At 33.2% G+C, this 139160-nt stretch overlaps 1 protein-coding gene across 1 annotated transcript; it reads right to left on the bottom strand.

Moving 5' to 3' along the window:
- Positions 1–85811: 85811 nt before the first annotated feature.
- LOC114329209 ((E3-independent) E2 ubiquitin-conjugating enzyme) lies at positions 85812–138844 on the bottom strand. Its single transcript, XM_050641631.1, has 13 exons — positions 138547–138844; positions 131652–131897; positions 131397–131540; positions 125685–125872; positions 123902–124078; positions 123604–123817; positions 121080–121283; positions 114683–114859; positions 113490–113774; positions 110368–110659; positions 94031–94406; positions 89558–89976; positions 85812–87613 (listed from the first exon to the last, which is right to left on the bottom strand). Exons 1-13 carry the CDS (start codon positions 138736–138738, stop codon positions 87303–87305), a joined length of 3225 nt encoding a protein of 1074 aa, XP_050497588.1. The 5' UTR covers positions 138739–138844; the 3' UTR covers positions 85812–87302.
- Between the last annotated feature and the right edge of the window lie 316 nt (positions 138845–139160).

Genomic DNA, 139160 nt, shown 5'->3' with positions numbered 1-139160 from the left:
ACTACATCTACCATAATCGATTATATTGTCTCAGATTTCTCACCCCTTGATGTCTGCTCTACAGTTATTAATGCGGGATTATCTGATCATGAAGCAGTGTATACGAAGTTTAACATCTTCAGCAAACCCTCCTTAAAAACCCGACGTTTAGGTAGGATTTTTTCCGCCCGGAAATTTCGTAAATTACAAAATTTATGCTTAACTTCTGAGTGGCAATTTCCTTCTATAGATGTGGACTATAATTTCAGTGTTTTTCTAGATAAGCTTCTCCACATCTTCAATAAGGCATTTCCTTTAATTCCTATTAAGCCAAAACATCGGAAACCTTGGGTTACGAAAGGTATTCGCATATCAGCTAAGAATATGCGTTCACTACTATACATCAAGAAATTTACTACCAATGTTGCTGTCACTGAATATATCATGAAGTACAGGACAACATATCTAAAACTTGTCAGGTCAGCTAAAAAAGCCTATTATCAAAATCGTCTGGGAAGCTCTAAAAGTGTTGCAAAAGAGACTTGGTCTATAATAAACGATCTTCGAAATAAAACTCACACAGCTCAATCATTTTCCCTTCCAAATCCTGAAAGTCTAAACGACTACTTCGTTAATGTGAGTAAAAATATAACATCAACAATTTTGCCGCAACAAGATCCTATTTCCTATCTTCCTAATTCAAGACAGGTCTCGAATTCATTCTTTTTACGACCAGTCGATAACTCTGAACTTATCCAAACAATCAATTGTATCAAAAGCAAATCATCCTGTAGTACTGATGGACTATCTATAAAAATTTTCTCTAATCTCACAGAAAATGTGTTGGAAATCCTCCTCTCACTAATTAATGATTCCTTCGAAAAAGGTAAATTTCCAGAGTGCCTAAAGACAGCCATTATTATTCCTCTTCATAAGGGTGGCGAAAAATCTGATGCCTGCAACTATAGACCTATTGCCTTACTACCGGTACTCTCCAAAATTATTGAGAGACTCATTAAAACTCGACTTATGTCCTTTATCGTTGATAATAACATTTTATCACAAAATCAGTTCGGCTTTTTAACAAATAAATGTACCACTGATGCCATGTTTTCTGTACTACATGAGGTTTACCAAGCACTAAACAATAATCTTTATACTGCCACTGTTTTCTGCGACTATGCCAAAGCTTTTGATTGTGTAAATCACGACATCTTGATTACAAAACTAAATTTCTATGGAATTCGAGGTATTTCTTTGAATTGGTTCCAATCCTACTTGAATAATCGGAAACAACTAGTTAGAGCAAATGATACTGACTCTAGTCTCAAAAACATCGTCTGTGGAGTACCACAAGGTTCAGTATTGGGTCCTATACTGTTCCTTATCTTTATAAATGACATTACTAATTTAAAAATCAATGGGAAAATTTTTCTTTTTGCTGATGATACCAGTATCACTTGGAGCAACTCAACTATTGCATCTCTTCATGAAACTATAACTTCGGATCTACTGACGATAAAGACCTGGTCTGACTCTAATTTACTCTCTTTTAACGTAAATAAAACAGTAGCATTATCCTATAAAGGAGCTCTTCAACCTTTGCCACTTCATAACAGCCAGATCAGTACCGTTGATTCTGTAAAATTTCTTGGTATTTTTTTAGACAGCAACCTCAAATGGTCCCTTCATATCGATTCGTTAAGTAAGAAACTCGCCTCAGCTTGCTATGCAATACGATCTGTCTCAAGGGAACTCAATTTAGCATCCTCTAAAATAACATATTTTTCGTTGTTCGAGTCTCATCTTCGATATGGTCTTCCTTTTTGGGGTTCTAGTACAGCTGCTCAATTTGATGTCATTTTTAGATTGCAAAAAAGAGCAATAAGATATTTGTTTGGCCTCAGAAGATCTACACATTGCAGAAGTTACTTCAGAGATCACGAAATTTTAACACTTCCATCTTTATATATTCTAGAAACGGTTTGTTTAATTCGTAAACACCTTCATGTCTTTCCATCAAGGCCCAATCATCTTTACTCCACCAGAAATTCAATCTTTGATATTTATTTACCGATTCCATCCACTGAGTTAGTAAAGAAATCTATATTATATTCCGCAAAGAAACTGTAGGTACAATCATCTTCCGTTACAACTTAAATCTGCAACATCTTTCCCTAAGTTCCGAAAAATGACAAAAGCCTATCTATCCAAAAGACCATATTATTCAATAGAAGAATTTCTTAATGAATAACTAAGAAAATTGGGTTCCATGCGCAGTAGCATAAACTTGTCAGTTCCTTATGTTGTACCTATTTTATTTTATTTGTTGTATGTTCAATTTGCAATTTATATATGTATTGCAATAAATTCTTTTTGTCTTGGCTTTTATATCTTATACTGTACATTGTTGACGATTTATCTAATTTTAGTAAATTGTAGTTGTTATTTGTTATTTATATTATGTTTTTCTTTTGACTGTATGTAAGCTTTGTCCATAAAATTGTAAAAATTTTCAGTGGCAATAAAGCATATTTCTATTCTATTCTATTCTATTCTATAGGAAATTCAAAAAATTACACTAAAATAGCAATTTCGTCAGTGGCGTTGAATTTGGGAAGGGTCAACCAGCCACTATCCCTGTCGTACGCCTCTGGTAGTAGCTAGAAACCTTTATTTGTCTTAATTTAGTCGGGTGTACAGTACCTACACTTACTGCCAAGTACGATAAGGATACGCCAAATAGTTTTAAAGTATTGGGGTAAATACAAATAATTTTTAAATTTTAATCATATGAATCATATCATAAATTAATCAAAATAACTGTGCCGTTTCATATTTAACTTCAAATATCTCGAAAATTAATGACTTTATCGTTACCAATAAAGAGTAAATTATTTACGTAGAAAGTATTGGAGAATCTAAAAATTGCACTAAAAAGCAATTCCTCCAGTGGCGTAGAATTTGAGAAGGGCCAACCATTCACTATCCCCTGTCGTACGCCTCTGGTAGTAGCTAGAAACGTTTGTTTATCATAATTTAGTAAGGTGTATAGAAGTCGAACTTTTTGCCAAGTATGAAAAGGATACGTCGAACAGTTTTAAATTGCTGAGCAAAAATAGTTTTTAAATTTTTAGATAAAACACCCTGTAACTCAGTAAGGAACCACATTTTATTTAAGTGTTTTAGGTTAAATCTTCGTATTTTGTGCTAAGGTTTCTCCAGTTACTATATGGACAATTATTAATGAAACACCCTGTATATTGTGGCGTAATTGTCTTTTTACCCGGTTGACTCTACTATTTTATTTATTTATATCTTTAGGCACTAAGTTTAATTGAAATAAAGGAAGACTTACTTATATTATTTTATTTACATCACCTATTTATTTTAATAATTACAAATAACACCAACTAACACATCTAATTTATTTACAAACTCAAATTTATGATTTAATTAACTAAACATAATAATTCCGATAACTAATAAATACATTTCATATCTTCGATTCGAATACAATAAATTACGCGACGCGCTTCGATGAATGAATGACTGGCCTGTGCTCGAATCTCGGTTCTATATATACTTCGGCAGCGGTCGTCTCGAATTCCATGGTCGAGGCTCGTAACGCCGAGAAGCTTCGGGAAGAAATAGGCCAATTCGTGAGCGGACTAAATAGTGTCACATTGCCCCCTCCTTAAAAGATGGTTCCTCCTGGAACCTTGTCGGGACTGGAACTGGATGCTGGTATCTGCAACTGGACCCTCTTTTACAACTCCCAGTTGTATAAAAGTGACAGGGGACGGTCTTCTCTCCGCACCAGTAACTATGCGGATTGCAACAGACTAACACCTGGACCTCGGTGTCTTGGAAAATTTCTTCTACCATATTTCGGATAATTCTCCAGTCTAATTGGCTGCATTCTAACTTTGGCATGGCTAACTTTTGCACGTCGGACTCCAACACGTGCTCTCTCAATTGAATTAATGCATCCCATACATCTTGGTAGGTAGGTTGGTCATGGATAGTGTCTTTTGTTAACAGATGGAATAGGTAACGTGATGCATCTTGGAGTTTCAATGCTTTGCCAGGAGCTGGCAGTTGGCATTTAAGTTCTGCAACTCGACCAAACTTCCTTCGAAAGGCGGATGCCAACCCTCGTGCGTCTTTGATACTGGCCGGGATGGTATGGGCCAGTGAATAGTTATCGGGAAGTGCGAGTAGATCTCGCTTTTCTTCATTGGTAACACCATGTCTCGCTTTACCGGTACCTCCATAGGCCCCCATGAACTCCTCGAACGTGAGATCAGGTATTTCTCGAACTTGGTTTACTTCCACTTCTTCATCTATGTCGTGGTCTACCTCGTACGGCGCCAACCGGTTATGGTGGACTATCATCGGCTTTCCCCTAGGAATCTTGCTTATTCGGTAGATAACGTCATTAATTTTCTTGACAATGAGATACGGACCTTCCCAGAACTGCTGCAACTTGGGAGAACGACCTGTTCGCTTCTTTGGATTATAAAGCCAGACTTTGTCGTTCTCCTTGAAACATCCCCTCTCGGCTTGGGTATCGTATCGTTTCTTCATTCGGTCGCTAGCGATCTGAAGATTAGAACAGACCAACTCATGTATATCGTCCATTCTTCTTCGTAATTCATTCACGTAATCCTCACCAGCAACATCTTCTCCAGGTCGACATCCAAACTCTAGATCACAGGGTAGACGCATCTCACGTCCAAGTAGGACTTTTGCTGGTGTTTGGCCAGTTGATTCATTAACAGCAGATCTATAGGCCATTGCGAAGAATGGAAGGTACTGGTCCCAGTCTCGTTGATGATTGGACACCATCTTTGTCAAATACTTGCCGACTGTCCTATTCATACGCTCCACCATTCCATCCGATTGCGGGTGATAGGCCGTAGTTCTTGTCTTCTTCATGCCTAGTCTATCACAAATTCCCTGAAATATATCGCTCTCAAAGTTCCTTCCTTGGTCACTATGGATCTCCAGAGGCACTCCGAATCGGCTGATGCAGTCTTTGATTAACACATCTGCAATAGTGGCGGCCTTCTGGTCTGGAATTGCGTAGATCTCAACCCATTTCGTGAAGTAATCCATTACCACCAACATGTATTTGCATCCATTGTCACTTTCTGGAAATGGCCCGGCAATATCCAAAGCTATTCTTTCAAACGGACTTCCAACATTGTACTGTCTCATAGGAGCCTTCCTTTTCCGGTAGGGTCCGTTACTTGTAGCACAGGTAGTACATTTCTTACACCAGTCCTTCACATCGTCGGAACTATTCATCCAATAAAATCGTTCCCGAATTTTCTGAAGGGTCTTCTTTACACCAAAATGCCCTCCTGATGGACTGTCGTGTAACTGACGAAGTACTTCGGCTACTCTGCTTTTTGGAATCACCAACTGTTTTCTCCTCACTGAACCATCATCATTTTCTATTACTCGTTTAAGCAAGCTGTCTTCCAAGATAAATGAGTCCCACTGGGCCCAATACGTCTTAACTACTGAGCTTAGGCTTGATATTTCTTGCCAAGATGGTCGACGATTTTCTTCTTTCCATTTTAGAATCTTCTGTAAAACTGGATCTTTTTCTTGTTCTTCCTTGATCTGGGTAGGCGTCCACTCGTCGTTGACCACTGTTGTTCTTAGTACTGCTGCTTCCTTCGACTCTGTTTTGTTGCAATGGGAACATTCTGCTGGACACGGTCTTCTAGATAGAGAATAAGCGTTTCTGTGGCTAACTCCGGCCCGATGCTCGATCTTGAAATCATATTCTTGAAGTCGTTCAATCCATCTGGCTATCTGACCCTCTGGATTCTTAAACTGCATTAACCATTTAAGGGCGGCATGGTCGGTTCGGATTAGAAACTTCCTTCCGTAGAGGTATTGATAGAAGTGTTCCACTGATTTTACTACTGCTAGAAGTTCTCTTCTTGTGACGCAATAATTTCGTTCAGGTTTTGAAAGCACTTTACTAAAATATCCAAGGACTCGTTCCTGTCCTCCTTGGATCTGCGACAGCACTACTCCAATTCCCACATTACTTGCATCCGTATCTAAGATGAACTCTCCTTCTGGCAGTGGATACCCTAATATTGGCGCTGTAATTAAATGCCTCTTCAAAGTTTCAAAGGCCGTTTGGCAGTCTCCATCCCAGCAATAATCCCTTGCTTCCTCTGTAAGTCGCGTTAATGGCTTAGCAATATCTGCAAACTTCTTAATGAATCTCCGGTAGTATGTACATAGTCCCAGAAAACTTCTCACTTGATGTTTATCAGTTGGTTCAGGCCATTCCTTAATGGAATCGATTTTTCCTTTATCCACGGCCACTCCTTCTTTGCTGACTATATGACCTAAATAATTGACTTTACTTTGAAATAACTGGCATTTCTTGGGATTTAACATTAACTGGGCAGCTTTAAGTCGATTAAAAACGTCTTCTAAATTCTTCAGGTGGTCTTCAAACGTCTCTCCCAAAACGATTATGTCGTCTAAATACACCAGGCACGTTTTCCAAGATAACCCTCTCAACACATTTTCCATAAGCCTCTCAAATGTCGCAGGAGCATTACAGAGTCCAAACGGCATAACGTTGAATTCCCATAATCCAGATCCTGTCGTAAAGGCCGTCTTCTCTTTGTCCACTAGATCCATTTCTACCTGCCAATATCCAGACTTCAAGTCCAACGTAGAAAACAATTTACTTCCAGCCAATGTGTCCAACGTGTCGTCGATCCGAGGCAGAGGATAACTATCTTTCTTGGTAACATTGTTCAACAAACGGTAGTCCACACAGAACCTCGTAGTTCCATCTTTCTTCTTGACCAGGACCACCGGAGAGACCCATGGGCTCGTAGAAGTTTCTATCACCCCGTCTTTCTTCATTTCTTGAACAATCCTTTCAGCTTCCTCTCTCTTCGCCTGTGGTAATCGTCGAGCTGATTGACGAATTGGCCTAGCGGTACCAGTGTCAATTTTATGTTTGACAACTGTCGTTCTTCCTGTCTTTCCTCCTTTCGGTACGAATATGTCACGATATTACCTAAGAAATTCCCTTAATTTCCTTTTTTACATTTGATTTAGAGATTGGCCTGCAACTGCAACCATTTGGTCGAACTTATCGTTGGAATTATCTGATGTTGTCGTCTGACGGATTATGGACGTCACGGGTACACAAGTTCCTACTTTTGTCTCCTTCTTGATGGTCACTGGGTAGTCATTAACATTAATCAATCTCACGGGAATTTCTTTAGCAGAAGTAACCAATTCCTTTCCAATTATGATTCCTCGGCCAACCTCCTCGTCGTGGTTCCATGGCTCCATCATAACAGGCGTTCCTTCTTCTACAGTTCCCTGTAGCCGCGCTACGATGATCGTTTCACTCCTCGCAGGCACAACTGTATCTTCTTTAATGGCTGCTAGCACAGTTCTGTCATCATGTGGATGAAGAAATACCTCCTCGTTGCCAACTTTGATTACCCTGTTCTTAAAATCCAATTGAAATCCATGCAAATTCATTACGTCCATTCCTAATATAACATCTTCTTCGATGTCTGCAACTATGACAGTATGGACGAACTTTTCTGCTCCAATCCCTAATTGTATCTGGATTTCTCCGTGGATGTTGGCATTTTCACCTGTGGCAGTCCGCAGTCGCAACCTCGTTGGTAAGAGTTTCTTACGGCTGTTTATAACTGACGGTCGTATAATGGTCCTGGTCGCTCCGGTATCCACCAACAATGTATACTTTTTACCATTTATTTCTCCATCTACATATACACTATCTTCACGACATTTCAAAGAAGCTATTAGTGTGAGAGGGTCTTTGGAAAAGTTGCGGGTCGAAGCTGCCCCCCTAAGGCCGACCCGTTCTAGTTTTCCTGCTGGTGAGTCTCTTGACTGTTGTTGTACCTAGGGTACTTACATGAACTCCGTACGTGTCCCATTTCACCACAATTCCAGCACCTTATGGTCTTTGTTTTCTTGTATGAAATGCCCTTTATCATATTGACAATCTGGTCCAGTTTATCTTCATCCTCTTCCTCTTTCACAGTCCTAACTTTACTGTACCCGCCAGAGGCCTGGGTAGCTGATTCGTATTCGAGGGCGGCAGACAAGACATCGACCAGCGTCTTGTGACGAGCTAATCGCAGTGTTCTTTGCATTTCATGATCACGAAGGCCATCAATGAATGTTTGAACAGCCAACTTTTCCATCATGTCTTCGGGAGCTGTTGGATATGCATATCGTACCAACCTGGCAATATCGACCTCGTATTCTTGAAGGGCTTCATCTTTCTTTTGTCTTCGATTTTTAAACTGCGACTGATAGACATGCTCTAAATGTTCGTGCCTGTATCGCATATTCAGTCTCTTTTTAAGCTGCTCGAAGTCATCTGTCTCCTCTACGGCTATGGTCTGGAGGACATCCAAAGCGTCGCCTCGAAGAGCAATAGTGAGGTTTACAGCTTTTTCTTTTTCGGACCATCCGTTCGCTCTGGCCGCCGATTCGAACTGTTTCATGTAGTTGTTCCATGATGACTTTCCGTCGAAATTTGGCACCTTAACACGAGCAAGACTCACACTCCCTTCAACTATCGACTGTGGCTCCAATTTGTATTTGGTTTCATCATTTTTAATGTCTGTTAAGATGGGTTCCATACCTTTGTCTACTTTTTCCGTTTCCTGCATTTTCTTTTCTATTTCCTTGATCTTTTCTTCAAAAATAGATTTTATGGACGATATCTTGTCGTCAAAATCCGAAGTGACTTTAGAGATTTCGTTAGTCATCTTGTTTTCAAGGGATGAAATATCACCCGAAACTTTCGAAACTTTGTTCTCTAACGATATAATGTCTGTAGAAACTTTCAAAACATCCGAGGAAACTTGGGAGATTTCACTAGAAACTTTGTTCTCTAACGACGTAATGTCTGTCGAAACTTGGGAGATTTCACTAGAAACTTTGCTCTCTAACGATGTAATGTATGTCGAAACTTTGTTCTCTAGCGATGTAATGTCTGTCGATACTTTGTTCTCTAGCGATGTAATGTCTGTCGAAACTTGGGAGATTTCACTAGAAACTTTGCTCTCTAACGATGTAATGTCTGTCGAAACCTTCGAAATCGACGAGATCACAGCAGCATGCTTGTCTTCAAACAAATAGGTTTCTGGATCTTTACCCTCTTCCTGAAGAGCGTTCTTTAGACGTTCGACCAGATCAGCCTTTTTCCCAGTAGAACTCAGATCCCTTTCTTCCAATTCAAGTCTCAGGTCTGCAATTTTTAGCTTACACAAGGTAGACATGATCACACACTTTATTTATTACGATTTATATTTTATTTATTTTTAAAGGTTCCACACTCTATTTAAACCGAAAATTTACGTTGAATTTATTTATTTCAAGTATCCTCACTTCTGCACCATTTGTGGCGTAATTGTCTTTTTACGCGGTTGACTCTACTATTTTATTTATTTATATCTTTAGGCACTAAGTTTAATTTAAATAAAGGAAGACTTACTTATATTATTTTATTTACATCACTTATTTATTTTAATAATTACAAATAACACCAACTAACACATCTAATTTATTTACAAACTCAAATTTATGATTTAATTAACTAAACATAATAATTCCGATAACTAATAAATACATTTCATATCTTCGATTCGAATACAATAAATTACGCGACGCGCTTCGATGAATGAATGACTGGTCTGTGCTCGAATCTCGGTTTTATATATACTTCGGCAGCGGTCGTCTCGAATTCCATGGTCGAGGCTCGTAACGCCGAGAAGCTTCGGGAAGAAATAGGCCAATTCGTGAGCGGACTAAATAGTGTCACAATATTCTGTTTACATCTGTGGTTAAAGTGTAAACAGATTAATATATAACCTGCAAGACAATTATTATACTTAATTATCGAATAGAAATTAAATTATGGATGTAACAACTGTTTTATTTTACAATTTTATTCTTAATAAACATTTTATAATTATCAATTAACCAATAAAGATTTAGCACCTCAGCAAGATACGTCCAATGAAGTAGGTACGTTGGAAATCTGTGACTGCATAAATATAACGTCAAATGTGACATTATTTTATAATAATTATTTAAAATAGTTTAAATTCAAACAAATTAAGGCAGTGCATTAATTTTTTAACTGATTTCTGTGTAATTTGTTTAGGTATAAGGAATTTAAATTGATTGGTAATAATTAAATACAGTTTAAAATTTATAATAATTTATTATTATAATAAATCTTCGTTTGGAAATTGTGATTTTTATTTTTGGCAAAAACTGTGTTTGTAGAAAAAGTATAGTGTGTAACACGTGCAGAAAGGTAATTTCTCACTCGCTTGCGCTCGTACCGCAACTTTTCAAACTCGTGAGAAATTAGTACTTTTCTGCACTTGTTGCACAATATACTATTTTGATCTTGAGGTACACGAATAAATAGCATTCAGGGCGTTTTATAAGTGGTGTTGGAACACATTATGGCAACGATACAATATTTGTAATATTGAAACAATCTTCCAGTGTTGTCAGTTCGTTGTTCTCTTATCCTGGAACGAGTATGACGTCACATAGCGTGCCGAGTTTTTCGTGTTGGATAGCTGGCGATCACAACTTTAAATGTTCATGGTAAATTAAATATTGCGATTTGAGGGTTGACATTTGGTATGTGTTGTTTCTATGTGTTGTTTCTATATGTAGACAAATATAATAAATAAATAAAAAAATGTCCCGCATGAAAAACTAATGTCACTTCGCTTTATAAACTTATGTCCGCCAATGCCTCGTTTCCGAAATAGGGTGTGTTGAAATTTTTCTGACAAACTAACGATTTATTTATTGCTTTAAAGCCGGTTGAGACATGCAAATGATATTTGGTGGGTTTTAAGACGTAGGTATTGCACATTTTTTGACATACAATTAAGAATTTAATATTCACTATTGGCGTGCATACGGGTAATATGACGGTTCATATGCGCCCGTAAACGCGCCAATGCGAATATTAAATTCTTAATTGTATGTCAAAAAATGTGCAATAACTACGTCTTAAAACCCACCAAATATCATTTGCATATCTCAACCGGTTTTAAAGCAATAAATAAATCGTTAGTTTGTCAGAAAAATTTCAACACACCCTATCTCGGAAACGAGGCATTGGCGGACATAAGTTTATAAAGCGAAGTGTCATTAGTAGCCAGGGCCGTCTTAACCCGGGGGTGCAAGGGGTGCGAGGCACCCGGGCGCCAAGTCCAAGGGGCGCAAGCCGAACATTTGCTAAGCTCAAAATTGCGCTTTTTGTCCTTAAAAAACCTAAAAATAACAAAAACATACAAGTGCGCTTTCGGTATTTTTTACAAAGGCTATTAATCTTACTACACCTACAATACGCAAATGTAATACGAAACCCATTTAGTTTATTCCGACAATAATTTCAAAAAGGTGACGCGTAGGTACACTATTTTGACCAATATTGAATGTCGAGTAACAATGAATCACCATCTTGTAAAAATTATCAGTGTATCCGATTCTGCTGATAAAAGTATAATTGCCGTTGGGGAGCTATGTATGTATCCCACTTTTAGCGACGTCTTTTATAATAGTAAAATATAAATGCTGATCTTCTAAAACCTAATTTTCTTTATTACGTTTGCGACAAGAAAGACGTTTATTTTACGTTTTTAGAAAGACGTGAGAGAAGGGTAGCCACTTAATTTCTGAAAAAAAATATGTACCTAGATCTAAAAAAAGCCTTGGTAGAAAGTCATACAGTAGACTCTGTCTATTCAGCAGCAGTTGAACGCGAAAGAAAAAGGTGGACGGCGGTTTTAGAAAGAATTATCGAAATAATAACATTTTTAGCACGACAAAATTTACCATTAAGAGGAACCAGTCAAAGGTTCCATGAATAGGATAACTTTTTAAAATTAATAGAATGTATTTGATAATACGCTATCAGAACACATTACACGAATTGTTGTCCAATCTCCCTTTTTTCTGGAAATCTAATGAACTTTCTTATTTTAAATGGAACAACCTGTATATTTTTTGCGTTTTGAAGTCGTTAAGAAATACTGATGATTTTTTATGTTATATTCCTTATACCTCAATGCCATAATTTCGGAGTTATTGCGACATTTATTAAAAAAAAATTTAAAGAAATTATAGACATCAATTTTTTCGGCCCGGTTAGACATTTTCTAGGTTCTTTGGATCATTGGGAATAAAAAAAGGTTTTTGTAATTTTTCTCTAAAGTTAATCGTTTCCGAGTTATAAACAATTTAAAACTGAAAAAAATTGAAAAATGACGATTTTAAAGGTTCAAAAACACAAGTAAAAAGAATAATTTTTAAAATTACGAAGTATCAAAATTCAAGCTCAAACCTTCTTCTATCAGCTCCCTATAAGAATTGTTGGCACGTTTTATTATAAAACATTGTTTTTTATTGTTAATGAAACTCATAAGAGAGGACGGGCGATCGGGCTGCATTAACAACTAAAAAACAATATTTTAGAATGAAATAAGACCAAATCACTTATCGGTAGCTGATACAATAAAGTTTGAGTTTGAATTTAGGCACTTTGTAGTTTCAAAAATAATATTTTTTACTTAAGTTTTTGAACCTAGAAAATCAGCTATTTTCGATTTTTTTTTCAGTTTTAAATTGTTTAGAGAAAAATTATAAAAGACCTTTTTTTATTCCCAATGATCCAAAAAACCTAAAAAATGGCTAACCGGGCCGAAAAAATTGATTTTTAAATTTCCTTTAAAATTGTTTTTAATAAATGTCATAATAATTCCGAAATTGTGGCATTTAGGTATAGAAAACATAACATGAAAATTTCTTAGATACCTACTTAAAAACGCAAAAATATATAGAGTGTTCTATTTAAAATAAGAAAGTTCATTAGATTACCAGAGAAACGGAAGATTTGACAACAATGTAATTACCACTATAATATCGGCCGCATTAGAAGACCCTGGCTCACAAAAAGCTATAAAAATCGTTTTAGCGGTTTCCGAGAAATTACCGTGTCTCTATACTCTCTCGCTACCCTGTATAATCTTCTGACAAAAGGGGGCGCAAAGATGAGTCTTGCACCCCGGCGCCGTGTATGCTTAAGACGGCCCTGTTAGTAGCACGCCAATGCGAATATTAAATTCTTAATTGTATGTCAAAAAATGTGCAATAACTACGTCTTAAAACCCATCAAATATCATTTGCATATCTCAACCGGTTTTAAAGCAATAAATGAAGCGCCAGTTTGTCAGAAAAATTTCAACACCCCCTACCTCGGTAACGAAGCATTTGCGAACATACGTCTATAAAGCAAACTGTCATTATTTCTTTATGCAGAATTACCCCTTAAAGTTTGCCATACGTATTTAAAAACACCCTGGATTGATGAAAAATATGGCTAGATGTTAAAGTACCTAACTTTTTATGGTCCAACATAAGCGAATGAATCAAAAAACAGAATGTTGAGAAAACATGAGGCTATGTTGGGTTTTAATTTCAGTATTTTATTAATGCTAGAATATTCCACAGGGTGATGTGAACTTTGACAAAAAAAATCACAGTTTGATTCGCACACCCGGTATACAATGAAAGTTTACCTGTTTAGCAACAATATTATTACAGCGGTATTGCTAAAGAATAAGGCTACATCATATTAAAAAAATCACTTAAATCCGACAACAGGTTTAGCAAATACGAAACGTCAAAAATGACCCATTTTTAAGGTGGGCGGTTAATTTTGGCCCAGAGTCTATTAAAGAAAATAGGAAAGTCCCAGATACAGAATCCATTATTAAATATATACAAAATTAGGAAATATATAACCTGATGAATTTATAAACAGAAACAGCTGTCTGTAGATTGTGCATATTGCCTCTGAATCGAAAGGAAACATAAATTGTTTTTTAATTCACTTCTATCTTTACTCAGATTGTGAGTACTAAGAACCTTTTTTCGTACCTTTTCCTAAACGAATAAAAGCGGAATGTGATTGCATATTGTAGAATCCTTTCCATTTTCTATATTCGTTGTCTCTATGCCTCGTAAATTATGAAAGGCAGAGATTTAGGATGTTAACAGAAAGAGGTTCTAATAAGGAAACCTACAACTATTCTTAAAACCATAGTCAAAATTTTAAAAACTTTGCATTATCTTATCAGGTTATATTCATTTTAGGTAAACACTGATGATGATTGGTCATCCAATCGAAAACTAGTTCTGTGATGTAGCCCGTTTTAGGGATTTTTAAAAATATACCTTTTCTAAAGGATTTTAGTCGTTTTTTGTAATATATGGTATACAGCCAACTACAGGAAAATATTTCCTTGTGGATTTTCTAATAAGGAAAGTTTCAGATTGAAATTAGTGTCTATTATATTATATTTAATAATGGATTGTGTATCTGGGACTTTCCAATTTTTGTTTAATTAATAAATTGTTTTCGTTTGTCGCAACCAGAGTAGATAACAGCTTTGTACGATGCTACTTAAGATCATGATAGTGGATAGACTACATAACAATCATCCACAGTGGGATCGAACCAAAACAAAATCCCACAGCCAGTATTCATTACTTTCGGTCCTCGGTGCAAGGCAGAGACTTACAGACCAGGAGTATCAAAAAATATTCTATCGGGCCCCAGCGATTGCTTTCGCTTGTGTTTTAATAATTAGTGGATAGTTAAAATCATAAAATATCTCCTAAAAAGGGATAGTTCCCTGGGTTGGCTGTATACCATATAGTTAAAAAAAAACCGAAGAAAAACAACTTCTATGTAATAGGTATATTAAAAAATTCTAAAAAATCCCAATGGATTGTCTAAAATGTGTTCAGAACGAACGTTTTCGGACCTATCAATCCATCATCAGTGAACTTGAAATAGAATAAGTAATCCCACTATTAAAATTGACAAGATGGTTGAAATTTTGAATGTTAAAAAATTGTGGTTATGATTACTTACTCATAAACTTGCCAACTAGCTCCAGAACCAAACAATGGTTGTAATTATAATTCAATCTATAGTCTAAGGCCTAAGGTATTGAAATTGAGTAGAAGATAACCTCTGGGAACATGGTGAAACCCTAAGCGAAAACTTTAACAACCATCTTGGGCCACGAATGTCTGCAAGTGTCAAAAGTTCATAAGGAAATACTTGAAGTGACACTGACGGTACAGGAATAAAGTAGTCGATTTTTAAAAGTTATAACAAAATGGTTATGATCAAAATAATGATATGATAAAAATTTTTATATCTGAAAATGTCTATCATTTAAATCTATTGTAATTAAAAAGAAAGAGACAAATTTTGTTTTACAAAAATTTTAGAATTTAAAAGCCTTAATTATCTGTTGACAACAAATTGACTATAAAATTAAACTGATCAAATTTGATGACATCTTTAGCATATGCAGCTATTTGTTTGCTCGGGTTTAAACGTTCCCTCGGATGTCAAATTTACATATTCCTGCATGTAAAATGAGATTAAACAACAGCGCTGAGAGGACGTCTCCTTATCTTACACCGTTATTGATCTCAAAGTAATCTTCTTCTTCTTATGGTGCCGTCTATAGTGCGTTGGCGCGAATTATCTTAAGGTTAGACTTCTGTCTTTTGCGGCATGCAAAAGTTCGCCAGGGTTAGTAATGCCTGTCCAGATCTTTATACTTCGCAGTCACGACATTTGTTTGCGACTTACTCCTCTCTTGCCGTCAATCTTTCCTTTGATATTTAGTTGAGGGATCGCTTATTTTTCCCCTCTCAGGATATGGGCGATATGGCCCAGGTATCCAATTTGTCGGGCCTTGATCAAGTTGAGCAATTCTCTCTCAATATTTGCTCTATTAAGACTTCCTCGTTTCTCACCCTATCTGCTCATGGTATGCGGAACATTCGTCGTAAGGTCCACATTTCGAAGGCCTCCAACTTATTAATGGAATATATTTTCAACGTCCATGTCTCCATGACGTATAACAATATAGACCATACATAACACTTAACCATTCTGTAACGGAGATTGAAGGAAGGATTGCGGTTACAAAGCAGCTGGTTAAATTAGTTAGCTATGTAGCTGGTCAGTTATTAGTTGTCATATTTTGTATTAAGTATTATTACAGCCACTTTGGTGTCAGTGAGCAGTGGCGTAACAAACTCCGTCGCCCCCTCCCCCGCAAAATTGGAAATGGGGCCCCCTTTAAAGAATTACTAAATGCGACAAGTGTAACAAATACCTATATGTGTTACAGCCCAGTAAATCAACGTAAAATATGGCGATACCGTGTAATTTTCAGTGTCACCACCGAAGTGGTCAACTCAAGACCTTTTGAGTTATTTATGAGTGAAAATGTTTATTGTTAAACAAAAAAACCACGTTCAAAGAGTAAGTATTCGACCGAAAAGAATATTGTTAGCAAAAATGTATCTAGCTTATAAAAAAAATGAAACAAAAATGAAGTCTATCGACTCAGTAAAAGAAAACCTGTAGCTCATGAAAAGTTTTTCTTATTCGTCGAATTCCAAATCGAATATTTCAACGTGAAATAACCAAAAAATGATATACTGTTCAGGGAAACTCATTAGAACTTATTTAAAGTGTTTAAAAGATTTATTTTTTACAAAAGTAGCATCAAAACTAAGCCAGTTACGCTCAAATTACAGTTAATCCCATTTTATGGTAAAAAATTGTGAAAATCTGCACCTATTTACACACTTAGCACCCTAAATGAAACTAATCATTATCGCCTTACAAATTACCTAACTTTTTTATACGACCTGTAAGTTTCACCGGTTCAAAGTGCTTATTTTTAAAATGGTTCTAGTTGAAGGGCTTGAACGAGTCACTAATCACGAGTATATGTAAATTTTAAACAGCCATGTCTTAACCAATTTTTGTCTTACAGAAAAACAAAACTCGTATAGTTTTGGTGCTAGAAACTTTTATAAAAAATAAAAATAAAGCTTTTTTTTGAAAAATTTAAAAAAAGTTTTAAGAGTTTTTCCCGAAAATTGCTTAATTTTTTGTTATTTCAGGTTGAAATTTTCGATTTGTAATTGGACAAATAAGAATAATTTTTCATGAGCTTCAACTGTGCTTTTACTGTGTTCAAGATTTCATGAATAAGTACACCATTTTCTGTATCTTATAAGCTACATTTTTGCTACAAATATTTTTTCGATATCTAATATACAGGGTGTAACAAAAATACAGGTCATAAATTAAATCACATATTCTGGGACCAAAGATAGTTCGAATGAACCTAACTTACCTTAGTACAAATATGCACATAAAAAAGTTATAGCCCTTTGAAGCCACAAAATGAAAATCGATTTTTTCGAATATATCGAAAACTATTAGAGATTTTTTATTGAAAATAGATATGTGGCATTCTACGGCAGGAACATCTTAAAGAAAAATTATAGTGAAATTTGTGCTCCCCATAAAAATTTTATGGGGGTTTTGTTCCCTTAAACCCCCCCAAACTTTTCTGTACGTTCCAATTAAATTATTATTGTGGTACCATTAGTTAAATTCAATATTTTTAAAACTTTTTGGTTCTTAGTATTTTTTCGATAAGGCAGTTTTTATCGAGTTGCGGCTTCTTTTTTAATATGTTTACATAAAAATTTTATGGGGGTTTTGTTCCTTTAAACCCCCCAAATGTTTGTGTACGCTCCAATTAAACTATTACTGCGATACCATTAGTTAAACAAAATATTTTTAAAACTTTTTTGCCTCTTTGTATTTTTTCGAGAAGGCAACTTTTATTGAGATATGGCTTCTTTTTTAATACGGTTCAAAATATACCTAAAAATGTAAATCATACATAAATTTTCATATTTTTACCAAGTCTCCATAATCGTACTTAACCATATACATATATGTGGTGGATTTGACAAATATTCAAAATATCTCGATAAAAACTGAATTTTCGAAAAAGTACTAAGAGCCAAAAAAGTTTTAAAAATATTGTGTTTAAGTAATGGTACTACAATAACAATTTAATTGGAACGTACACAAAAGTTTGGGGAGTTTAAAAGAACTAAACCCCCATAAAATTTTTATAGGGTGTCCAAATTTCACTATAATTTTTTCTTAAGATGCTACTGTCATAAAAGTGCCATATGTCCATTTTCAATAAAAAAATCTTTAATAGTTTTCGATATATTGGAAAAAATCGATTTTCATTTTGTAACTTCAAAGGGTTGTAACTTTTTTTATATGCACATTTGTACTAAGGTAAGTTAGGTTCAATCAAACTATTTTTGGTCCCAGAATATGTGATTAAATTTATGACCTGTATTTTCGTTACATCCTGTATTTAATTAGATAAATACTTATTTTTGAGTTATTTGCGAAAAACTCGTCTGAAAACGTGTTTTTGTTGAAAAATAAACATTTTCACTCGGAAATCACTTGAAAAGTATTAGCATAGTAAAGAAATTCTATAGAAGAACTTGAAAAGTTGCTTATATGTAATTAGTCAATTTATACTTTCCGGACTTATTTTAAACGTATGTTTTTCACCCCAACGAGAGGTGTCACCCCCGAAGTAAAAGTAACCAACGGCATAAATCCAACTTTGAAGTGGAAGTGGAGTGTAACTAGAACCATTGATTATAAATATTCCACGTTTTATCTGAAGTAAAATCGGAATTCCAAAATAGAGATTACAATCGCGTTAAAATTATTTGTTAAAATGCTGAATACTACCCTTATATCGTTGTCTATTACGCCAGCCAAGCGACTCAAATTTATTTTTCAAACTTGGCAAAAATTTCAATAAATGTCGCCACCGTCCAGCCAGTTATTACTTAGACTTGAGGGGCAGAGAGGTGTAAGTGGGCGGAGTTTAACACTGAATTCGGTTTTACCTAAAGGTGAGGTATCTATGTAGTTATTAATCAATGCTAGAACCTAAATCCAAATTGTCAAGCAAATACGTCCGTCGGGACGCTGATAATTTCACTCCAAAACTGTCATTTACTGAGCTATTGGTGTATTCATGCATTGTTTATGACGACTTACATTTTTGATCTTTATTGGTATAGAATAAAATAGAACAAAAATTACTAAATGATTACATTGGTATTATTCTATGAGATGAACAACTTTCTTCGTACACTATCTACTATCTGCGAATATATCTACAATTTTATTAATTCGGATGGACAACTTCATTTTCAATACTGCACTGCTTAAAAAACGTATGTATGCAAATAATATAATAACACATTTTTACATATATTAGACAACAAGATACTTACTTACTTTCCGTGTCCGGAACACCAACAACTTTAAATTCTGTATTTCCAATGGTTGGCCACATAGATGGCCCTGTCATTTGCTATAATTAAGTCTTGTTCTGTGCAGGTCTCTCTCATCTCTGTGCATGATAGTAGATGTCGGCTGGTCTGAACCGCGCCACAGTCGCAGGTATCGTCCTCCTGGTATCCCCATTTTTTCAGGTTACTAGCACAACGTGAAACGCCGGTTCTTAGTCTGTTTAGCGCTTTCCAAGTCGGATACGGTAAATTGTGTCCAGCAGCCATTTCCTCCGAGGGAGGAAAATGTGTCGCAGTAGTTGACGCTTGCCATAGGTGTATTCGGCGCGTCTCTGGCGCTTCGGGGATGGATCTTGATGTTTTCAGGAAGCTTTTCCGAGATCTTAGTCTGCTTGGCTGAGTTTGGTGGTCATATAAGGGGTGTCTTCGGTCCGTCTCCTGCTTTTTCCGTTCTACCTCTGACGTGACCTTTCTCCTGATTGGTGGTGGAGCAATTCCAGCAATGGGGTATACCTCTTCGATAGGTGTCGGTTTCAGGCAACCCGATATTATACGGACCGTTTCATTTAGAGCCACGTCGACGTTCTTTGCGTGAGCAGAGTTTGCCCATACTGGTGCTCCAAACTCCGCGGCCGAAAAACATAATGCCAAGGCAGAAGTGCGGAGAGTGTGTGGTTGTGCTCCCCATTTTGTATTAGTTAGCTTGCGGATGATATTATTTCTGGCACTTACTTTCTTCTTAACATCTTGACAGTGGTATCGGTAAGACAGAGTTCTATCCAGACGGACGCCAAGGTATTTTGGCGTCTTGTTGTGTTCCAGTATCTGACCACGCCATTCCACCTCCAGCGACCTTCGGGCATGCTTGTTTCTCAGGTGGAAAGCACATACCTGGGTTTTTGTGGGATTGGGTTTCAGATGGTTTTTATCATAGTATAGAGCTAAGTCTCCCAGGGCATCTGTCAGCTTCACTTCGACTTCATTGAAGGTTCTTCCCTGAGCTGCCACCGCTGTATCATCAGCGTAAATAAATTGCCTTGTTTGTTGGTGTATGGGTTGGTCGTTGGTGTATATGTTGTATAGAAACGGCGCGAGGACACTTCCCTGTGGTAGCCCATTTTTTTGGTCCCTCCACCGACTGTTCTTGGACTGGAGCGTTACGTAGAAGCGTCTATTCTGGAGGAGACATTTCACTAACCTTGTTAGTCGGAAGTCCTTTGTAGTTTCGTAGAGTTTTGCGAGTAGCCGTTGATGGTTAACTGTATCATAGGCGGCAGTTAGGTCTATGAACGCTACTCCTGTTATTTCCTTCCGTTCAAAACCATCTTCAATATGTTGGGTGAGATTAAGAATTTGACTGCAGCAGCACTTTCCGGGTCTGAATCCTGCTTGTTCTGGAATAATTTTAGTCTCCACATATTCTGCGATCCGGTTCAGTATCATTCTTTCAAAGGCCTTGAAAAGGTGGCACAAGAGAGATACAGGTCTAAAACTCTTTGTATCCGCCGGATCCTTCCCTGGTTTTAAGAGGGCTACCACTCTAGCTTTTCTCCAGATTTTGGGGATTTGTAATGTACGGATGCAGCAATTCATCATTTTTACGAGCCACTCTACGGTTTTTAGTCCAAAGTTCTTTATTTGCTCTGTTCGTATGTCGTCCAGGCCAGCCGCTTTATTATCTTTCATTTGATGGATCGCGCCTCTCATCTCCTCTAGACAAAAAGAGGTACCTAGAACATCTCTTTCTTCGTCGATATTCCGTTGAGCTCTCACCTTGTTCTTTCTTGATGTCGTCTTACCGTTCATTAGAAGATGATGGGCTATCTGATCGGGTGTGACTTCTGTCATGTTGACTGCCGGAGCAGCGGGATCGTTGCCAAGATTCCGAATCAGCTTCCAGGCACGTCTGCTGTTTTGTTTCATGTCCAGACTCGTGACCAGCTTGCACCACCTTTCCGTTCTGTTGGCGGATATCGCATGTAACATTTCCTCCCCAGCCTGTATTGTCGTTTCCGAGAAAGGGTCTTCTTCATATAGCTGTTCGTATCTTTTAAGTAGGGGTTTAGATTCTTCATTGAGCCCCGCTATGTACTCAGTTCGACAACCTCTAGGGATAAATTTCCGTGATACTTGCTTTACGATTTCTACAAATTTATCGTATGAATCAGGGCAAGGTTCTAGCTGGGAAACTTCTTGATCCAATGTTTCAGAGAATTTTTCCCATTTTGCTTTAGTAAAGTTGAACCTTCTCTTGAAAGGAACAATTTCGTATCTGATTGCCGCGTTGGAAAGACAAATTATTGGTCTGTGCTGTGTCTTTGGGAGAGCGCTTCCAACGATTTTTGTCACCTGGTCTCCAATTCTGTCGCTGACAAATATATTGTCTGGGTTGTAACCTCTGCGCCATCTTCCGCTGTTGAACGACGCAGGCTGCTTTGGATCGTGAATAAGTTTTAGGTTCATGCTTTCAGCCCATTTTTCTAGTTCTTCGCCATTGGAATCTGTTTCGTTGTAACCCCACGCGACACTGTGACAGTTGAAGTCACCCAGTACGAATTTGATTTGCTGTGATTGAAAGTTATTCGGTTCCTCAAAAGCAAAGTCAGCGTTTGGTGGTTTGTACATTGACGTTACTGTACAGGAGTTTATCTCCACTGTGAGGATCTCGATGTCATTTTGATCTGTTAGAGATGTGGATGCTACGTCGATATCTGGTCTGACGAAGACTGCGCTACCATATTGGTCGTGTGGTCTCTCCAGTATGAGCTTCATACCCCGAATCCTTGGTCTGCGGCTTGCAGTACCTCTATGGGTTTCTTGAACCAGTAGAACATCGACACCATGTTCTCTGCACATATTAGACAATAGGTCTTCTTTATCTGCTGATAGTCCTTCAATATTAATTGAGGTCGTCATCAAAAATGGCCTTGATAAAGACCGTTTTGATTTTGATTGCATCTGTGTTGTTGGTGCACCGGTGTTGAAAGGATTAGCCGACATTACTCGTTTCCAGGGGACGCCCGATTGTATTCACAAGTGATCACAATCTACGTGGAGGCTCCTTTCATGTCCCCCTTGGAGACAACAAGATGGGCCCCCCGTAAGCTTCATGCTGCGGGGCTTCTGTTACGCCTCTGGATAATTGTATCGAAATACTAAACGTAGGTAAAGATTAAAGAGAAAACCCATTTCTAGATTTAGAAAAATTGTTCTAAAATTCGGCAAATTGCAATTCTCAAATCTTTCAATAGTCACGTACAAAGCATTATAATAATTTATTGTCGTTACCATAAAATTTCGGTAGGCCGGAAAGGATTAAGTTTCTAGATATTATGAGATGATTCACTTGGCAAATACGTCTATTTAGAAATTTACGTTTTTAATTTTAAACACACAACGTAAAATAATATAACAATAACAGATTTTTACATAATATCAGATCACAAGATGGGGCCCCTAAGCGATTGGGGCCCCCGCAAGCTTCACGCTGCGGGGGCCTCTGTTACGCCCCTGTCCGTGAGAGTAAGCGGTACCAATCTGCCCATCGCACCATAACCATATGCTTTTAAATATTTTTCCCGGTTGTAGTGTCAAATATTTGTTTGAACTCAATAATGTGAATGTTTATGTCGATGTTCTATTCGTGGCTCTATTCTAACATTTACTTCAACATGTGTATGTGATCAGCAGTAGATCGGTTTGGCTGCAATCCGCACTGGTGCTTAGTCCGTCACCAATGATCTCTTCCGTTAGGGCATCAGTTTATTATGTAAGCGAGAAGAAAACACTTTGTATGCTTTTTAGCATAATTAGGTACTCTATAGTTGAAGTTTTCTTGCTTAGGAGTTTAGGAGAAAGAGGGGGTAATCGCTTCCACGATATCAAGGCCTTCAAATAAAGAGATTAGACTTACTAAGAAAACCTTTAATAAAAATAGTTTAATTACTATGAATAGAGAATGGTTTGTTTTTAAACCAGGAGGAGTAAACTAAAAAGACAGAATTCACACCCAAGAAAGTCACTAGAAAAATCATTAGATACATCTTCTTTTTTGGTTGATCATATCGGCCTTCGACGGTAATCCATACATATTATATTATATTAATACGTCGCTAAAGAGTTCTAAAAACACCGTTTTTTATATAAAAATAGACTAAAAATCTAAAAATTAAAGGAATAACGCAGAAAACACAAAAATCGCCGATATAACTTAATTAACCTATGAAATGCCAGTTGTGTCAAAATTTCATAAAAGTCATTAAGTGTCAAAATTTCATAACAGTGGAGTATACTTGCCTGAGGTTGGACCAATAGTTACAAACAAGCATTACGGCGCAGTAAATTTGAATTACTCATCTTGGTTTAAAAACAGACCATTTTATTGAGCATGCTTTAAATGAACAGGTATGTTAAATGAAGTAAAACATCGACATTTTTATGACGATTTGGAGGGTATCGAAAAAACACATTTTTATGAATAGTAGTAAATATTTTAATATAATGAAATATAATGAATGAGTAGTTTCAACGTAGTAAAACAACGTTGAAAGTTGCTCGTTATCTATCTTATTAAAATACTAAAATACGAAAAGTCGAGGTACCTAAGTAAATAAACAACTTTATTGCTAAAATATTTTATATTTTTCCCATGAATAAAATTTTAGGATAAAATATTCCGACGTAAAAAACGTTACCGCTGGCTGGAATATTTTTTTATTGAAAGAAAATGTCGCATAACCACTGATTATTAACAACTGAATGATCAATAAATGTTACCGTTTAAAATTGATACATAATATTTACAGATTTAGGTAGATATAGTTTTTCTACATGGAGCATTTTGCCTAGAAGCTGGAAGAGGTTGCTGGGTAGACCATACTTATCTATAAATATTTGGTATTTAAAAAAGTATAAATATAGTTCTCTTGTTCTATCTGGTTTTATCACCAACCCTAGCGGAAATACAAATAGAAAATCCTCTGGCCTTCATTGCCTACGGCTACGGCACTGCTTACATCTTACATTGCTTTAACATATGTTCAACTCGACCAGATATTATCTATTAGGTTTAAATGTATTTATCCTATACTGAGTACAGCCAAGAAAAGGTTATCCCTCCTTCATCGTCTTTTCCACTAAACCTACATCCCCAACATACAAGGTAAAGGTGTAATAATTATACCATGCCCAGACCTGCATGGCAGTTGTGTGTGTAAATTGAACTGTCTCAAACGGTCGACAGGGTAAACCAGGCCGCATTCCCTTTCATTTTAGGCCATATACTTGTACAGAGAGCGCTGCAGGTATGAACAGATTACTTCTCCCGTACTCATGGGATCAATGTGGAACCATGTACCGACCTATAAAATATAACCCCACCCAGGTGATTCGAATGAGGATATAACTAACTCTAATACTTCCACTGAAGCTGTTTGGCAGATACCGAAAGAAAACAAACCCACGACATCGGGTTATAAAAATACTGAAAACATGACTTCTTTGAAAGATACCAAAAGGCTTGAGGTTTATCGGCCAAAAATATTTGGTGCACAGAGGATGATTCCGTAATTAAAAAAACGGGAATTAACACATCAAAGTTCAAATTACCCAAATAAGGCTCTAGGGAATGCAGAAATCGCACGTGCTGTTAAGCGGACTATTTCTGATAAGAGCATTCCAGAGGAGAAATTAACAAAGAAGAGCAGAGATGCCGGTGCCTCTTCTAAGGGATTCGGAGGAAAATACAAAGCTGCTCTTATTGGGATAAAGACGGCAATCATTCTCAAAGAATACTTAGACAAATCTGTGCCTGAGAATGATGTTGGGGCAATAAAAATTCCCTAACTAAACTTATCCAGAGACTAAAAATAAGGATCTGAAAGGTGCTGGTGCGGGTGCCATTGGCACGAATTGGAAAACAAAATCCTGGACTCAGGATCAATCGTGGGTTAATTACTTGCTTAAACGAGTACCGAAAAATGATGGTCCCAGTTCTGAGAAAAAAAACGCAGTTGATGATTCCAAAGAGCAGAATAGCCGAAGTACGTCGTCAGTTACACGACAGTCCAACAGGAGGTCATTTCGGCGTAAAGAAAACCTTATGGTTCCGACGATGTAAAGTACTGGTGTAAAAAATGAAAAAAAAAAACTTACTACTTCTGCTGTCAGTAACGCACATTACCGAAAGAGAAAGGCTCCTATGAAAATACAATGTTGAAAGTCCGTTTGAAAGAACAGCTTTGGACATTGCCGGCCTATTTCCAGAGAGTGAAAATGGTGATAAATATGCATCGCATCGCATATATTAAAACTAAGTATTGGGACAACCTAGCTTTGCCCATCTTTTAAATAAAAGCTTTCTTCCAAATCGTGTCGTAGGCTTTTTCGATGTCGAGGATGGTCATTCCTATTTTCTTTTTAATCGTATTTTTGCGTCAGACTAACCTTGCTGGAGAGGTGGAATTAGCAGTTTCTTACTTTTCTGAATCCGAATTGGTCTTCTCGGATGATCAATGTGTGTGTGTGTGTGTGTGTGTGTGTGTGTGTGTGTGTGTGTGTGTGTGTGTGTGGGTGTGTGTGTGTGTGTGTGTGTGTGTGTGTGTGTGTGTGTGTGTGTGTGTGTGTGTGTGTGTGTGTGTGTGTGTGTGTGTGTGTGTGTGTGTGTGTGTGTGTGTGTGTGTGTGTGTGTGTGTGTGTGTGTGTGTGTGTGTGTGTGTGTGTGTGTGTGTGTGTGTGTGTGTGTGTGTGTGTGTGTGTGTGTGTGTGTGTGTGTGTGTGTGTGTGTGTGTGTGTGTGTGTGTGTGTGTGTGTGTGTGTGTGTGTGTGTGTGTGTGTGTGTGTGTGTGTGTGTGTGTGTGTGTGTGTGTGTGTGTGTGTGTGTGTGTGTGTGTGTGTGTGTGTGTGTGTGTGTGTGTGTGTGTGTGTGTGTGTGTGTGTGTGTGTGTGTGTGTGTGTGTGTGTGTGTGTGTGTGTGTGTGTGTGTGTGTGTGTGTGTGTGTGTGTGTGTGTGTGTGTGTGTGTGTGTGTGTGTGTGTGTGTGTGTGTGTGTGTGTGTGTGTGTGTGTGTGTGTGTGTGTGTGTGTGTGTGTGTGTGTGTGTGTGTGTGTGTGTGTGTGTGTGTGTGTGTGTGTGTGTGTGTGTGTGTGTGTGTGTGTGTGTGATGAGAGTGGATGTCATTAGAGCATGTCTATTTGCCACAGAATTTTTTAATTTAAAATTGGTTGTATTTTCTAGGTATAATTACTTTTTCATATATCTATTTTAGCTTCTAAGATAAATTTAATTAAAATATCGTAAATTCCTTTGTCTTGTTGTGCTAATAGAGTAGTGATACTAATCGGTAGCCTTATAACATAAGTTTTTTTAGTTCTTGATAAAGCGTATCTGTATATGCAGTATATTTTTGACACTCTAGGAAAATATGATTTATATTGGCTACAGGATTTTCCGGACAATGGGTACAATGCGGAGAGTCAAAGATACCTATCCGAAACAAATGGGCTGGAAAACGTCCATGATTCAATTTTAAACGCGATAATATAGACGAATGTCGCCTATTATAATTCCAAGTGTTAATGTGTGGAATAATTTTTGGTAATACTGGGTGAATTTTAAAATAATGACTTTCAGAATTGGATGAAGATATTCTGTAATGAGCCTTCCATGTATCCCTAACATCTTGCTTATACAAATTAATAATATCTAATGAGTTATAAATATTTAAGCTCAATTCTGAATTCAATGCCTTTTTGGCTGCAAGATCAACGGCTTCATTTCCAGATATCCCTGAGTGACCCCTTACCCAAACTAGTGTAACTCCTGTACCACGCTCTTGCAATTTAAATATACTATTTCTTATAGATAATATAAGATTATTTTTATAGTGTTTTATTGGGGAACTATTAATTGCCTGCAAAACTGAAAGAGAGTCACTTACAATTATCACAGATGAAGTTACATTAGCATCGCACCAATCTTGAGCTTTCCATATGGCTATCGCTTCTGCACTAAGAACTGTTAAATAATGTGGAACTTTAAATTCCTCAACATGATTGGTGTCTGAAACGAGAAATGCACAGCCCGTTTTATTTTTATTTTTTTATCCATCCGTATATATGACTGTTTTATTTTCTCCTAGATTACCAAGTACAGATTTGAACATTAATTTTGTGAGATTTGAATTATCCGGATAGTTTGGTATGATAATGGTTGGTTTAAGTATTAAAGCTTCAAAGTTTGTTTCGTACAATGGATAGTTGTTTAGGGTATATATGAGTTTTTTATGCTTTTCTGTATAAATAAAAGCATCACCAAGTGGAGGAGAATTTTTAATTCTCCAATGTTTGTTTATAAAACTCTGAACTGCTACATCTGTGATTTTCTTGACCATAAATGTACTAAACGTCCTGTATTTTATAATTTGTTTGTTCGCTAAATATTGTCTACGAAAACACAAGGGCGGTTCTTGTGCTTCAGCAAGAATTGCATTATTTGGTGAGGAGACCATAGTTCCTAGACATATTTTTATTGCTTTATACTGTATTCTGTCTAAAATTAATAAATTTGACTTACTAGTTGAGGCGTAAAGTGTACATCCATAATCCAGTATTGATCGAATGTAGGACTTATAAAATGTAAGGGATATATTAGGGTCATTCCATTTCAAATCACTCAATTTCGGAGCAAAAAAAATTTTGGACCCCCGATTTGTCTGAAAATTGGTATATAGCTTCTGCGGGACGTACAAATAAGATATTTAAGGTCAAAAAATCTTCTTCATCTTTTTTTCTCAAAATGTTATTTTATGCGATTTTACAGTGATTTGGTGTTTATTTATACAAATTTGCATTTTCTATCGTAAAGTGTCAATGAAAAACATATTTTAATAGAAAGGACTCAAAAATGTCATTATATGGCATTATAACAAGTTACTTTGATTCAAAACAAGCTTTTGATCAAATTTTATAGTGTAGAAAACGTTAAAATACCGTTTTTTACATTTTTCTCCATTCCCAAAATACATCATAATCGATTTGGCTGAAAATTTGCCCACAGATAGACAAAACATAGGACTTTAAGTGGTGAGAAGGATTTGAATTATATTACAATACCAAAAAAGTTACATGCAATATTATAGTCAAAAATATAGGCGTCTACTGTAAGTAAAATTAACTCGAAAATATCGACCTCACGACAAAAATTGTTAAAAAGAAATTGTAATAATTGTAAATACGATTTATTTGGAACAATTTCAGTTCCTACCATTTTTGTCGAAAAGTTAAAAATGGCGGAGATATTAGCCAAACAGGTTCTCCTTTAAAATCAAGATGGCGGCTAACGTAACGGAGGAATTCATTCGTGATTTTAAATTTAGGCTACTATTGACTCCCTTAAAGATCAGAAAAATAAAATTTTGGGCAGCTCGGCATTCAAGGTCAAATGCTATCCCGACTGGACTAATATATACTTTTGAGTCTGATATTACTGCATGTAACTTTTTTGGTATTGTAATATAATTCAAATCCTTCTAACCACTTAAAGTTCTATCTTTTGGATATCTGTGGGCAAATTTTCAGCCAAATCGATGATGGTGTATTTTGGGAATGGAGGAGAATGTAAAAAACGGTATTTTAACGTTTTTTACACTATAAAATTTGATCAAAAACTTGTTTTGATTCAAAATAACTTGTTATAATGCCATATAATGACATTTTTGAGTCCTTTCTATTAAAATATTATGTTTTTCATTGATACTTTACGACAGAAAATGCAAATTTGTTTAAATAAACACCAAATCACTGTAAAATCGCATAAAATCACATTTTGAGAAAAAAAGGAGAAGAAGATTTTTGACCTTAAATATCTTATTTTTATGTCTCGCAGAAGCTATATACCAATTTTCAGACAAATCGGAGATCCAAAATTTTTTGCCTGAGTGATTTGACATGGAATGTGAATGTACCATTAACATCTGCACCAAATTTATATTTGGAAACTACGCGCAGAAGGTTAAGCCCTTTTTCACATTTCTGCTTTACGTGTTTTATGTGACTCGTCCATAAAAGCTTATTATACGCTCTGAGCTTCGCTGGTGTCGCTCCTGGCGGATTACTAATTCAACTTTCACCGGTAATTTTTAAATTTATTTAATTGTTATATTTACAACGCTAAAAAGTAATTAAATTGTAACAGATTTTTTTAAGATTTTGCTAATCATTTTGACGTTCTATTGATGAAATATTAATTTCTTACTTCGGATACTTTTACAATTATCGTGTAGATGGCGCTAAGATTAACAGATTAATTTATAATTACATATTACGGAACATTAAAAAAACGTAAATTCAGTATTTAAAACGTAAGTATATTTAAGGTAAAAATATATACCATAGCTTTGACCAACTAATATTTTTTATAATTAATGTTTTTAATTTTAATTTTAAATTAATCACTTTGACATTTATGTCAAATTTCCGGTAAACGTTTACAGACTTGCCACTACTGGCGCTCGCGAATTTATAAATATCGCCTCTACGTACGAGCTCACAGCGTATATGCTTATTATCAATATGGACACCTAGATATTTATATTCTGTCACTATGGGAATAGTAATATCACCTATGGTACAAAAATCAGAGGTTTTTAGTCTGTGTGTCTAGTAAGACACATTACCGCTGTCTTGTCCTGTGAAAAACTAAAACCATTGTTTATATAGGGAGATCCCTATATAAACAATGCTAAAACTCATATTATTAACCCAATCACGCATGCAGTAGAAAATATGCTTTAAGTCTCTAATACATTGTTCATATGAATCTTGGATGGTATAAAATCAAATATCGTCCGCGTATTGGATAATTTTTATAGTGTCATCCATCAAACCATGCAGTTCAGCTGTGTATACATTAAATAAAAGTGGTCAATATAGATCCCTACGTTAACCCGTTACATACCGTTCTTGGTCCGTGGAGTACATTTTTGTGATCACGAATATATATTTTCCTGTTTAAAAACAAGTTTATTATATTAGTTGCTACCCATTTGCTGATACCCATTCCACACAATTTTGATTTTAAGATACTCAAATCAACCACATCGTACGCACCTTTTAAGTCGACAAATAAACATAACATGTATTTATTTTGAGAAAAACATATTTGTGCATCAGTAACCAAATGAGTCAATGCATCAATAGTACTATGACCTCTACCAAATCCGTACTGTGCAATGGGTAGAAGAGAATTGCTTTCAATAAAATATTCTAGTTGAAATTTAATCATTCGTTCAAATGTTTTAGTAAGACACGACATATGTGATATAGGTCGAAATGATGACGGTAATTTTGGATCTTTATGGATATGGCTTTTGTATTAGACATATGAGACAATGTTTTTAAGACTCTCAGCATAATCTTGTTTCAACCACCAGTTATTGAAAACTTTTAAAATGATTTGTTTTGCTGAGTCTAGAAGATTGTGTAAAATTTTATATGTAAAGCCGTCCAAACCAGGAGCCGTGTTCTTGGTTTGTTTTAGTGCCAAAGAAAGCTCTGAAAAGGTGAAAGCTTCAGAAGTACTATCAAAAGTAGACCGAAAATGAAAATTATTTCGATCTTCCACGTTGATATTGGAGACTTAGGGCGGGGCAAGCTGATTCAAAACATCCTCAATTAAATCGTCATTTAATGGGGGTCTCTTTTGATGGTGATATTTGTTTCTAATTGATTTTATATAATTCCAAATTTTAGAAAGTGGAGTAGATCTATTAAGTTCATTAATAAAATTCACCCAGCTATTTCTTTGTTTTAATTTGAAAATGCGTTTAGCCTTTGCAGAAATATTTTGGTAGACCAAGTAATTGGGAAAATTTCCTTGTCTTTTAAAAACCTTAAGGGCTTGGGAACGAGCTTCTACTATTTTTGAACACTCTTCGTCCCACCAGTAGGGCCTTGGCGAAGAAGGAAGAAATGGTTCTTTAACAGGCATTGATTTAGAAGATGCTGAAGATATAACGTCAAATAAATGTTCTGTCAGTTGACAGTTATCTAGATCATTGAAAGAAAAGTTAATATTGATTTCATTTTCAATAAGTGCTTGGAAAACTGACCAATCAGCCCGAGAGTCTTTCCATTTGGATGCAGGATTTATTTCGAAAGATGTAGGGGAAATCTGGAGTTCAAATTTTATAGGATAGTGGTCAGAACCTAGTGTATCTTCTCGTACGGACCAATTTATCAAATCCGCCAAGAAAGGAGAGACAATAGTTAAATCGACTGCAGAGTGGTTGCCATTTGGATTTACCCTAGTGGGTGATCCATCATTTAAGGTAACTATGTAGTTCCAAAATATCTATAACTTCTATTAAAACCTTTCCACCACGATCTTCCGGGATAGGACTCCACCTGTAATGGTGTACATTAAAATCACCACAAAAAATGTACGAGAAATATTAAACTGTTGAAATAAATTTAACCAATCCTTCTTTGTCACAACTATATCAGAGGGTTTGTATATTGAAACAAAAGAAATATTTATATCCGGAATAAATACTGCACATACTTCAATGCCGTTTTCAAAATTTTGGACTATTACACATTCTTGATAGTTTATGGTTTGTAAAATAAAAATTCCAACGCCTCCATAACCATTATCTCGACATTTTTTATAGAAATTGTACCCTTTTATATAAAAATTACTATTAGACTTTAGCCAAGTTTCGGAAACAATGATTATGTCAACGTGGTTTGTATTAAGGTAATTTAATAAACTACCTTTGTTAGTTGTTATTGATCTACTGTTCCACTGTAAAATAACTAACTGACTTCTATATATTTGTTTGTTGGCCATTAAAAGAACTTATTAATAAAAATGTTTTTCACTTGAATCAGATTCACTATATGTATCCATAATATCAGTCGGAACGTTTGAAACGAAGGCATTCTCTACAAAATCCCTGATGTTGGATTCCGTAAGAGTATTAGGTGAAAATTGAGAATTTTTTTGAAACTTATTTATAAAAGATTATAGTTTTTTCTTTATAATCCATAAACTCTTCTCTGTAGGGGTTAGGAATAATGGGTTTAGATTTTTGTCTAGGTTTATTTGATTTTTTAGGTGGCATAATATCAGCTGTAGGAGAGGTTGGATGTGATCGCTTAATTGATTTTGTAATATTTGGTTTAGCCATTGATTTTGGTTTTTTAATAGTAAAAGTAGATGAGCTATTACCTGAAGTGTTTGGTAGGGACGGAAAATTATTATCATTACTTAATATTTAAAATCTATTATTAGTAGTTACTTTTGCATATGATGAGTTGTTATATATGTGTTCTGCTTCTTTAAAAAATATATTTTCTATTTGTTTTGTATATACAGGACAGACACGTGATACTGAAGGATGGCTGGTACTATTACAATAGATGCACATGTTTTCTTCTTTACATTCCTCTTCCGTATGACTGGTATCTGTACACCTTCGGCATCTCTCATTTTTTGATTTGCATTGCTTGTCTGTGTGGCCGTAACGCAAACATTTGAAACACTGTACAACGGGTTGCACATACGGTTCAACGCGGAAGTTGCATAAATTTATTTGTACACATTGAGGAATTTCATTCCCTAAAAATTCAATAATGATCATTTGTCTATCAATTAAGCACGCATTTCCATCAGAGTCGATAATCCGCCTTTTCATACGCTGAACACCCACTACCTGTCTGTTTGATTTGATCGCAGTTAATAAATATTCTTCGGAAAAGAAAGTATCTACCATTTTGGCCACCCACTTTTTATGTGTGTAGAATTTAGGAATAAATGCTATTAAATCATTTTTAAGTATAACATCGTGATTAACTAATGAATTTGCTATTTCTAATGAATTGAAAATAACTTTAACTCTATTAATTCCAACGGGTTCAATGTCAATTACATTATTTTTTAATAGCTCATCAACAAGAAGAAAATGGCCAATCTTAATGGGGAATAACCTTCCTAGGTTCAAATTTTTATGCTGCACGAACACAAAAAAGGGCCCTTTATCGCCTGGTCTATATTTATTAGTAAAATCGATTTGTACATACCTGTTATCCGTATTATCAGTTTCACTGTTTTTTTGGTCGGGCGGCTTATCGGCCGCCCTTTTTTCGGACATTACTACTTACTAATTAATAATTATTTTGAACTAAATCCTAACAAAATCTAAATTTATATTGTCTCTTTTTATAAATCACTTCCGCAATAATAAATGCACAAAAATCGAATACGACTGGTCACTTTGCCTAACGAATTCGAACTGATGTGGGTGATCATTCATTATTCTTTCAGCTTGATTAATTAGTCTTCTGTAAATGTAAAATGTAAATATATGCAGTAAAGCAAATAAGCATGAGCGAATATGTTGGAATGATAGACAATATAATACAGATACAGATGTTGCTAGTAGGTACAAGCAAAAGATTGGCAAAATAAATAATATAAGTCCATTTTCCTCAAGGTTTCTGAGTTTACCTACGGTAGAGACATATTTCCAAGCGTAAGTAACATGGACATAGTTAGTTATGTTATATAGCATTTTTATAGGACGTTTTATAGCATTTAACCCTTGTTTTTGTCTCTTAAATGATAACTTATTTAATTGTTTTATGCTTAAAATGTAGCACTGATGGTAACCGATAAAATTGAACTTTATCATGAATAGGTACTTTGCATTCCGCACTTCAATACACAACAGAAGTCAGAAATGAGGCATCTATCTTTTTAAGTTAATTCTTCCAGTAAAACCTTATACCATTATTTATATAGGGATAGTTGGTCAGCCCAATAGAAAAATTTGTTTGAATCAAATTAAGACAGTCACCAGATGTCCCCACAATTTCTGTCAGATTCGCAACGTCAAAATGCATAAACACCAAGTTGGATACGATTCCATTCATAACACCCCAACTCGCATACATATTAAGAAAAATAAATATATGTGGAAGAATATATTTAGAAATTGAATTGATGATGTCATGCTATTATATGTATAATGTATAGTAGCATGACATATCATTAATTCAATTTCTGAATATACTCTTCTATATATTTATTTTTCTTAATATGTATGCGAGTTGGGGTGTTATGAATAGGATCGTATCCAACTTGTTGTCTATGCATTTTGACGTTGCGACCCTGACAGAAATTGTGGGGACATCTGGTGACTGTCTCAATTTAAATCAAGCAAATGTTTCTATTGGGCTGACCAACTATCTCCAATAAACAATGCTTAAGGCTGTATGACACTGCATTTTCTTGTATCATTTCTAATATCGTTTCTGATATCGCTTCTTGTATACATTTTCTTGTATCATTTCTTGTACGCACATTTGTGCCCTGTATGACATTTGCCCTATGCAAGTTCTTGTATCGAAAATTGTATGAAATTTGGCACGGGATTGGTCGAAATTTTGTTTGTCACCCTGTGTCACGTTATGGTAGTTTGCATCTACAGCTACAGCTGATTTTAAAGATTTTATAAACTTTTAATTAACATTTTAATGTTAACCAGAATTTTACGTTGATTGTTTGAGTTTGATTATTATTTGTGTTTTTATTTTGTTTTGATATTTGTGCTAAAATATTTGCATTAGAATTATCTTCAGTTTGGTCCAAATTAGGAACTATTAATATTTTCGTCTATTAAAAAATTATGCACCATGAAACCTAAATTTATAGTTTGAACTTTACTAGGAGCTAAATATATGTTTATTAGTAGAACAGTAGTCCATACCAAACGGTATATTAAGTATCAATAAAAGATTTATAAATAATACCTACAAAAACACAAATAAATTCATCAATACATGATCCCATTTTCATTTCAGCCGCCATTATGAGTAAGTAATTATGACATTTTAGATGTTTTACCAGCAGGTTTTACGTTTTTGCTCTTTGCGCAGAAATTGGCGCAGTTCTTGTACAAGAATCTGTGTCTGACTCAAATTCTTGTATCGTTTCTGATATCGTTTCTTGTATCTGTGTATAGAGCTTTTCATTCACAGTCATTTGTTTCGAGCTTCTGTCATATGACGTATAATCCGTGTATATTAATATTAACCACAGATTATACAACATATGACAGAAGCTCGAAACAAATGACAATCGATGAAAAGCCCTATAAAGGCCGCGTCTCACCATCAAATAATTTGATCAAACCGTTTGAGCAAACTTGACGTACTTGAGGAAGTACGTCAAAGTGACGTCACAGTTGCAGTTTTTTTGAAATTCTAAAAATCTGTGCTCTCACTATCAGTCTAGTTTGATCAAATTTTTTGTATTGAGTTGTCTAACTTGTTTGTACTTTATTTAAAATTAAAATTTTTCATTATTATCCACAATGAACACTCAGGATGTGACGTCACTAACTGTCACTTTCAGTTTGCTCAAACCAGTTTGATCAAATTATTTGATGGTGGGACGCGGTCTTGACACTATGCATTTTTTTGACATATCAGAAACGATATTAGAAATGATACAAGAAAATGTATAGTGTCATACAGCCATTATACAAAACAAAATTACACAGAAACGTAACACGTAACTAAAATGATCTTAACACAGAAATAACAGAATAAAACATTTATGTTTCAGTCCCAGCCACAAACCATACATACTCATAGACGTTTCACGTAAATTGTCAAGGTCAAGACAGCAAATTAGTTACCATTCCAATCCAGAGATGTCGCTGTCAGTCAATTCTCTTGTTCATATTTAACAACTGACAGTTGACAATTAAATTAATTTGTTATTTACTTTCTATTTTACAGTTTGTGGCTTAAATATTTTATTATAGTGGTGTTACGTTTTTAATTAGATTTAATCACAATTTTGATCATTCTATTAACCTCCTCTCCGTTTTTGTGAGTAGAATTTTTAGTTTACATTGATCATCCCGTGTTGTGTTTCTCCACATTTAAAAAACAACATAATAGATCCTGAAACAGTTTATTCCAATAGACAAGTGTGTCATCAACATTTCGAGCCTATATATTTGGCCTTTGGAAGTTTGTAAAAGATTAAAAGGTTTTATCTAAACAATCATCCTACAAGATTATTTCAAAGATTTTCATTCAACTCAATATTACACATCAGTGCTTTCACGTGACACATGGCAGTAGGCTGCAGTAGTGTTTATACCATTTTGAAAACAAATTGGAACATTTGAAGTTTTCAGTAAACCATTGAATAAAACATTGAATTGTCTTTCTGTTGTTTTAATTTCCTGCGAAATTTCATCAAAAATCCCGCAAAATTTATAATTTGAAATTCCTACATAACTAAAATTTGTCAATTTAGTTCCCATTCCAATCAAGAGATGGCGTTAATTCGATCCGAAAGATTAACATGGTCGTGAAACGTCTATGAGTATGTATGGTTTGTGGTCCCAGCCACCACATTGATTTAATTTTGACAGCATGTTGAAATGCCCTATTAGCAATGGCTGAATATTCCCCAGCATAACAGTTTAAGGCATCTTCTTCTCTTTTAAATTTTGAGAAATTCATAACCTCAATTTTTTTAAACTTATTTCCTGTTGTTTGCTTGTTGTTAGTTATGATTAATTTATATCTTTCTAATGGTGAAATATTACTATATAATATTAATGATTGGTTAGTACTACGAAAAGATTATCGTATTATCGGAGAAACTGTAGGAAACGCAGTAAATGTGCCTTCTTTACCTATAAAAATTATTCCAGAAGAAGCTTGTTTACTGGTATCCAGAAACGTTGTAACTATATCAGAATGTCCCAAGGAAATTGTTAAAACCGAAGAAGATCAGTGCAAGATAGAAAAATATGAATCAACATTGTTGGAGTCACAAATTATCAACTATAAAGAAACTCGAAAACAGCAAATTGAGCAAATAGTTGATCAGGTTATAGTTAAACATAATGATAAACGAAGCAGAGAAGAAATTATAAATGAAAAATTGGCACAGTCACCTCCAATAACAAAAAGTAATATGATATGGCCTATACAGCTATCTGCCTCCACTAGTATGGATGAAAATGTAAAACTTCTAAAGGCAGAAAATATTTTAATGTTAACCACTTTGTTAAAACGATCTGTTTATGCTGATCTATGGAATAGAGGTTACTATGTTACACAGGGACATAAATTTGGTGGAGACTTTTTAGTATATTTGGGTGACCCAGTATGTCATCATGCAATTTTTATAGTAAAATGTATCAATAATATGAAAGATCTTTTTCCACTGGAATTAATTTCTTTGGGGAGATTGGGAACATCTGTGAAGAAAAGGGCAGTATTGGCATCTATGGAAAATGATAAAATTTCTTATATTACAATGAGTTGGATAGATGAGGAACTCTCAACTGTACAGGATATAAATGAGGATGATTAATTACTTGAAATAATTAAATCTTTATAGGAAGGCTTGTGACTAATAAATCCAAATAGAAACTAAACTTACCATTCATGGAAAACATGTTCTTAAAGAAGACTATTATCGATATTAAGTCGCAATGACTTAATCCATAGTCGGCCACTCATGGATTTCGGATGAACTAGCTTCGAGGGGGTTTTCAATGTCAAACACTGAGTGCATATTCATTTGAAACAACTAGGTAATATTCATTATTTATTTTTACATATTTTAAATTAATTATTGGGTAATATAAAATTATTACCATGGAATCTTCTTTCAATAAAAGTTGGCGTCAATGTTGTATATAAAATTTGTAAAAATGAATAATAAATATTACCTACTTGTTTCAAATGCTTGTGCGTTCAGCGTTTGACATTAACAACCCCCTTGAAGTTAGTTCAGCTGAAATCCACGATAATCGCATCGCTAATAGATAGGCATTGAATACAAGAAGTGGGAAAAAAACATTGTCTCTAGCAACAATAATAAACTGAAAGATTGTAGTTATTGTTTTTCTATGAATATTTATTCTATGTTGTTGACATTTTATTGATTTTCATGTATAATAAAAATTTTAACGCCTGAAGTTTTTTTTAATCCTTCACCAGAAAGGTCTTGTCAAAGTTTCTGAAACCTATCTCTATCAGCTGATGCACGAAATAATTCTTTACCGTGGAACCACACCATTGTCTAATATTAGGCAATCATGAAAGTTTCTTTCAACCCATCCAACTCTTTCCCTTGTATTATAAGGCGAAGTAGATGGTATTTAGGTCCTCTAATTATGTGGCTGAAGTATTCTGTTTTTCTCCTCTTTATGATGTTTATGAGCAGACAGTCTGAATTCATCATATGGAGAACATCTTCATTGGAAGTATGTGAAATCCACTATATCCTTAGAATTCGTCAATAACACCACACTTCGAATGCTTGTAATTTATTTAGCATTTTGGTGTTTAACGTTCATGTCTCACAACCATACAATAATATAGACCACATGTAACATTATAGGACCTTTTTTCCAACTTCCATTCGCTTTGTCTTTGAAATTTTGATTTTTTGGCCTTTCTGATAACTTGCTTCACTGAATAGATTTACTAACTGGAGATCTTGTAAATCTTCTGCAAGAATGGCTGTGTTGTCAGCGTATCTGGTATTGTTGATTACTTCTCCACCCAGTCTTACTCCCTCTTGTCTGTCGTCCAAAGCCTCACTAAAGATTTCTTCAGAGTACTGATTAAAAACACTGGGTGACAAAACATAACTCTGTCATACTCCACATTTGATGGGTAGTTTTTCAGTATGACTATCTCCAACTTTGATAGAGGCTACGTGGTTGCAATATTAGTATTTTAGCAGTCTTATATTGTAGTGTTCAAGTCCTGCTGGCCTCAGGCAATTGAAAAGTGTATCGTGTTGCACTCTGTTGAATGCCTTCTTGAAGTTGATGAAACAAACATACAATAGTATGTTTTATGAAAGAATGTTAACGTTCTTTCTGAACTAACAACTTTTTTGTAAAAGAACGTGCATACAAAATAGTGCCTTTGTAGTTCCTAGACCATCTCTAAATTCAAATTGCTTATTATCCATTCTACTTTCACAGAGAAGGAATACTCAGCTTTGTAAAAGTAGGTTTCTTAAGTGCGTGACTTATCAAACTGATTAGTCTAAAATCGCGGCATTTGGTGGGCCTGCTTTTCTTTGGTAATGTTATAAATTATAAACAATGAGTCCAACCAATCATCTGGTATTTTTCCTTCGCCGTAAATTTTGTTAAAGAAAGTGGTTAAGTAGGTAATGTTTTCCTCATCCAAAAGTTTTAAGTATCTGAGCAAGGATTTGATCTGGTTCAGGTGCATTATTGTTTTTGGCTTGCTGTATTGCTTTGTCACTACTGTTTGTTATTAAACTGTAGTCACTACGGTTTGTTATTAATCCTGTGGTATCAAGAAATTACCAAGTTAATGTTGTACTTTCATATGGGTGAGGTATGACAGGCCTCACTCGTCTGCTGGAAACTTAAATGATATACCTTACTTTTATTTATTTCATACTCTATGTCTTGCTGCTGTTTCGCAGCAAATAGCTAAAGTCGTTAAAGCTAAATTAGATTACGTTGTAGGCAAAAGAACTTCCTTGTTCTCTGTCAGGAATAGCTAACCCAGCAAATTTCGTACTGCCTAATAATTAATAAATGTTTCTGTCAAATTATTAGTCAAATCAAATTAAATTCTATTAACTTTTTTATGTTAAGATTAAATTAAGTAAGTTTAATAAAAGTTAGAAAATAATCTAATTACTTGGTAAAATGTAACCATTAGTTGAATGAGTTGCACTAGCACTCTTGCCGATAATTTTCATTGAAGGGCCTTATATATTATATACTGTATTTTTTGTTGTGTTGCCAGGTGCGAGAATTAACAATGTGGATGGTTTGCCTACACGTCAACATTCTACCATTCTGGGTAGTTTTTAATCAATGATTCTAGGAGAGAAACAATTATTTTCTATATTCAGTGCACAAACATTCAATTTTGTTCTGAAGCTATTTTATTGTGGTACCTTAATGCAATTTACTATTTTTATTGGGAATAAGTCACAATTTTACTTTAGAAGTTGATTTGACGTTTCGAATTAACTTTCATGCTAATTAAAAAAATTGTTTTATTCCATTTTATAGTTCTATACATCTAAAAAGCACCTTTCTATGGCTTTTCTAATATTTGTATCCAGGGCCGTCTTAACCCGGGGGTGCGAGGGACCCGGGCACCAAGTCCAAGGGGCGCAAGCCGAACACTTGCTAAGCTCAAATTTGCGCTTTTGTCCTTAAAAAAACCACAAATAACATAAAACATACAAGTGCACTTTTCGTATTTTTACAAAGGCTATTAATGCTTATGCTTACTACACCTTACCATATATGCAAATGAAATCTGAAACCCATTTAGATTATTCCGACAATAATGTCAAAAAGGTCGCGGTGTGCAAGTACTTGGAAGGGATACGTGAAACGATCGTGCGCGAATAGCGGAGAAATATTGCAACTTTCTTAAATAATTCATATTGTCAATTGAAATTGTCAAATTGACGTACATTTCATATCTACTGTCATTGAAGGAGAAAAATTATATGTTGCTCCATAATATTGATATGATATGCAATTATTATATAAAGGTAAATTTAACTAATTATATTTTGCTTGCAGTACTGCATTTTAATAACGAATTTTATTTATTACATACAATTGTTTACGTTTTCATCAGATAACCTGAATCTTATTTTTTCTTCTTATTATTTTTTTGGGCTATGGCCTTGACAATTATCCAGCAACCAGGACTAACGTAATTGGTCAATACAATTAATAGTGCGAATAAAAGTGCAGAGCGTAGAAATAGGTGTCGCTTTGCGCAACTTGCACGGTCCCAATACTATTTTGACCAATATTGAATGTCCAGTGACAATGAATCAACATCTTGTAAAAATTATCAGTGTTTCCGATTCTGCTGACAAAAGTATAATTGCCGTTTGGGGAGCTATGTATGTAGAAGAAGCTTAGGGAGTATTTTAAAAGCGACGCATTATTAATATATTGGGTATTTTTTAAAGGTGGCGCTATAATCTTTTGTAGTAGGAAAATATAAATGCTGATTTTCAAAAACCTAATTTTCTTCATTACGTTTGCGACAAGAAAGACGTTCATTGCGTTTTTACAAAGACACGAGAAAAGTTGTAGTTACTTAATTTCTGTAAAAAATATGTAGATCTAAAAAAAAAAAGACTTACTAGAAAGTCATACGTTAGACTCTATCAATTCAGCAGCAGTTGAACGCGAAAGAAAAAGTTGGACGGCGGATTTAGAAAGAATTATCGAAATAATACATTTTTAGCACGACAAAATTTACCATTAAGGGGAAAATCACAAAATGTCTCCTGTTAAAATGTTCAATGTGTTTTAAATGTACATATTCATTTTTTTCGAATCCTGAGAAAAGTGATAAGTATTTTTGAAAGAATGAAAGATTACTCTTTTACCGAGGGCCGAGAGTCCGTTAGAATAAATAAAATGTTTCTTTTCAATGAAATATTTGCACTTAAAAATCACACTAAATTTTCTCTTTTATTTTCATCCCTGTAACTTATTAAAATAAACATTATAGAAGTTTTCAGGGACTTTCGGCCTTCAGTATGCAATCTTTCATTTTGCGTTTAAATTTTTCAAAAACAATTAGTTTTCTCAGGATTCAAAAAAATGCATACATTTTAAACACATTGAACATTATAACAGGGGACATTTTGCGCCTATGTCCTTAAGAGGAACCAATCAAAGGTTGTGTGAATCGGATAACGGTAACTTCTTAAATAATAGAATGTATGTATTTCTAATTTTGATAATACGCTATCCGAACACATTGCATGAATTCAAAGTGTTCAGGCATCGTATGCCTTATTATGTTGGACATAATATTCAAAATTAATTATTGATAAGTCTAATTTGTGAAAAAATTCGATGCACAATTGTTGATCTTTTAAAACAACTTAAATGTTATTCTATAATTTTAGATTGCACACTTATATTTCACACAAGGAATAACTTACTATTGTTGTTAGGTTCGTTTATCTCAATTCTTCAACAAAGCTTGCCAAAGTTAGAGAGAATTTTCTAGGTTTTTTACCGGTTACTGATACTACCGGAGAAGGATTATCAAATTATTTGTTAGAATTTTTGAAACTATTGAATATTGATTTAGATGATTTTACGAGGCCAAGGGTATGATAATGGGGCAAATATGGGAGGAAAAATGTTGGCCATTATCGTCCACGTCCCCGAAAAGGACATTTCAATAACGAGGCTGCAGACAAAGGTCCGTGAACTTAGCCCGAAAAAGTCGGGAAAAAAAATGTGATCGATGCCATTCGATTGTCCATTGATTGTCCACGTCCGTCCACCATTTTATTTCGTTAGTCCACCCATCAATTCTTTTTTATAAACAAAAATTTTTTTTCGGGCTAACTTCACAAATCCACAAATTTTCGAAAATTTAAAAAAACTTGCTATATTGTTTATCCATCGTTTGTCCATGTTTGTCCACCACATAATTTTTTTTGTCCACCCTCTGATATTTTTAAAATAATTCTTTTTATATATACAGTGGAACCTCGATAACTCTGATTAATCGGGACCGCGACCAATCCGGGTTATCGAAAATCCGAGATAGCCGGAGAATATGGTAAAAATTAATAAAATACGGTATACTTACAGATAAACTCCGTTAGAATTGAAATAACATGAAATATATTTATAAATATGCACATTACCTACTCATTAAAATTACTAAAAAAAACACCAAACCCAAACGTAAGCAAATGGAAGCGAACAATACAAGACACACAATACTAAAGACCATTGTTTATAAAAGAATTTTTTAAATAGTCTTTCCTAAACAATGCTGAAAGTTTGAAATAAAAAGGAATAGATACTACAGACAGGTGGCTGTTGTTTCTGCGGCGTGTGCTATGAGTCATTTTTAATATCGTATAGTTCAAATTACACACATAAGTACACATTATCTCTCAAATATTATATTACATACATTTTTATTGTTGAAAGGTTTGTCTGATAATTAACTATTTTGATTGGAAATAAGCCACAATTAAATTGAAAAATACAAAATATTGAAAATCAAAATGTTTATCTGATGAAAATCGGTCCGGGTTAGCCGGATTTCCGGGTTATCGGGGGCCGACTTATCGGGGTTCCACTGTAATATATTGCTTACGGATAATAGGACAGTACCGCCGAAAAAGTACTTTAGACATTAGAATGAATGTTTATGCGGGAGCAGAACCCACATAACAATTTCATGTTCTTAGTAGATTCATAGAACATACTTTTCAGAAAAAGTATATACTTAGAATATGCGTAATTACCATTGCGAATGTGCAGAGCATATACTGAGTATACACTACATTACAGTACTTAAACGTCCTATGTATATACTTAGAATGTACTACCGCACTTCTTTTCAGTATATACCAAGAACATACTTTTTAGAAGATTCTAAGGAGGTGCTATAAACCTTCTATTTATATACTTAGAATGTATTATCGCACATATTTTAGTATATGGGAAGAATATTCCAAGGAAGTGCTATATACCTTCTAGTTATATACTTAGAATGTACTATCGCACATATTTTTAGTATATGGGAAGAATATTCCAAGGAAGTGCTATATACCTTCTATGTATATACTTAGAATGTACTATCGCACATATTTTTAGTATATGGGAAGAATATTCCAAGGATCTGCTGTATTTCTCAGAAGTATGTTTTCAACATCACCCAATCTCATCCTATAGGTTCTACCAAAGAATACTAACACACCCACAGGGTGTGTTAGTATTCTTTGGTTCTACTAATATATTATATTTACATATTCTAATTGCATATGAGAATGTAGTTATTACATTCTACAATATTACGTAAAAAGTAAGTATAAAATATATAAACTTTAGTTAGTTATATAGGTACCTATGTATAATAAATATTATATGGGTAAGTAGCCTATATATAAAATATAAGTAATATATTTAGTTATTATGTGCACATCAAAATAAAAATGCTGCTTATATAATTATATAATAGCCAAATATATTATAATATGTATGTAAATTACTAAAATTTATAGGTATCTATATACATTATACATACTTTTACTTACTAGGTATTTAGGAAATATTGAAGTACCAATATGAATTTATTATTTTCAAACTGCTTTTTATGTTCTTAAAAATGTTTTAGTCCTTGTAGCTAGAAATACTTGGTCCTACCTAACAGCGTAGACATAAATGCATAACTGTACTGGAAACTATTTTCATATTTTGCTCTTTTGTTACCTACCCCCTTCCCTTGTGCAGGTATAAAATGCAATGCAAGGGTCAGAATGACAATGAATGGCCGTTTCCGGATTCCCGAAAATTATTTTACTTATGGTATAAACTCAAATCAAAATGGTATATTCATTTCAACTGAAAACGAAACGAGAATTTCTCATTTTTCTTCACAATAGAATTAAGTTTTAAACTTTTTACCATACAATTAAAACGGTTTAAAAAAAATGAATTAGATAGTTCAGTAGTACCTACTAAAATACATAAATTTTTTATTCTTAACGCGAAGTTGATAATCTATAGGCTCACATTATTCTTCTTCCTATAGGTACGTACGTAAATACAGTATATTATTTTTTAGATATTTTAAAAGTATATACAAGTAGGTATGTGTTAAGTATATACTTTTGCATATACTTACGCATATACTAAGAATATTCGATTAAGGTATATTCTAAGAATAAACTTTTACGAACATTCCGAGATACTACGTACCCGAATGTGCTCAGTATATTCGGTGCAAGAATATTCTTTTGAGGCACATGCAAAGAACATGAAATTTAGTATGTTTTTTATGGTACATGCTATGCTTGTACTACGCATATACTAAAAAGGATATACTTCGACGAATGTTGGTAGGATATGCTTAGAACATGATGCGAACATCATTGTTATGTGGGAATCTCAACTACTCATTTTTCTACACCCTCGCAGCGTTTGTCCAACCCCTTAATGTGCAAAACAACCCCCTTGAAGACTTTAATTTATTTTTTTTTAATTCTCAACTCGGGCCAAATTCATGTCCGCTTAAAAACGCATTTAAACGTTATTTCAGGTTCAGAATCACAACTACCCGTTCGTCCACTCCTTCGCAGCGTTTGTCCAACACCTTAAAGTGCGAAACGACCCCCCTGAAGATTGCAATTATTTTTTTTTAATTCCCAATTCGGGCCAACTTCACGTCCGCTTAAATGCGTATTTAAACGTTAATTCGGGGACAGAATCCCAACTACACGTTTGTCCACCCCTTCGCAGCGTTTGTCCAACCCCTTAAAGTGCAAAACGACCCCCCACAGATTGTAATTATTTTTTTTTATTTCTCAATACGGGCTAACTTCACGTCCGCTTAAAAACACATTTACATGTTATTTCAGGTTCAGAAACCCAACTATCCGTTTGTCCACTCCTTCGCAGCGTTTGTCCAACCCCTTAAAGTGCGAAACCAACCCCCTGTTATTTGTAATTATTTTTTTATTTTTTAATTCGGGCTCACTTCACGTCCGCTTAAATGCGTGTTTAAACGTTAATTCGGAACCAGAATCCCAACTATCCGTTTGTCCACCCCTTCGCAACGTTTGTCCAACCCCTTCCCACATAACAATGATGTTCGCATCATGTTCTAAGCATATACTACCAACATTCGTCGGAGTATATTCTTTTTAGTATATGTGTAGTACAAGCATATCATCTACCTTAAAAAACGTTCTAAATTTCATGTTCTTTGCATATACTTCAAAGTATATTCTCGTACCGAATATACTAAGTATATTCGTGTACGTAGGATCTCGGAATATTCGTAAAAGTTTATTCTTAGAATATACCTTTATCGAATATTCTTAACACATACTTATAAGTACATTCTTAACACATACTTATAAGTAGATACTTTTAAAATATCTTAAAAATAATTTGTATGTATAGGAAGTATAATATTAGCCTTATAGATTATCAACTTCGTTCTTTTTTAGAATACATAATTAATAAAATTTATGTATGTAGGTAGTATTGGACGAATTTCATTTCAAAATTGTTGTAGGGTTAAAAAGTTAAAACATTAATTGTATTAACGTTTACATAGATACTATTAAAAATTCGTTTTCATAATTGAAATGACTTTACCATTTCGAGTTTATCATGAATCATTAGTTTTTTTACATCCTTGGAATTTGAATTTAGGTACATTCAGTTCAATAGGCCATTTCGCAGAACCAAAACGTGCCAAACTGCACAACCAAAGCAACCAAACGCTTTGGCGTTGCCAACTGTCGAGTAAGCTTTTTCCGTCAACTTACCTTAAAAATTCCCACTTTTATAAAAAAAAAACTTCCCTCCTGTTTACAAAATCTGAGAAGATATGTTGAATTATTTTCAAATATTTTGATTTTTTCTTAATATTTTACAATTTGGACTGGAACAATAATTCCCTTTTGAGTTAACTTTTTCCCTTTATCACCTTTTATGTTGAAAATTCCCGCAAAAAGGGAAATTTCTCTCCGTTTGGCAACACTGACCACCGATTTTGTTATTCCACAATACATTCATAACCCCCCCCTCCCCGCATCATATTCTGACCATTTCTATTCTTACCTGAATGGATCAGGGATAGGAAAAAACCGTAAAATATGAAAAAGAAAACAGGCATTTATTTGTATCATCTATGGATCTATGCATAGAAGAGTGGATCTATGCCACAGATCACTTAACTCTCTTTAGATGTTTCACGCAGCATAGGGATTACGTACATTCGATACGCATCGTATCCGCCATGTTTTCCCGTAAGGCGCTATGGGAAAACATGGCGGATACGATGCGTATCGAGTGTACGTAATCCGGGCCCTGGTATCTCAAGGTCATACTAAACTAAATGTCATTTTTAGTAATGATACGTTTTTTGAGATGTCGCCATGCACCTGGAGTGAAGATTTCTTCTATATCACTGAGTCTGAGTGTCATTATAATTTGTCAATTGTCATCATTGTCAGTGTCAGTATAAGTCAGTATGCCTTTATCTTTTATGTCAGTAAAAATGTTTATCTGATTGTTGGCAATAATAAAAAATCCTGATTTAGATAAAATGGATTCAAATACAGTTTTTGAAACAAAACGAATGTGATTTGAAGATCCCTAGGAAGATCAAATTCCTAGCTTACATTTGCATGGTGAGTTCAACAAGTATTTGTTATTAGAGAACAAGTAACACAGTTAGTGGTGTAGGGAAGCAAACGAATGTTAACACCAACACCAAGTAAGTAACCCCTACAGAAAATATATAATTAATACAAATTATTTTACGTGAAATGAATATGGTTATTATCAAATCAATTATATTAATTTTTTTGTTTTAGTTTAAAGTCCTCAACAAGTAGAGATGCACACATGTTTAAATCATTTGAGATACCCTTTTGTAGAAGTATTTGGAAGATAACTATTAATAATTTCATTTGTAAAGATACGATTTGTAAAAAAGTATATTATACAAAGTGGTTTTGCTGGTATTAAATAAATAAATAAAAATACGTTGTCATGTCTTATTTTTTCCCAAATGGTATTTTGTATATTTGAAATTAAAAATAATTTGCATATTTTAAAACCAAATTATTTTTTTTTCAACTATACAAATATTTTAACCTAACATTTTCTTCCCACCAAAATTACATTTTGAAATTCCCGCTTGAAATTAGTTCCGATACAAACGGCATGGAGCGCTGTTTTTCATATTTAACCAAAGCGTTATCGTGAAACATCTAGAGGAGGTAGGTGATCTGTGATCTATGCAGTGTTAAGGATGAAGGCGAATGATGTAGTACTAGGACTAAAGAACATACATAATCTGTTTATTTTGTTTGCGGTGCTTCAAAATACATATAATCTATTTTGATAACTCAATATTACTTAAATAGGTAAGTACATATAGTATTATATAAATTTTAGTTACTTATTATGCATAGTTTAGTTTAGCTAAATATTATATAATGATTTATATAAATAACTAAAATTTATAAATATGTACTTACTTTTTAAGTAATATTGTAGAATGTAGGTACTAACTACATTCTCATTTGCAATTAAAATATGTAAATAGATATTTGGTAGAACCAATAGAACCTAAGATGAGATTAGGTGATGCAGAAAACATACTTCTAAGCAATATAGCACTTGATAGCACTTTCTTAGAATATTCTTAAAAATATAATATTCTTCCCATACAAAGATGTGCGGTAGTACGTTCTTAGTATATAAATAGAAGGTTTATAGCACTTCCTTGGAATATTCTAAAAAGTACCTTCTTGGTATAAACTAAAAAGATGTGCGGTAGTATGTTCTAAGTATACACATAGAAGGTTTATAGCACGTCCTTGGAATGTTCTAAAAAGAACATTTTTGGTATATACTGAAAAGAAGTGCGGTAGTACATTCTAAGTATATACATAGAACGTTTAAGTACTGTAATGTAGTATATACTCAGTATCTGCTCTGCACATTCGCAATGGTAATTACGCACATTCTCAGTATATACTTTTTCTGAAAAGTATGTTCTATGAATCTACTAAGAACATGAAATTGTTATGTGGGTTAAAGTGCGAAACCAACCCACTGTTATTTGTAATTAATTTTTTTTATTTTTTAATTCGGGCTAACTTCGCGTCCGCTTAAATGCGTGTTTAAACTTTAATTGGGGAACAGAATCCCAACTACCCGTTTGTCCACCCCTTCGAAACGTTTGTCCAAACCCTTAAAGTGCGAAACCACCCTCCTGCAGATTGTAATTATTTTTTTATTTCTTAATTCGGGCTAACTTCACGTCCGCTTGAATGCGTATTTTAACGTTAATTCGGGGACAAAATTCCAACTACACGTTTGTCCACCCCTTCACAGCGTGTGCCCAACCGCTTAAAGTGCGAAACGACCCCCCTGGAGATTGGAATTATGTTTTTATTTCTTAATTCGGGCTAACTTCACGTTCTCTTAAATGGGTATTTAAACGTTAATTAGGGGGCAGAATCCCAACTACACGTTTGTCCACCCCTTCACAGCGTTTGTACAACCCCTTAAAGTGCGAAACGACCCCCATGGAGATTGTAAATATTTTTTTATTTCTTTATTCGGACTAACTTCACGTCCGTTTAAACGGGTATTTTAACATTATTTCGGGTGCAGAATCACAAATACCCGTTTGTCCACCCCTTCGCAGCGTTTGTCCAACCCCTTAAAGTGCGAAACAACCCCCCTGTTAATTGTAATTATTTTTTTATTTCTTAATTCGGGCTAACTTCACGTTCTCTTAGATGGGTATTTAAACGTTAATTCGGGAGCAGAATCCCAACTACACGTTTGTCCACCCCTTCGCAGCGTTTGTCCAACCCCTTAAAGTGCGAAACAACCTTCCTGTTAATTGTAATTATTTTTTTATTTCTTAATTCGGGCTAACTTCACGTTCTCTTAAATGGGTATGTAAACGTTAATTCGTAGGCAGAATCCCAACTACACGTTTGTCCACCCCTTCACAGCGTTTGTCCAACCCCTTAAAGTGCGAAACAACCTTCCTGTTAATTGTAATTTTTTTTTATTTCTTAACTCGGGCTAACTTCACGTTCTCTTAAATGGGTATTTAAATGGTTATTCGGGGGCAGAATCCCAACTACACGTCTGTCCACCCCTTCTGAGCCTTTGTCCGACCCCTTAAAGTGCGAAACAACCCCCCTGTTAATTGTAATTATTTTTTTTATATCTTAATTCGGGCTAACTTCACGTTCTCTTAAATGGGTATTTAAATGTTAATTTGGGGGCAGAATCCCAACTACCCGTTTGTCCACCCCTTCACAGCGTTTGTCCAACCCCTTAAAGTGCGAAACGACCCCCATGGAGATTGTAAATATTTTTTTATTTCTTTATTCGGGCTAACTTCACATCCGTTTAAACGGGTATTTTAACATTAAATTCGGGTGCAGAATCATAACTACACGTTTGTCCACCCCTTCACAGCGTTTGTCCAACCCCTTAAAGTGCGAAAGAACCCCCCTGTTAATTGTAATTATTTTTTTATTTCTTAATTCGGGCTAACTTCACGTTCTCTTAAATGGGTATTTAAACGTTAATTCGGGGGCAGAATCCCAACTACACGTTTGTCCGCCCCTTCACAGCGTTTGTCCAACCCCTTAAAGTGCGAAACGACCCCCATGGAGATTGTAAATATTTTTTTATTTCTTTATTCGGGCTAAGTTCACGTCCGTTTAAACGGGTATTTTAACATTAAATCGGGTGCAGAATCACAACTACCCGTTTGTCCACCCCTTCGCAACGTTTGTCCAACCCCTTAAACTGCGAAACGACCCCCCGCAGATTGTAATTATTTTTTTTATTTCTCAATTCGGGCTAACTTCACGTCCGTTTAAAAACACATTTACATGTTATTTCAGGTTCAGAATCTCAACTATCCGTTTGTCCACTCCTTCGCAGCGTTTGTCCAACCCCTTAAAGTGCGAAACGAACCCCCGCAGATTGTAATTATTTTTTTTTATTTCTCAATACTGGCTAACTTCTCGTCCGCTTAAATGTGTATTTAAACAATAATTCGGGGGCAGAATCCCAACTACCCGTTTGGCCAGCACTTCACAGCGTTTGTCTAACCTCTTACGGCCGGTTTCACAAAGTAAAGTTAAGAGATAACCAGAGGTCACCCCAATATATTGTAATGGGGGAACCTCTGGTTATCTCTTAGTCACAAGTTAACTTGACTTTGTGAAACCGGCCGTTAAAGTGCGAAATCATTTTTTTTTGGCTTATAAAACGTGTATTATACATTTTAAGGAAAAATAGTTCAAATAATAATATTGTTGATTATAAAAACTTCTTTACTTTTTAAGTAAAGTTGTTTCGCACATTAAGGGGTTGGACAAACGCTGCGAAGGGGTGGACAAACGGGTAGTTGTGATTCTGCACCCGAATTAATGTTAAAATCAGAGAACAAGGACCACAGAGAAACGACACAACCGCACTAAAAACGTGTACCGTTTTTGAAGACGCATGCGCGAACCTGGTTGCTTTAAGTATCACCAGCATGCTAATTCTGTCCCTCCTGGTTGTTTTACGATAGTCCGTAGGCGTTTATGGTAAATACTCGACTTAAAAGTTTGTTTGAGCATTTATATAATTATAATAGTTAAAATGTCTGGTTACTCGTATGTGTTTCACGGATGTTCATCTGCGACAGGAAGAGAAATAAGTTTATTTAGATTTCGTAAGGATAATAACAGGTAATTGTTATTGCTTTGTAATTTTTACATAAGTATTAGTTATTACGTATCTAATAGTCTTAATTTGACTTGATTAAATATTATTGATAATAAATCATGACGAAAGTGATTCATTTTCTTGAATTTAATTACCCCTACGTAATGCATAAAAAACTAAACTTCGCTCTGCCAAGCAAGGGATATTTCAAATTAAAAATATTAAATTTCGTGTCAGACGCAAGTCTACGAAGGGTCAGCCAGGTCAAAAATTCAACAGATGTTTTCCGTATGTTATCGCACTCCAAGATATCCTATTTTTACGAAATAAAAAAATATAAAGAGTTCTATACACGAGAATTTCTGATTTAAACGACAAAAACAAAGTACGATTCAAACAAAAATTGTTGGAAACATAATTGGGCCGATAATTGAGAAAATCTTAAAATTATAGCAGAACAAGACTTCAAAATTGCAAAAACACGGTTGCAAATAAACAAACTTACATTCAATAATGAAAAAACTAAATACTTATCTACCTTTTGCAGTGCAGTATACAAAAATTGTCTGCCAACTTTTAATTATTTAAATATAAATAACAAAGGTTACCTATATATATGGATCGGAGTGTAGTGTTGTTTTCTGAATAGTTTGTTTTTTTTGAATGTACCTAATATTTTTAGAAACAAAGAAAGTAGACGGTTTTGTAGTTTAACATGTCTTTTGTGGATGCAAAGGTACAAAGGTGGATACATCGATATTATATTGTAGTCTTGTGTTTTATTTCACAACGTATTATGTTTTCCGTCTTTTGCGTTATTTTTTAGGATATTAGCGCACTCATCACCGTATATTATAGAATAGCTTTCCGTGCGTGACAAGCTTTAGGTTCTTGACGTTCGGCAATATTTGTACTGCTTAGAGCCAATTTAAAATATTTACAGAGATAAAATTCCGCTTAAAGAAACATTGTCAAATTATGAAACATGAAGAGAATTAAATGTAAAATGTCTTCATACTTTTGCTCCAAAGATATATCAGAGAAGGTATACGTTTCCAAGACAATAACAATATTGACATTCGATTTCAACATAAAGTTTTTTTATCGATCACGAACATTTGTCACTCAAAGAGAATTGGAACTTTCAGAGTTTGTGACATTTCCGTGGAAGTTACAATGGCTGTGTTATTTTTCGATAACCCATATTAAAAAATATAATTTATTAGGAAATACCCCGACGAACAAATTATATCTTGTATCAGCCCAAGCCAAAAACAATCAGTGAATGTCACACCTACCGTAGGAAATAGGTATATTTTATTATTGGTCTTTCAATGCCAAAATCAGGATAAACAAAAAGCTATTTATATTTATGGTTCCAATCAATATGATTTTCACCATTACTTTGCATTGTGCGATATATTTGCAACCTTTTGTAAATCAAAAATGATTCCATTATTATAAAGAATGCCAACAAAAGTCGGCCCTGCACGCAACTTTTTTTTCGGAGCAATATTTTATATTTATTGAAAGTCAACATAAATGCTTAATTTTATTTACGAATTTATATGTATTGTGTGACATGCCCACTGACTATTGGTACGCTGGTTGTTCAGGTTGCTTTCAAGGTCATTGGCGGCGTGCTCACGAAGGATCAAAGGCGTGTCGCTTCTCTGTGGTCCTTGTTCTCTGGTTAAAATACCCATTTAAGAGAACGTGAAGTTAGCCCGAATTAAGAAATAAAATAACTTTTAAATGCGTTTTTAAGCGGACGTAAATTTGGCCCGGGTTGAGAATTAATAAAAATAAATTAAAGTCTTCAAGGGGGTTGTTTTGCACATTAAGGGGTTGGTCAAACGCTGCGAGGGTGTAGACAAATGGGTATTATAGTTGAGATTCTGCTCCCGCATAAACATTCATTTTAATGTCTAAAGTACTTACTTTTTCGGCGGTACTGTCCTATTATCCGTAAGCAATATATTATATATATATAAAAAAAAATTATTTTAAAAATATCAGAGGGTGGACCAAAAAATTATGTTGTGGACAAACATGGACAAACAATATAGCAAGAGTTTTTTAAAATTTTCGAAAATTTAGCGGGTTAGCCCGAAAAAAAATTTTTGTTTATAAAAAAGAATTGATGGGTGGACTAACGAAATAAAATGGTGGACAAACGTGGACAATCAATGGACAATCGAATGGCATCGATCACATTGTTTTCCCGTCTTTTTCGGGCTAAGTTCACGGACCTTGCAGACAAGCCTCTTTAAGACGCAAGAATTTTTTTTTTAAGTTTACTTCTATTATTATGTATTGGACATTGCCATTATTGCCATAATTATAATTTTTCTTTCGTGGAGAATATATTGAGTTCGAGAAACTCCGAAGACAATTTAAAAAAACACAATGTTTAAATTTACAAAAAAAACTAGCGCATGGAAATAGATCTGATATAGATGGTGAATATCTATCTATTCCATGAGTTAGAATTTTTACCAATATTTTTTATTAATATAGACACAACTCCACTCGATATTTTAAGTTATATAATATATTCTAATAATTTACTCTCCGTTTTTCCAAATCTTTCTATTTAACACTTCCAGTAACAATAGCTGCAGGAGAAAGGTCTTTAAACTTAAATTGATCAAAAATTATCGGCCCTCAACAATGGAACATAAGACAGATTAACAAACCTGGCTTTAATAAGTATAGAAAAGTAAGTAAAAATAGATATCACGGAAGCAATAAAAACTTTTGCCAACTTAAAAGCTAGAAAAGTTGACTTTGATATATGTACTTTAAAAAGTATGCTTTAGTGTTATAAGATTGATCTTTTTTGAATATTAACACAATGTTTTTTAATATATAAATAAAGAAAGCAAACATAATTTTAGTATTAATTTTAGCGTACCCATCATCTATTATATAATTTTCTGAGAAAAGAGGGCGCAAAGATGAGTCTTGCACGCCGGCGCCTTATATGCATAAGACGGCCCTGTTTGTATCCTATTCGGCCCTTCCTCATTTTGTTTCATCGCGCACTTGTACAAACTTTAGAAATGGTGCATATATTTCTGTTATATGGTTCTTCTCAGAGGCTTTTTTCAGTGTGACGCAACTGACAGAAAAAAAGGCACGTCCGTGATATACAGTGAGTACGTAAAGGTTGGAATAAATTAATTTTCTCGAGAATGGACGATTTTGGAAAAAAATCCCGAAATAGGTCAATTTTTATTTTTAAATTACGACTTTTTGGCATTATATCATACTAGTAACGTCACCCATTTGGGCGTGATGACGTCATCGATGATTTTTTTAAATGAAAATAGGGGTCGTGTGATGGATCATTTGAAAGGTAACTCAATTCTCTATTCAGTAGTATTCTTTTTCTCATGATCATCTTTCAGTGAGTCACAGTTTTTCGATTTCTTTCTAGCGCATTAAATTGTATGTGACAGAAAAAAACGCACGTCGGTGATTACATTCCATCGGTGACATTTATAACATTTATTCTAGTTGTCGATATAGATGGCGCCATAATAAAAAAATATTTTTTTTTTAATTAGATAATAATAATATTACAAATATAATCTGTATAATTTATAAGACTATACAAATCAAAGAAAATACCATTTTATAAATGCAAGAAACACATTTGATTTGTTTTTATTCCAAATTGAAAATAAAATGTGACAACTGTCAGATTTAACTAAAATGTCATGTTACTTACCCTTTTTCCTATCATTTGTTACGCACCGAAAAATGCTCATGAAAAGGACAATATAAACATTAACATAATTAATTGTACAGGGTGTCGAAAAAAATTTTTTTTTGAATTAAATTTATTGACATAAAAATAAGAATATATGTGTAATTTATTTAATTCAAAATACATTTTACTGCTCTCAGAAAACAGAAAAAAATAATTATTGCTTTTCGCTTAAATTAAATACTCAAATTGTCAAGAGGCAGGTGGGTGGCTGCTTTAATATTGAGTTAGCAGAAAAAGAGTATTTTTTATTTGTTAAATAAATATTTTTTCCTGTTTTCTGATAGAAGTAAAATGTATTTTGAATTAAATAAATTACACAGATTCGTCTTTTTATGTCAATAAATTTAATTAAAAAAAAAACATTTTTGGACACCCTTTATAAATAATTATATTAATGTTTATATTACTGAATAGAGAATTGAATTACCTTTTAAATAAGCTATATGACACGACCCCTATTCTAATTTAAAAAAATATCGATGACGTCATCACGCCCAAATGGGTGACGTCACTAGTATAATATATATACCAAAAAGTCGTAATTTAAAAATAAAAATCGACCTGTTTCGGGATTTTCTTCTAAAATTGTCCATTCTCGAGAAAATTAATTTATTCCAACCTTTACGTGCTCACTGTATACACATGTATAACAGTTATTCCAATTGTTATTACATATCTATACGACTATAATTTAAAGTTCTTCTCAGTCTTTCAGTGTGTCATTAATGATGTAATATATGATTTTAATAATGTAGAGAATCATATCATAGCATGAAATTTTAATTAAAACTGACAGTTGTCAGAATCGTCATTTGATATAAAAACAAAGCAATTGTGTTTATTTCATTTATAAAAAGGTACGTTCTTTGATTTGTATAGTTTTATAAATTGTGCAGATTTTAGTCGTATAGATAATACATAAATAATTTTTTGTTCGATTATAGCGCCATTTATCAACAACTACAATAAATGTTATAAATGATTTTAATCAGGGACGTACCACTTTTTCTGTCAATTCCAACTTAAGTCCATGAGTACATAATTCGCAAATATTTTACGGCTATCCCTACTTTTCCTGTCTTTACACGGCAAATTATGTGTAGTAAAATTCACACTGGTATGGAAACATTACTAGAATGTCATTCTACGTGACAATGTCAATATTAACTTTAAAGAGATGGCTTTTGAATGTTCTTGGATAACTCTTATTTGTATAATTGCAAATGATTAATTCAGTTAATAAATGTGATAATTTTCTTACTATGTATCCAGTGATTGTAATAATTTATATGTACAACAAAAACTAATACTCAATCGAGAAAAGAGGAAAAGTGTTAAAGTGATTTTTTAATAATATATTGTTATGTTGTTACTACGGAAGGCTTACAATTATTTTGAACATCTTTAACAACAAAATACTTGGATCACAGAATATAATCCTGATGTATTCTCCGCTTGGATCTTCCATAAATAACAAACAATAAATTTCTTTTTGTTAAGTTTACGTCTTAAATCAATTATTTATCAATAGTTATTTTCCTAACTAGTGCGGAAAGACACTTTCCGCATGAGTTAGGAACAATATTTTTTCTACGGCCGTATGTTTGGAAAAAAGTCACAACAAATAGAGTTATATCAATTTTTATTTACTAGTAAATACAACAAAATATTTGTGGAAAAAGAAGAACGTAATATTAAAGCTTCGTAATATTAAAGATAAATGAGCAATTCGCAGCATTCTGCAAATTTATAACGGATGCAAGCTGATCCTTGAATTGGCCCTGTGTATTCTCCCTCGACCTGTGCTCGCTGTGATCACTCGACGTAGATGTAGATGGTTCTAAAGAATCGATACTTAAAATTTTGTTACACACATCTCTTTTTTGCTTTTCAGAGTCTTCTAGGCAACCTTCGGCTACAGAAGTTGTTTTCCAACCTCCTAGACGTTTTATATTTGTAATCGTTTCTCCAGAATCGGCTAGGAAGATTGCTGATGAGCGTCTGTAGCTGTGTCCTGTGTAACGTTCAGGATTGGGTAGATGCAAAAAGGCTGCAATTTCGGAGGGGATTTTTCCAAATGTATTAATTCCTACACATTGCACTGTACATTTTCCTTTTTGAAATTTTATAAACAAACGCCGATGAGTTGTGGTTGAAGGTCGTAAACTGACGTATTCTCTGTATAGCTTTAAAAACATTCCATTGTTTATTTCTTCTGAGACAACAAATGATCTCGCAGAGTTGTTTTTCGAGTGCGTAATTTTGACGATTATTAGATTCCTTTTGTCTTGCAATATCGTCGAGAGTGATTTTCGTAAGTTCGGCTCTACGACAAGCCCCAGATAAACCAAAAATGGTAACTACTTTTATCATAAGATATATCTCGTTTGGTGCGTCTAACATAAATTTGGCTAGATCTTCTTTACTAAAAAATTTTGCTTTTTGTGTTCGAAAACCAATATTTTGTTTTTTCAAAAAAGTTGTTAGTTTATAAAACTTACTTATATCAATATGTGCTTTATTTTCATTAAACTTTTAATCATGGAATAGCGTGACCAAATGTGTTTGATTTAAGCACTTTGCTCAATTCTAAAAAGTATGCCAAAAATACTTCCTCTTTATAGCTCCTTACTTTCATGGATTCGCACCAGTTCACAAAATGGACAAATTGTTTTTGATACCTCTCTTTGGATTTGGCAGGCAACAAATTTAAATTTGCTTCCGCGGCGGCTATCAAGACAGCTTCCGGGATCTCTTCGTCCGATGAATCCATGTAAGTTTTTAAAAATTGCAGCGAAAACACACAAATGCATACGTTTGACAAGGTTGTCAAAATCAAACTTTCAATAAAATTGGTTACTATGACGACGATATTCAAAACCATTGTGATTGTCCACTGATTTGACTTATGAATATTATGTCAAAATAATTCTATTTCAAAGAATTTTCGCGTTAATTTCATTAAAACATGAACACAATAAGATAAATTTGAAATAAATTAGTAAATAATATCTAAATATTAGTTTATTGCATCAGTATCGATTTAGCATTCGAAGCGAACAGTTCGTTTTTGCGTGTGTGATCGGTGAAAATTAGTTTTGGTGAGTCGGTAATTAATAAAATGGAAGTTAATACCATTGGCAAAGGACATCCACCCGATCGGGGAGGGACGATAAATATTAATAATATGGAACTGGATCAGGAGGAAAAACAAACACAAATAAGTCAAAATGCAAGTTCACAGGTACAAAAGGTAGCAAAAACACAATCAAATAACTTTTTTCCAGTTTATCAGGTAAGCGATAACAATAATTCTAATGAAAACCAGTTGCTAATTAAACCTATTAAAAATAAATATACACAAGGAGACCAAGGACCGTATTTTGTCTATTTACAAAACCGAAACGGGCACATTGGCCGTCTACATCGAATCGCCACCGCGCGTCTTGTGCTTTCTGCAGAACCTACGGTAAGAGATAATATAGTTCACATCAGCGTTATTGGTAGAAATAAAGTTAGAATTGAATGTAATTCATATAAAAGCGCAAATATTTTAATTGATAGTAAAAATTTATTAGAAAAAGATTATGACATATACATTCCTAATTTTATGGTACAAAAAAGTGGAGTAATTAAAGGGGTCGATAAAGGTATCTCAGAAAACGAATTAAAGGACATTATTGTTTGTAAATATGGTAATTTTAAGGTATTAAGTGTAAAAAGAATGAAAAGAAAATCAAACAACGAGCTGATAGAGACGGGTACGATAGTGGTGACTTTTAGAGGACAAATGATACCAAAAGAAGTTATCATTGAGAGAATGATATATCAAGTCGAAACCTATATACCGAGAGTAATACAATGCCTAAATTGTTTAAGGTATGGCCACGTCACTGGTCAATGTAGAGGGAAAAAAAGATGCGGACAATGTGGACAGGAGCATGAATCTGAAGCATGTGAGTTAACAGAGCCTACTTGTTTATTCTGTTTTGGAAAACACTCAGCACTGGACCGAGCAAAATGTCCTGAGTTTGAGAAACAAAAGGCTATCAAATATCTTATGGTAAACGAAAATATGGCATTTGAAGAAGCAAAATTAAAATACAGTAATAGTTATACCTCAGCCTTAAAAACATCAAATGCAGGAAATAGATATACAATAACAACAAAAAGGAAATGGAGCGAAGCCACTCAAAATAAATCGGTTTACCCATATTCGGAAGAACATGAAAATATTTTAAACAATCCTAGCACCTCTGCGTACCCGCCTCTACCAATTCCTAAGAATATTCCAATGTATCACAAACAGGTAACACAAAATAACCAAACAACAAACAAAAACCTTAGTGAAAATATATTAACAATTTTTAAAAATATATTAGGTAAAAAACTTTTGCCGACAGAAAATAAACAAATTATGGAAGAATTTAAAGATAGTCTAGAAAAAATTTTAAATGGATCTAACAAGTAAAAAAATCTTACAGTGGAATTCACGATCGATAATACACAATAAGGGACATTTCGAAAAATATATATTTGAAAATAAATTTTTGGCTATATTATTGAGTGAAACTTGGTTGAAACCAAACACAAACATAAATTTTTCTCGATATAATATATTTCGCGAAGATAGACCGCAAGGTTTTGGAGGGGTCGCAATATTATTAAATAAAAACATAAATTTTCAGAATAACTTAGATTTTTATAAAATAAATAATGTAATGTGTGTTGCAGTACAAGTCATTTTAAATCAAAATATTTTAAATCTATATTCTCTATATGCAAAACCTAAACTAGGTATATCGAAAAATGAGTGGGTCAGGTTCTTTAATAGTTTAAACAAACCATTTTTAGTGGGGGGAGACTTCAATTGCCATAATAAAATATGGGGATGTGATGAAACTGATCGCGAAGGGATAAATCTTTTTGAAGCTATGGAAGAATGTGGACTTAATTTCTTAAATGACGGTTCGGAAACATTAATTCGGAGGTCCATGAATAAAAATAAGTCAGCTATAGATCTAACAATTTGCTCAGGAGATATCTATTATAAATGCTCTTGGCACACAGAAAATATGAGTCTGGGTTCAGACCATTATCCAGTAGTTATCGAATTTGCACATGATAGTAATGTAAATACCTGTTTTGATAATGATGATATAATTAGAAATAGAATTAAATGGGATATTAAAAAAGCGGATTGGACAGTTTTCTCTTACTTGTTAAGCAATAAACAAAAAGACAATATAGGACAAAATACAGAACAAGAATATCAAATGTTTTATGATTCTATAAATGATGCTAGTAAAATTAGCATTCCAGAGAAGAGAAAAGTGACCAATGCAAAATTTAATAAACCATGGTGGAATAATGAATGTAGGGAGGCTATTAGACTACAAAAAGAGGCCTTTTTACAATTTAAAAGAATATCTAATCACGAAAATTACTTAAAATATCAGCAAGCAGAAGCATATAAAAAAAGAATTATTTTAAATAGTAAAAGAGCCTCATGGAAAAATGTATGTAATAGTTTGAACAAAAATACACCGATAGGTAAAATATGGAGTGAGATTAGAAAATTAAAAAACGCCTATAATCCACCTAAAAATCCAATAGTTGAAAATGAATGGATCGAACTATTCTTTAACAAAATTGCCAGACCTTGGGTCCTAGAGGAAGAAATTACATGTACAACGAACAGTACAATCACTGAAGACAGTAAATTTCTAACAGAATTATTTAATTTGGAAGAGCTTAAAAATTGCTTAAAAAACAATAACAACTCAGCTCCAGGAAAGGACAGTATTCACTATAGTATGCTATATAATTTGCCTATCCAAAGAAAAATACAACTACTAAATATAATAAACCGCATATGGACAAGCATGGAAGTTCCAAACTCATGGAAAGAATATATTATAGTCCCAATTCTCAAGCAATACAAACCCGCAAATTGTCCTGATTCATACAGAGGCATTTCGCTATCGTCATGTATCTTGAAAACATTGGAGAGAATGATTAAACAAAGATTAGAATTTTGGCTGGAGAAAAATTCTCGACTCTCTCCAACACAATTTGGATTCCGAAAATCATGTTCAACAATGGAAAACTTATCACACTTGGTATTAGATGTTTACAACTCATTTTCTACTAATAAGTCAGTTGTAGCTACATTTATAGACGTCGAAAATGCATATGACAATGTTAATCTGGTAAGCCTGTATCACCAAATGAAGAAAATAGGAATCCCAGATATACTATGCTGGAGAATTTATAAACTTTACAGTAATAGAATCTTGTATGTCCAAATTGGGAATAAACTATTAGGTCCCAGAATATCAAACATTGGGATACCTCAAGGAAGTATTCTAAGCCCAATATTATATGCTATTTATACTTCGGATATAGGTAAAAGCATATCAAATAGTACCCAAGGTAAAATATTACAGTTTGCAGATGACATATGTATTTACGTAGACCAAAACGAGATAGAAAAGGGCTGCAAAATAATAAATAAAGTATACAGTTGTTTACTTGAAGACTTGTATCACTTAAATTTAACAATATCTTTAAATAAAACACAAATTTGCATATTCTCCAGAAAGCAAAAACTTCCCGAACTAGTAAAAATACAAAACGTCCAGTTCAAAGTTCAACCTAAAATTAAGTATTTGGGGATGATATTAGATAGAAAACTGAGCTGGAAAGACCATATTGAATACATTGTGACAAGAGCTGAAAAAGGTTATAATGCATTACGAGCAGTAAGTCACATAACTTGGGGAGCAGATGCCAATATTTCATTAATAATGTACAGATCATACATAAGATCTATTTTAGATTATGGATGCATATTTTATAATCAGGCAGCCAAAACTCATCTTAAAAAAGTAGACGTGTTATCAAATAAATGCCTTCGATTATCTATCGGAGCTCTCATAAGCACCCCATTGTCAAATTTAAGTATAGAGTGTAATGAACCACCACTATACCTAAGAAGAAAAACTCTATGCGAAAAGTTTATACTTAAAAGTATTGCTAAAGAGAGTTTAATAGGGGATAAGTGTCAAAAACTTTTTATACATGACCTAACGAGTGAATACTGGAAGAAAAAACCTTCTTTACTACTTGCTGAAACATATAACAGCTTGCGCCAATTTAAAAATAAATTATACACATCAAAAATATCACCCACATTTCAAATATATCTAAATAGCACTCCTAATATACAGCCAATTTACATGAAAGATTATTCGAACTTTCCAGCGAATTTAAGGAACTCTATGTTTAATGCAGATATAGAAACACTATGCCCACAGTATTACCAAATTTATACAGATGCCTCAAAGATTAACTCTAAAGTTGCTGCTGCCATATGGGACCCTAAAACACAGTACAAAGAAGGAATAGGACTGGATGAAGATACCACGGTATTTACAGGCGAACTAATAGCAATATTGAAAGCAATGCAATACATAGCCACGATCAACAATAACAACAATAGATTCGTAATACTGTCAGATAGCAAAAGTGCTCTAAGTAAATTGGAAAAGTGGACAGGACATAACAATCATATTATTATAGAAATAATAAAAAACTTTATCGAACTCAAAGCCAAAGGCAAAGAAATATCTTTCTGCTGGATAAAAGCTCATTGCAATTTAAAACACAATGAAATTGTAGACAAACTAGCAAAGAGTGCTACAGAACTAGAAACTAACTGTGAATATAAGCTAACACTAAATGACGCATATGCTTATATTAATAACAACAAAATGAATAACTGGAAAGAATGGTATACCAACTCCAAAAAGGGACTGTATTATAAAAGTATTCAAACAGATATTCCATCTAAAGGCTGGTTTAGTGATTATCAAGGCAACAAGGTCCTGGTATCATATATATGTAGACTTAGGTTTGGTCACTCCTTAGTTCCAGAACATAAATATAAAATAGGATTGTCTGACACAAACTGTTGTGAATGTGGAGAATTAGGATCCGCAGAACATATGATATTAGATTGCAAACTAAAAGAAAAAGAAGTAGAACATTTTATAAATCAAATTCATACTAAACAACACATAAGAAAACCTTTTAGTTTACAAACACTGATTGCTACAAAAGATAAAAGTATCTACGAGATCCTAATTAAACACATTAATAATATAAAACTAAAATTGTGAAATTATATATATAAGTTACCTTTGTTTACCCCATTTGTTGACCCTCCTTTCCGTGGTCTGGTCTTGTTTGATTTTGCTCTGAAAGACCCCTGAGCACTTATGTATCCCAGTTAATAATCCTTAGGTTAGGAAAAAAAGAAAAAAAAACACATAATAAATAAATAAAAAAAAAAATAAAAAAAAATATATAAATAAATTACAAAAAAAAAATAAATTAAAATAATTAAAAAAAAAAGGAAAAAAAAAGAAAAAAAAAATAATAAAAAAAAAATAAAAAAAAAAAAAAATATGTGTGTATATATATATAAAATAAAAAAAAATGAAAGAAGCTATCATTAAAATAATAAGTACTTATATTTGTAAATCATTATTATCAAATAGGTCATTCATATTCAAAAATATAATGAGAGTATAACAGATATCTCATAAGATTTTAGTTAGTAAACAAATTTGGTTCGGCTAATGGATTAAGTCCACAGTCAAGAAATCCGATAGCACACATAGTTTATTGCATATATTATAATATATTATAATGCCATATTACAAGGTATTCTCCTTTCCCGCACTAGTGGAAAATTTACTTTCCCGCACTAGTGCGGGAAAGTGCCACTTTCGGAAACAAAATGCGTGCGGGAAAGTGGCTGTTTAGACACGTCCGTAGAAAAATACATTATCAATATTATTTAACCAACAACTCAAAATATTCCCGGTGCCATGTCAAATATTTAAAACTGTCAGTGTCATCATATTCTATTTGACTCAGTGCGTTGTATGACAAAGATAGCGAATGTTCGATTTGGAAAATATCACCACGGACATGGTGTCCATTTTTTTCGAATCCTGAAGAAACTAATAAATGTTTTTAAAAAATTTAAACGCAGAATGAAAGACTAAATCATTATCGAGGGCCGAAAGTCCCTTAGAATAAATAAAAAGTTTCTTTTGAATGAGATATTTGAAATTAAAAATCACACTACATTTTCTCTTAGTTTTTCACCCCTGTAACTTATTGAAATAAACATTATAGAAGTTTTCAGGGACTTTCGGCCCTCGACAATAACGTAATCTTTCATTCTACGTTTAAATTTTTCAAAAATACTTATTAGCTTTCTCAGGATTCGAAAAAAATGAATCCCCATTTGAATAGCATTGCAGCCGAAAATACGTACCCATCCTCTTAATGCGTTAGAAAGAAATCAAAAAACTGTGACGCACTGAAACATGCCCATGAGAAAGAAGGAGATTACCCCTAATATATTTGTCCAGGACAGCCACACCGTTGAATATTTTGGAAAGTACTTGGAAAATTTCTAAAACCAGATTAGACTAGGACTAGAGTATCTTTTGCCTTATTGCTCATTCTAATATTATTCTTATGTATATATTTTCAATCATTTTATGTCTTTCGTTGATCAATTCATTTAAGAAACCGTAATAATCTTCTTCTTTTGGCATCATAACCCCGGATGGATCTTTGCCTGTCTGGCCACGTCCTTCCATTCAGGTCTCTCTTGTTTCTTTCTTCTACATTGTCTTATATTCATAGTTTTCAGGTCTCCTTCCACGTCATCCAAACAACCCGTTCTAGATCTTCCTTTTTATTGTCTTCCTATAATTTTCTTTGTTGATGTTGTATTTTTTTGTCTCTGGACATGAGCAAGCCAAGACTCTCCGACTTGTAACAAATCTTACTTTATCGGGTCCCTCATTTGATTCATTAATCTCGTGGTTTCTTCTGATTCTCCATGTGTCGACTTTTTGTTTAATACTTTCGATGTCATCAATCTTTTATTAGCATGGTATGTACGATTCCCATTGGAAATACGTGCAATTATTTCGCTACTTACTAAATAGTCTAAGAGCTGGGAGCGGATTTTGTGCGTGATAAGTAATATGGAAAAACTATACGGGGATATGTTGAATTAGTTGTGTACATGACTTTCACCAACGGCCGGAAACCAGAGTTGGGGCCGAGGGTAGTTATAAGGGGTCAAAATCGCGGATTTTATTATTTTTTTTATGACGCTCACGATCGAGATAGTGCACCAAAATTTGGGAATAAGTAGGTCATGACGTACCTAAGTAAAATCTCTAGGGGCTCAACGCTGCGTGGCCGACAAAGGGGTGGGGGTAGGGGTGAATATAAAAAATATAAGGGGTTTTTTGCGACGTTCGTGATTGAGATAGTGCACAAAAATTTGGGTATAAGTAGACCATGACATAAATAATTAAAATCCCCAGAGCCGGAAACCAGAGTGCGCCAAAATTTGGGAATAAGTAGGTCATGACGTAACTAAGTAAAATCTCCAGGAGTGGAACGCTGCGTGGCCGACAAAGGGGTGGGGCAGGGGTGAATATAAAAAAATGTAAGGGGTTTTTTGCGACGTTCGTGACTGAGATAGTGCACCAAAATTTGGGAATAAGTAGACCATGACATAAGTAAGTAATATTCCCAGAGGCGGAAACCAGAGTGGCGGACGAGGGTAGTTATAAGGGGTAACAGTCGCGGTTTTTATTATTTTTTATTGTGGCGCTCATGATGGAGATAGTGCACCAAAATTTGGGATTAAGTAGGTTATGACGTAACTAAGTAAAATCTTCAGGGGCGAAACGCTGCTTGGGGTACAAAGGGGTGGTAGGCAGGGGTGAGTATAAAAATATATGGGGGTTTTTTTGCCGTTCGTGATCGAGATAGTGCACCAAAATTTGGGAATAAGTAGATCATGACATTACTAAGTAATATCTCCAGAGGCGGAACGCTGCGTGGGAGACAAATGTTGTACCGGGTCACAAAAAAAATAATACACACTTTTGTGTGTACTATTTACTTTGACCCCTTAAAACTACCCTCATCCTCAACTCTGGTTTCCGGCTCTGGGGATTTTACTTAGCTAAGTCATGGTCTACTTATTCCCAAATTTTGGTGCACATCACAATCTAGCACGTCGCAAAAAACCCCATATATTTTTTATATTCACACCTACCCCCACCCCTTTATCGGCCACGCAGCGTTCCACCCCTGGAGATTGTATCTAGTTACCTCATGACCTACTTATTCCCAAATTTTGGTGCACTATCTCGATCATGAGCGTCAAAAAAAAAATAATAAAAACGGCGATTTTGACCCCTTATAACTACCCTCATGCCAACTCTGGTTTCCGGCTCTGAGGATTTTACTTAGTTATGTCATGGTCTACTTATTCCCAAATTTTGGTACACTCTCTCAATCACGAACGTCGCAAAAAAACCCCTTATATTTTTTGTATACACCCCTGCCCCACCCCTTGGTCGGCCACGCCTGGTGATTTTACTTAGTTACGTTATGACCTACTTATTCCCAAATTTTGGTGCACTCTCTCGATCATGAGCGTCACAAAAAAAATAATAAAAACGGCGACTTTGACCCCTTATAACTACCCTCACCCCCAACTCTGGTTTCCGGCTCTGGGGATTTTACTTAGTAATGTCATGGTCTACTTATTCCCAATCCAATATCTCTCACGAACGTCGCAAAAAACCCTTTATATTTTTTATATTCACCCCTACCCCCACCCCTTTGTCGGCCACGCAGCGTTCCGCCCCTAGAGATTTTACTTAGTTATGTCATGACCTACTTATTCCCAAATTTTGGTGCACTATCTCGATCATGAGCGTCATAAAAAAAATTATAAAATCCGCGACTTTGACCCCTTATAACTACCCTCCGCCCCAACTCTGGTTTCCGGTAGTTGGTAAAAGTCATGTACACAACTAATTCAACATATCCCCGTATAGTTTTTACATATTACTTATCACGCACAACATCCGCTTCTATCTCTCCGACTAAAATTATTTTGATTAATTTATGGGCCCAGATATATGAAGGCATCCACGCGTTCGATGGTATAGTTGTCTATTGTAATATTATTTTCAAGGTCAGATGGCCTTTTAACGCTCATGTAATCTCTTTCTCATAGACACTTTTCAGTGCATCATAGTTTTTCGATTTCTTTCTAACGTATTAAGTTGGAAGTGACAGAAAAAAACGTACTTCCTTGATTATATTTATTCTAGCTGTTGATCGATGGCGCTATAATCGAAAAAAAATGATATACGAATTATATATATGACTATAACTTGCACAATTTATAAGACTATACATATCAAAGAAAATACCATTTTATAAATGTAATAAACACAATTGATTTGTTTTTATACCAAATTGCAAATAAAAGAGTTATACTGCAATACCCTTTTCATACTTGGCTGATTACGATTCTGACAACTGTCACTGTCAGATTTAACTAAAATGTCATGTTATAAATGTGTATTATCACGGACTTACCTTTTTTCTCTCACTTGTGACGCACTGAAAAATGCCTGTGAAAAGGACCATACCTGACTTTTGTTTAGCTTATTTTAAGTCCTTTTTTTCGTGCCTCAGGATCAATTTCCTTGAACACTTAGCCGTTGCTTGCTCCTACTAATGATAGCTATGCAGTCTTTTGTACTGATTAGGTATTAACTCTTGCAGGACCAACCTTTTATTAGAAACAGCGAGGACCAAGTGGGGTCAATAAATGTCCACACATAAATTAATCAAAAACGTGCTTCTTAATTTAAACTAATTTAAAAATAACACAAATAAAAAAATTATTCCTAGACGATAATGGAACAGTTGTTAAAAGATAATAATTTATAAAAAGGAATGAATCCCTCTCATTGGCTGTATACCATAATAAAAATTACCAAAGAAGTAAAAATCTTCCCTTGTAGATGGTATATAATTTATTTAAAATTTTCTAAAATAGATCCAAGTTGGACTTAAAGTGGGTACATCACTAGTACAATACAAACGTTTTCGGACTAATCAGTCCATCATCAGGTTTTTTTTTGTGTTTTATTGGCACTGGTTTTCACAACCAACTGGCCAGTCAATTTCATAATTGTTTTTTAGACTATAACTTATCACTAACTCAGGGGAGTAATGTGTAGTGTGTGTGTTGAGTAAGTGTCTTGTTACTCATCATCAGGTTAAAGCCTAAAATAAGTAAACCACTGTATAAAAATGACAAAGTTGAAATTTTGACTGTTAAAAAGTTAGGAAAAATTAAAACATGTGGTTACTTACTCCAGATCCAAAGTAGTTGAAGTGGTAAGGTCATTCGACCTACTCCTGTAGCTAGTTTCAACTACTTTGGATCTGGAGTAAGTACCCACATGTTTTAATTTTTCCTTAACTTTTTAACAGTCAAAATTTCAACTTTGTCATTTTTATACAGTGGTTTACTTATTTTAGGCCTTAACCTGATGATGGACTGATTAGTCCGAAAACGTTTGTATTGTACTAGTGATGTACCCACTTTAAGTCCAACTTGGATCTATTTTAGAAAATTTTAAATAAATTATATACCATCTACAAGGGAAGATTTTTACTTCTTTAGTAATAATAATTTATAATTGTCCCGGAGTCTTTGGGTTCAGTGGAATTGGCATCATCGTAGGATACCGAAACATTTGACTTCTTGCTGTGATTAGCAACTACATATTTCTGGCATTTTGAACAAATTATGGTTGTTTTGGCCCACTTATTTGTCTTTTTTTTTAGATATTGCTAATTTGTAACATTAATGGTATCGCCCCTTTCCATTTTGGGATGGTGTTGAAGGTATTCAAGGGGGATTATTTACAGTCCACTGTCAAGTTTTTATAAAAGTATGAGGAAATGAATTAAATTATAGAAATGCTAATTATGGCATCTAATAGGAAAGTAGTACGCCAACAACTAATAATTATTTGATATTTTTAGGAACAAAGGTATTTAGAAAATCGGATGTAATGCAATGTTGTGGATACTTTTTAACCCCTTGGTCCTTCTAGGGTTAATATGACCGTTACATTGGTTTTCCTAATGACTGCCCCAAGAACCAGGTTGATAGTGCGTCTCCTAGTCTCACTCCCAAATTGATGTCAAATAGGAGTCAGTTCTCCATCTATTCTAACTGTAGCTTTATCTTACTCTGATATCTTTGTTAGGTATACCTAGATTACGAATATCTTTTAGCATTTTGTTTCTTTTCACACTATCAAAAGATTGTTTAAAGTTTATACATATTATATAGTCCTCTGTTGTATTTAGATTATTTTTCCTGAATCGTTCTTAGTATGTATAATATATTATCAAAGAATATAAACGTTAATAGAAGGGTACTGTCCTGTAACGTTTCAGCATAGGATATTGTGCACCTACTGAGTAGGTGCATGTGGCCTGAAAATGACTACGGTATTTTCAAGGGACAAATAAACGTGACCATCTGTTCCATTCAAACTCTTCTTCTAGGAGAGTATATATTCTTTGATATTATATTGCCTGTGGTGCCTCTATTTTGTCTGAATCCGTTTTGATAATCACCGATTACATTATCGGAGTATTCTAACAAACTAACATAAATAATACCAGAAAGAATTTTGTATACTACATTTAGCAATCTAATTGGCCTATATTTCTGGCATTCCCTCTTATCTCTTTTCTTATATATTGGCTGTATAAGGCATTCCTCCGGCATTTGCTCCCTGGTTCATATTCATATTCTGTAATCATCGTCACTTTAAAATATAATAGTAGAGGATCCGATATAAGGTCAAACTCCACTGATCTGTTTAATGAATAAAAATAATTTGATATGTAATTTAGTATATGGATGCGAAACCTGGCAACAGAATAAACGAACAGAACAGAAGTTGCTCGCACTGGAAATGGACTTATGGCGAAGATCGGCCTGCATCTCTAGGGTCTCACACATAACAAATGAACGATGACAAGATATTATGAATAGGAAAACAAACATAATAGAAGAAATCCAAGAAAAACAACTTTGTTGGTATGGCCACAAAGAATGTAGGAATATCGACTCCCAAAGTTGATAATGGAATGACAATCCCCGGAAAAAAGAAAAAGAGGACCGAAAACTAACTGGATAAGTGGAACCCAGAAAGTAATGTCTGAGAGAGATCTATGACCCCCGAAAGAAAAAAAATTTAATGTCGTTAAAAAAAAAATTTAGTTGTTGTATTTGTCCCATGCTAACTCAACATTTCTACTAAATCAAAGAAGAAAAAGAAGATTGTGTATTGATAGACAGTTGCCCCTAGCGTGAAATTTTTTATCTTGTCATGTTTGTCCCACACCAACCAAAATTGCCAGTTAACTAAAGAAGAAGAAGATGAAGAAGAAGCAAATTGTACAATGTACTAACTCCAAATTGTAAGCGAATAAGGGATTTTTCCCTTATTCCGCGACGATGAGCTGGCCAAATACCCAAGTAGGTGGAGGCCAATAAACTGAAGAAGAAGAAGAAGAGATCTACGACCAGGAGATTGGACAGAATTGGAGAATAGGAACCGGAAGGCGCAGGATGCTATAAACCTGACGATAAAGATGACGATTTTCAAGGCTCAAAACATAAGTAAAAAATATCATTTTTGTAATTACGAAGTACCCAAATTAAAGTTCAAACACTATTCTATCAATTCTTGATAAGTATTTTGGACTTATTTTATTTTAAAATATTGTTTCTTAGTTGTTAATGCAGCCCGATCGCCCGTCTTTCCATATTAAGGAAATCATTAACAATTAAAAAAAAAACTATTTAGAATAAAACATGGCAAAAATTCTTATCGAGACCTAATATTGTTTTAACTTGAATTTAGGTACTTGATGATTACAAAAATAATATTTTTACTTGCCTTTTTGAAAATCGTCATTTTTCGTTTGTTTAGTGTTAACTGCCTGGACCGATTTTTTTAATCTATAAAAAAGTCATTTTTTAATTATTATTAATTATTGTAGTAAAGAAAAGAGAGACGTTCTCACAAACAATTTATTTTACAACTGACGATCGGTTTCGCTGTCTACACTTTGCACAGCATCTTCAGGCCCCGGTTAAAGTAAAATTAAATGTTTCCGGTATAAGGGAAGAATATAGTAGTAGTATTTAATATCATACGTTTTCTCTGCACATTGCTAAAGGGAGGGTTGGTAGAGGGATAGATTTAAATGTAATATATTAACAAAACATTGGCAGGATATTGAGGGGATTAGTAAGAAAACACGACATTAAACTGAGAAACGAAAAATTGTTAGTTATATATAAAGTGATGTTATTTTTAATTAATTGTGTAGATTTTATTTATATAGGATTATTAGATGTTGTTCAGGATGTTCAAGAACTTATAGATGTAAAAATTGGGTGTGCAATTTTTTAGACAAGATTGGTCGGATATGCAATAGTTGTGATCTGATTGTAATCTGATCATGCAATAGTTGTGATCTGATCACAACTATTGCATATCCGACTAATCTTGTCTAAAAAATTGCGCACCCAATTTTTACATCTATAAGTTCTTGAACATCCTGAACAACCTCTAATAATCTTATATAAATAAAATCTAAACAATTAATTAAAAATACCATCACTTTATATATAACTAACAATTTTTCGTTTCTCAGTTTAATGTCGTGTTTTCTTACTAATCCCCTCAAGATCCTGCCAATGTTTTGTTAATATATTACATTCAAATCTATCCCTCTACCAACCCTCTCTTTAGCAAAGTGCAAAGAAAAAGTATGATATTGAATACTACTACTATATTCTTCCCTTATACCGGAAACATTTAATTTTACTTTAACCGGGACCTGAAGATGCTGTGCAAAGTGTAGACAGCGAAACCGGTCGTCAGTTGTAAAATAAATTGTTTGTGAGAACGTCTCTCTTTTCTTTACTACAATAATATGGACTCACACATGCAACTCATTTATTATTTATTATTAATTAATTATACCCAGAACAAAATTATATCGGGCACCCCTTGTTTTTTTATAATATTGTTAACATACTAAATTACATATCAAATAATTTTTATCAATTTAACTATCGGTGCAGTTCGACCTTATATCGTATCTTAGACTATAAAAAATTAATATTGGCACTAATCTTTAGATCCGGTTATAGGGGCTAACGAAAAAAAAACTAACAAGCGGACTTGATATTTTGATAAAATGCTCGTCATTGGTAATAAATAATAAAACTGCAAATATTTTCAAATGAATGTACTAAATATATGACTTTACAGTTTAATAAATTATAAATAATAGAAACATCTTAACCTACTGGTAACAATAAATGCGCAAATAAAAACATGTTTCTCTCAAATATGGTTTTATCACAGTAATACAATTTTTAAAATAATACTTACTACCAACGAAACTGAATCCACTCTGTTTTGAAGCATAATCGGTTTATAAAAGCTCTTGCTTCTAGAAGTAATTGACTATGTAATCAAAGTACGAAATAGTTGCCAGTGTCATCACTTGCAATTAAAACCAATTTTTTCAGAGCAGTCTAAAATATTCAGATGTATAAGTTAATCTGTCCCTATAGGAGATAACACAATAAACAAGAACCGTTGGTTGCCAGTTATCTACAAAGATCTAAATGCAACATATGATATGCATATTTGGGGATTTAAAAAACATTATCTATTTAAAGGGAAATACCAACAATAAGCAAAATAGATATTTTATCAAAAATGCCTCTTTGAGTATTAAAGAGGAGGAACATGAATTTTCGATAGTTACACATAAATTTTAAAAAATTGCTACATATACTGGTGGTGATACTGGTTTGTAGATGGCCACCTAAATGTGTTTCTATCGCGTAGGACTGCAGATTATTACAGGAGCAGTTTTAAATTTCAGATTTCTTTCAGATTTTTTTGAAAAATGGTTTTAGTTTAAGTTGTTACTCATGGAACCAGTATCGGTCATCAGTCATAATTATGGATACAGCGATAGTGAACAAACAGAAAAATGACCTATTTTCGCGTGTCTAAAAGCTGAAATAATAGTTTGGCTACATAAAAAAATAGAATGTGATAAGTTAACGCTTAAACTGCAACTACTGCATATTGTATGAGTGTATAAATCCAGATATATTAAATACGTCACAGATGGAGCTATACATGCAAATGGTACAATTATTTTGCAGCTGCACTCATGTCATTGCGAATTAAACGCGATAGAACTCATGAACACAAATAAAAAATTCAGTGGCCCTTTTTGTTTCTCCTGACTATATTTGACATTTTTTGATAAAGTATTAATTTATCGAGCTAACTTTGTACAGAATTACCGTGTAATATAGTGAATTACAAGTAAATTTCTTAAAATGTTTATAACTTATTCTCCTGATATTGGTATGTCATTAGTTGACTATCTGTAAAAATATAACCACAACAGTAGTAGCTGTTATATTTGTAAATGTTCTTTTGTGTATATCGTCACTTGTTATAAAATAAAAATTTAACCAAAATTCTACTGTCAAGTGGTAACATTTAAATTGGATTAATGTTTATAAAAACTGTCCATACTAGTGATTGTAGTCTTTACTGCAAACTGTTACTGGAAACCCCTATCTGCCACTTAAGAACCTGTACCCCCTATAAACTAGGGATGACGCCTCTGGCGACTATTTCGTATTTTGATTTTAGTGTATAACACAGATGAGCAACGTCAACTATTGAATAAAAGTTAACTCGTTTTACGGTATTTTTTGTTGTAGACGTACTGTTAAAATGTGTTTCTTATTATCGCACGATATTCAGATCTAAAATATTTTTGAGTTAATAAATCTCTTTTCATTTGCGCATTTCATTTAATAATTATATAAAAATATATGAATCAAAATAATACAGATTTTAGAAGATACACTGCACACTATTTCCAATTTTTCTTATTAAACCACATAAATCGTGAAAAAATCTTAAAATTATGAGCATTGAAAATATTGTTAAACTATTAATTTGTTACAATTTCCCTAATCGAGGAAGAAGAATTATGAAATGTCAGAGATCTAACCTCATGTATTTGCTAATCAGTTCAAGAATTATATACCGGGTGGTGAATTGGAAAACGGGCCGTAGGAAACTCAATGTAAAATTCTAAACTGTTTAATTCCTGCTTCCCTAATTATTTTACATCAAAAGATATTAGAAACTATTTGTAGAGGATTGAAATCAGTATTGAAAACAACTGTTAAAATCGTTCTACAAATTAAACATATTCCAAAATTTTGTAAAAATGTAATACATTTTTCAGTTTTTCAGTCCAAAATTAGGCCACACACAGTGCACTAATGTATTACAAGTTATTATTTTCACATTTTTGAACCGTCAATATTCTTGTTTTATCATTTACTCATTTATTGTTTAAAAACAATACAGTTGATAAGATACCCTCAGTTGCGGAGAAAGTATTAATAATAAAGATGTTTTATTCAGTCAATGGTGTGAGCACTGTCAGTTAAATAGTAACGTGTGGCCTAACTTTTACACACATATCTACTGTGGCAAATGTATTATATTTTTTAAAATTTTGGAATGCGTTTAAATCGTAGAACAATTTTAAATTTTGATTTTAATACAGATTTCAATCAATCTACAAATATTCTCTCATGACTTTTTTGATGTAAAATAATTAGAGAAGCAGGAATTCAACAGTTTAGAATTTTACATTGAGTTTCCTATGGCCCGTTTTACGATTCACCACCCGGTATACTGATTTTTCTTTGGTATTCATTTCAAAGTTGTGTACTATTCTCGTTAGTTCTACGGTGTTTTATTTTGTAATAAGCGGTATTGCACAATTATGGATTAGTCTGACTTCACCGTTCAATATCAAAGAAAATACTTTTGCTAATTCCTCTAGAATTATTATATTTATTTGAGTTACCCATTCAGGATGTCTATCATAGGTACATCTGCAATTCGCCATATTTTGAGCACTACTCCAGTAGATCTCATAGATTAATTTCTAAAAAAACACATCTAAATAAGTATATTTTTAAATCAAATAAGTTATTCACGATTGCAACAATCTCGTGTTTTGCTCTTTATCAACTTCTTTTGTGGTCTCCAGTTAAACCGTTTTTCTGACTGCTTTATTTTTTAGTCTGTCTTTCTTTTTTGCGTATTTTTGATTTTAGTAAGGGGTCAAACCCATTCTTTAATTGAAATTTCGCTCTTTCTGATATAATTGTTTCACCTTTTTCAACATAACCATTTAATAACTTTGTAAATGAACCCCTCATAATCCACATTTTCCGCTCAAGTCTACGAACTCCTGTTCATTGCAATCTATTGATAAATTTGAAACATATTATGTTTTAAAAAACTCTTAACATGAAGTAAAAACCACTTCTATGTAATAGGTATATTTATTAAACATTTTAAAAAATCTCAATGGATTGAATAAAATATGTCCAATTCAGAACGTTTTCGGACCCATCCGTCCATCATCAGTGAATTCAAATACTTGCTAAATAGCCCCAGAACCAAACAATGGTTGAAATTATAATTCAATCTACATTATGTTGAAGTAATATTGATCAGGCTAAACGCCGATGTTAAAAAATATAACCTCCGGGAACATGGTGAAACTCTATCAAGAGACTTAATCAACCATCTTAGGCCAACGTTGACTACCAAGTGTCAAAGGTTTGTCTTTGACAAACACTTTGACATAAACAAACCTTTGACACTTGACTGTCACAAACTTTTGACACTTGTAGTCAACATTGGCCTAAGATGGTTGATTAAGTTTCTTGATAGAGTTTCACCATGTTCCCGGAGGTTATATCTTTTAACATCGGCGTTTAGCCTGTTCAATATTACTACAACATAATGTAGATTGAATTATGATTTCAACCATTGTTTGGTTCTGGGGCTATTTAGCAAGTATTTGAATTCACTGATGACGGACTGATAGGTCCGAAAACGTTCTGAATTGAACATATTTTATTCAATCCATTGGGATTTTTTAAAATTTTTAATAAATATACCTATTACATAGAAGTGGTTTTTACTTCATAGTTTTTTAACTATATGGTATACAGCCAACCTAGGGAACTACCCCCTTTTTAGTTGATATTATGTTTTGTGATTTGTTAATTTATGATACTCTTAATCTTTTTAGTCTTTTCTTCTATCTTTACTGATATAATATCTGATATCTGGACATAAAATCTTCATCTACTTTAGGAAATCCGGCAATTTTATTTATGCTTCTAACTTCTTGTAGTTAAAGTTCACACAGTTTGGTGTGTTGAGTAATGACTTGTTTCCACAAAAACAGCTCATATGGTACGAACATGTACAATGAATGGTAAACAATAGACTTCTACTAGGAATGTGCTGCTAGGACTGCCACTATTTAATATTGTTTTAAAGCTGATTTCTTGTAACTTTTTAATATTACAATATTTACTATCTTTAATGGAAATTAACCACAATTTCAGCTGAAAATGTTTAATGTGATGTTTCGATTTCCATTTCGGAAAAATTATCAAAATTTGGAACTTAAAAGTAGAAACGAAAATAAACGTCAAAATCTCAATCTCTCAATCAATAAAACGAGAAAACCTCAAAATAAACGTATTTTCTACTGAAATTGTGGATAGTTTCCATTTAAGATAGCAAATATTGCCATTATTTTTAAGTAAACTTGTATAGTTTGTACTATAACTGGTATAGTTCTGCAGTGCACCTTTTTATTTCTGTTAACGATATTCTTGTTTTATCTCTACCTTTTACACAAATACAATACAATTTATCCAAACAATTATTCATTAATAAGAACTGAAGCAGTTAGTTTCTGTTAGAAGATCTAAGATATAGATAATACAAGAAATTTGTGCGAATACTAACGTCCTCAAAACATTAGCGTGAATAATAAATAAATAGACTAAATTTAAAGCAAATAAAATCAGTACATAGGAAATATAACTTTTATTTTTAATAATGTTAACGTTTAATCTTTGAGTAATTTCTGAATCACAGACAGAATGAAGTTTAAAATACTGCTAAAGTCAAAAGAAGCTTTTCTCATTGCATTAAATACTAGAGTGATTCAAACAGCCACGAATTTGACAGATTTTAACAAATATCGAATCTATATATTTTGATTAACAGTTCAAAATTATCAGCTATACGGTTTGTTTATGTTTCAGTTGCAAATTCAAACAGTTTGATTTTCTTGTAATAAAATCGTTTGTTGGCTGTCATCGATTTTAGGATATATCTTCAACTAATAATGGGCGATAATAAATATTAACTTATACAAAAATTTATGGGTCTCATTTTATACAAAAATTGTTACTAGGAAATCGAAAATTCTTATCACCGGAAGTAAATGTCATGAAGCAATACGACTATTAATTAATGTAAATGTAGACTTCTTTCATATTTGTTGAATAGTTTAAAGATGAGACAACATTTGGACGGAATTCTGTAGAAAGGAACCAAACCACAAATATGTACTTTTCCTATTAACAGTCTCATAGGTTGTAAAATACCCGTAGATACTTGTGCAAAAAAGAACCAAGCCACATAAGATAATATACCGTCCTCTATGAGCGAAAGAACCAACCAACATTATCGTTGCAGCATGACAGCATTCTGCAGAAAAGATCCATGTGGGTTGGTTTCTTTATGCAAATTCACTTAAGTTATTTTGCAGAAGGGAACCAAGCTACAAAAGTGGATTTTCTTAAAACAACTGTTTTCTTGAATTCACGGGACTTCCAGAACAAATTATTAAATCCCAGTAATTTTATATTAACATTTTCTTAGATTATACGCCTGATTTTGTAACTCAATAATGGAAAATAAATGTTTGTTAACTTTGAATTCACTAAGTTGTTTGTCAGAAGGAAACAAAGCCACAAAAGTGGATTTTTTTAAACAACTGTTTTCTTGAATTCACGGGGCTTCCAGAACAAATTATTAAATCCCAGTAATTTCTGAAGTTATACTTCTTTAGGCACGAGGGTGAATTTTTACATTCCCCGGCGCACGCGCACTCCGACAGTATAGTATTAGTCGCTACATCTTTATGTAGCGCAAATAAGGTGTGCGTGAAAAGAATATATTATTGAAGTTATTCTTCTTTAGGCGTGATTGAAAGTAAAATTTTTCATAAATCTGCGCGCATGCGCACAGAGACAGTATGTAGTTGGTTTTTAATCTTTCAAGACAGTATCTGTATCAGCGCAAATAAGTCATTAAAAGAATATATTAGTGTTTTTAGCAAATGTATTATTTATTATAATTTTTGTGTCTTTGAATTTCTCTTCTTCTGTAGTAATATAATAAAATATGTAGGTATAACATTTTTATCACGATACGACTCAATCTATTTGTCACCGTGTTATGTAATTATATCCGAAACTTACGTGTCAATTACAGGAGACTCGGTGGTCTAGTTGTTGAGCGTTCGGTCAGAGATCGAAAGGTCCCGGGTTCCAATCCTGGACGATTCATTTTTTTTTATTTTTGGTTGTTTTAATAAAAAATTTTTGAAAGTGGTAGATAAGACAGTTAGTTTAATATTTAAATAGAATACAAATAACCTGTTAAGTATATTTACTTCGTTAAAATTATATAATAGAAGAATAACTTCTTATGTGCGTACAAAGTACACACACATTCTTTTTTAGTGTTTTTAGCAAATATATTTATTATAATTTTTGTGTCTTTGGATTTGTCTTCCTCGGGAATAAGATATTTTATAATAATAGTAAGTATATTTAAGTATTTTTGTATACCTACTTCACGTGGTCTATTAAATTTGTCAGTATGTATGAGAAATCTTCTAACCTGTCAAAGCAAAGGGAGTATAGCTCAGTGGTAGAGCGTGTGAACGGAGATCGAGAGGTCCCCGGTTCGAATCCGTGTGTTTTCTAATTTTTTTTTTTATTTTTGGTATTGTTTTAATAAAATAACCTGTTGAAAGTATATTTATTTCGTTGATATCATATACTAGAAGTATAACTTCTTACGTGCGTACAAAGTACACACACATTCTTTTTTATATTATACGCCTGATTATGTAACTCAATAATGGAAAATAAATATTTGTTAACTTTGAATTCACCTAGGTTATTTTGCGAAAGGGAACCAAGCCACAAAAGTGAATTTTTTTTAAAACAACAACTATTTTCTTGAATCAAACAGTATGTGTGAAATCAAATCTAATGCATATATTCACGATTTTAATGTTAAACCATGATTATTTTTAATAGAAAATTTAAAATTTTATCGTAAAGTTTTTGGCTAATATCTCAGTTTTAACAAAGTGTGGTTTGGATCCTTTCTGCAGAATCCCGTCCATTTAGATTCAGGGTTCGTGAAAATAGCTATAAGTGATGTCCACAGAACGAAATATTTGAGTTTAGCAGTGTTGTCATGTCCTTATAAGGTATATGTTGTACGCTTTAAATATACAGAGAAAGCTTTGAAAAGTACATTTTTATTATATCATTTTATGGATTCTGCTTTTTTAAATTTATATAAAACATGAACGAATAAACATTTGTTGTTTCTTTTCAGTTGATTATGTTTTGCAGTTAATTATTAGAATTGTTTTGTTATGCCATTTGCCCTGATAGATTAGTGGATAGATTTGGCAATAGAGTCCGAACGTTTGAATTTTCGGTTGCCAGATTGCCACAGCTGTTCAGCAGGTATCAATTTTATGACCATTTCTTTATTATTTTGAAATTAATTTTTTTCGAGATACAAAGTGAAAAACATTAAGGACTGTGTAAGAAAGAGGAAAGCAGAATGACAACAAATAAAGTACTAAAGAAGGCGAGAGATGGTTTCCTAATAGGGACGAAGATCAGTTTGAACCCACGAAAACGATGGAATGACAATTTACAGGAGGCATAATAAAAAACAGAAAGATTTATGTCTACAAAAAATGAAGAAGATTTATGGAATCTAATTTCTTGTTTCTATTTTTTTCTCTGACTAAAAACTAGCCGATAAATAAACTGTCGTAGAATTTGCGGTTGAACATTTGGCACTCTCAAAAAGAATTTTTTTAAAATCATTACAAATTGTGGCTGTTTTTTTTTCTGTTTCTTTAGAAAAAAATTAATATAAAAAATTTCCATAATTTAATATAAAAAAGTGAGCCCATAAAACGAATCCAATCATATAAAATAAAGAACATATATCTACATTCGAGAAATAAATTTATTGGAGTAATTACTGTAGAATCTACTATTAAGGTAGTTTTTGTATATTCTGCTATCCGACTACTATCTGATAAAATTTGAATACCTGTTTATCAATGACAACGAATGTAAGAAAATAAATCATTAAATGATATCTCCAAGCATACATACATCAAGATTGCACTTAATGAAAGCTGAAATGATGGAAAATGAGAGGATTCCCAAAAAGTGTGTAAAATCCAATCTCGACGAAAGAAAGCTGAGCGGTCCACGAAGAGGATAAAGACTTTGGCCTGAGGATAAGAAGATAAGTGACGCTGGACAGGAAAGTTTGGAAATTGAGATGTGGAAAACGCTTAATTTCTATATGCAATATACGGTCAGGATAAGTAGGGTAGCTGGAAAGAAGAGAATATAAAACAGCAAAAGAAATTAAGTAATACAGGTTTGTTCCAACACATAATTTTTGTACGGTCCAGAAATCGTCACGAAACTGCTTGTAACGTTTTTATGCGCATGTTCATCATTTGTATTATACTGTCCGGTGACGGTAATTGGAAAACCGATCCTATAGTGCGCAGGTCAGTCCAACTAGTACTTGCATTTATCCGTGTACTGAAATGATCGTCACGAAACTGTCACTGGAAGATCACAATTTTTGTTGGAACAGTCGGAAGGACGATGCGATGAACGATCATCTGTTTGTTGGAACGTATTTTGATTACTGGGCAGGAGCATGATCGTTACATGACGGTTTTTTGTTGTGTTGGAAGAAATGTACAGAAAAATGTTTCATTGCAGAGATTGCATTGAAAGATTCCGAAAGTACTGGTGGTTTATGACACATATAAGCGATCGCAACAATATGTAACAAGCAGAAAATATTGATTGTGTTTTATGAACTCACTTAAAACACACATAAATTGTATATACAACAATTTTCATAGTCTGTTGTTAAATTGCATTAAAATCAATTACAAACTAATTAAAATTCTAACAATGCTTTTTATGACATGTTCTACAATAAATTCAAGGTTTGAGCAAAACACAAGTCTTATTAATGGAATATGAATATTGATATTTTATTTGAAGATATTAAATTTTTATTATCATTAAGGATAATAATAATAATTTTTAATTATGAACTTAAACGGACCAAAGAGTGTCCATTTAATGTCTCAATCCTTTTATTAGTGATGCTACATGGAACAATTAGCAATTATAAATTAATTTAGATGAATTGATCAAGTAACTAATTGGATGAAAGTGTTCCCAAAAGAAATATTTCAGCTGTATGTATTATAGTTGATAGCATCAATAGTGCTAAGCATTGTGACATTATAGTTTTTTTTGCGAAGCTTTTCTTTTGAAGCGCATGCTTTATATCCAAATAGGTGGTGTTCTCTGCAAAACACTATAAAATGCTATGCTTCTGTCGATACTAAAGGTTAGATGCACGAATATAATTTATCAACAATTATTCCATGGCCAGCAACTTCACCAGATTTTAGTGACATTGAAAACATCAATTTGTAGAAAAAATTTAAGAGAGCCTGTACACCTCGACACATAAAGGTATAAGAGGTTTTCGATTATGTATGTATGTATGTATGAAAACATATGGAGAGAAACAAAAATTGAAGTGGAATGGCAACGCTACCACTAATAGATATAATTATATTAGTCCAGGGCGGATCTGTTTTGAGATGGACGTTGAGAGGTGACTCAAATTTTTTTGCAAAAATTGCTTGAAAATAAATCAAATAATAATATTTGAGTTATCCTCCCTCTCAAAAAGGTCCGGAACATTGTTTAAATAATCACAATGTCAAGAATTGGAGGAAAAATTCGACTTTTTCCTTCGTTTTTTGATTATAACTTTAAAAGTATTCATTTCCGAGAAAAGTTGTACTGACATAAAAGTTGCGTAATTCAATTTACTACAACATAGAATTGGTTAAAACTTTAAAAAATAGTCACCCTAGTTGCAAAATAGCAATAATTGCGAAAAAACCATACAAAAACAAGTATTCGCATTTTACGTTTTTCAATCATTTATGCTACACTTAGGACTAGCGTTACCAGGTGTCCCGATTTGCGCGGGACGTCCCGATTTTCAGGGGTCTGGGGACGCGTACCGATTTGTACCTAATCGGGACACTAAATGTCCCGATTTTCACCCACGAAAACCAATTTCAGGAGGACTTGCAGTGAATTTTATAACTATGTTATAAAAACAAGGCACTCCTAAAAGCGGCAAAATCGAATGAAAAATATAATTTTAATAAAAAATAAATAATGAACGGGAAATACGGCGATACCGTCTAATATAGTTAATATAGATAATTCTAGTTCTATAGAATTTTACTTAGTTAATACTTTTCGAGTTATTTACGATTGAAAATGTTTATTTTTTGACAGAAAAATCACGTTTTCAGGCGATTTTCACAAATAACTCAAAAAGTAAGTATTTGATCGCAAAAAAAAATATTCTTAGCAATAGTGTAGCATGATATAAAAAAATTAAAAAATTGTGAACTCGTAAAGTCTATAGACCCAACAAAAGCAAAGTTGTAGCTCATGAAAAATATGTTCTTATTCATCAAATTCCAAATCAAATATTTCAACGTGAAATAACCAAGAAATGAAGCATTTTTCGGGAAAAACCAATTAAAACTTTTTTAATAAAGCTTTATTTTTATGTTTTATAAAAGTTTCTAGCATCAAAACTAAGCGAGTTATGGTCAAAATCAAGTTGACTCCTTTTTTTTTGGTAAAAAAATCGTGAAAATCTCCCCCTACTTAGCACCCCAAATGAAATTAATCGTTACTGCTTTACAAACAATTTACTTTACTGAAGTATTTTTTACATGATTGAAAGGCCCGAACGAGTCACTAATCACAAGTGTATGCAAAATATGAACAGCCATATTTTAACCAATTTTTGTCTTACAGAAAAACAAAATGAATCTATCATATTTATAAAAGCAAAACCTACCTACTTTTTACTCATTGAGATTTTTAGTATCCCTAATACTTTTTAAGTTATTTTGAAAAAAAGGCATTTTCCAATATTTTTGGAAAATTTGTTTTTACTATAAAACCAATTTTTTTCAAAACTAAGCACTCCCAACCGCTAAACCTTACAGATCGTATAAACAATACACATATAAAATAAATGGTAAAGCGGTAACGATTCATTTTATTTACGGTGCTAAATAGGGGGAGATTTTCACGATTTTCTTTACCAAAAAAAGGGGCCAACTTTATTTTGAGCGTAACTCGCTTAGTTTTAATGCTAGAGACTTTTATATAAAACAAAATTAAAGATTTTTTAAACACTTTAAAAAATTTTAATAGGTTTTGCCCGAAAATTGCTTAATTTTTTGATTATTTCAAAATGAAAAATTCGATTTGGAATTTGACGAATAAGAACGAATTTTTGATGAGCTACAACTTTGCTTTTACTGGTTTTATCGACTATCTGCAAATACAATTTTTTTGCTTTTTTACATTTTTGCTAAGAATATTTTTTTCGATAAAATTACTCAAAAAGTATTAACTTAGTTTAAAAATTATATAGAACAAAAGTTTTTTAGAATTAGTCAGTTGATCCATTTTGGGACTTATTTAAACGCGCGTTTTTTCACCCCAAGAAGGGGTGAATGCCACCCCCCAAGTAAAAGCAACCAACGGTACAAGTTCAACTTTGAAGTAGACAGTAAGTATGTAGAACCAAAAACCAGATTTTCATTAAATTCGGAGTTGACTCTGAAAATTACACTCCAACTGCCAAAACGGTCATTTACTGGGCTATTATTGTTTATTTGTCCCGATCTACAACCCTAAATCCCGATTTGTTTTTGCCTATGTACCGATTAAAAACATATGGGACCTGGCAACACTACTTAGGACCTTCATATTTCACCAAGAAAAACTTTATGATACAGTAAAACAATACTGTAAATTTCATTAAGATCGGTTCAATTGATTTTGCAAAATAAATTTTGCAATACAGCTTTCGCAAAAAGATTCATTTCTTCAAAATGTTACAGGACTGAAAATAAAGCAGATAGCAAGTTGAATTTTTTTTTGCTTATAGAAGTGTACTGTACCTTTCATTTGCAATTTTCAAAATTAAAATCGATTAATTACCACTGCGTCAGAAAATTTTTGAAATAAACAATAATTTTTGGTGCTACGCGCAGGACAGCGGTCTTCGATTCACACAGGTTGATTTCCACCAAAATTTCTTCCAATCTTTATCTAATATATTATTTTCTTACTCTATATTTTGTTGTATTTTAATTTTTTAATTCCAAAAAAATCAAACTAATTTTATTATTGTTTGTGAAATATTGTTTAAACAATTGCATATGTTTAAAAATAATAAACTTTTATTATTTAAGTTAAAATATATGAACAAAGAAAGTTTTTGCTAATAAAAGTGTTATTTCAAAGGATAGAGTATGTGTTTTTATTTTGCAATAAACAAATTTATTTATTTATATCGAAATGTCATAAAAATTAAAATGTATCAATCATTATCAAAGGTCATTGGAATGCCCAATAATAGCAACCTATCCGCTGTCCTGCGCGTAGCACCAATAATTAATGTTTATTTAAAAAAATTCCTGACGCCGTGGTGTTAAGCGATTTTAATTTTGCAAAATTGCAAATGAAAGGTACAGTGCACTTCTATATGCAAAAAAATTTTCAACTTGCTATCTGCTTTATTTTCAGTCCTGTAACATTTTGAAAAAATGAATTTTTTTACGAAAGCTGGATTGCAAAATTTATTTTGCAAAATCTATTGAACCGATCTTAATGAAATTTACAGTATTGTTTTACTGTATTATAAAATTTTTCAGGGTGAAATATGAAGGTCCTAAGTGTAGCATAAATGGTTGAAAAACGTAAAATGCGAATACTTGTTTTTGTATGTTTTTTTCACAATTATTGCTATTTTGCAACAAGGGTGACTATTTCTTAAATTTTTAACCAATTCTATATTGTAGGAAATTTAATTACGTAACTTTTATGTTAGTACAACTTTTCTCGGAAATGAATACTTTTAAAGTTATAATCAAAAAACCAAGAAAAAAATCGAATTTTTCCTTAATTTTTTGACATTTTGATTATTTAAACAATGTTCCGGACCTTTTTAAGAGGGAGTATAACTCAAATATTATTATTTGATTTATTTTCAAGCAATTTCTGCAAAAAAATTTGAGTCACCTCTCAACGTCCAAATGTACCAATATTTTTACAGATGCGCCCTGGTCTATATTGTATTCAAGTAATAAAAATGTATCCAGGTAAATTATAATTGTGATTACAGCTTGCTAAATTGATATGATTGCAAAAACTAAAGAAAAATCAAAATATCAAGAAACTCTGAAAAGACGAAAACCGAGTTATGCTGAAAAATATATAAAAGTTTATTTTATTAAAGATTTTTTTGAACTTTTGATAAAGCATGGAATACAAAAACTTAACACGATGACGCAAATATATAAATATTGAGAAATAGGCGAATAATGTGATGGGAAACCTAAATTTAGTGCATTTTTGATTAAATACTTTGAATATATTAAAATCATTGTATATACAAATAGTGTGTTTGGATTTGTTAGAAAAAGCTAATTTTTTTTCAACTTTTATAACCTTAGTTTTATTAGGTTTCAACAATTCAAAACATACAAATCAATAAATATATTAAAATAGCTCCTGACTGTAAGACCAATGGGAACTTTTTCCAATGGGAGCTACCAATTTTTTACGTAGTAGTTTTTTAATGTCGAAATGTGCGATTAGGAACGTTAGATTTTACTGTACAAAAATTTATTTGTCAAAACTAATCACATATTGTGCTGAGCAACAATCCAAATGAGCTAAGTGAGGAAATGAATTTATCCATTAATGATGAGAGAACATGTGACAAATAAAAATGTCTATACACTAATGATGTCTTGTCTACAACTTTCTGTACTGTGTGAAATAACACAAGAATGTGTACTGTAACGAGTGTTAACAAACTAGTAGAGACAAAATTATTCAAGCTGTGACAAACTGACGTAAGACAATAAAACCAGATGACTTGACAGAATTTTTCAGTAACAACACACATGTTTTTGATTATAAAAAGTATATAACTTCCAAGATTTCAGTTATTTATAACAAACATATCCTGTACAATTACAGCTTTCTACAACTTCTGAGCTTCCAGCTCATTTACCTTTATTTTAAACATGAAATCTCAGAAATACAAAAAATGGCTGTGCCATTTACTGTCAGATTATTTTTACAACAAAGCGCATTCACAGTAGGCGTATAAAAACTATTCGAACACATATTATAAATTTCACAGACAAATAAACCTGATCTGGCAGTGTCTATGCTTTTTTATACATACTAATTTGTTATTTATTAAATCATTTAGTTTTTATATTTGTCTTCTAGAGTAGAAGGTACAAAGAGATAAGAAGAAGCTTTATTTGATTGGAATCATTAAATTTTGTTTTAAAACCTATCAACAATATCACTAGCAAGATATAACGAGTAATTGATTCTTTATCCCAACACCTCATGAGTCTTACAGCCAGGACCAAGATACAAGAATGAAATTACAAACAATGTTACTTGGTTTCGTTTGGAACTTCAGTCGTATTATCACCAATTTTATTCAGTACACCTTCAAACGTATCTAACGCAGATGCTAAAGATAGTTTTAGTCCCTTGCTAACAGGTAGCAGGGGAAATTCTGGATTGAGAGGATTCTCGTTACGGCAGTAACCGCGCAGGCGTTCGCATAATTTGTGACCGCTTTCGGAAAAATGTGCAATGATTTCTCGCTTAAACATTTCGGGAGGTGATTGCAACATCTCTTTCATGGATTGGATTAGTTTTAAGATCACCAATTCGTTGTAGGTTCGGGAATTTTCGTATCCTAAAATTAAAGTTATATAAAGTTATTCTGGGTATCTCAAGATACGTTCCTTCTAGTGGTGGGGTATGAGAGGGAAAGAGATAGAGAGAGATTGTATATTGAAATTCTTTAATATTGCCTAAAATTTTATAAAAAAAACTTCAATAAGTTGTTTAATATGTATTCATAAATACCAGATAATTATGAAGTTATTCTGGGTATCTCAAGATAGTGGTGAGATATGAGAGAGAAAGAGTGTGAGAGAGAAAGAGTGTGAGAGAGAGAGAGAGAGAGAGAGAGAGAGAGAGAGAGAGAGAGAGATTGTATATGCCGGAAAAGTTAATATTGCTTAATTTAATTAATTAAATTAAATTTAATTAAATTTAATTGCTTAAGTTAATATGATTCGGATGACCAAGGGGGGTAATTTGGACCCCAGCGTATGTTTTTCTTTGATAAATTCAAAAGTATTTTCAATTTTTAACTCATTATTTTTTTATTTGACTTTAATATCATCCTAGATATCCTCATATTTTGAAATAAAAAAAAATCCCTATATTTACGAATAAAAAATATATTCTGAAGTTGATGTTTAGTAAAATACCGTCTATTATGTGGAATTCCAAATCGTTTTACACTTCTCGTTATCAAAATCTATTTTTAGACTCTGGTGCTTGTTATGTACGAATCATGACATTCCTGTCTGCTGCAGTTAGTCATTATTATTATTTCCTGGCGTATATTATTTTAGTTTCTTAGCATTTTGTGTACATATAAGATATGGCCCACAAATATCTTACTGAGGCTGAGTTACAGGAAATTGTTACTGCTAGCGATTTTTATGATGATATAGAAGATGAAATAGTATCAGAAAACGAGGACGTATTGTTAGATGAAGATTTAAATGCTGAAAACATTCATTCCAGGTCATTTTTGACCTGGGGTAATTTTTTACCCCTCTTGGTCATCCGTATAACAAAAAAAGGTTGGTCATCGGAAGGTTAAACAAAAGTGGGAGATACACTCTTTTACACTTAGAACATCGGTGTTTGTACTCCGCGTTTCGATTACAGAATATGCTGCAACAGGATGGGAAGCAACAGCATATACTAGAAATATAGATGTAGCTATCATTAGTGAATGCCTCTCACAGCCATCACTAAGCTCTACCCTATCGTTGGAATTTCATCACCTGATATTAGAAGAGCGGTTACTACAAATGAAAGCTGGAGAAAGAAACTAACACTGCCCTTGCATCTCCATGATGAGCAGCACATAGCGCGACGACTTAAATTAAGGAACATCTTTCTGGGCAGAAGCTACAAGATCCACCAGAAAAACTAAGTCTTAGAAAATGGAACTAAACTATAAGAGCGATGCTGGAGGCAATCCAAACTACATAGGCCACTAACGTAAATAAATAATATAATTTGTATACATGGGCAATCATTTTAACATTCATTTTCATTGTGTGTATTTGCTGCTGGGCATAATACGACCAGCAGTAGCGTATGGAAGCGAAACATGGACGCTAACAAAAAGAGAAGTAAATAAATTGCTGATGTGGGAACGTAAAATCCTTCGAATGATATATGGCCCTTGCAGAGACAGCGTGACAAACGAATGGAGGCGCAGATACAATAACGAGTTAGAGTCTCTATTCGGAAAGGAAAATCTAGTCAGATATATAAAGGCCAATAGACTCATATGGGCAGGGTAACGACAATCGCCTTATAAACAATGTCTTCTGAGAACGACCAGATGGAAGAAGGTCTGTAGGACGGCCTAGAAAAAGGTGGAAAGATACAGTCAAAGAAGATCTGGAGAAAATGGGAGTGAGACAATGGGAATTAGTGGCATAGGATCGACAAATATGGAAGGCAATAGTAAACGCGGCAAAGACTCACGAAGAGTTGTAACGCCATTGATGATGATGATGTGTGTATTTGCTACTGCATCACTTACCTTGTTGTGTATCTGTTTGCTTCTCATACCCTGCTTCATTATAGTATGGTTCTGACACCAATATCAAACCTTGAATAGACACTATTAACTGCAATAGCGTACTATTAGGTCCCCAAACTTCAGTACCTTTACCCATCCAAGTACCTAATAGAGAAACGCATACTTTTCCTTCCACGTATAAATTCGGATTCAGCCTCTCTGAGCTGTAACTGATATAGTGCACTAACGGAGGTGATCGAGGGTAATCTGTGCTGAGCTGTATGTCAAAAAGGAAGAGACCATCTTCGTACGGGGTTTTATCAGGACCTCTAATCATCACAGAAAGGAGATCTATCCTATTACCATACGAACGTACCCATACACCTGCAGGAAGCGAGTCCTTAAGAAGCTTGTATTCTTTTTGAATGGATTTAAGAAACCTAAAATATACATAGGACAGATACATTAGCTTTAAGCAAAATAAAACTTTTTGCAGTAGTAATGCAGATAAATGTTTTGGTCAAATTTATTTTCCAAAAATCCGATGAGGACAAATTGAATTATTAAAATATTGTTTTTTATTGTGTTATTTCTTTTTTGCAAACAGTAAAGCATTGGTCTCGATTTTTTGTAAACTAAAGCGAATGGATGCGTTCGGACGACCACAACGGCTGACTGTCAGCACAAAGCAGCTTAGTGGTTGTATCCAGCGCTAATAGGGAAAGCTTAGTAAATCTCTCAGCGGCTGACTTCCAGTGGTGTCGTCTGACAGCTATCGCTTACTCAGCTGTCCAGCCGCTGTGGTCGTCCGAACGCACCCAATATGTCAAATAATTGTTTTTAAACAAAATCGGGGTTTCCTCCTAAAGATGTATATATTGCAACTACACTTGCGAGCAAAAAATCGGCTCAAAAGAAAATTAAGTCAACGGTTGAAAGGTAAATGGTTGTAACCCACAAATCACCTTGTTTTCAGGAAGTAGAAAAAACGCTCCATTTAAGTAATTTTATGAGGAATTAACCTAATAATTTTTTTCATTAATTTGTAGATCAATAATTCATCTATAAATAAATGAAAAAAATTATTAGGTTAATTTCTCATAAAATTACTTAAATGGAGCGTTCTTTGTACTTCCTGAAAAAAGTTGATTTGTGGGTTACAATCTTTTATCTTTCAACCGTCGAAGTTTTATTTTTGACTAAGCCTAAGCTGTTTGGCAAGTGTCTATCCACATAATGTAAAATTAGAAATAATATATTGTGAACAGAAGTCATCTTTATTACAATAACACCCATGTAAAGTTAGTAACTAAAGAACATAACAAATATAACTTAATACGGCATGTGAGAAAACATGTTAGGAATGAAAGTCATTGTGTAATGAATATAAAAGTAAGTTAACTTAAAAAAATCAAAATTAGTACCGAGTATTTCCTCCTCTACGTTGTATTACATTTTCCATGGGATCTCTTAAGGACCTTATTAAGTTTCTGACTGATTCTTGAGGATTCGCTTCCCAGGCTTCATCTAATGCAGTTTTTAGCTCCGTCACTGTCGATAGTGCTGGATTACGGACCTGAACGCTGCGTTTAAACTCATCCCTCGAGGGATTCATATTCAGACTCAATGGAGGCCAGTCCTTTGTTGTTATATTGGTGTTGGCCAGGTAATCTTTCGTTATCCGCGCTGCGTGACATCGAACGTTATTACGCATTAGCATGAAGCCATCGCCTATGAAGCCCGCGTAAGAACAACATTGTCTTGGAGAAATCCGTAATGTAACGATCGGCTGTCAAACCCCCTCCGAGACCAGCACCGGACGTGAATACAAGCTCCGTTTTTTCCTTCTAAAGATATACCACCCCACAATATACACGAACCACCTCCATAGTTCACTCTTTCGACACTGCATCACTGGACAAATCGTTCTTCAGGCCATCGATAGACGCGTCGTCTTCTATAATTGCTATACGAGCACATTCGACTCTCACCAGAGAATAAAACTGCTCCACTGGCCGAGGTCGAAATTGTTTCTGACGTGCGTTCAATTTGGGCCCTGTGTTAGCTCTTCTGGGTGTCAAACTGGCATCCTAAAGTCTTTTTCTAACTATCCATTGAGTGAAATTGACACCTCGTACATTCCTCAAGGATTGTTGAAGCTTAACTCCCGTCGCGTGCCGATTCCACAAGGCACTAGGGACAATGAATCGATCGTCCCTCTCTGTTGTTACACGTCGCCGACCTGAACCTGGTCGTCGACTGTAACTACGAGCCTCCTAGTAGCAACGGTAAGCCCTCGAGACTGCAGACTGCGTCATAAATAGGCGATGGGCGACAGTCTTCTGACTGTAGCTCTTTCGTAATAACGTAATTACCTGGCCGCCTTCACTGGTGAGGTATCCATTTGTAAAATATTCACTTATAAGTACAGCACTTCGAAGTGTACATACATGTCTACGTTTGACGCCCGCCGGCAAATTAAAAGAGGTCTACATTGCGTAGAACATGCCCGTGACAATGTTTGCTGGTTTCTCTATGCCAGGGGTTTCCAACAGGCGGCCTACGGGCCACAAGCGGCTAGCGAAGCATATTTTTGCGGCCCGCAAGAGTATTTTCAAAACTAGACGTTTAAGCTTTGAGAAAACAGGATACATGAACTCTTTTTATGACACATAGTTTTAGACATTAAATATTGTGTTCATTATTTTACTATGGCATAATAATAGTCCAAGAGGCAGCGCTGAAAAATCTCTCTGAATTTACTAAAGCTAGTTTTTTCACAGTTGATTACTGTGATTGTGAAGAGAAACATACTGCGGTCGGTCAAGCTAAACGTAGAACAGGGGTTACTGCTTTCAAAGTTGCTTTCCTGCAAAGGAAATGCAATACAATTACTAAAGCTGAAAATCAGTATACACATTCTAAATTGAATATAAATAAAAGTTATTATAGTCAGTCAGCTGTATGACGGGACAGAGCCGGTCGGTCGGCCCCAGTGAATGTACAGGGTTATTCACTATATTTTGAATCCCCCTGTAAACTGCTTTATTTACAGAATTAGAAAAAAATGTAAAATACGGAAGTTATTCGATTTTTAAATTATGATTTTTTGACATATATAATACTAGTGACGTCATCCATTTGGCCGTAGTGACGTAATCGACTATTTTTTAAATGGGAATGGGGCTCGAGTGCTAGCTCATTTGAAAGGTTATTCAATTCCCTATTCAGTAATATAAACATTTTAACATGATTAATTATATAGGGTGTCCAAAAAATTTTTTTTAAATTAAATTAATTGACACAAAAAGAAGAACGTATGTAATTTATTTAATTCAAACTACATTCTACTGCTGTCAGAAAACAGAAATAAATGTTTATATTAAACAAATAAACATTACTTTTCACTTAAATTCAATGTTCAAGCTGCCACCCATCTGCCTCTGGGCAGTTTGAACATTGAATTTAAGCAAAAATCAATATTTATTTGTGCAATAAACCTTTATTTCTATTTTTTAAAAGCAGTAAAATGTATTTTAAATTAAATAAATTACATACATTTTTCAATTAATGTCAATTAATTTAATTAATTAGTGTCAATTAATTTAATTTAAGTTTTTTGTGGACACCCTGTATAATTAATCATGTTAATGTTTATATTACTGAATAGGGAATTGAATAACCTTTCAAATAAGATAGCACTCCACCCCTATTACCATTAAAAAAAAGGCGATTACGTCATCACGCCCAAATGGATGACGTCACTAGTACGATATATATGTCAAAAAATCGTAATTTAAAAATCGAATAACTTTTGTATTTTACATTTTTTTCTAATTCTGCAAATAAAGCAGTTTCCAGGGGGTCAAAATATAGTGAATAACCTTGTACATTCACTGGGGCCGACCGACCGGCTCTGTCTCGGACCGACTATAATAACTTTTATTTATACATATTCTATTTAGAATGTGTAAATTGATTGCATTACCTTCGTAGTAAAGCAACTTTGATAACCTATCAGTAACCCCTGTTCTACGTTTCGCTTGACCGACCGCAGTATGTTTCTCTACACAATCGCAGTAATCAACTGTGAAAAAACTAGATTTAGTAAATTCAGAGAGATTTTTCGGCGCTGCCTCTCCGTCTATAAGCACGAAGATAATAAAGATATAATGATTTGTTTTGTTTACAGAAACCTAATAGCCTATAAAGTCCGGCCCGCACCCAGACCAAAAGTTTCTAGTTTGGCGCTCAATGCCCTGTAAGTTGGAAACCCCTGCTCTATGCCATACAGAAGTACGCAAATTTTACAATTATTTTTTGGAAGCTCTATAATAGAGAATATTTTTTTGCATTAACTGTTTTAATAATTCAAAGCAACACAAAACATAAAATTACTAAGCACAAACTCAAATTCATCGAGTGAGTCGATTTTTTTACTCGTAAGTGTATTTACGCGATCCTAAATTTTTGCTCTACTGCCTAATAACTTACCTCTGAAGATCTGTAGGTTCAAACTTGGTTCCATAATAGTGATGCGTAACCGGCGCATCATCAATAAGTGTATAAGGCTCATTATCTCCGGATGTCCTTGTCAAAAACTTCGATTTCAAGGGACTTAACGATGAAAACGAGTCGTCGGGAGTTGTGGGCACACTCGGTAAAGGTGTGGAGCTGGACGGCGTCGCCACATTTTCGGAAGCTTTCGTTAATACGGTGAATGCTTGACTACCACCGATACGACTTATTATTTCGGCATAAGCTAAATCCATTCGTACTTTGAGCATCGAAAGAAGTTCTACGCAAAGATTGTCTTGTGTCGCTGATGAAGAAATTTCTGTGCTGTCTGGTGTTAGTGGAGTTGAAGGTGCTAAAACATTTTACACCATCTCTTTTATTTAAACACATAGAGACTGTTTGGTGTAATAGTAATATTCTATTATACAAAGCAGGAGACAAGGCCAATTTAGAGAATTACAGACCGATTAGCCTCCTCAGCCATTTATTAAGTTATTTACGCGAATAATAGTTAAGAGAATGGAAAGAAAGTTAGAGACTTATCAACCAAGAGAACAGGCAGGATTCCGAAAAAGTTACGGAACAAATGACCATCTACAAAGTATAAAAACACTAATAGAGAAAGTAGTGGAATACAATAAACCTCTAGTTCTGGTTTTTATCGATTTTCACAAATCATTTGATACAGTTGAGCTTAGTAAAATATTACAGGCGCTTAAAGAATGCAGGCTAGATTATAGGTATACAAAATTATTATACAAAATATACTTACAGGCAACAACCACTGTGTTAGACAAGGAGACCCAATGTCACCTAAACTTTTTAATACGGTCTTAGAACATGCTTTCAAGAGTTTGGATTGGATGACAAAGGGAATAAAAATAGATGGAGAATACCTAAACAACTTACGTTTCGCCGATGATATAGTCTTAGTAGCTGAGGATCTAGGTATGGCAAGAGAGATGGTACAGGAACTCGTTGAGGCTACAGAAAATGTAGGTTTAAATATAAACATCTCGAAAACAAAAATAATGACAAATTTGGTACCCAACCAGAACATCAGTATTGGTAGGAAAGAAATAGAACTCGTAGAATACCTGGGACATGAAATTACGATTGGCAGAGATAATATGACCAAGTAATATGACCCGTATGCACGCCAATGGTGAATATAAAATTCTTAATTGTACGTCAAAAAATGCGTAATAACTACCTCTTAAAACCTACTAAATTTCATTTGCATATCTCAACCGGTTTTAGAGCAATAAATAAATCGTCAGTTTGTAAGAAAAAATTCAACATCCCGTATCTCGGAAACGAAGCATTTGCGGACATACGTTTATCAAGCAAACGGTCATTATTTTTTAATGCAGAATTACCCCTTAAAGTTTGTCGCACTTATTTAGAAACACCCTGTATTGATGAAGCAAGTTGCTAGTTGTTAAAGTACCTAACTTTTTTATTATCCAACATAAGCGAATGAATCAAAAAGCAAAATGTTAAGATAGCCTAAGGTTATAATTGAGTTGTAATTTCAATATTCTATATACGCTAGAATATTCCACAGGGTGTTCCAAACTTTGAGGAAAAAACACACTATCATTGTTACACCCGGTATACAATGACACTTATCTGTTTAGCAACAATATTATTACATCGATATTCTTGAAGAATAAATCTATAATATATTTAAAAAATCACTAAAATCGGACTACAGGTTTAGGAAATATGAGACAATAAAAATGTCCCATTTTTAAGATGGTGCGTTAATTTTGGCGCTGAGTGTATATTTTTTTTAACTGGAAAATAAATAATGACTACGCTCAATAGTTGAACAGTTTAGTCTTTCTTCATTTATTAAACGCTTTTCTTTAGTTTAATCGTTTGCGTCAAATCTTTAGACGTTAATTTGACTGCCTTTTAAATATAGTAATGAAACACAGACTTACTCACAATCATTTAATTATACTTTGACGACCGGTTTCGATCTCTACAATATACAGATCATCTTCAGGTCGGCGTTACAAGTAGTTAAATGCTACAATAAGAGAAAACTTGTGTTAGACCAGTGTCTGATTGAAGAGATGTTAATAGAAAGCCAAATTTAAAAAAATTTTTATAAAATTTTTTGACATAAAGGTTTGCAACTGTTGACATTTCAGAATATTGGTATATACAAAGTCAAACCTATGAGTAAAAATGCTCATAGTCATGTATGTGCAAATGGGTGCATACAGTTTGAATTTGTTGAAATTAAAATTTTTAACCATTAAAAAACAAAATAAACATAAACTGACTTAAATATGCTTCCAAATTCAAAGTAGTAATAATAAAAGAGATAGTAATATTGTTCTAATCTACTTACATGCCGTTACAAGGATTGCGTTGCAACTTAGTTGTTGTCATATTAGTACGTCCAAATTATGCTAATTGGTTTGTTGGGATAGTGATAGGGTAAACAGACATGTTACGTAGGTTAAAACACAGTAAGATTTCGAATTTGGAATGGATCCTGAAGGAAGATGCGTATGTGAAACGGGTGATGTTTTGTTAGAATGGAGAAAGACAATGCTCCAGGAGTTGCGTATTAATTGTAGCAAAGTATGAAATGTTATTCTAGGCTCTTGTACAAATGTGATGGTCTTAGCTCGTAGATGTTATACGATGCGGGCAGAGGTCAAAGCATAGGAAATGACAAATAGGAAAATGTTGTCATAAATTAATCTAATTTAAGATATGTTGTTCTCAGTAAGTTAACTGAGGGATGTCATAAGTATAATAATATCATAATATTATGAAGTAGTAAGTGCCATACACTGTGAAACTATGAAGTGTATAGAAATTAAAGGAAAGCTAGTTAGTTAAATGAAAAAATATTAATATCAAAACATCGGTTAAGAAACTTTAAATTGAAAAATTGAAAAAGGTAAGAAATTGATAAAATTAGTAATTAGTAAAAAAGTAAGAAATTTTATCAATTTCTTACCTTTTTCAATTTTTCAATTTAAAGTTTCTTAACCGATGTTTTGATATTAATATTTTTTCATTTAACTAACTAGCTTTCCTTTAATTTCTATACACTTCATAGTTTCACAGTGTATGGCACTTACTACTTCATAATATTATGATATTATTATACTTATGACATCCCTCAGTTAACTTACTGAGAACAACATATCTTAAATTAGATTAATTTATGACAACATTTTCCTATTTGTCATTTCCTATGCTTTGACCTCTGCCCGCATCGTATAACATCTACGAGCTAAGACCATCACATTTGTACAAGAGCCTAGAATAACATTTCATACTTTGCTACAATTAATACGCAACTCCTGGAGCATTGTCTTTCTCCATTCTAACAAAACATCACCCGTTTCACATACGCATCTTCCTTCAGGATCCATTCCAAATTCGAAATCTTACTGTGTTTTAACCTACGTAACATGTCTGTTTACCCTATCACTATCCCAACAAACCAATTAGCATAATTTGGACGTACTAATATGACAACAACTAAGTTGCAACGCAATCCTTGTAACGGCATGTAAGTAGATTAGAACAATATTACTATCTCTTTTATTATTACTACTTTGAATTTGGAAGCATATTTAAGTCAGTTTATGTTTATTTTGTTTTTTAATGGTTAAAAATTTTAATTTCAACAAATTCAAACTGTATGCACCCATTTGCACATACATGACTATGAGCATTTTTACTCATAGGTTTGACTTTGTATATACCAATATTCTGAAATGTCAACAGTTGCAAACCTTTATGTCAAAAAATTTTATAAAAATTTTTTTAAATTTGGCTTTCTATTAACATCTCTTCAATCAGACACTGGTCTAACACAAGTTTTCTCTTATTGTAGCATTTAACTACTTGTAACGCCGACCTGAAGATGATCTGTATATTGTAGAGATCGAAACCGGTCGTCAAAGTATAATTAAATGATTGTGAGTAAGTCTGTGTTTCATTACTATATTTAATATGGACTCACATATGCAACCCATTCAATATTTGACTGCCTTTTATTCAATGTAAAAGCATGAAAATTTGCAGACATATATGCATTCGCGGGAACAATACACGAATAGTCAATACAATTTTTTTATGTTTATTGTTTAAATAAAAAAAACCATTTTAATGGAAAATGCTTAAATTGTCTTGTTTTTTTTTACAATGTAGAAACTTGAAACTTTTACAGATTGTAGCTAATTATATGAAATATACATAATTTCACTTTTTACGTCAATTGTTTACGTTATGCTTCATAAATAAACAATAAAGTTTCAAATTTTTTGGCGATTCCAACTACTTTTCATGTTTGTGCATCATGTTTATAAACATCCTAAGCGGCAACGATTTTGAACGCTCATTATCGTTGTTTATATAAACATCGGCGCTTATTCGTGTCAAATTTCAATACGATACGAAACAAAACTTCAAACAAAATTCGAATTCAAAAAATTCGTGTTTTTAACGTAGTCTTAGAAAAACCACCGGTGGAGACATTTCGTGCTACAATTAACATTAGAATTCGTTATTCGCCAGAAATTAACAGGGTCTACACCGTGCAATAGTAAAGCATTAGAAGAGATGGAAGACTGCGAAAACTGTAATAGGTGTAAATAGTGATTTTGATTTAGGAAATGTATGAAGAAATTACAGAAAATGTACAATATATGCATCAAATGTTGAAATAAATGCAAAAAATGTGTCTATCATACAGGGTGAGTCATGAGGAACTGTACATACTCCTACCTCGTATAGAGGCTCCTATGGGGAATAACAAATGACCATTAAAAAGTGTCTGCTCCCATTGTTTAATAATATACAGGGCGAGTTTCGCATTTTGACAGAAATTTGTATTCGTCATAATTTTTGAACGGTCAGATCGATGTGTCTCTTATTTTGGTCAATCGTTACACTATTGCCACCTAATCAACTGATTTATTCAAACTAGAAAAAATCAGGTCCGGCTTTAAAAAAATTAGTTCGTTTGGGTCTTAGAAAAAATTTTACCCTGTATAAGCTTTTTGAAAACTCTAATATGAATTTTACAAATTAGACAAATTGGCAATTAAAATAACATATTTATTTTTTTCCGCACACGATTGCTTAATTTTTTATAAAAAAAAAATCAAATTTGATTATGAATTAAAAGTTTGGTAAAGTGAACCATAGATTTAACAAAATTAACTTTTATTACCAAAATTACTTTTTTTTAACAAATATTTAATTTATTTTACCACCAATCAACTGATTTATTCAAACAAGAAAAAAATTAGGCCCGGATTTAAAAAATAAGTTCGTTTTGGTCTTAGAAAAAATTTCACCCTGTATACGCTTTTTGAAAACTCTAATATGATTTTTACAAATTAGACAAATAGGTAATTAAAATGGCATATTTATTTTTTTCCCCACACGATTACATAATTTTTTATAAAAAAAATCAAATTTGACTATGAATAATTAAAAGTTTGGTAAAGTGAACCATAGATTTAAAAAAAATAACTTTTATTACAAAAATGAATTTTTTTTGAACAAATATTTAATTTATGTTATCACCCAATCAACTGATTTATTCAAACTAGAAAAAAATCAGGCCCGGATTTAAAAAATTAGTTTGTTTGGGTCTTAGAAAAAATTTCACCTTGTATACGTTTTGTGAAAACTCTAATATGAATTTTACAAATAAGACAAATAGGCAATTAAAATGGCATATTTATTTTTCCCCACATGATTACTTACTTTTTTTTATTAAAAAATCAAATTTGACTATGCATAAAAAGTTTGGCAAAGTTTTTGCATAGATTTAAAAAAATTAACTTTTTTTACAAAAATTAATTTACAAAAACAACGTTTTTCTTAAAATTAAAAGTTTTACCTTTTTTTCTATAACACGTCTAGATCTAAAACTTCTCATAACACTTCTTTTGGACTCTATAATTTAACATAGACGTGATCAAATTGATAAATTTTAAATTTTTCCACCTAATTTTTGCGATTTAGAAGTTTGCAACTTTTACAAGAAGAAGACTGAAAGTCTACAACAATTTTCATAGTCTTCACAATGGTAAGACGTATGTGCTGTAAAAATTTAAAAAAAAAAAATATTAAAATGGAACAGAGTTGTAGCGAGTTAAACCGTGAGTTCATTTTTTTTTCATTTTTAGGTTAAAATTCCGATTTTGACAAATTTGATTTTTTAATAAAAAATTAAGTAATCGTGTGGGGAAAAAAATAAATATGCCATTTTAATTGCCTATTTGTCTTATTTGTAAAACTCATATTAGAGTTTTCAAAAAGCGTATACAGGGTGAAATTTTTTCTAAGACCAAAACGAACTAATTTTTTAAATCCGGACCTGATTTTTCTCTAGTTTGAATAAATCAGTTGATTCGATGGTAACATAAATTACTTATTTGTGCAAAAAAAATTAATTTTTGTAATAAAAGTTATTTTTTTTTAAATCTATGGTTCACTTTACCAAACTTTTAATTTATGTAGATAAGGACACACCCTTAAACTTGATAAAAATAATAAACTTAAAGATAAAACCCATAACTAAATTAAAATTCATGGTGACGTTTCAATTATCACTTTAATCATCGTCAGAATAATAAGCTTCTTGAGCGGATGCTTTTAAATAATTTTAAAGGAACAAACATAATTAATGAAAACGTAAAAAATGACATTGACAATCATTGGGTTAAGTTAATAATTTCAAACACGCCATGTCTTGTTGCGTGTTTAAGGGTGGCTTCAAAAGAAATATGGATAATGCCTCCTTGATGCTGAGTTCGGTTGGAGAACTTGCATGACCAATGATTGAGAAGTCCTTACGACTAATAGGGTGGTTAGAATCAGTCATATGTTGGAATACTGCTGAATTTGGAACTGTTCTTGATCGTCTTCCTAAGTGAGGAGTGATACCTAAGTGTTCGCAATATCTGACATTAAAGTGACGTCGAGTCTTCCCGACGTACGTAGCTGCACAGCTACTACATTTGATTCATGATTCCTAGTGATCTCGCATCTAACATTATATACCAATTCAAATGTAGTAGCTGTGCAGCTACGTACGTCGGGAAGACTCGACGTCACTTTAATGTCAGATGTTGCGAACACTTAGGTATCACTCCTCACTTAGGAAGACGATCAAGAACAGTTCCAAATTCAGCAGTATTCCAACATATGACTGATTCTAACCACCCTATTAGTCGTAAGGACTTCTCAATCATTGGTCATGCAAGTTCTCCAACAGAACTCAGCATCAAGGAGGCATTATCCATATTTCTTTTGAAGCCACCCTTAAACACGCAACAAGACATGGCGTGTTTGAAATTATTAACTTAACCCAATGATTGTCAATGTCATTTTTTACGTTTTCATTAATTATGTTTGTTCCTTTAAAATTATTTAAAAGCATCCGCTCAAGAAGCTTATTATTCTGACGATGATTAAAGTAATAATTGAAACGTCTCCATGAATTTTAATTTAGTTATGGGTTTTATCTTTAAGTTTATTATTTTTATAAACTTTTAATTCATAGTGAAATTTGATTTTTTTATAAAAAATTATGTAATCGTGTGCGGAAAAAAATAAATATGCCATTTTATTTGTCTATTTGTCTAATTTGTAAAATTTATATTAGAGTTTTCAAAAAGCGTATACAGGGTGAAATTTTTTCTAAGACCCAAACGAACTAATTTTTTTAAAGCCGGACCTGATTTTTTTCTAGTTTGAATAAATTAGTTGATTAGGTGGTAACAGTGTAACGATTGGTCAAAATAAAAGACACATCGATCTGACCGTTCAAAAATTATGACGAATACAAATTTCTGTCAAAATGCGAAACTCGCCCTGTATATTATTAAACAATGGGTGCAGACACTTTTTAATGGTCATTTGTTATCCCCCATATACGAGGTAGGAGTATGTACAGTTCCTTATGACTCACCCTGTATACATCCTTTTGTAAGCATGACGATATATTTTAATGTTTAAAAAGTGTAAGACTAAAAAGTAAAAAATAAAAAAATATAAAAAATTTTTTTTAAGAAACGCTTTTCTATAGTTACGAGTGACTAAAATTAAAAATATTATAAATAACAAAAATCATCTAAAAAGCAAAAAATAAAAAAAATTCAAACTCAAAGGATTATTCGAAAAAAACAGTTAGACAGATTAAATATACAAAAATCTCACACATTCGTTAAAAATTGAAAAAATTTAACACATTCGTTAAAGAAAAGCGTGGGGCGCGAAAAGTAAAAAAGTATCGATCCTCAAACCGTTTATTCGATGAAGACGTGCCCCACGCTTTTCTTTAACGAATGTGTTAGATTTTTTCAATTTTGTAACGAATGTGTGAGATTTTTGTATACTTTATCTGTCTAACAGTTTTTTCGAATAATCCTTCGAGTAACAATTTTTTTTATGTTTTGCTTCTTAGATGATTTTTTTTATAATATTTTTAACTTTAGTCACTCGTAACTACAGAAAAGCGTTTCTTAAAATTTTTTTTTCATATTTTTTTATTTTATTTTTAAAATTATCTTGAGATCAAATACGGTAGCAACACCCTGTATGAATACCTAAGAGATCTATTTAATAGATGTATGAATGGCGAAGTCATACCAAAAGAATGGCAATTGTCTGTAATTTCTACAATACACAAGAAAGGCAGTAAAAATATATACGATAATTACCGGGGAATATCTGTCACAAGCACCATCAGCAGAGTTTACGGAAAAATTATCAAAAATAAAATAGAAGAAGAATACAAGGACTTAGAGGCCGAAGAGCAAGCCGGTTTCCGCGCTGGCAGATCCACCCCTGACCACCTATATTGTGTAACACAGTTAATAGACAAACAAATAGCCTACAATCAAGAACTGCATTTAGTGTACATAGACTTAAAAAAAACATACGATACTGTACCACAAAGTAAACTTTGGGAAGCCCTCGAAAAAACTAACATCAGTCTGAACCTCATTAAAGCTGTAAAAAATCTATACCAACATAATATAGCAAAAGTTAAGCTAGGCAAGGAAATCTCGTCAGGATTTGAAGTGAATAAGGGTCTTAAACAGGGCTGCTGTCTATCGCCGACACTATTTAAAATATATTTAGAGCAAGTTTTGAAATCCTGGAAAAGGAAATGTAAGAATATGGGTATACCGCTAAATGATGATAACATGCTATACACTCTATGTTTTGCGGATGATCAGATTCTTATGGCCCAGGATTATCACGATATTGAACATATGACCCGAAAAATCATAGAAGAGTACCGGAACTGGGGTTTAGAAGTGAATACCAAGAAAACGGAATATATGTGCGTTGGAGGTATACAGCAGGATCTAGCGTTGGAAAATGAAATAACTATTAATCACTGTCAGGAATATAAATACTTGGGTCTTACAATTACACAAGATGGAACGTTGGACAAGAATATCCAAGAAAGGTGCACACAAGGAAGGAAAGCTATCGCATTATTGAACAAAATCCTATGGGACCAAAGTATCTCCAAAGAAAATAAACGTAACATCTATAACAGCATTGTTAAGAGCATTATAACATACAGCAGCGAAGTTTGGCCACTTAAAGAAAAATCCGAAAATATGCTCAGAACAACTGAAATGGACTTCTGGAGAAGATCTGCTGGTATATCAAGAATACAAAAAATCAGAAATACAAGAATATTGGAGATAATGGATGTAAAGCATACAATAATGGACGATATAAAAACAAAGCAACTAAGATGGTTTGGCCACGTACAACGTATGGAAGAAGACAGATTACCCAAGCAAGTGCTACGATGGGCACCAAAAGGACGGCGGAAGAGAGGAAGACCTAGGAAAAGCTGGATAGAAGGAATCCATAGGGAAATCGGAGAAAGAGGCTTGAACGAAGACATGTGCTACGATCGAGAGCAATGGCGATTGGGAATCGGAAGACGTCGTAGAACGTTATAAACCGATTATATATATATATATATATATATATATATATATATATATATATATATATATATATATATATATATATATATATATATATATCTTGAGATGAAAGTCATTCATTTGCAGCACGCAGTGTAACTTTGTTCGAAGCACAGTTCGAAGTTACAATTAATTTCCAGGAAAGGGATAAGGCGGAAGACCAGTAGTAACAGCACACACGTGGATGTATTCAAGGGCAGATCACTGATGCGTTTATGATAACGCAAGGACTGAAACAAGGCGACGGACTGGCTCCAACGCTTTTTAATCTTGTTCCTGAATATGTAATTAGACGGTTGACGGTGAGCGGAAATAACATACTTACAAACAAATCTACCCAATGAGCAGCATAAGCAGACGATATAAACATAATGAGCAGCACAATGAATGCGGTGGAAGAAAACTACGTTGAGTTCAAACAGAGTGCAGAAGCTGTAGGGCTAGCAATAACTACAAATAAAACAAAACTACTCATACAAACTAGATCAAATAGGCCGGCGCAACAACAACGCTTTATACAGTTGAGTCCGCGAGTCTTTACCCGTGCGTCATTAATACCTGGCGAGATAAAACACATACTTTTTATTTAGCATCATTCTCTTCCACGCATGAAATTAATGACAAACGAGCTGCCGCCTGTTATTAAGTAAAGACACATGTTATTTTTATGAACGATTTAGACTCAGTGCATTGAAAAGAGATAGGTACAAAGAAAGACGATTGGGGATGTCTTCACACATTGTAAGTACAATTTCTGACGTTTTGGTTTGTTTACTTTTGTGGCTGTCAGTTTGTTGAATTTTTTGCTGTTATTTTGTCGAATTTTTGCATTTTGAAGTTTTTTATAGTGTACAAACAGTTGTTTTCACAACTAATTTTATATTGGAGTTAGAAATTTTGTAATAAGTTTACGTTATTTTACGATAAATTTTGACAACATACAAAACTAACCTCATTGTTGACACAGTTGAATGTTTGTGTTTAAGGTTCCGTCAAAGTGAATAAAATAATAAAAAGAAAATATGTTATCGAATTTTTTTATAAATTGTTTATTTATTTATTAATCAATGATAATAAAATAATTTATTAAGCTACTTCAAATGTAGCTGTAATTATGCACCAAAATTTTAAAGCAAAACTTAAATTTGACATTCTATTTATTTGATAACGTCAAATTTTATACTATAACCCGTGATCGGAATAATATCCACGTGCCGTTGCGTTTAGTAAATTTCCGACTTATTTCGTATGCTTTAAATGACGACGCACGGGTAAAGACTCGCGGACTCAACTGTAGACGATATAGAACACGTGAATAGATTCACGTACTTAGAATAGAATAAAGAAGAACCGGAAATAAATACAAGGTTAGGCAAATAAAGCCTATTTCCCGATGGGCCACATATTCAAATCGCGAGACATACACCGGAAAACAAAACTCCGGGTCTATAAGACAAAGACAATAATCAGGTCCATAGTAAATTATGGGTGTGAAACATGGGTTTTGACACAGAAATCTGCCGATGCCTTAGACGTGTTTGAAAGAAAAATATTACGGAAGATACTGGGCCCAATAAGTGAAAATAACAACTGGCGAATTCGGTATAATAAAGAAATATACGAACAATATAGCGAACTAACACTAGCAGAATATACACTAAACTGCAGAGATTACGGTGGACCAAGGAATTTAGTGGAATTTAATGCAAGGAAAAAGACCTGTTGGAAGACCAAAAAAGAGATGGGAAGACGAAGTAGACCAAGATGCCAAAAACCTCCTAAAAACGCGTTCATGGAAAAGAATAGCAGTAAATCGAAATGATTGGTTTGGGCTGTAGTGCCATTCGATGGATGGATAAAGACCAACAGGAAGACCTCCAACCAGTGACGGCCCGTGAGGTAGTGCCATAGAGCCATGGCACTACCTTGCTAACTATGCAGAAACATATTTTTTATCTTCAAAATCTTTTAACGACTATTAATTTTCTTGTGTGTATTTCTTTTTATCTTCATAAATTATATAAAATCTGGCAACTATGGCGTAATACAATCCCTGCCACTTACAGCGGAAATTATTCGAAAAGAGAATCTTGTGCCAAAATAGGTACTGGCACGGCTGAAAAGAGAAAGATGTTACGACCATTCTATGTAAGTGACAGAGAAAGAACTATACTGGACTATTAGTATACCTTTCAATGAGAATCTTTGTGCCGGGCACAAGGGTACTGGCTTGTCGCTTTTATTATATCTGTTTTCTGTTAAAAAGATTTTGCATTTATAATTAAACTTTTAGTGCATCATATTCGTGGGTGTAGTACATATACATAATATTTTGATTATTTCTTAAGTTATTATTTCTTAAGGTATTAATTGACAATGAATCAGATTAGTATCTTAAAAACTTTTTTGGTGGTTTTTCGTTAGAAAAAAAAAACACAAATTTTATAAGGTTTTGTGGAGCTTTCGAGCTAACTTTAAGAAGTCACGACGAAAAAGAAAATTCAGAAAATAGAGGCATATTTAAGGAGCTGGTCAATTTTAGCGCTGAATTAGATAACGACTTAAAGGTTCATATTCAAAGTTCCAGGTCTTTCAAAGGTCTACCTTCTCCGGACATTTAGTTGCTTCTAATTTATTTATGTCGGAGAAGTTTTCTGCTTATAAGCATCAGTTCCCCGAATCAATTCTTAATGAAACATGGAGACAATTTTAATTTTTAAAGAAAACTCGGTTTAAAACTGAATTAGAAGTACTGTATTAGCGAGACGAATTAAGTACTACCTCTGGGTCTGTTCCACTATCAGTTTTATTAAATGAGGAAGGTTTAAAAGGACATTTGAAGAAACTATTAAACTTTTAAGTATTTTAGTTACCATTCCTATATCAACATCTGAAGCAGAACGTTGTTTTCGATGTTAAAACGAATTAAAACATTCCTTAGAAATACAATGAAAGAAGAACGACTTAGTGCTTTAGGTATGCTATCTGCAGAAAAGCATTTTGTAAATGGTATTGATAATTTTAATAATAAAGTCATTAAAAACTTTGCAACCAAAAAGAAAAATGTACTTCATAACTTTAAAAGTGATATTACACAACTTTGTACATGTGTGTAATTAAAGAAATAGTATTATTTTTATAATTTTGTAAATAGAGACTAAATCGTAATAACAAACTTCAAGTATTACCAGCAGCAAAATACTGGTGTTAAGTTGAGAGTTTTTTTATTATTAATTAATTTACGGAACTGTTTTGATAAATTTTTGACAATTTCTTGGCACCTCAAATAACATACATAAGGTAAAAGTATCCGCGCCTATTTTTTTTTAATTTTTGTTATACCTTTTTTGACAATATCGTGAACCCGTCACTAAAAATTTTGGCGGCTGTCCGAATTCTGGCAGAACCTTCTTAAAGTGTTACGAGCCGCCACTGCCTCCAACATGATGGGCAGACCAAATGAAGACTCCGGTGAGAAAATCCCTACATGAAGCCTTCTCTCTGACACAGGATCTTAGCCAATAGAGACAGCAAGTTAACAATATTTAGAGTGTCACGACGACACGATAAGGGCTAGAGGAATGAGGAGGATTTTAACACATTTATGTAAAAAATTTCAAATTAGTATGATATAGCTACGTCATAGCTACGCAATCTCAAGGAGTGGCTTAATTGCTCGTCTAACCTATTTTTAGGGCAGCTATAAACATAATACAAATCGTCATGATGATCGCCAATCTTCGAAAGAAGACGACTCCTTAAGAAGACGAAGTCAGTGAAAGAAGGCTTAGTATTAAAACAATTAGGCGAGGAAATAAAGCACTAAAATCACCTAAACCTCAAACATTTGTAAAGTAAGAAGGATCGTTATGACCCTTTTGCATTCGATTCGGGAGAGCTTCAGGAAAATTCTTAAACACACGGGCATGAGGAACAAATGAGAATTGCATTGTTGTAGGCGGAAAATGCACTTTCCAAAGTGCATCTCAGTGTTCAAAAAAAAAAATAAACAACTAGGAAAATAATCATGGAAATTAGTTCAATTTTCATACTCGGGTGTTTTTGAGGTCGCTGAACAGGAATATTGGATCGGCGAAGCTGTAAGAGGTACCTGGTGCCCGGTATCCGGGTATGCACCGTTAGTATGATAAAATTGATCCAAATAATGGCATAACCCAGACATCCAAAGTGAAAGTTATCCTCCAACACCAAATTGTTCTATATGGTCCACATAATGTTCAGAAAAAAGTCACACTATTTTGAGCGTCCGGTTGGGGGGGGGGGGAGAAGTCGGTAAATTCGTAGTTTTTTAGGTTTTTCGTCAAAATTTCTAAAATGAACCACCTTCTATTCGCGGTGTGCAAGTACTTGGAAGGGAAACGAGAAACGACCGTGCGCGAGTCGCGGAGAAATATTGCAACTATCTTAAATAATTCATATTGTCAATTGAAATTGTCAAATTGACGTATATTTCATACCTTCTGTCATTGAAGCAGAAAAATTATATATTGCTCCACAATATTAATATGATATGCAATTATTATATAAAGGTAAATTTAATTAATTGTATTTTGCTTGCAGTACTGCATTTTAATAACTAATTTTATTTACTACATACAATTGTTTACGTTTGCATAACATAACCTGCATCTTAGTTTTTCTTCTTATAATTTTTTTTGGACTATGGCCTTGACAATTATCCAGCAACCAGGACTAATATAATTGGCCAATATAATTAAAAGTGCGAATAAAATTACAGAGAGTAGAAATAGAGGTCGCTTTGCCGAACTTGCACGGTCCCAATACAAAAATATTCTACATTAAATTTGAAATAAAAAAGGTCCTATGCATAATTCTTCTAAAATGAACGGTTCCAAAGTTACGGAGGTAGTATAGTGTAATTGGTCCAAAAAAACGCATAACCCAGACATCCAAAGTAAAAGTGTTCAGTAAAAAGTTACATCATTTTGAGCGTCCGGTTTGGGGGGAGGGGGGGGGGAGATGGGAGAGAAGTCGGTAAATTACAGTTCATAAAAAAAACAATAAGTTTTTTTACGTTTTTCGTCAACAGTTCTAAAACTATGCTTTAGCGTAAACAATGTTCTATACAAAAATGTTTTACATAAAATTTAAAACAAAAAAGGTTCTATACATAATTGTTATAAAATCAACGGTTCCAGAGTTACGGAGGGTGAAAAGTGGAGGTTTTCGATACTTTTTATATTATTTGGACAATTGATGATGATTTTGGGTGGTGAGGTTGACGTTTCTTCAAGGGCTTATGACTTACATACCATCGGCCACTGAAATAGCAAATTTTATTTACAAAAAATTTCTTTCATCAGTAATAATATTATAAATTGCCCAAAAAATATAAAAAGTATCGAAAACCTCCACTTTTCCCCCTCCGTAACTCTGGAACCGTTGATTTTATAACAATTATGTATTGGACCTTTTTTGTTTTAAATTTTATGTAGAAAATCTGAGTATAGAACATAATTTACGTTAAAGCATAGTTTTAGAAATATTGACGAAAAACGTAAAACAACTACTAATTTACCGACTTCTCCCCCATCTCCCCCCAAACCGGACGCTCAAATTGGTGTTGGAGGAAAACTTTTACTTTGGATGCCTGGGTTAGGCCTTTTTTGGACCAATTATAATATACATCACCGTAACTTTGGAACCGTTCATTTTAGAAGGATTATGCATAGGGCCTTTTTTATTTCAAAATTTTATGTAGAATATTTTTGTATAGAAGGTTGTTCATGCTAAACTGCATAGTTTTAGAAATATTGACGAAAAACGTAAAAAACTACGAATTTACCAATTTCTCTCCCCTCTCCCCCCCCCCCAAACCCGACACTCAAAATGGTATGACTTTTTTCTGAACATTATGTGGACCATATAGAACAATTTGGTGTTGAAGGATAACTTTCACTTTGGATGTCTGGGTTTGGGTCTAGTTATACCATACTACGTCGTCTCTTTCAGTTTTATGGAAATTAATTATGAAAATCGTTGAAACTTCTTATCCCGAAGTTGTGAATTTTTATTTTTTTAACACTTTGAGATGCACTTTGTAAAATTCATTTTCCGTCTACAACAATGAAATTTTCATTTGTTCCTCATGCCAAGTGTTCAAGAATTTTCCTGAAACTCTCCCGAATCGAATGCAAAAGGTTTCATAACGATCCATCTTACTTTAAAAAAGTTAGAGTTCTAATGCTTTATTTTCTCGTCTAAATTATTACAAATCTAAATGTTTAATTCGAAATTATAAACAAAAAAGCTTACCAGTTGAGTCTTTGCACTCTTTCTTTTCAATTTGTGCATTTATTTTATTTTCTAATTTGATCATTTTGTTAATATTTTCTTTTTCAGCAACTTTAATTTTCGCGATGGACGGACAGAAGTTGTCACAAGAAAATAGTCTCCCTCTCAATTCTACGCCGAGAGATTTCGCTTTTTCTTTGGCTTGTAGCAGTAGCACTTGAAAGTGCTTACTTTTTAGACTAAAATACGAGGTACCCAAAAGCTTATCCAAATAACTCGAGTTTTCGTATATCAACAGCAGATCTTTGACGAACTAAAAATAAAAAAAATTGTTACATGAAGTTAAAAGGAATATTCACCTACAGTTATAGCAAAATAATTATCAGTACAATCGTGAGAATACTGGGAAGAATTACAGTAAATATACTAAGCGATGATTAAGAAATGATGACACCAGGATAAAATAAACAACTACAAGGAATAAATGACATTTAATAAAACAGTCGCGATTTTAAATTTATACTACTATTTACCTCACCTAAATGTTAGAATTATAAAATTTGGAGCATCTCAAAAACAAGATTGACTTTGGCAAAAAAATTAAACAGATCAAAATTGTATAAAATTTAAATCTCTCCATTTTTGTACAAATTTACGTGCATAGAAATCGGCCCAATTAAAATTTTGGTAATTTTTTATGTCTCATATTTCCTAAACCTGTTGGCCGATTTAAGTGATTTTTTGAATATGTTATAACCTGATACATTAGCAATACCACTGTAATAATATTGTTGCTAAACAGGTAAATTTTCATTGTATACCGGGTGTACCAATCAAACCGTGTTTTTTTCTTTCAAAGTTCGCATCACCCTGTGGAATATTCTAACATTTATAAAATACTGAAATTAAAACCCAACTATAGCCTTAACATTCTGTTGTTTGATTCATTCGTTTATGTTGGTTAATAAAAAAGTTAGGCACTTTAACAACTAGACAAGTTCTTTATCAATACACGGTGTTTCTAAATAAGTGCGACAAACTTCAAGGGATAATTCTGCATGAAAAAATAATGACAGTTGGCTTTATAAACGTATGTCCGCAAATGTTTCGTTTCCGAGGTACGTGATGTTGAATTTTTTCTTACAAACTGACGATTTATTTTATTGCTTTAAAACCGGGTGAGATATGCCAATGAAATTTGGTGGGTTTTAAGACGTAGGTATTGGACATTTTTTGACATACAATTAAGAATTTAATATTCACCATTAGCGGGCATACGTGTAATATGACCGATCATATTACCGGTATGTACGCTAATGGTGAATATAAAATTAACAATTTTATGTCAAAAAATCCGCAATAACTATCTCTTAAAACGTTGTTCTGAAGCTGTTTTCTTGTGGCATTTTTATAATAAATTACTTTTAATGGGAAATAAGCCACAATTTTACCAAAAAATGATCTTATTAACGTTTCGAAGCCCAAATCTGGTTTAGTTGTCAAAATATTATTTTGTATTTTGACAACGAAACCCGATTTGGCTTCGAAACGTTAATAAAATCATTTTTTTGGTAAAATTGTGGCTTATTTCCCATTAAAAGTAATTTATCTCTTAAAACCTACCAAATTTCATTTGCATATCTTAACTGGTTTTAAAGCAATCAATAAATCGTCAGTTTGTAAGAAAAAATTCAACATCCCGTGTCTCGGAAACGAAACATTTACGGACATACGTTTATAAAGCTAACTGCCATTATTTTTTCATGCAGAATTATCCCTTAAAGTTTGTCGCACTTATTTAGAAACACCGTGTATTGATAAAGAACTTGTCTAGTTGTTAAAGTGCCTAGCTTTTTTATTAACCAACATAAACGAATGAATCAAACAGAATGTTAAGAAAACCTGAGGCTATACTTGGGTGTTAATTTCAGTATTTTATAAATGCTAGAATATTCAGCAGGGTGATGCGAACTTTGAGAAAAAAACACAGTTTGATTGGTACACCCGGTATACAATGAAAATTTACCTGTTTAGCAACAATATTATTACAGTGGTATTGTTAAATAATCAGGCTATAACATGTTCAAAAAATCACTTAAATCGACCAACAGGTTTAGGAAATATGAGACATCAAAAATGACCAAATTTTTAAGTGGGCCGATTTCTATGCACGTAAGTTTAGGTACATTTTTGTCGTAAAACTAATACTAAACGAGATAGTCCAATAATAATTATTATGCTCTAATTGTCACTATTTTGCTATTTTCCCCCAACTCAACAAAAAAAATTGTAAAAAAGAAATTATAGAAAATCGCATTTTTAACAATTTCAGTCCTCACACTTTTTGTGGAAAAGTTGAAAATGGTGGATATTGAGCAAAAAACGGTTCTCCTTTAAAATCAAGACGGCGGCTAACGCAACGGCGGAATTCAGTCGCGATTTTAAATTTACTCTACTACTGACCTCCCTAAAGATTGGAGAAATAAAATTCTGGGCAGATCGCCATGCAAGGCCAAATGTTATCCCGACTGGACTATCAAGATAATAACTCCACTTTTTTATCGTATTATTCGTATACACATATCAAGGTAAATAGCTCACTTCGAGCTCCGCCACATACAGGGAGGGATCGGTTTTCTGTGCTTTCCCGATCTCATCGCACAATTATACCTTTCCATAGGAAGGTTACAGCCACAGCTGCATTCATTCATTCAACCTCACCGTGTTCATTCATAAACTTTAATATTATTAACTTCAGTAAAATCGTAAATTCAATTAATTTTTTTTTATTATTTTTTAGCATGAAAAATTCTGAAAAGGACCATTTCATCACAAGCGCTTTCTCCTCTTACCTACTCAGAAAAATGCTCATCCAGATAAAAATCCATCCCGGAAGAAACATCGATATTACCAGTGAGCCACAACGACAAAGTGGCACCAAAGAAACGACATAATGCAAAGACTCCTCAATACATTGGAACATGGAAGCATCAATCAGCCACAGAAGCATAAATCAAACTACTTTGTTGTTGTGAATTAAAATATTTGGAATTTACATTAATTTGTGATTAATTTTGTTTTTAATTATTAAAAACATATTAAATAAAACAATGCAACTTGACTACAGTTTAAAAACTACTTACTACAAAAGTTTCCAATATAGTATGTTGTTTGAAGGCATCTTTTAAATAAATTATCCTATTTCTAACAAAATCTAACCGAGCCGCCAAGTTTTGCAAGACTGTTTCGTCTGTCAAATCACCAGCATACGATTCTATACTTTCTGTTTCCCAAGAAACACAAGCTGCATCTTCTTCAGAAGTTTCTTCATCCGAAAAGTCGTAGTCCGTTGTTTCTGGAATCAGTTCTATATCTTGCGGCCAACAATTTTCCTCTTTACCATCTAACCATTGCACTTTTACATAGCCCTAGAAAGTTAGCGATTGATTTAAAACAGTTTAAAACAGCTTGAAAATTAAAATTAAGCAAAAAGAAATGTTTATTTATCAAAAAACATTTTTTTATGTTTTGTGACAGCAGTAGAATGTATTTTGAATTAAATAAATTACATACATTCTTCTTTTTGTGTCAATTAATTTAATTTAAAATTTTTTTTCTTGGACACCCTGTATAAATAATTATGTTAATGTTTATATTACTGAATAGAAAATTGAATAACCTTTCAAATGAGCTAGCACACAACCCCCATTGCCTATACAAAAATAAGGGGAGGGGAAGTGGAAGGGAGGGGGTTGACACATGACGGATATATGTACCGTAAAAATGTGCCCCTTTAGATCACAAATCGACCTGTTTCGTCATTTCCATAAAATCTAATAAATACTGCGAAATATCGAGGTGGACTGGTTTCTTTGGCCCACTCTGTATAGTTCAACTTGCCTTAGAGGCCCATGTCCTAAAATTTCTTTCTCTACTTTCTTTATTTCATGGTCGCCGTTCTCTAGTTTCTTATCCCCATTTCGTGTAAATCTTCTTTATACCTTGTCTCCTTAACTCTCCTGAAGATTTTTCTAAACAGACTCCCAGGAGCGTCATTTGACAGGGTCAGGGGGGGGGGGCATTTGCCTGACCCCTGACCCTGAAAATGACTAAAATTTACAAAAAATACATCAATTTTATTACTATAGTATTGTTTAATGTATTGTATATATAATGCTTGCACCCCCCAACCCCAATTAAAATTACAAATGACATGACGCCCCTGCAGACTCCACTCCTAGATATTCAAGTGCTTTGTGGTATAATGTAACTCATTAATAAAATCCAATCAATTTTGTTTGCTTGAAGTTATAATGTACACTATAATGATTTTTACCTCTATACAACTGTCTAAAACTTTTCCCATTTTTTCATCTTGAGCAGGTTTGGACTTAACTATACTACGTGGACGGAACACAAATTTTGAATGTTTGACCAAATCGTAAACACTCATTTCAGTTATTGCTAATTCAGTGGGTTTCTTTTCGTTTTCCGAGTAAGTAAACCATTTAATCTGAAAAAAATAAAAAAAAAACATTAATTCGAATGATACATTATTATGATAAATCCATAAGTAGTATGATTCTAAATTTACTCTAAACACTACAGAACTTGAAAATTGCTTAAAGATTTCTTTAGAGAGCGCAGTTAGCAAAAAAATCGACTCTAGTCGATTAAGAATCCGAGGTATGTACCAAATATATCCGACCTTCATTTATACCTTCGCGTCACAAGTTTTCAGTGCTCTTGGGAGTCAAATATTGATAGATCGCAGTTTGGTTTTCGGAAAGCACTTGGAACTAGACAGGCAGTTTTAGCTCTCCAGTTGTTATACAGCGGTGTAGAGACGTTAATAAGAGCAAGGACACACCAGGCGGCGCGCATCGAGTCGACGTCACTCGACGTCGAGGCAGCTTAAAACACATGGCGCGGTGTAACAGCGGCAGCTATGCTACGATTTAAAGTATTTCTATTTCGTTGTTGCCAAATTTAGTCGCGTGTTGGCTGCTGTACGATACGATGTCTGAAAGTTATGAAGATTTGTCTTTTGTAATAAATGCAAGTTTAGTTTACCTTAGATTAAAGAAAAAAAGAAACGCAGATATTGGATACATCCCATCATAAAGGAACGATATTATAAGGGATTTTTTTATACATTATATAACGAAATTAATATAATAAAGGCCCAGAGAAGTGTTTTAATTTTACAAGAATGTCTAAAAAATCTTTTCAGGAGTTATTAGTAATTATTAAGGAGCCGTGTTCAAGAAATACACCGTTATGAGGGAAAGCATATCACCTAAGAAAAACTATTTATAACGCTAAGAGGCTGTCCATTCTATGGTACGCCACTGAGCAAATACAGGTGTTAAATTGATGCCCCTCTATTATACCCCATTTATTGGGAAATAGTGATGTTTCACAAATTAATATTAACAAAAAATTATTCAAATTAAAGCCAAAGTACGTATCGAGAAAGTCGAAAACCAGAATATACAAAACCGTAATAAGAGCAACAGTCACCTACGGATGTGAGACATGGGTGCTAAATAAAACAGAAGAAGAAATGATAGAGAGTTGAGAACGGAACATGCTGAGCGCTATTTTCAGGGAAAAGAATACAGATACAGAAGACGGCTGGCATAGAAGCACCAATCAAGAATTAAGGATGATTTACAAGGAACCAAGTGTAACAAGATACACAAAGGCACAAAGAATCAGGTGGGCAGGTCATGTCGAGGGAATGGATAAGGAAAGAATGCCAAAGATGGTACTGCTAAGAAGACCAGTTGGGACTAGAAGACGAGGTAGACCAAGAAAAAGACTGCCAGAAAGTTTCAGGAATATAATAGTATCGATGGAAATTACACACTGGAAAGAGAAGGCGAAAAACAGGATATTTTGGAGATAGGTGGAGAACCATAGTTCAGCAAACTTTTACATACCTAGACATCAAATAAAATTATATATAATTTATTAGTATAAACTGTATTATGTAAAATTGTAAATACAAGGCCTGTAGAGCATAATAAATAAAATAATAAATAACGCAAGACAACTGTTTATTATCTTTATTTTTATGGAGTGAATAATTTTATTTTTATTAAAGTCAATCCTTCTGACAAATAACTCAAGTCAAGTCAAACTGGTCAATGGTTACAGATTTGAAAATTCTTTTTGAATGTTTGTGAAATTAGTTTCAAAGAGTTTGAAAAATAATTTATTTAGTAGATTACTATTTTTCCAGATAGAAATGTACCTAATTAAGTTGCCCTTCAAGCCCATATAAAAATAATTTGATATGGGAGTAAAAACTTCAAGTCAAAATATAGTTCAAGTCTGTAATTTCCATCATTAAACAAGCTTTGGCAACACTCACAACAAAATTCGCTAGAAAACAGCTCAAACGTCTGTGTTGTACCACGATACACGCATTTATGATATGCCGCCGAAGTCGTAAAACCGCTTGGGCGACATATGGTTTCTAGGATGGGTCGCGCGAACGCCGCTGCAACGAAAATTTTAAGAGCGCCTGGTGTGTGTCACTGCATCAAAGTATAGTAAGGGATGCGTCGCTTTCGACATCTCAGCGGGGGTTCAGTCGACGTAAGCCGCCCCGTCTGTGTTAGCGCTAAAGATGTGCATTTGTGCTTTGTGGATTTTAGAAAAGCATTTGACAATGTAAATCATGAACAATTAATAGCTATTCTGCGAAATATAGGTATTGACGACAAGAATATTCGGATTATGGCAAACCTATACTGGGGTCATACAGCAAGAGCAAAAATTGGCAATAAACTTATCTCCACTCCTATTCAATATTTATTCCGAGGAAATATTTAAAATATGTATGGAAAATGCAAATGAAGGCATAAAAATAAATGGTGAGTTAACAAACAATATAAGATAAATTATAACAGGCAATGGATAGGGTTAATTTAGTTACTGAGGAATACGGCCTGGGGCTCTATTCTCAAGTTCACTTGACATAACTTTCATTCGACGTATCGACGGCGGAAAAGCAGGAACTCGTAAGTGGCAAGATGATGATTTTACAGGAGACCAAGAAAACCTAATTATTTTTCATTTAGGGCATATCTTATTATGTTTAGTAGTACCGTTTTCTGTTATTTAAAGCCTTCCGGAAATTTTCCCAGCTTTACATTTGTCGATACACTTATTCAAAACGAAAACCGAAGTAACTCATTTTATACAAATTTTTCAGTTACGAGGTCCTGCCTTGCCGCCGTCGATATCTCGATTTTCGGCGCTTGCAATCGATATTGCTATTTTCGAAATTCCTTGATCGACATATTATGTCGAATGATAAGCATCGAGTGGTGGTGACCCACTCGACATTTTCTCGACATCGAAATATTGCGCGTGACATCTTCATGTCATCGAACATAAACAATAATAATTAACAGCTGTATTTAAGGTTGACGTAAAACGGAATTGTTTATTTTTTTGCTTTTTGAAGGATTTTGTAATAAATATGGCCAATTTTGATGAATTAGCTAGGTATGTTAGCGGCGATCGAAGTGGAAGAAGAGGCAGAAATTGCCGTTGATCAACCTCCACGTCAGTTTTATCATAGACTAAAAATTAAAGGAATAACGCAGAAAATACAAAAATCGCTGATATAAATTAATTAATCTATGAAATGTCAATAGAGTCAAAATTTTATAAATGTCATTAGTGTCAAAATTTTATAACAGTGGAGTAAACTTGCCTGAGGTTGGACCAATTACAAACAAGCTTTACGGCGCGGGAAATTTGAATTACTCCTCTTGGTTTAAAAACAGACTATAAATGCTTTCGATTTAAGCGATTTAAGCCAAAATACATATTCCTGTAGGTTTATATTGTACTTTTAGGTTTTAATTGCATTAAGATTCTTCGTCAGCTGCAGATATCGAGTTAATACTGGCTGCAATCTATATACATACATATGTAAGCCAATCATCTGTATCACGAAGTATTTTCATAAACATAAATAAAATTTTCGTCATTAAGCAATTTTATCAGTTGTTAAAAAAAAGGAATCTACGACGTTCATGCCATCAATCGAGATGTGAAAAATATTGTCGAGAGGCGCTTGAGAATACAATTTTCGAACGATAGAGCACTTGCGTGCGACATTTTTGTTCGACATTTGCCACGTTCGATATATCTCGAACTCGAATGAGCCTGACTGAAGACCCCTGAGCCTCCACTTCAAGAAGACAAAATTGCTGATTTCCCTAAATTCCCTAAAATTCTCTGAATTCCCCTACAATTACGTCTAGTTAAATGATACATTTTTCCGATCTTACTATATGGTGTGGAAGCCTGGACGCTGACAGAGAAGCTCATGAAAAAACGTGGGTGTACCGACGCATTTTGTATATCCTGAACGGAACGTATCACCAACATAGAGGTAATCCACAGAATCGGAAAAGAGAAAGAAATCGTGAGCACAATTAAACAAAGAAAACTTGAATATCTACATATTGAGACACGATAAGTACCGTCTACTGCAACTGATTATCCCGGGGAAAATAGAAAGTACCGAGTGCCTGGCAGGATAAGACACTCGTGGCTCCAAAATCTGCGGAAATGGTTCGGGCTCACATCGGTCGAACTATTGAGACGTGCCATAAGCAAGATCAGAATTGCCATGTTAATAGCCAACGTTCGCAATGGAGAGGACACTTCAAGAAGACGAGGTTTTTAGGTATCGTGATGAACGTCGGATGCAGCCATGCTTGAAGTACAGTATAATACGAGTAGAGTCCTTTTCATGAGCATTTTTCAGTGCGTCACAAACATAGAAAAAAAGGTAAGTCCGTGATAATACACATTTATGACATTTATTCTAACATGAAATTTTAGTTAAATCTGACAGTTGTCACATTTTATTTGCAATTGGCCATAAAAACAAATCAATTGTGTTTATTGCATTTATAAAATGGTATTGTCCTTTTCATGAGCATTTTTCAGTGCGTAACAAATGATAGGAAAAAGGGTAAGTCCGTGATAATACACATTTATGACATTTATTCTAACATGACATTTTAGTTAAATCTGACAGTTGCCACATTTTATTTTCAATTTGGAATAAAAACAAATCAAATGTGTTTCTTGCATTTATAAAATGGTATTTTCTTTGATTTGTATATAAATTATACAGATTATATTTGTAATATTATTATCTAATTAAAAAAAAATATTTTTTTATTATGGCCCATCTATCGACAACTAGAATAACTAGAATAAATGTTGTAAATGTCTGTAATCGCGGACGTGCCTTTTTTTCTATCACATACAATTTAATACGTTAGAAAGAAATCGAAAAACTGTGAGGCACTGAAAGATGATCATGAGAAAAAGAATAAATTACTTTTAATGGGAAATAAGCCACAATTTTACCAAAAAATTATTTTATTAACGTTTCGAAGCCCAAATCTGGGTTTCGTTGTCAAAATACAAAATACTACTAAAATAAACAAAAATGTTGTTGCTAAGTAAAAAAATTCTTCTAATAATTTATTTAATCTGACTCATTTATATTGGCGTAGAAGACTTTAAAATGATATCGCCAATATTTATGAGATGCGTTCCTGGGACGACTTTACTAAAAGATAGTTCATTCGATTACATGAAATCAATATTTTAGTAAAGTCGTCCTAGGAACGCAACTCATAAATATTGGCGATATCATTTTAAAGTCTTCTACTTCAAAATGTATAATATACGTCTGAATTGCCAATATAAATGAGTCAGATTAAATAAATTATTAGAAGAATTTTTTTACTTAGCAACAACATTTTTGTTTATTTTAGTAGTATTTTGTATTTTGACAACGAAACCCGATTTATGCTTCGAAAAGTTAATAAAATAATTTTTTGGTAAAATTGTGGCTTATTTCCCATTAAAAGTAATTTATTATAAAAATGCCACAAGAAAATAGCTTCAGAACAACATTATAAAATGGTATTTTCTTTTATTTGTATAGTCTTATAAATTGTACTGATTATATTCGTAGATATATTATAAAATTCGTAAATAATTTTTTCTTCGATTATAGCGCCATCTATCGACAATTATAGTTGATTTTTTAACCAAGAAGAGTAAACTAAAAAGACAGATTCACACCCAAGAAAGTTACTAGAAAAGTCACCAAATTCATCTTCTATTTTCGTTGATCATATCAGCTTTCGATGATAATCCATTCATATTATATTATACTAACACATCGCTAAAGAGTTCTAAAAACACCTGTTTTTATATAAAAGTAGACTACAAACCTAAAAATTAAAGGAATAATGCAGAAAACACAAAAAATCGCCGATATACTTAATTAACCTATAAAATGACAGAAGTGCCAAAATTTTATAAATGTCATTAGTGTCAAAATTTAATAACAGTGGAGTAAACTTGCCTGCGGTTGAACCAATTAGAAACAAGCATTACGGCGCGGTAAATTTGAATCACTCCTCTTAGTTAAAAAACAAACAATAGAATAACTAGAATAAATGTTATAAATGTCTGTAATCACAGACGTGCCTTTTTTTTGTCACATATAATTTAATGCGTTAGAAAGAAATCGAAAAACTGTGACGCACTGAAAAATGCTCACGAAAAGGACTTTACTGTATAATACTGTAGTTATGGATTTATCGTTAATAAGTTTTATAAGATAAGATACGACAAGAGATAATATATTTTTTTATAAGATAAGAATTACTTACACTGGCAGTTCTTTCCAAATAATTGACGCTTTGGACAACACCGTACTTATCACTTTCTATCTTACTATCATTTATGACCCATTCCCCCGGGAAAAATTCATGATCATCCAAGGAAATAGAGTAATAAAGATGAGTAGAAGGTATATCCTTTTCTTCGGTACCATCTTGCCACACTACACTTACTTTTGATTCTACACATATCACCTAAAATAATCAAATTGTAATAATTATCATGTAAAAAAATATTTAAAAATAATTTTTATTTTATTATGTATTGATAATTTTATTTTGGATTTTTTCAAAAAAAACTTATCCAGCTCGTTAAGATATGTGTAAATTGATGTAGATCCAGAGTACGGATAGGTAACAAACTTTCAGAATCGTTTGAAATGAGCAGTGGCCTAAAACACGGAGACGCGCTCAGAGCAAGGAGAGGTGCTCACCTCTCCTTTTTAATATAATCCTGGTAGACCAGGGCGCATCTGTAAAAATATTAGTACATTTGGACGTTGAGAGGCGACTCAAATTTTTTTGCAGAAATTGCTTGAAAATAACTCAAATAATAATATTTGAGTTATCATCCCTCTCAAAATGGTCCGGAACATTATTTAAATAATCAAAATGTCAAAAAATTAAGGAAAAATTCGATTTTTCTCTTCGTTTTTTGATTATAACTTTAAAAGTATTCATTTCCGAGAAAAGTTGTACTGACATAAAAGTTGCATAATTAAATTTCCTACAATATAGAACAGGTTAAAAATTTTAAAAATAGTCACCCTTGTTGCAAAATAGCAATACTTGCGAAAAAACAATACAAAAACAAGTATCGCATTTTACGTTTTTCAACCATTATTGCTACACTTATTACCTTCATATTTCACCCAGAAAAACCTTATGATACAGTATAACAATACTGTAAATTTCATAAGATCGGTTCAATAGATTTTGCAAAATAAATTTTGCAATCCAGCTTTCGCAAAAAAAATTCTTTTTTCAAAATGTTACAGGACTGAAAATAAAGCAGATAGCAAGTTGAAATTTTTTTTGCGTCTAGAAGTGTACTGTACCTTTCATTTGCAATTTGCAAAATTAAAATCGATTAACTACCACGGCGTCAGGAATTTTTTTAAATAAACATTAATTATTGGTGCTACGCGCAGGACAGCGGATAGTTTGCTCTGATTGGGACTTCCAATGACCTTTGATAATGATTGATACATTTTAATTTTTATTACATTTCGATATAAATAAATAAATTTGTTTATTGCAAAATAAAAACACATACTCTATCCTTTGAAATAACACTTTTTTTAGCAAAAACTTTCTTTGTTCATATATTTTAACTTAGAGAATAAAAGTTTATTATTTTTAAACATATGCAATTGTTTAAACAATATTTCACAAACAATAATAAAATTAGTTTGATTTTTGTGGAATCAAAATATTAAAATACAACAAAATATAGAGTAAGAAAATAATATATTAGATGAAGATTGGACGAAATTTTGGTGGAAATCAACTTGTGTGAATCGAACACCGCTGTCCTGCGCGTAGCACCAAAAACTAATGTTTATTTAAAAAATTTCCTGACGCCGTGGTAATTAATCGATTTTAATTTTGCAAATTGCAAATGAAAGGTACAGTACACTTCTATAAGCAAAAAAAATTCAACTTGCTATCTGCTTTATTTTCAGTCCTGCAACATTTAAAAAAAAATGAATTTTTTTTTGTGAAAGCTGGATTGCAAAATCTATTATAAACCGTTCTTAATGAAATTTACAGTGTTGTTTTACTATATCATAAAGTTTTCTGGGTAAAATATGAAGGTCCTAAGTGTAGCATAAATGGCTGAAAAACGTAAAATGCGAATACTTGTTTTTGTATGTTTTTTTTTCGCAATTATTGCTACTTTGGAACAAGGGTGACTACTTTTTAACATTTTAACTAATTGTATATTGTAGGAAATTTAATAACGCAACTTTTATATCAGTACAACCTTTCTCAGAAATGAATAGTTTTAAAGTTATAATCAAAAAACCAATAAAAAATCGAATTTTTCCTTCATGTTTTGACATTTTGATTATTTAAACAATGTTCCGGACCATTCTGAGTGGGAGGATATCTCAAATATTATTATATGAGCTATTTTCAAGCAATTTCTGCAAAAAAATTTGAGTCACCTATCAACGTCCATCTCAAAACAGATGCGCCCTGGACTATGGAGAAAGTAGTAAGAACAGAACAAATTAAAACAGAACTACTGAGGGTAAATGGGCCAAAATTACTACTACCATACGCGGATGACATTGATATTGTGGGAAACAAAGTCACCAATCTGAAGGAGACTTTCAATAAATTACACTTAGAGGCAAAAAAAACTTGTCTACGGGTATCAAGAGAAAACCAAATATATGTCCATTGACGATATAGAATAGGGCGAAATGTTACAATAGACCCATATAACTTCCAAAGAGTAAACAATCTTCAAACAAACTTCCAAAGAACATCGGCATCAGACGCTTACCTCAACAGCTAAACTATTTCCAGGTACTAAATCTCTTGGTTTTGGGGGATAATGTTTCTTCTTAGGTTTAGAATTGTGACTAATCTGTGACACGTCGGCATCCTCGGATTCTTCAGACTCTTCGGTCCACCATTCTTCTTCATCATTGTTAGTAATTACGTCTTCGCTTTGAGAATACACTAATGCAGAGCGGCTAAGTTTTGATAATCTAGAGCTGAAAGAATATTAAATACAAATTAAAAATGATTGTTTGGACTTATATGTAAATACAGTAACGTATCTACGAAATTATTCTCACATTTTTGAATTACAGCTAACAATGTGCCTCACTTTGGGTAGTTCAGGTCTATAAACTAATGACAACTTTTTTGTCCAGTCTTTTTTCTTTAGAAGAATATCACTACTGGAAAGTTTCAATAATCTACGGTCTGTCAATTCCAGAAATGTATCACTGGCACGCTCCAGAACCTTTAAGCTGCAAAAATATTTATCTTTGAATATAAAAAAAGGTAATTGCCAAAAAATCAACGTATGTATTATTGTGTTTCAATTTATCAATAAAAAAAGATAGAATAAAATTTTTTATTTTTTTATATAACGCGGGCACATAAATTTGATACACCCTGTATATTGATTTGTAAATATTTATTAGAAGTTAGCTTTCACATAGTAGGTTTCTCCTTGATGAGCTTTTCCCTGAAGACTTAAAGACATTTGTAAATAAAAGTGAAGTGAAAGTTATTTAGGATTTAGGATTTAGGATTTAGCCGAAACAGCTGTAGTCACTTAGTTATAATAAATTTTGTGGAGGTATAGAAAACAAACGTTTTCAGTGTTTTATTGTTAGATTATTTAGGATTATTATTTTAAACCGATTGTTTATTACGGGAAAGGTAGAAGCCATAGGTAATTAGTTCTTAGAAAATTAAGGTAAAGAAAGTTTGGAATTTTAATCTCTTTTTGTTTAACCCCGAGTAAATTTTGTAGAACTTCCCGAAAGTAATTATTATGATGGTAGGAATATTTGGTTTTTTCCTTAAAGTTTGGAACACCCTGTGGAATATTCTAGCATATATAAAATATTGAAATTAAAACTCAATTAAAACTTTATTAACATTTTTTTTACAACAACTAGCGATGCTTTTCATCCATAAATGATCATTTTCTGCTTAGAATAAACAATGAAAGATTAACAATTTAATGGATGTCAAATTGTTAACAGTCAAAAAGTGTCTGGTTTGTTGTGAAAATTAGTAGATTTAATATTTAAAGTTTCAATTAAGTCCGTAATTTTTTTGTTGTTTGGTGAAAATGGAACGAGCTACAAGGAATTTGACCCGCGGTGAGTGTGTTCAAGCAGTGATCTTACATAGCGAACTACCATGCTATCGGCGCCTTATATTGGTAACAATTTTTTTCTAATGCACGATAACGCAAGATCTCACGTTCACGAACTGTAACCGAATATTTATAACAGGTAAATCTTCCGACTTTGAATTGGACATCGCACAGTCCAGATCTTAATCGGATCAAACATTTGTGGGATATAATTGGCAGAAGAACCTTATAAGAAGTGTTCCCAACTTTAAGAAAAAAACACAGTATGGTTGTTACACCCGGTATAAAATGACATTTACCTGTCTAGCACCAATATTATAACATCGATTTTCTTAAATAATAAGGCTAGAACATACTAAAAAATCACTCAAATCGGACAACAGGTTTAGAAAATTCGAGGTATCTAACGTGTACAATTCAGCGAGTGAGTCGATTTTTTTGCTCTCAAGTGTAGATGTTAAGTAAATGAAAAGTCACGATTTAGCGAAATTTTTTTTATTGTGGAAAGTAAATAAAAAAACCACAAGGGCAATGTTTTTGGACAAGTAGGTCAATTGACATGGGAAGGGACCGTTCAAGTATTACGTAACGCAGGTTGGGGGGGGGGGGGGGTCAAAAATCTTCAAAAATTGCGTGACACAATAGTTAAACTCCCATACGAGTGCGTTACATAGGGGGGGGGGGGGGTTAAGAAAGAAGAAAAGAGAGAGATTTAATTCTCGCCTATTTTTTTATGTACTCACTTTTTGATATCAGCCCGACCTATTTCTGACAAATGCGAATATCCATGCGTGTTGTTGTACCAAGCAATCTCAATTAAGACATCTTCAACACTTTGTACTGTAAATCTTTGTCTGCTTTGAATATTTCTTTTCATCGTTTTCGACTTCTTTATCCAATTTGCTTGTTCAAAATTATTTGGTACACATATCTACGAAAATTATATACATATAAATATTTTATATCAATAACTCATTTCACATTTCAAATAAATCATAAATCACTATCCCTGGGTTTAAACTAGGAGGAGTAAGCTCAAAAGACATATTCACACCCAATAATGTCACTAAAAAAATCACTATCACCAATAAGGCCTAATATAAGACATAGAAAAGAGCCGTTTGAGAAATACAGATTTAATTCTTATTGGACAAACAGATACTGGGAGGTATTTGCTACTTAATCTAAAGGAAAGTTAGATAGATAGGACGTATGAAAGGTAGTAATAAATTATTTCTTGAGGTAGTATTACCACTATAACTTCCATCTTAACTCACTTAATATACTTTAGGCCAGGGGTCACCAATTAGTTTTTCTGAGGGTCCGTTTCGAAAACCTATGACACTTCCGGGGTCCGGATTTATGCTGCCTGTGTCTGGTTGTTGATTCGGTTTCTTTGTGGATTCTTGTTAAAAAATATCCCCTATAAACAAATCAGAAGGGTGCCGGGCGAAATTTTTGGGCAGAAATTATTAAATATATTTTTTAAAAAATTCAAAACATCACCTTTTTTGCCCGCGAAAATATGTTTTTAGCATTTTTGGGTCATCTTAAATAAAAAAGATCTGTCATTTTATTAAAACTTAAGAGTTTTTAAGCATCGCAAATGCATATTTTCTCATTTTTCAGATTTTAAATCGCTTATAACTCGAAAACTATCAACTTTTCAGAAATATGACAAGAGTCCTTGTTGTTTATAATTACCCAAGAAAAATAAAAAATACATTTTTCGAGACAAAAAAGTAATTTTGAATTTGCCTAAAAAATTGTTTCACCCGGCACCCTTCTGATTTGTTTAAAGGGGACATTTTTGAACAGGAATCCGCAAAGAAATCGAGTCAGAAACATTTTTCATACGAAAGTGGCCTAACACATGAACTAATATGGAAAGGAAAACTAATAATATCTGATTGTTTTTTGGTTACTGTATAGGGGAGAGTTGGACAAAACGGGATAACATTCTTGTTTATTTTTATTACGGAAACAATGTTAAAGAAATTATATTATTATTTTTTGTATGTATAACATTTATTGAAGCACACAAAAAACATATTTTTAGCTATTTTTAATGACTGGAAAATAGTAAAAAAATATTTATTAAAGTCCTTCACATCCCGTTTTAGCATACTACGGTTGGATAAAACGGGATAGGTTCACAATATTTAATTTATAACATCACATAATTTAATTTATTTAATTACATAAAATTATCTAAAAAGTATTTAAGTAGATATAAGACTGCAAAGCAAAATTTACCTTTGAAAAATCAATATCTTCAGTAGTCAGAAACTTAAAAATAGGCCTTTTTTATGTTTTATTGCAAAATGGGAAATAAGACCTTTTATTTAGGACTAGGTACGTATATCAGAACAAAAGTCACATAAAAATATGTTGTTCTTTTCTGCAGTATGAGAACACGCTTTATCGCTATTTATAAAATGAATAGGCCAACAAATAAATAGGTGGATAAAACGGGACATAAAAAACTGTATTCCATTTTATCCAACTTATAAGTGTCACATTTTGTCCAACTCAGACATTTTTCAAAACAAAAATGGCTCTCCTGCCTAAACGTGAAAGTAAAATTAGATATACTACACATGAGAATATTCGTTAATGAGTGCTTAATTAAATGTAATAGTCACCGGAATTATATGTTTAGATATGTAGGCAATATAATGTAGAAATAAGCGCACTTAAAAGTACAAAGTACCAAAAAAATAGAGTCAAACAATTCTAAACACAACAACTTTTCATCAAATAATGACATCGAGGTAAAACGAACTGAGAATGTTAAAATGACGACTGAGAACAAGTTTTCGTCGTTGTCCGATTGATAGCAGCACTAGTTGGGTCTCTAGGCTAGGTATCCCGTTTTATCCGACTATCCCGTTTTATCCAACTCTCCCCTGCTACAATAAATAAAATATAAATTCATTGTGTATTGTTTTGATGTTATTATCAGTATATTTTGAAAACAGCAGTATTGTAAATTGTTACTGAGAATATTTTAAAAATTAGGAATTTATATTTTGAATGCTAATGAAGTTTCTAGACATCTTCAATTTTGTAGAAAGGAAACGGAGGAATTTAAAATAAGTAATCATAGTACAAAATGCTAATTAACATGTTATCTTTTCTACATTAGTTTCAATGCAAGGTGTTTGTTGCAAACTTATTAAATCTGAAAATTATTTTAATTAAATGCACATCTGAAAAGTACTCCTACTTAACATATAGTACAGAGGAAATGAATATAAAAAATGCACATGACAATTTTATATTTCAGCTTACTTAATTTCAAAATTATTGATTAGTTAGTATAACAATAAGATGGAAAACTCTTTACAAAATTAAATTATCAGAGAGAAAAATGACATTTTTTTATGTACAACCTGTCTGAAGTTTGGAGTGAATTTAGTACAACTGAGTCTCATTAGGGAGTTGAGATATTCATCTGTTAAGTGAGATCTCTACCGATTTTTAATAAAGTTCATTCTTGATAAATCGGCTTCGCACACATAAGTTGAGCCAAACATAGTAAGTACACAATTTCATGGCCAAACATTTTCAAAATTGCCAAACACTAGGCATATTCTGAATTTATTGACGGTCCGCACAAAACTAGCTTACGGTCCAGATGCGGACCGCGGTCCGCTAATTGGTGACCCTTGCTTTAGGCTATCACGTACAGGTAAACTGCCCTGAATATATTTAGATACTTTGAAGTTTTAACCCAAACACTCACACTATCTTCTTCTTGATGTGCCTATCCGTGGGCACATCATTGTGCCTATTTTTCTTGCTAATGATTATAAGCTTTGTCTTCTTTACGTTTATATTGAGTCCATATTGTTGACTGTAATACGTGATTTTCTTCATGAGGACTTGTAGGTCTTCTAGGTTGTCCGCAAATACTAAGGTGTCATCTGCATACCTGATGTTATTTAGCCGGTACTCGTTTAGTAGAATACCTTTTTCAGTTTCGTGCAAAGCGTCAATAAATATTCTTTCAAAGTAAAGATTGTAGGGGGGACAAAATGCAGCCTTGCCTCACTCCAAGCATGATTTTCACATATTCGGTGTGTTCACAGTCAACTCTGAGATTTGCGGTGTGATTCCAGTAAAGGTTTCTAATTATTTTCAGATCTTGGTTGTATATTCCTGCTTCTTTTAGTATTTGCATAATCTTGGCGGGCTGTACTCGATCAAACGCTTTCTCGTAAGCAACCAGACATGCGTATATCGCTGGTACATGTGATTAATGTGATTCCTAATACATTTCCAGTGAAAATAATAACTTTTTGATAAGTGTTGGCGATACAATTCTTTTTTATATGAGTGTCCGCGAAGATTATAACTCATGAAATATTTATAATGAAAAGATGTAGTTCATATTAGATGCCGACGAAAACAATTATTTCCCTTTCTGTTTCTGTTTCGGACGACGAAAACAATTATTTCTGAGAACTTTTAAGTAATTATAATTTTCGTGGACCCACAGACAGAAATGATGTTTTTTGCTGATACTCCTTATAAATTAAATTTTTTCGCTAACACTTTATTAGGGATTATAATTTTCATAATCATATAATCGAAAATAATATTTTTCGCGGCGTTCATTGAAAGTTCTACTCTTAACGGCATTTTTCGGAATTATACTTTTCGTAGGCGGCGGCGATATGTCGTATGCGTATACTCCCAGTATATTTATCGAAATTTATTATTTCTTCAAAAAATATGATCACCTCCAGTTCGTTAAATCAATAAGACCAGGCAAAGCTGTTGTCGGTGCACCCACTGTAAACGATATTAAGGGGGGGATGGTTTGAAATCAGCATATCAAGCACATTTTTGTGAATTTTTTTCGAAGCTATGGTAGAATTATTTTATTTTTAAATTAAATACACACAGTGCTGTTTTTGTAACAATATAGGTTCCGATGGGCCTGGTGAGTGTTCATAAGAGGGTCCGTATCCGGGAAAATTTTTTTAAATTTAGCCTCAATAAGGTCTTTTAAAGCTATTTGGGAGCAAAAATTCAGGAATTTGTCTATAATTTTGTTGTTTTTTCTTATTGTTTGTTCCAAGAGGTACGGGTACGGCGTACCGTCACAAAAACAGCACTGGCGTATAAAATACACATATTAAGTACAATTCAAAGAATATTTAAAAAAAAATTCAATCCAAAATATTAAAAATAAGCCATTGGTGACAAATTTTGACAGGCAGCTCAAAAAAAATGGATTTTGCGGTGGACATCAGAACGCGTCACTGGATCATACGAAACAAAAAATTCAAAAAGATTTGATTAGCCTATGAGTTTCACGAGGTAACAACGTCAAGTTTTTTTTTATTTTTAATGATTTTTTAATTTTTGGTATCACTTAGAAGTCAAAAATACGAAATTTTTGGTAAAAATTTTGTGAAAATCAACATATTTATTATTGTTGAACAAAAAATAAGCATAAAACGAAAAATATCTCGACGTTGTTACCTCATGAAATCGGTCAAGTAGATCAGTCAAGTAGTCAAAATGCGTTTAAAGTTTTGACAACTGCATCTTCATCTTCTTATTTGTCTGCCAGATCACAAAGTAATGCACATCGGAATGTGTTTTTTGAATCGCGGAGTAATCTACAAAAGAGAAGGCGAACAGTGGTTTAACGTTTCTCACTACGCTCAAGCGTGCTGGCGCGAAGCCGCGGCAAAGCGAGTCGAAGGTAGGGTAATTTTACTCCGATCAATCTGAAATTTTCAGAGAGTATTCTTGAAAGTATGCATTTTTATTTGAAATAATAAAAAAACCATATTTCAAACCATACCCCCCCCCTTAAAGCTTTAAAATACTCCAAGGATGGTATTTTTTTTAAGCTTCGTCACACCGAAGATTGGCAAAATCTTACCAGTACGGCTTAATATATGTAATGTTCTGCATATTAGTTCTGTCGCCCTTCCCCAACTACATACAAATAGACTTAAAATTAAAAAAGAAAAGTTTCAGCACCTCCAGCAATTAAAATTATCCATGGAACGTGATTATCACGATTTTTATGACAAGCTACCCCACCAATCGTAAAAAAATGTTAATTTACTACTTTTACTGAATTTTCTACTCACTTTTATATTAAAATAAACCTGTTTTTGTAAGAGTTATTATTAGTTTTATTGCTTTAAATAAAGACGTATCTCCAAATTATAGACAAATTTTACTAAGAAAAATACCTAACTCCTTTATTTTGTTTTTAATGACTTAATATAATTAAAATTCAAAGTGAATTCTCCCGCTCTACATTATTTTTGATAAAAACTTTATACTAGATTCATTTATTCTTTAATATTTGTCGTGTAATTAACATAAAATAGTTTTTAGAGTTTCCTGAAAAGTTTTACCGATAGGAGTTAAGCAGTTTGCGAACTAAGCCGACGATATATCCCTTTGTCCAATATACTTACCAGTTCTTGGCCAGGATAATATGCATCAAAAGATATCCTGTTTCTTTTTGACAGCCAGTAATCATCCATGTCATGATTAATACTAGTTAAAACTTCTACTACAGATCCACATTTCGATTGCATAGCTATCGCTTGTTCCACAGTCTGAAAGAAAATATCTGATATACTAAAAACTTTTAAACCCCACAGACAAAGCAATCTAAAGATCTTAATTTATAAATATTTAACCTTTTAAAAATCATTTAAAAAACTTACTTCAATTCTGCCAAATTTACTACCCAAACAAACAGCATCATCAACATCAAAAGGTCTCACACCATGCAATCTATCACTAGATACATGTTCAATAACTTTATCTGTACCAACAATCTGTACAGTAGCTACTTGTTTAGTTTCTTTGCAATATCCTCTTTGAGTTTCTTTTCCCTTTTCTAACCTTCGGACAATATCTCCAGGTATGATACTTCTGTTTACCAAACGAACTTTACTCTGCCTCCAGACCTAAAAAATTATTTGAATATTTTATTTGTAATGATTACAAAGCTGGATAGAGTACTTATACTAAACTACCTAGTAATACATAGTACTAAAACATATACCTTGTTTTTAAACTAGGAGGAGCAATTCAAATTAACCGCGTCGTAATGCTTTTTTGTAATTGGTCCAACTTCAGGCAAGTTTACTCCACTATTATGAAATTTTGACACTATTGAAATTTATGAAATTTTGATACTATGGGCATTTCATAGGTTAAAGTATATAGGTGATTTTTTGTTTTCTGCGTTATTCCTTTAATTTTTAATTATTTCTAGTCTACTTTTATATAAAAAACCAGTTGTTTTTAGAACTGTTCCGATGGTAGGTTACGGAATCGATTAAAAATAAGTGTAAACAATGAACAGTAATATATTTATTTATTTTGGGTAACAAGCGTGCTTCGTTTATTATCTCGTAAGGGTTTTTAGCGAGGGTGTGTCTGAATCGTTCGCCCGCTGTGAAGAGACTGCAGACCACAACACTCTATTCTGTCATGATTAGCGTTACCAGGTGTCCCGATTTGCGCGGGACGTCCCGATTTTAAGGGGTCTGGCGACGCTTACCGATTTGTACCTGATCGGGACACTAAATGTCCCGATTTTCACCCACGAAAACCAATTTCAGGAGGACTTACAGTGAATTTTATAACAATGCACTCCTAAATGTTATAAAAACAAGGCACTCCTAAAAGCGGCAAAATTGAATGAAAAATATAATTTTAATAAAAAAGAAATAATTTACTTAATCTACGATTTTTTTTTGTAATTTCGTCTGATTATTATTATTATGTAGGATTAAATACAGATTATAAAAACACCTTGTAGCCCAGTAAATGAACGGAAACGATAATACCGTGTAATTTTCAGGATAAACTCCGAATTGTATGAAAATTTGGACGGCTTGTACCATTGGTTGCTTTTACTCGAGGGATGGCAGTCACCCCTAGTAGGGGGTGAAAAACCGCGCGTTTAAAATAAGTCCGGAGATGGATAAATTGGCTAATTCTAAGGAATTTTAGTTCTATAGAATTTTAACTTGTTAATACTTTTCGAGTTATTTACGATTGAAAACGTTTATTTTTCGACAAAAAATCACGTCTTCAGGCGATTTTCACAAATAACTCAAAAATTAAGTATTTGATCGAAAAAAATATTCTTAGCAAAAATGTAGCATAATGTAAAAAAAAGAAAAAATTTGTGAAATCGTAAAGACTATAGACCCAGCCAAAGCAAAGTTGTGGCTCATGAAAAATACGTTGTTATTCGTCAAATTCCAAATCAAATGTTTCAACGTGAAATAACCAAGAAATAAAGCACTTTTCGGGAAAAACCAATTGAAACTTTTTTAATAAAGCTTTAGGTATTATGTTTATAAAAAAGTTTCTAGCATCAAAACTAAGCGAGTTATGCTCAAAATCAAGTTGACTTCTTTTTTTGGTAAAAAAAACTCGTGAAAATTTCTCCCTGCTTAGCACCCCAAATGAAATTAATCGTTACCGCTTTACAAACAATTTATTTTACTTATGTATTTTTTACATGATTGAAAAGGCCTGAACGAGTCAATAATCACGAGTGTATGCAAAATATGGACAGCCATATTTTAACCAATTTTTGTCTTACCGAAAAACAAAATGAATCTATCATATTTATAAAAGCAAAACCTACCTACTTTTTACTCCTTGAGATTTTTAGTATTCCTAATACTTTTATTTTCCAATATTTTATGAATTTTTTTTATTATAAAACCAATTTTGTTTAAAACTGAGCACCCCCAACCTGTAAAACTTACAGATCGTATAAACAATACACATAATATAAATGGTAAAGCGGTAACGATTAACTTTATTTACGGTGCTAAATAGTGGGAGATTTCCCGATTTTTTTTACCAAAAAAGGGGTCAACTTTATTTTGAGCGTAACTCTATTAGTTTTAATGCTAGAGGCTTTTATATTATAAAACAAAATTAAAGATTTTTTTAAACACTTTAAAAAATTTTAATAGGTTTTGCTCGAAAATTGCTTAATTTTTTGGTTATTTCAAGTTGAAAAATTCGATTTGGAATTTGACGAATAAGAACGTATTTTTGATGAGCTATAACTTTGCATTTACTGGTTTTATAGGCTTTCTGTCCTTAAATTACTCGAAAAGTATTGACTTAGATTAAAAATTGTATAGAAAAAAAGTTTTTTATAGTTAGTCAGTTGATCAATTTTGGGACTTACTTTAAACGAGCGTTTTTTACCCCCGAAAAGGGGTAACTGTAACTGCCACCACCCAAGTAAAAGCAACCAACGGTACAAGTTCAACTTTGAAGTAGACAGTAAGTAGAACCAACCCAAAACCAGATTTTCATGCAATTATGAGTTGACTGAAAATTACACTCCAAAACGGTCATTTACTGGGCTATTGTTGTTTACTTGTCCCGATCTACAACCCTAAATCCCGATTTGTTTTTGCTTATGTACCGATTAAAAACAAATCGGACCTGGCAACACTAGTCATGATGCTTGCGGTGTTACACTATAGCTAGAAAGGCAATAAATTACTAATATCTGCGTTTTAAAAGTTGAGAACCTTTCTGTATTTTAAGAAGTTGACATAAGGTCTGATAAGGTAATTAATTTATGGGGAATTCAGTTTGTTAAACTGAACACACCAAAAACATATTATTATGGTTAAGGATACATTTGGTTTCGTAAAACGTCTTAGCATCTGGTTTGTATATTAAATGTGAATTTATATGACCGTTTTGAGAAAAGTTATAGTAAGTTTTAAAAGATATATTGCATTTAAAGTTGGATATGCCAGAGGTCCATAATATAGTTATGCAGAATTACAAAATCTTCTGAGACTTGCATCTCTGGCAAACCGTAGATTGTCAGCAGACTTAATTTTTTTGTTTAAAGTTATATCCGAAATTGTTGGTTCAGAAGAACTGTTATCCCTGTTTAGATTTCGTGTGCCTTTAAGAGTTACAAGGAACAACGTTTTGTTTGCCCCTAATAGTCATATTAAGCAACTACGGATACCATGCTCCATTGCCACGGCTCATGAGATTGGGTAATTTTTATAATCTAGTTGTAACAGGAGTTTCTTTAGCGAAATTTCATAGACAGGTAGACAATCTACTATTTGATTGTTTTTTGTGGTTTTTTCTTTTCTGTTATTGCTCATGAATCAATATATACACTAAGCACCAAAATTAACGCACCACCTTAAAAATGGGACATTTTTGATGTCTTGTATTTCCTAAACCTGTTGTCCGATTTTAGTGATTTTTTTTTAATGTGTTATAGCTTTATTCTTCAAGAATATCGATGTAATAATATTGTTGCTAAACAGGTAAGTGTCATTGTATACCGGGTGTAACAATGATAGTGTGTTTTTTCCTCAAAGTTTGGAACACAATGTGGAATATTCTGGCGTATATAAAATATTGAAATTAAAACTCAACTGTAGCCTTATGCTTTCTTAACATTATGCTTTTGATTCATTAGCTTTTGTTGGATAATAAAAAAGTTAGGTATTTAACAACTAGCCATGTTCTTCATCAATACAGGGTGTTTCTAAATAAGTGCGACAAACTTTAAGGGGTAATTGTGCATAAAAAAGAATGACCATTTGCATTATAAACATATGTCCGCAAATGCTTTGTTTCCGAGATACGGGATGTTGAATTTTTTCTTACAAACTGACGATTTATTTAATGCTCTAAAACCGGATGAGATATGCAAATGAAATTTGGTAGGTGTTAAGAGGTAGTGATTGCGAATTTATTGGCATACAACTAAGAATTTTATATTCACCATTGGCGTGCATACGGGTCATATTACCCGGTCATATTACCCGTATGCACGCCAATGGTGAATAGAAAATTCTTAATTGTATGCCAAAAAATGCGCAATAACTACCTCTTAAAACCTATCAAATTTCATTTGCATATCGCAACCGGTTTTAGAGCAATAAATAAATCGTCAGTTTGTAAGAAAAAATTCAACATCCCGTATCTAGGAAACGAAGCATTTGCTGACATATGTTTATAAAGCAAACGGTCATTAATTTTTCATGCAGAATTACTCCTTAAAGTTTGTCGCACTTATTTAGAAACACCCTGTATTGATGAAGAACGTTGCTAGTTGTTAAAGTACCTAACTTTTTTATTATCCAACATAAGCTAATGAATCAAAAAGCATAATGTTAGGAAAGCATAAGGCTACAGTTGAGTTTTAATTTCAATATTTTATATACCCCAGAATATTCCACAGAGTGTTCCAAACTTTGAGGAAAAAACACACTATCATTGTTACACCCGGTATACAATGACACTTATCTGTTTAGCAGCAATATTATTACATCGGTATTCTTAAAGAATAAAGCTATAACATATTAAAAAAGTCACTAAAATCGGACAACAGGTTTAGGAAATACATAGCTCTAAAGTCGAATTGGGGTGTCATCATCTGGCAGTTTAAATTTTAAATTTTTTTGTGTTGTTGATAAACAGGTCAGATTTCCTTTTTTTATTGTAATAACTGATTTAAATTATTAATATGGTTTCTATACTCAATAAATATTAATTTTTTAGATATTTTACTTCACTTCATTTATTATGGACTTATGAACGAATAATAATTTTATATGTAGTTACGTGGCTAAAGGTTCTGAACCAAGGCCAGAATAATAAAAAAAAATGATTATGGGTTGGTACTTGCTAATTTGCTTATAACACCTTTTTAATTTTAGTTTTTAACTTTTATAATATATTAGTAGCTAATAAGTTAATAAAACAAGTTTTTTATATTCTTGTCTAACTCAACACATTATTTTGTTTATAAACAAGTAGATCACAGAAAATTTTTAAGGGGTGCTGTGAGCACCCCACGTGGCAATTGACGTCTTGCAAAGCCACGTGGCAGGTGCCAGGTTAAGTAGGTACATTTATTTAAGTAGGTTAAATATTTTATTATTCTACTTTTACTTTTATTTGTCTAATTTTTAAAACTTTTGACATTTGTAAATATCAAATATTTCTATATGTTCCAATTTAACTATTTTTGTATGTCCTATTTCAGTATTTTATGTATGATTGTACCTAAAAAAATAGTTTTACTGTTTAATAAATAAATAACTAAATAGCAAAAATAATTTATAATCGAACATTAGAGAGATTAAATTAAAACTATTTTAGAAAGGAAAGGCAATCTACAATTTTAGGATTCATATGCATTTAAGTTTATTTGATATACTATAGTTATTACGCATATGAATCCTAAAATTGTAGATCGTATTTCACAGTTTTAATTTAAGCTCTCTAATGTTCAATTACAAATTCTTTTTGATAAAATCGACATCACCGCGCTAAAAACTCTCATAAGGACTGCATTGTCTAAGTTCCTTATACTGTAAAGTCAAGGTGGGACGGACTATAGTAATAGACATAGTGGCAATAGGTTTGTTCTAGCAAACAGTCAAACTAGTCAGAAACCGTCAGCAAACAGTTGGTCAGTGAGAGAACATAATACAGTCACCAGTGTTATCCCCTCTACTCGTGCTGGTCCACTATTCACTGATGGTTTCAAACCGTTTGAAACTGATGCTAGAACAAACCTAATATGACTATGACTGGTACTGTTTTACCTAATAATACAAAAAGTGGTAGTCATATAAACAGACTCAATGGTCATAACATGCCCAAAATGTGGTTGAGTTTTGGAGTATCCCAAGGATTTAACCTTTGAGGGGAAGATGTTTGATATAATGTAAGCGTTCCATGACTGTGACATGACATGAAATTGATGGACTACACATCTGGCTGTCAGAAACAAGTGCAGACACCATTATAGAACTATGTATCTGATGATAAGTAAATAAAGATGTAAACATCCAATCTATCTTTTACTGTCCATTGAATGTATAGTTAAAACAAACCCTGCTTGAAATACCTAGTGTTGATATACACTAGCAAAGGGGGACTGATAGCTTAACGTACCCTCCGAAGCACAGTGAACAGGTCGTATCATTTTTAGAAATAAATATGTTATTGTTGGTGCCGAGATTCATACTCGGAACTTGGATTCAAAGCCAGTATCTTGCAGCTGAGCTATAGCTGTTCACAGCAATACTACTAGGGTCAAATGATTCAAGAAAAAATTATTATCAACCGACTTAAGGGATAATTATTAGCAGTTTCTATAAATGATATAAAAATAGCAACTGAAATTGGTATCACAGACCGACTCAATATCATAAGAATCGAAAAGTTGTTGTCTCTCATCTCTCTCATACAATTAAAATAAGCTTAAAGAATATTACAAATTATACATATTTATTATTCAAGAATCAATAAAGGCATTTAAACCAGCTAAATTGTCTGTAGGTTTCACAGAAAAACTGTTTGTTTTTAACTTATTTTTTGTGCTACCACATCAGAAACTGGTGTATCTAGCAAGGCCAAGTATTTAATACTTTTGTACTCTTCAAACTAAGAGTCCTATATCCAAGGAAAAGCTCTTAATATCAGCTTAATCATAGTTAGCTGGTTTCAATTAACTTTTAGAATGGCATCAATTAAAATGATGTCACAAAAATTAAAGTACCTAATCTTTGTACAAACCTGTTCTCTAGAGCTATTATTCCACAATACTCTAATTTGTCCCTTTTGCAGGGCATGGTATTCATCTACATCAGAACAGGCTTCATAACTATCAACAACAACTCCAAAAATTATTCTTTTATGCTTATCAAATCTATAAACAACATCATTTGTATAGAATTCTTTAACTTTTTCAATATTTGAATTGGACATTGTTTCATACAATACTGTTCTTTTTCTTGAGCAGAATAAAATTTTAATATATTTCTAATTGGTTTTATATATTTTTTATTACATTTCTTCAATAGCGCATGACAGGCCGCTGACATTTAGTATAAACGATAGAAAACTCATAAACAAAAAATGTAAAAAATCAGGAATGTTTTGATTCTACTTAGCATGTCGGTAACCGTTGGATGTTGGTGTTAAAATTATTTAGCTATCTGACTTCTAATTTAGGATATGATTCTTATTAAAAGTTAAATTGTTACTATAAATAGTAGAAAATTATAAAACACAATTTAGACAATTTAATTAAATGATTATTTATTTTGTAGAAATTTTAACGAGATCGTAATTCTAGACAGAATTAAATTTAGCACTTAGTATTTTTGACATCTCGTGTTAGAGGAACA

The sequence above is a fragment of the Diabrotica virgifera genome, chromosome 1 (genome assembly GCF_917563875.1).
Source record: "Diabrotica virgifera virgifera chromosome 1, PGI_DIABVI_V3a".
Taxonomy (NCBI): Eukaryota; Metazoa; Arthropoda; class Insecta; order Coleoptera; family Chrysomelidae; genus Diabrotica; species Diabrotica virgifera.
Note: the sequence above shows the minus strand (reverse complement) of the source record. Positions and strands in the feature narration are given on the sequence as shown.

Coding starts and splice junctions, on each gene's coding strand:
- LOC114329209 (XM_050641631.1), bottom strand. CDS start 138,738: ATGTCCAATTCAAATATTGAAAAAGTTAAAGAATTCTATACAAATGAT. Junction 121,284..123,603: donor GAAATAGTTTAGCTGTTGAG/GTAAGCGTCTGA, acceptor TGATTATTTTAG/GTGATATGTGTAGAATCAAA. Junction 87,614..89,557: donor GCAAACAGATACACAACAAG/GTAAGTGATGCA, acceptor CTTTAATTTTAG/GATACGAAAATTCCCGAACC.